Genomic DNA, 127,872 nt, shown 5'->3' with positions numbered 1-127,872 from the left:
CGGGGTACACCCTGGACTGGTGGCCAGCCAATCACAGGGCACATATAGACAAACAACCATTCACACTCACATTCATACCTATGGACAATTTGGAGTCGCCAATTAACCTAGCATGTTTTTTTTTTTAGTTTTTTGGAATGTGGGAGGAAACCGGAGTACCCGGAGAAAACCCACACATGCACGGGGAGAACATGCAAACTCCACACAGAGATGGCCGAGGGTGGAATCGAACCCTGGTCCTCCTAGCTGTGAGGTCTGTGCGCTAACCACTCGCCGCCGTGCCGCCAAAAATTATATTTTGACAAATATATATATATATATATATATTAACAAAACTTTAAAAATGTAACCAAATTTATTGTTTAAAAAATTCCTGTGCATACTGTATATACAGAAAATATAATCTTTTGATTTTTAAGTATGCGACCATCTTTGGAAAAACTTTGGACACCCTTGACTTAAAGGTACGGATGAAGGATTTTCATATCTGTAATTATGTCGTCTATATAATAGGGCTGTCAAAAACAAAGCATTAACAGTTAATTGCATTGATTAATTTATTTCATGAATTACATTACATTCTTCTGTGTAATTCACGCCTCTCTGTTATGACAGCAGACGGAAGCACAGTGGAGCGTCCCCACACAGTAACACAGAGTCTGATGCTCTTCATTATGACCTGAACACATCCACAGCAGTACAACTCCAACACCATATATATATCAAGTCACTTCATCCTAGGAACATGAGATGCATTTAGGGACACTCCGAACATCACAGAAACACTTTATAATGCAAGTGTGTGTGTTTAAACATGGAATGGATATTGTTACCACTCACTTTGTAACTCTTAATTGGGATCTACGGTTTGCTACATTTACGTATGCTGGAAAATACACAGAAAACAAATACATTTACATTAAATGTTGTGATGTCTTTGAACGCAACCCCTCACTGCTCATAATAACACGGTTGAAAGTGTGAGTCAAACATTTCTGAAATCATTTGACAGCTCTATACTATATTCACTAATGATTTTATAAACCGAAAACACGTTCTTTGTGTTTGTGAAAGCATCATATTGACTCAACATTGCACACGGCCGCAAGCTAGTTTTACGTAGGCTCCAAATGCAGCCTGAACAATTAATTTTCATTCTTAACCGTTACTCGTATGGGGGCCAAGTAGATGGAGCTGGAGTAGACATGTTGAGCTCTTCTAATCCATCAGACGATTCCTGAAGTATCAGACCGCTCAATGCCAAATAAGCCCCTCTACCTCCCCACACTTTAAATTATTGTTATTTATTCTAAATTATTTAAATTATTTGTATAAATTACTGTTTACGCTGTTCATTGTTCATATTTGATGTAATCTATTTATTCTCCACATTATTATTATTTATTATTTATTATTTATTATTTATTATTTATTATTTATTATTTATTTATAATTAATTAAATAATATATATAAATAATAATTATAAAATAATTATTAATTATTAATTGTTTATTATTTATTATTACACAGGAGCCAGGCAATGACATTTTGTTGGCAATTTCACTGCTGTGTTATTGTGCAATGACAATAAAGAAAGTCTATGTCTGTCTCTAGACTGCTCAATACAACACCGACATGGAAACAGGAGTTCAGAACATATTACAAACAATAATAAGCAAACTTATAATGCATTTTCCCGTCAAGCAAACATAGCCAAACTCCCCATCCCCAATACCTAACATGTCTGCCAAGCATCAGACAGGACCACTTGTGACCAATTAGTGTGCAAAGGTATCCCAACGGAACGCCGCTAACAGACAGGCTGTCATCAAGACTGGGGCTGTGTGAATTCTCACATGTCCATTGTCCATCTGTAGTCCGGCTGCACTAACAACAACTGTGAGCTCTCATAAAGATGATCGGCAGCACAACAGGGCCTCTTCGTCCACTCCAAGCACACACACACACACACACACAGTGGCAGACTAGGAATTTAATCCTTCCTAACATATGTCTACACCGCAATGAGTGCAAGGGGGTTTTAAGAATATCAATAATTTGTAAATAGCCTCCTGGTCAACGAGTGAAGAGAGGCCCCAGTGGGAGTGTCGCTCTAATGTCACCTTCTTCCTCCCCACATTCTCTCCTTTATCTCAAACCTCTTCTCACCAGGACTCGAGGACACCTTTAAAAAGTTTCTAGGACAGTCCAGTCCATCCGTTGCCCTGGTTCCAGTCCTGGACTTGCCCGACTGCCGCATCCTCCACCTGTCCTGCTGGCTCAGCGCATAAGAACCACAGCCAGGATCGACAGCCGTGCGACATTGGAGCTCAGTGGACTATTGACTATTCAAACCTCCATGTGATATAATCATGTTTTCATCTAGAATCCATCCAATTACCCTATAATGCTGTGTTTCCATCTCAGTCTCAAGGATTTCTTAGGACGACAGAGGGCGGAATCTGCATTCTAAAATGGAGTCCCAAGCTGTTGATGGTTCATGGCCTTGCTCAGGAAGTCAGTCCCCCGCAGGATTCATTCAGGACCTACGTCTTTCCAGTGCCTAAGCTGAGTCCTTACAGACTGATGTCCTACTGCAAAGTACCTCCTATTCAGGGTTCTCCAAGCTAGGGTTCCAAGACTGGAAACCACTGCAGGCTGCTCATTGGTTGATTAGGTCACAATCGCTGTTTTGTTCTTGTAACATTTGAGGACCAAAATAAACCTGCCACCATCCGTAGCTCTGGATGCCGCAGTATTATAGTCTACGGTCTGTGTCGTATTTCTTGGATAAAATTTGTCACGGCTGCTTTTTTTGTATCACATAATTGGAACTGGATTATATAGTTGGCCACATTTGCTCCACTTCACTGCAGCACTCCGTTTTCTTGTTGGCTTCAGTCTACTCGTCAGAGTGCATTGTGGGTTTTTTGCCGTGTGGAGCTAAGTCAGTACTGTGCAGTGGAAAAGTGTCTGACTCTGACTGGAAATGGTTAAAAACTTTGATTTAACATGATACACTGATATGAAACGGGTCTCACAGTCAGAGATATTTATATATAATATACCATTATCCACCCTCGGCCATCTCTGTGTGGAGTTTGCATGTTCTCCCCGTGCATGTGTGGGTTTTCTCCGGGTACTCCGGTTTTCTCCCACATTCCAAAAACATGCTAGGTTAATTGGCGACTCCAAATTGTCCATAGGAATGAATGTGAGTGTGAATGGTTGTTTGTCTATATGTGCCCTGTGATTGGCTGGCGACCAGTCCAGGGTGTACCCCGCCTCTCGCCCAAAGACAGCTGGGATGGGCTCCAGCACCCCCGCGACCCTCGTGAGGAAAAAGCTTTAGAAAATGAATGAATGAATAAATGAATGTTTTTTTATTTCCATTTTAAATTCCATAGACAATGTGAGCATCCTTACAGACCATTATCCAAAGCCGATTAATTGTTCAGTTAACAATGAAAACAGATGGACCACACTATACACTTTGTATACCAAAGTGTCAGCATTTACTGAACCACTAATATGTCGTAGTACTAACATCCGTCACAACTTTTCAAATTGTTTAGTGTTACAAATTGAAGTAACCAACTACTGATTCAACATCAGCAGTCGTTTGAACCTAAAAAACTTTGTCACGTCAAGAAAGAAGTCAAAAACAGCATCTCTTAGCATTTCTTTGTTTCAGGTAGCTTCCTAGTCAACACCATTTGTGTGTGTTTGTGTGTCGGTTGATGTGATTGAGTCTCCCTCTCATCTTCCACGGGACTGGAGGTGTGTTATTATTGTGTAATGGGCAATCAGCACCAGGCACCCGAAAAGATTAAGCCTCTTTATGTTTTCTATTGATTCTAAAGGCAGCCTGGTTAATAGGAGAGGGACTTCGCCTCACACCGCCGCAGGCAAGGAATTAAGCTCAATGTGTGTGTGGAGAAAATAACACTATTAACCGTCGCTCCTGGAACATTTCTTTTCTCAAAGATCATGAAACGTATTGATGAACCAGAGTCGGAATGCATCTTTCATACTCACAACGCCGCCATTATCACGGGGCCGACTGATCGATCCTCGCCACGCCCAGCCTCACTGTTGTTTTGTTTTGATTGTTGCTATCAAAAATTGAACAATGGAGGCAGCCAATAGAGCCTGAAGATTTTTCTTTATTGACGGTTGAACAACACAAACAAGCAATTATTTATGAACTAGAGCAAGCTAATACTCTGTAAAGTGTGTTATGTTCATCTGTTATTTGGGGGGGGGGGGGGTTAAAATGAGAATATTTCTAAAATAATACAGCTAGTGCTAAAATATGTTCATGAGTACTCTCAAACATGAGCCTACACAGAATGGACAGTCGCTAAGAATGTTCAAAAATTGTCTATGGAATTTCCAATGGATTTGTAATTGAAAATAAAGAACCCATAAAATTTTTAGAAGAACAATTTCTTTTTATGTACTACTACGCAATCTCACTTGGATATTATTACCCAATGCATTTTGAGATGGGATACAAAATAAACTATTAAACAAACACACCTTTTACTCTATCATTCAGCCAAGTGTATTGTTTGTGTGTTGTATCAGATCAAAAGGTTCCAAATGATGCTTCCTGATAAACTGTATTAACCCTTTCCATGTTTCAGCTTTAAAAAACAAACAAACAAAAAAAACATACTTTTATGATATACTTTAACATTTGAGTTTGTTGTGGCCTTTGTAAGCAGTATGTAAACTCTAATAATGTTCAAGTTGTCTGAGATTTCCAGTTAAAATTAGAAACAGCAGTAATGTTACAAGTAATGATAATTGTTTGTTTATATGCATTCATTCTTGACATCTAATTTGTTTTGGTTAAGATGGCAGAGATTTTTACAGAATGTAATCAGTATGCGTGGTCTGTAAGTATGTTCACATTGTCTATGGAATTAAAAATGGAAATAAAAAAAAACATTCATTCATTAATTTTCTACCGCTTATCCTCACGAGGGTCGCGGGGGACAGCTGGAGCCTATCCCAGCTGTCTTCGGGTGGGAGGCGGGGTACACCCTCGACTGGTGGCCAGCCAATCACAGGGCACATATAAACAAACAACCATTCACACTCACATTCATACCTATAGACAATTTGGAGTCGCCAATTAACCTAGCATGTTTTTGGAATGTGGGAGGAAACCGGAGTACCCGGAGAAAACCCACGCATGCACGGGGAGAATTAAAAAACTATTAGAAATACTAACACTATTAATTATTTTTTATGTTCTCTTTTTTTCTCTATTTCTTCTTTCTGTTAAAGTGAAGATTTTGAATCGTCTGACTCAACTTTAAATTATATCAGGGATGTTTCAAAGGATGTTGAACCATTAATGGGATTTACAGTGGGATTATTAAAAACAAGTGTTAAATATATATAGTGTTGATAATTATTTGTTTCCATGAATTCAAATTTGTTATTTAACGTACATTTTTCTTAAAAAGGCGTAACTTTTTACACAATCCGTCATCAGTATGCACGGCCTGTAATGATGTTCAAATTGTCTATGGGATTTACTGTGGAAAACATGTAAGAACCATGTAAATTTGATGACATTTTTAATGCATTAATTATTGCCATCTAACTTTAGATTTTGAGCATGGTAGCACTGACTGAATGTTTTATATAGCCCATAAAACACAATAACATATACACAAGTTGATGACTTGTGTTTCATTAATATTAAAACATTGAGTCTGCATTATGTTTTTGTGTATGTTCTATTTAACAAATGTTCATTCTGGAAAAACTCATTTACTGGAAGGTGACCACTTCCCAGGTGATCACGTCTGTAAACATTTGCGTCCGTCTATTTTCATATAGATGCCGACAAAGCCACGAGGTTATAATCATGCTCTCATGGCGGGCCGACGTGATGTTTCATGACAGACGTTCCTTTGTGTCCTCGCCGCAGTTATTTACACACAAAATGACTAAAGACAGGGTGACATTTACTTTTCTCTGTGTGTGTACATTTTCTGCCGAGCCGACCGACCATCCGCTCTGCATACAAAACTGGCTTTTTTTGTAACTAACGTTATTGTCCTTTGTGTGCTGTGTACCCACCAGCCTGCGGCCCTTGTCATTTTGGCCTTGCACATGGACTTAACTGTGTGTTTCTTCCTCCAGGCCAGCCAGCCTGGTGTTGTGTATGTGCTGAATGCGTGTGCGCGTGCAGGCTCTCTTGGGCTACAGACAGTAATGGAATTTTTGTGGTGACCTCACTGCTTGAGACGCACCCGTGACATTGTTTGTTTTCATGATTGAATCCTTTTCGTATCATGATCGATGTTTTTTCGTGTGTTTTTGGCATATTGTGGAAGCGTTCAGGTCACAGCCTCTGCTCAAAGTGTTTGTTTTTAGTGTTTGAACAAGGCGGCCACAATTTGTTAGATTAGATGGTGTTTGCTCCCATCTGCTGGCTAAAAAGAGTATTGCAAGTAAAGCGCCATACACGTTTTGAAACATTTTATGTAACTCCCTCGGATGTGTAACGATCAGACAGCTAAGTTCTTGTCTTTTACTGATGGATTTATTACAAAACCAACGTGAGAACTAAAAGGGTACAAAGGATACAAAATACAATAAATTACAGGTCATATAATACAAATATACAATAACTAAGACTAATAACTAATAAGACTAATAAGGCTGAAAAGAAAACAATACAAAACACATATACTGTACCTTAATGGCTGCACACATGCCTTAGAAGGGAATTATAAGATCTTCAATCCTTTAGCACCTATTCGCCTTTGAGCTCTAATGGCAACAATTGATCTTAATTTCTATTTGTGTAACAATTAAACATGCACATAAGGAAACAACGATTCTACAGAAAATTAGTTCCGCCTTATTAACTTGTATACACCTCGGTAGGAACCAAAAATGAAAATAGGGAGGAACTTAAAACTGACAGCATACACTGTCTGAGAGGCAGTTACATTTTATTTTTAAGATTTTTATATTTGATTGACATTAAAATGGGAACGGGAAAATGTTTGCGTTTATCATGTAATTTAAACTAGATACTTGAGAGTTTTGTTTTTAATTTTTAAATACTGGTGACACTGCAAGCTTTTCTTTGATAATACATACTATTTTTGAAATTATTTATAATTATTACATTTTGTACTTATTTTGTGCCTATCCCATTCGCTTTGTTTGTTTTATTTTGCATTCCTATGAAAATATCGCTTTTACCGGTAGGAACTATTGCTTAGGTGCCACTGTTTCTTCGGATGAGAATGTTGCCCGGACGTAACCAGGAAGTCAGTCGCATTCAGCGCGTTTTTGTGTGTACATGTGTAAAACAACGGTACAACGTTGTTTCTCACCCATGCTGAAAGGGAAGTAAAGGTTTGTGATACTGTTCTATTGCATTTTTAATGCCTGTGTAATGCTGAGGTAACCATAGCGACTCGTAAAAATGTGAGATTGTGTTTTTTTTTTTAGCTTAGCCAAAGTATCAAGTGCGTTGTGTGATTTCGAAACGCTAATGTAAATTGAAACGCGTATTATCAATATTTGTCTTGAAGGCTGAAAGAGTAGGGCAAGTATGTTATTGTCTAATATTATCTAATATTGTTTCTGCTACCTTATATGAGTAATCAGTAAACTAATTTCCAACGTTGTCACCACAGTTTACAACATTCAAACTTCGACATATTTTATCTTGAGGCTTGATTCATTCAAAGTGTGTGTAAGTCGACAGAAAATCTAGTATTCTACATTTATGCCTTTATGATCTATTTTCCGGACAGTTGCTTAAGACGCCATCATGGAGAAAGAAACCCCCGCTAAAAAGGCTGCAGCGCCGTCTGTGTCTCAAATTAATGCAGAATATGTCACACAGGTAAGAAACGGGCTGCACATTCAAATACGGAAACATTTGAGAAGTAAACTACTTATATTTGGGTGGGATGCTAATTGATTTGATTTATTTCAGTTGGCAAACAAATATTGGGCGCCTCATGCAAAAAATAAACTGCCCTTTGACCCTAAGGTGAGTTGTTTGTTGCTATGTATTTTATGTAAAATAAATTTGTATGTGTTTGTATTGAATATTAACAGTATAACTAATTTGAAACATATTATTATCATGCATTTTTAAAATACTGTTGTGACTGTCTGATTAGGTGATGGAGGACGTGTATGAAAAAGAGATTCTCATGTCCAAGTAAGTACTGCTGCACACACTTTTCTTTCATTGCACTGTAAATTAATTTACCACATATTTTGAGCACATTATTCGTTGTCATTATTCATTATTTCGTTTCCTTTGCAGGTTTGCCATCAGAAAAATCATGTTACTGGAGTTCAGGTGAGCTGTTTCTCTCTGGATGGTTTAATTTGGGCCTTTAAAAAATTTAATTGTCAACGTTAAACAAAAAACCCAAGCAAAAATTGAGAGAAAAGGCATAATGTAACAAGTAAAATATTGATTGTTGAAACTATTAATGTTATGATGTTTTTAGCAAAATAGCTCAACTGAAATAGGGCCTGTATTGTTAGATTTTACTGTATGTCGCAGTTTAGTGGGGAAAAAAATGAAGAAGTGTTGTAAAAAAAAAAAGTAAAAACCTGAAGGCAGTTGTGTTAAATTTGTGGAAAAACAGCACTTTTTTGAAAATTCTCCAATAATCCATATGTGAGATATGAACACATATAGTCATGGAAAAAATGATTAGACCATCCTTGTTTTTTCAGTTTCTTGTTCATTTGAATGCCTGGCGTGACTAAAGGTACCTTTTGTTTATGATGATGACAACAAAAATAGCTCATACAAGTTACAGTACATTATACAAAGTACAATGCAATCTTATTATTATTATTTATTCAAAATTATTTAAATTATTTGTACAAATTACTGTTTACGCTGTACATTGTTGTTCATATTTGATGCCGTCTATTTATTGTCCACATTGTTATTATTATTATACGGGAGCCAGACAACGACATTTCCTTGGCAATTTCACTGCTGTGATATTGTGCAATGACAATAAAGGAGGTCTATCTATCGATCTATTGATGTGAGAACTTAAGTGATTTTGTTTATTATCAGGAAGCCATGGAAGTTGCTAGATATCAGCTCTTAAATTAAACTCTTAAGGCCTTTTTTGTGTCTGTCCAAACAAATGTACCTTTAGTACCAGGCATTAAAATGACATAAAATAAAGAATCAAGGGTGATCAAATATAGTTATATTCGGTATGACTGTATATGTCTCTCTTTTTTGTGTATTCTAATGTAATAAAAACAGGTAAAAAGAGAGTTCATTGCTGCATTTAACGGGACACACTTAAGCCGCTTACAAACGCCACTATTAACTCATTCGCTACTGAAGACGTATTTATATGTGTTCTACCTTTTTGGCACAAGAGGCAAAAAGAGGTGATAGCACAACTGCACAATAGAGGAGATCATGTTTGGTTCAGTTTGAAGCCTAAAACGGCTGGAAGGTGGCAGAAGTGTGTCCAAATGTGAAAATAGTTCACGGTGTTATGTTTTTAGATAACCATGTAGTAACAGGTACATTCATGGTAACATGTAACACTTATTATATTTCTAAATGTTTGGGTTTTAAGCATTACCGGAACTTCCTTCCTGGGCACATATTTTTCATATAGCAACATAACAACATTACCTACACCTAGCATTAACTTTTCCAAAGTCTAAAACAAAAACGTGGCAGCTCAAATACCTAGCGTTAGCCGTCTGTTTTAATATCTTTAGAACGCACCAAAATGTTAACGTGTTCATGTTTTTTTTCCCTAAAACCACATCTTTGTGACTCTAACCAACAAGCTGATTTGTCCCCTTGTAGTCAGTACTTGGAGAACTACCTTTGGGTCAACTACACTCCAGAGGTGTCCAGCAATGCCTTTCTCATGTCCATTTCTTGCATCGTCAATGAGAAGTTCAGAGAAAACGTCCCAGCGTGGGAGGTAAGAAATCCCAGCATAAATATGACAGAAGACATATTTCTCATGTCAGCGTAATCCTTTGCACCCACCAACATCAAATCCTGTTATTTTACTGTGTTCTTCATCAGGTGTTCAAAAAGGAGCCCGGCCATTTTTCATTCTTCTTCAAATGTGTGATGGAAGCCCTGTTGGCAGGTGATGAAGGCGGGCTCAGCCTGAAGGAGCAAACTGTGCTGCTCGAGTTTCTGGACCACTGCTTCAACAGTCTTGTATGTACTACAACACATTCAGCCAAAGTACAAATATATACAAAGTTATTGTATATATTTGAGTCATCTTCCTACTTGGTATTAGTGCATTGCACCGCTATAAGTAGAATATGATTTTGTGCAATTTTGCTATTTAATTTTCATTTATGCTGTATTTTCTATGTAAGTAGATATGTTTACCCTTGTTTCCTTGACAAAATTCTTTATTAATTTCTTTACAATGCACTTCGGACACACAAATTATGTGAATTACTAATTCAAAAGATGACAAGTAGTTTTGCTTGGTTTGAAAGTACTGTATTAAAAGCTTAAATAATGAAGGACTAAATATAACAATATCAATGACTTAAAAATTTAAAAAAATATATGTAAATAAAATAATGAAAGAATAAAATGCCAATGACTTAAGTGTATAAATATGAAAAAAATGCCTTACATAAAGTGTAAAAAATAATACAAATACATAAATTAAAAATGACTTCAATAAGAGTGTAAAAAAATAATACAAGTACATAAAATTTTTAATTGACTTCAATAAAAGTGGGTCGCGACTTAATGACAGTGATATACAGTGAAGTATTTCTCCCACTTAGAAAATAGGGAGAGATCTGAAATTTTCATCATAGATGCATTTCCACTCTTAGAGACATAATCTAAAAAAAAAAAAAAAATTAATGATTTATTTTTAAATTCTGATGGTTCATAAGTATTTGCACCCTTGACATAATCAGTGCTAATATTTAGTGTATAAGCCGTTATTTGCAATTACAGAGGTCAAACGTTTCCTGCAGTTCCTCACCAGGCCACTCCTCTACACAAATCCACTCTAGATCTGTCAGGTTTTGGGGCTGTCGCTGAACATGAAGTTTCAGCTCCCTCCAAAGATTTTCTATTGGATTTAGGTCTGGGGACTGGTTAGGCCACTCCAGAACCTTGATATGCTGCTTCTTACGCAGCCACTCCTTGGTCATCTTGGCTGTGTGCTTGGGATCATTGTCATGTTGGAAGATCCAGCCATGACTCATCTTCAATGCTCTGGCTGAGGGAAGGAGGTTTTTGTCCAAAATCCGACGATAAATGGCCCCATTCATCCTCTTTTTTAATACAGTACAGTCGTCCTGTCGTCTTTGCTGAAAAGCAACCCCATACTTAACAGTAGGGATGGTATTCTTTGGATGCAACTCAGCCTTCTTTTTCCTCCACACACGACGAGTGTGTGTTTTTGAACCAAAAAGCTACATTTTTGTCTCATCTGACCACATGACATTCTCCCATGACCCCTCTGGATCATTCAGATGGCAAACTTTAGACGAGCCCACATGTGCTGACTTCAACACGGGGAACCTTCTATGCATTGCATGGTTTTAAACCATTACGCCGTAGTGTTCTACTGACAGTATACTTTCAAACTATGGTTCCAGCTCTCTTCAGGTCATTGACCAGCTCCTGCCATGTTATTCTGGGCTGATTCATCACTTTTCTAATCATGAGTCATGCCCCACGAGCAGAGATTCTACATGAAGGTAGATTAGCAGTCATGTTTAGCTTTTTCCATTTTCTAACAATTGCAGCAACTGTTGATTTATTCTCACCAAGCTGCTTCCCATTTGTTCCATAGACTTTTTCCAGCTTTGTGGAGCTCTACTATTTTGTCTCAGGTGTCTTTGGAAAGCTCTATTGTCTTGCCCATGGTAGCAGTTGGATTATGACTGACTGTGGGGGTGCACAGGTCACATTACTCGTGGGGTAAAGGTGGACTTTTTTAGGGTGGACTGAGAGCTCTTTGGGAGTCTAAATTATTGCTGATTCTCAAGGGTGCAAATACTTATGAACAATAGTAATTTACAAATAAATCATAAAAAAATCATACAATGTGATTTTTGGATTTTTTTCAGATTATGACTCTAAGAGTGGAAATGCATCTAGGATGAAAATTTCAGATCTCTTCCTATTTTCGAAGTGGGAGAACTTGCAAAATCGCTGGGGGTGTAAATACTTATGACCCTCACTGTATATATTATATGATACATTATTCTCATACAACTTTTTCTTTTTAGATTACATTTTTTTCTCTTAATACTTGTAAAATTATTGTTGCCGATCATAAATGGCCTCCGCACTTTGGACACCTGTGCCTTAAACTGTTGAATCCTTTTTTTTTCCTATGATGAATAATAACACTTTTAAGGCACAAAGCTCATTTTCTCATTTCATTTTAAAATGCTCTTGGATGCACTATCCGGTCAAGTCCACTAGGTGGCAGTACTGCACTTGGCTGCAGTACTCTCCAGTCTTGTCTTGTCCAGTGCTGCACCAACAGAGTACCGCAGAGGTCTCATTTGAAAATCTGCTACAGTTGCATACTCCTCAGTATTGATAGTGTCCTATAAAATCCTATGCATTTTTTAGTGGTGGAGTTTTTGTTTATGCGGAGAAGTCCTATTAAAAAAATCTAACATGTACAATACATTTTGTTCTCTCTCTTCCCCCCCCTCCAGGAGGTAGATTTGATCAGAGAGCAGGTGCAACAGCTCATCTCTCTGCCAATGTGGATGTGCCTTCTGCCAGTAAGATGCCCACAGATGCATTGAATTCATGGCTACTCTCTAAGTCGGTGTATTTCAACAGCCAGCATCTAATCCTGTATGTAAATGTACGTTGCTTGCAGTCCAGACTCCAACATGAGCTGAAGAAGGTTCCAAAGCTGCAGAAATTCTGGAATCTTATCAAGAAGAAATTTGACAAGATGGATGCTGACGCGTCTGAGCAGTAAATAAGATTCTCTTGCAAAACCAAATTTTCTTTTGAAGCTTGCCTCATTTGCCTCTCCTTTTTTTTTTTTTCCAGGGCTAAAAAGGAGCGAACCTTCCTCTCGGCTCTCATTAAAAAGTTTCACGGGGTCCTGGAGTCAATCCCGCCATCAGGTAAACAAATCATGAGGCGTTCACAGCTACTCAATGTGGAATATCACACGTTTTAATAAAAGACATCCGCCAAGAGTAGCGATCCCCTCCCTTTTCCAAAGAAGCGTGTGCCCCCGTTGCCACGGCGCCACTGGCACCGACCACCGACTCGTAATGCGGGCCGACACCGAGGGGCCCCCTCCCCACCTGAGTGCTAAAAACAGAACACTTGTGTGTTTAGGTGGAATTCAGACCTGACAGAGTAGATTATAGTCCCCAACCCAGCAGGATCTACATCACTCTAATGCTTACTGCATGTGCCCATCTCTCACACACACACATACAGAGTGGTGAGGGATACCACATGATGCTGATCATGTTCATCAGTGGCGTCTTTCTCACAGACATCCCCCAATGTTGCCAAATCATGGCTGGAGCAGTAAATCTATCATTCATTCTCTGCCTTTTACACAGAACCCTACACTGTGATACAGCGTCCTGCAGTCAGATAATTCATTACACATTTTTCTGGACTGTAAGTGACAACAGTCAAAAAATACATCATGAAGACAATAAAGGAGCTTTCATTTAGGTGTGACATGGCACCAAAATATTAATTTCACTAGAGAAGAAGACATGCTTACATTAACACTGAGACAAACTAAAGCTACTGAAGCTGGAATAAGTCATTTTTCTTAAGTCGGTAGAACCATAGTGAACCATACCCGTTTAATAAATGTTATTTATATTTTAAATTTTATATTAGAGGCGTCTCAAGATCTCCCAAAATTATAATAGGGTGAGATTTCTTGTTCAAAAAGAAGTATCTTCGCGGATTTAATTAATTCGCTCGCTAATTTTGCCGGCCTTGATATATTGCCATGTTCAAGTGTGTCTGACAGGAAGAGGCTTCATTCTGTGTATCGGATTCAGCCCCAAGGCACGTTTGCTCCATAAAACAATGGCATGAAAGCAGTGAAACCTCTTGTTAGTCATACAGTCTCTTTGTGTCTGTGGGAGAGGCGGGGCCACTAGCATACACAGTGCATACGGGTGTAGATTTATGAGGAGCAATGTTAGTAACGTGGTAGGAGGCGTCACAAAAAAAAAAAACACGCATCCATCACGATGCAGAGTCTTTGTTCTGAGAGTTAGTACTCACAGACGTTTGGTAAACACAAATGATGTCCTCTCACAGAAAGTGTCGTTTGACACATTGCAAAATAAATGCTGCTCTTTAATACAATTGAAAAGATGGCATTTTGAAAAATACTGCAAATGTTTGGCAGACAGTACCAATGGCCTTTGAGAAGATACAAACACCAATTCCACAACAGTGAAAGATGACACGTCAAAGGACATATTACATTGTATATATATATTCGGGGTGTCACAAGATGATTAATGAATTTAGGTCAAGGAGAGCGAGACAAGATTTTAAGATTACTTTTAAGAACAGAACAAATTTGTATTCACAAATTCATAAAAACACCAATAATCACCTGTGTATTTAGCTAGTTGGTGGCTGACAAAGCAACTAGAATCTATCATATCTTGCGGCGATCCTACCTCATGCTACTTCCGACTTCAAACAATTCAATTCCGTGTTAGTTTATGCAGAACAGCGACACAAAAAGGCGATTGACAGCTTTGACTGGCATGATTAAAGGGGTTTTTCTACAGATTCTCCACTTTGTCATTCCTTCACATGGTTGTTTGTCTTACATTACCTGTCCCCCCCCCCACACAGGGTCCATCACCATGGAAAAGGTGCATTACTGTGAGAGATTCATTGAACTTATGATTGATCTGGAGGTAAGACACACAACATATTTTTTGCACTTTAAGTTAAGTCTGTATGGATTGACGTCAAATGTCAACCAGGGTAAAGTTTATTGTAATGGCGTTATTTCATTTGAACATGCATCAGATTACAATTGAGTGCATCCCATAATCAGTTCACAGTTCCACATGTCCAAAAGGAGTAGGAAGAAGCAAAGATTATTAAATCCTACCCCTCCATCTGGTACTTTTACAATCAGTAACTGTTACATTTGTTCACTTCCTGCTTTCCATAATACAGTTTAAGGTTTTTTTATTTTTTTTAATAATGCACCTTGTACCGAAGTACGAGGTGATATGACCATCCAATGACATAATGGGTACCAGTGTCAATATAGTGATATATATAGCACATCATGACTGGTTCAAGACTCTTCATCCTTGTATTTAGCAAACATCAACTGCTTGTATTGTTTCTTGAATTGGCTCATCGTTGTGCATTGTTTGAGGTCCTTACTCAATCCATTCCATAGTTTGATTCCACATACTGAAATGCTATGGCTAGCATAACGTAGTCCTAGCATAGAAGTGTTTCAAATGTAGTTCTTCCCTGAGATCATATTTCTCCTCTCTTGTAGAGAAGTATTGGATGACATTTTTAGGTAATTGGTTGTTTTCAGCCTTATGCATTATTTTAGCTGTTTGAAAATTAACTATATCAGCAAGTTTAAGTATTTGTGATTTTAGAGATAAGGAGTTAGTATGTTCTCTGTAGGCGGCATGGGTATTTGACTACTATAGGATGCAGTTTACTCAATCCAACTTGTTTGCTGCTTAATTGGGCAGAAAAGCAATCGGGAAAGTTTTCACAAAAAAAATGGTTATTGTATAATGTGAGTGTAAGTGACTACAGGGGTGTTATTTCTTGCTAGAGGGCTCTAATAAAATTGTATTTAGAAAGTCAGAAGCAGGTTTTCAATGTCCTGGCTATGAAAATATTTTCTTTATTAATACTGAATCCAACTTTGCGGGAATTCAAAGTCGGGACTTGAACCAGTGAACTGTAATATTTTATTATTTCATTTTTTCAAATGCCTATCTAGTTCCATTCTGTTATGGTCAGCTTCTTCTCATCTTTTCTGTCACGTTTTCAATTGGTTTTATCAGATTATTGAATCTTGGAGCTGAAGTTGACTAGCAGAGATAGAGACACAATGTGCCATGGGCTCCTGCTTGCGTGTGCAGATCTCCTGTTACAAGCAATGGAGCTCTATAGATTTCATCTGGCTGTCTGCTGACAGGCCCGGCCTCGCTGTTCCTGGCATCGGCCGGTGGCCAGCTAGCCCGCCGTCTCCTGAGACGAGCCCCGTCCTTCAAAGCCCTCTCCTTTTACAGAAGCTTCCGTTGCCTGAAATCTATACTGTACTTCACTCCCTGCCTGAAAATGCATAGAAAAAATGGGAGAAAAGATCCACCCCCCTTTTTTGTGCCTGTTTTATTCCTCCAGTCAGGCTTGTGTTGATCAAAGATTGCTGCTTGATAAAAGGCAAAAGTTGGCGCTTCTTTCAGGTTTCAGGTATCACTTGATACACCCACAGCTTGTCAATTCATTTTTTTGCATCACAATATTCCATATTGTATTCTTTTGTGTTGTTTCCTTTTTTTTCCTCGCCTGGACACTACTTCCATCCTTTTCGTCTTGACAGATTGAACTCCCTTTTGTTTAGTGGGCAGGAGTCACCCTTACGCTTGGGCTGTCACTTTGTCAACAAGTTGAGCTGATTTATTCACACCAAAGCAGCGCTTGCTATCTCATTTTGACAGCTTTCTGTTCTCCCCAGCTCCCCTCCTCCCTCCTCCCATGTTACTGTGCTGCAACCAGCAAATAAATCAAAGTCTTTCCGTCAGTGCAAGCATGTCTCTGCCAGTTTTTCTATCAAGATACAAAAACATCAGGGATAAAATAGATGTCCAGATGCTCTTTTACTGCAATGGCAGACTCTCATGTATTGTTATTTCTAACGAATACATATTAATATGCATCTAGGCCCTGCTTCCCACCAGACGTTGGTTCAACACGGTGCTGGATGACTCTCATTTGATGGTCAGTTGCCATCTTTCCAGCCTCACCCAGCGGGAGAAGGAGGGCCATCTCTTCTGCCAGGTACAAGGCAACGCAACGCTGCAGCACTCGTCACACTCTAAATGATAAACAGAAGATGTCACTTGTGCCCCCTCTCTTCCACAAAGTTGCTCGACATGCTGAAGTTCTACACAGGCTTTGAGATTAACGACCAGACGGGGAACGCCCTGACGCAGAAAGAGATGACAACGCTGCACTATGATAGGATCACATCTCTGCAGGTGCCCGAGACAACCGTGATAATGCGGCATTGACTCACTTAGTGTGAAACCGTGGCATCCTATTTGAAATTTTCAGCCAGAACCCAATCACACCGTAAACTATGCTATAGCTGATATGAATGATAATACAGTAATATGGAAGTAGCAGTGTGCAAGGCATCATTGGAAGCACACATTAAGTGTTTTATGCACACCCCGCAATCTAAAAAAAAAAAAAAAAACCTCGGTCTTTACAGCGTCAGCGAGTGACGTGTGGTTATTTTTTTCCCCATGAGAGTTGAACATCTGCTTGCTACTTGTTGATGTCCAAGAAGAAACTAGTCATTTTACATTTCATCAATTCTACTTAAGATTTGTCAAATCAACCCATGTAGTTGTTCGGACTTGTCTGCACCCTTAATCACCGGTTGTTTCATAACACACCTCATACTTAAATGATGGCATTTTAGTGACATTGTCGCTATATTTATTTTGTTTATTTAAAGTGTTTCCTGCGTCATGCATTTATTAATTAGAAAAAGGGAAAAACAACTAATCAAAAGGCAAAGGTTTGTCTTGAAATATATATAATATAATGTAATAATTATAATGTATAATGCATACATGTAATGTAATTTGTAGTAGCACACCGCTACTACAAATTACATTACATTTATGCAAACAAAAGCTACCACATGTTAAAAATGAAAAATATCTCAAAAAAAGTTTCACTGCGCTTTATTTTAATATGCATGCACCAGAACCGCCTGTCTGCTTTGCAGACTTTCACTTTGTTTTTTATTATCGGGAGAAAGAACAATGGCCTGTAAAATGAATATGTATATATGTACATACATATACATACATACCCACACACACATATATATGTATATGTCAGTTATGACAACATGCTATGTCTGTCTATGCCAGAGTGTGTGATCGATTGAAATGCCTTTGCATTTCAAACGATTTCTGGTGCTTTTGTTTACATGGCCGGCTGGCGGCATCCAGCTAGCTCGGAGCTACAAGTGGCTATTGTGTTCACGGGATACATCAATCATCGATCATAATCACACCTTACTTTTTTGAGGTGTCACTTAACAATCCTGCTCTCTTGTTATGATTATAATAGTTATCAAACAGTTGTGTGCAACTGAATATTGTTTAAAAAAAATATCTAATCTATCTGTGGTGGTCATATTTATCTGTGGCGTACCACTACAAATAAAGAATGGGTATCTCTGTTTCAGCATGGCCCACCAATTAAATAGTTGGTTTATTCCATGAGGGACATACCATAAGGGCGTGGTCTTCACCAAATGTATAATAATAAAAAAAAAATAGTGATCTTGCGATGCGATGGAGGCCTGAATGCAATTGATCATGACGACCTTTTACAGTGACTGATACTGCCTCGTGTCATTACCACATGTACCTACTGTGGAGCGGACATGGCTTCTGTAAAGCTGACATTCACAGTTACATTTTAACAGCGACTTTTAAAGTGATTAGGGATTGTAAAATAAAAAAAAGGAATCAAAATAATGTAGAAAATTAGTGAGGAGTTGGGGACGAAACCTTTAGAGTTTATTATGACATATTATTACATGTCATATTTATAAGAATGTGTGATGAAAAATGTGTGTGTAAATGTATAAATGTACTTTTTTTCTTACAGAGAGCAGCCTTTGCTCATTTTCCAGAGCTCCATGACTTTGCTCTGTCCAACGTAGCAGCAGTGGACACTCGGGAATCCTTGACAAAACATTTTGGGTCCCTCAGGTAAAAGAAAAACACATCTTTTTTTTTAAGTAAATGAATATTTGTGCTTAATGTACTGTGTAAAAAAAAAAAAAAACTACAGTGACCTCAGCTGACACATGCAGACTTGCACCTTTCACACGTCGCACGTTAAGTTGCAGTGATAAACGGCACCAGCACCATTGCCGCCTGAGTGCAGCCGCTAAATGGCAGCCAATGAGGGGGGGGGGACCCGTCCAACAAGCAGCTGGTAGCAGCCAGAGAGCGAGGCACGCCTCATTAATTTAATCGATTTGCAGCGGCGTGTAGAATAAACTCTTTGAACAGCTGTGTTTGTCACGTCATATTAGCTTGCCAAAGAGCCAAAAAGCACACCGGCGTTAATAAACCTGTCTGGTGTGTGGCTTGCTCTGCCATTTCAGGCCACAGTGAACATCTTATTGCTTACTCTGGTTTTTAAAGGGCCTGGGAAAGTTCCTGTGTCGCCTAAACAAGGCTGTGACTGATTGTTGTGTAGCTGATAAGCGTGCGTAATTGATCCTTGTGTAGTTTAATTGCTCTCATTCGCTGTGTTAGCTGAATGTGATGTGCTTGCTTAAACGTTTAAAGGAGGACATTGTTTAGTAGTGGACATTGTGGCATGTTAAACATGTTGGAACAAGAATTTCAACAAGAAGCTCAACCACAGTCTCATTGTATTCTATTTGTTAGGGAACAGACACAGACACGGTCATTTTTTATATGATGTCAATTCAAATAGTTCAGTCCAGAACGATGACGACATTGTCTAATTTGGAGAATCAACCTTAACGCATGTCGCATAGGAATTCGGTTATGTATTTCTCCCTCTGGCTGCTCTCGCCTCCAGCTTTTGCAAAACTCTAACCAGAGTGGAGATTAAAAAAAACAAAACACTCTCAGTGTTTGTGTGACTGGTAAAACTGAGTTTTTTGGTTTGTGTAATAAATGTGCAGCATCGTGTCATGTTGTTCACCTTATTTAACACCACAAGATGTGGATGTTGACTTACGGGTGTTGGTTTCATTCACACGCATGCCTGTACCTTACAACCTGCACAGTGAGTGGAAAAAAAGCATCCCCTGGGCTCATTCATTCATTCATTTTCTATCGTTTTTTCCTCACGAGGGTCGCGGGGGTGCTGGAGCCTATCCCAGCTGTCTTGGGGCAAGAGGCAGGGTACACCCTGGACTGGTCGCCAGCCAATCACAAGGCACATATAGACAAACAACCATTCACACTCACACTCATACCTATGGACAATTTGGAGTGGCCAATTAACCTAGCATGTTTTTGGAATGTGGGAGGAAACCGGAGTACCCGGAGGAAACCCACGCCTGCGCGGAGAGAACATGCAAACTCCACACAGAGATGGCCGAGGGTGGAATTGAACCCTGGTCTCATCCCCTGGGCTTTAAGTGTTAATTCATTTTAAAGTTTTAAATTTTTCATTAAAATTTTGTTTTATTTTAAAGATAATGTACACGTCATGATACATATAATATCTCACTATAGCAGGGGTCTCAAACTCAATTTACTTGGGGGCCACTGGAGCTCAGGTGTGGGTGAGACTGGGCCGCATCAGGTTTTCCAAAAAAAAAAAAAAAACGCATTTATTAAAAACAAAAAATTTTAAAAAACGTCGCTTTGGTTCCAATTTTCTACAAGAAAAGCTCTGATAAAACATTCCACTGTTCTCAAATATCTTACTTTTAATTTTTCTACACAAAATAAGATGAAAAATAAATAAACAAATCAAGAATAGAAAATCAATCAATCAGTAATAAATATAATAATAATAAAAACTTGAGAAACCACATATAGTTGGTGGGTAGACAAATTTACCACTTCCACACGGATAGGGAGGATAACTATTAACAGTTATTTGACCTTTAACATGAACATTAATCAAACGTAATAATTTTTTCTGGGTACATGATACCATACAACATCCATATCAAACTTGTGCGGGCCGCACTAACATTAAACTTTCATATCAAGGCGAGGCCTCAAACTAGTGTCCTGCGGGCCACATTTGGCCCGCGGGCCGCGTGTTTGAGACCCCTGCACTATAGTGATGAACCGTTGCGTTACAATATGGTAGTAGGTAGCTTTTTCAGCCTTCTGATTGATCTGGAGGAGTGTGGAAAATGGAACCTTAAATTTGGAAAAATATTCATGCTCTCACGACTCTTACCTCTGTTGTTTTCTAAAAGATACAAATTTTCAAAGTGACTATCTCAGCAGCCGGAAAAAAACACAGTCAATCGGTTAATGTTACCACTGTCTGTGTGAAACTGAAAATGAACCAAATTGTTATATTGTAGGTAGTACGCCTGTTTTATGATGACTTCAGGGACAAGACAAAAATACATTTCAAGGAAGAAAGCGCTCATGCTACCCCTGATGCATAAGCGACTGACATCACACAAGCCCGAGACGAGTTTACCAAGTAACTTTAGATACAAACTGAAATGGAGGCAAGCTGAACAAAACCTAATAAAGTGGTGGCAGTGTGACCAACTGAACACAAGCCATTTCTAACTTGCAGATTGAGACGCAGCCCAGTCCATCTAGGGAGAGGCGGTCACTGTGTGTGACTGGCCAATCACAGAGCAAGAAGAGTGAATACATAATGAGCATTTTCTTTAAACACGCATAGGGATAATGACGAAATGTACTCGTTTCATTCTTGAATCCGGCAAAAATGCATTATCTGTAACAGATACTTGAGTATCTGGCTAATCCCTGGTATTTAGTACACAGAAAAATGTTCTTAAAGAACATAGCTAGTTAAAGAGTGAAGTAGTGGTTGGAACAGTAGTCTACCAGAAAAGTCATTCATCGCCATCTTCATCCTCCTGAGAACTGACACCACTAAAGTCATCTTCTTCAGAATCAGAATTCAACAATCTGAAAATTCCTTTGTCTCACATTAGTTAGTTAGTTTTTCTCTATTTTACTGTCCCTCTCAGTGTCACTTTTATCTCAAGGCAAATGAGCCCTTTACCTTGAGCTATCCTCTTCATCACGCACGAGTCCAGCCTTTCAAAAGCCTGAAGCAGCAAAGCATTACACAGGCAATACATTTAATAATAATAATAATAATACATTTTATTTGTATAGCGCTTTTCAAGATACTCAAAGACACTTTACAAAAGAATGAAGTTGAATAGAGCAAGTAAACAGAATAAAAGACACACCAAAATACAACATTCACTGTTAGTACACAGTTAAAAAAGCGGGGCGGGGCACAGCAGTCAGATATAGAAGGTTAGACATTAAAAACAGATTTAAAGAGGTGGGTTTTGAGTTGTTTTTTGAAGGTGGGAAGGTCAGGGCAAGCACGGAGTGAGTGGGGCAATGAGTTCCAGAGAGTGGGAGCAGCGATGGAGATGGCTCTGTCTCCCCAGGTTCGGAGCTTGGTCTTACAGAAGACCACATTTCTACATTTGTAGAAGTTGTCATCTTTTTTTGAAACTTTACCTGCTACAAAACAAGATTAGTTCACCTATGTGCAGGCTCAATAGAGACTGCGCTGAATTGTCATCAATAACCATTGTATTTGTCCTATCCTTGACTGGTTTTGCAGAGAGAGGTTTTGGAATAATTTCTTCTTTAAATGTAAAATTCGGACAATAGATGCTCTGATATTTTTATGAACGATTCTTTGATTTATTCTCATGTGAACTGCTTCATGCTCTTTTCCAATCTCATGTGCAGCCCGGTGTTGCCAACTTGGCACCAAATTTTCTCACTCCATCTGGCGACTTTCCAAACCCTCTTGGTGAGTTATTTTCCCAAAAGCGACTAGTGACAAATGCGGGGACTAGTATTTGCGCGACTGAAAATTGAAAGTACGTATTCTTTGGCTGTTGCAGAGAGGTCCGCCCCACCTCACAGCAGTCACAATCGGTCAATGCACATGCAATGTCAGCCTACCTACCTCGGGCTCCGAACACATAGCTACAGTGTGCTTCTTGTTAATTACATATTTTTATTTTACTGTGCAGTAATTTGCTTCAGATGCAATTCAAAATTACCTCAATATGTTTTTATCCCCACTCACACTCACTGCATACACTAGCCTACCCCCCCCCCCCCCCTTCCGTCCTCATCCAATCAGCAGTCAGAACTCTGTCTACTTGCATTCATTGACAGAATGAAGAAAGACACACTATAAACCTTGCAATTCTACCTCCACTCGATGTTCCCGGTGTCAATCGTTAGCTGCGATGATCACACACAGGACGCTTTTTTTCATTGGAGTTCAACAATCCAAGCTGTCCATAGGTATGAATGTGAGTGTGAATGGTTGTTTGTCTATATGTGCCCTGTGATTGGCTGGCGACCAGTCCAGGGTGTACCCCGCCTCTCGCCCGAAGACAGCTGGGATAGGCTCCAGCACCGCCCGCAACCCTTGTGAGGAAAAAGCGGTAGAAAATGAATGAATGAATATGTCCATTAGGCTACGGTGGTTAGGGTGAACAGGTAGTGTCAAATCTTATAAACAAACTAGCCAAATCTGTTTGTGGCAGTCCAAATTTATTTGTGGCATTCAGTTGTTAATAGTTAATTTAACGACTGCTAATTTTGCATTAAATAGAACAGTAAATCTCTCCATTGCAAATATTAAAAATATTTTTCTTGGTCAGCAAAAATGTTTAACCTAACCTTACATAACATCAAATTTACATTTATCATCCTCTCCTTTCTACTAAAGGCTTGAACCATCACGCTTGTTTCTGTGAGCCGAGCTCTGCTGAATCAGGTTAATGCTCCTGCTGATTCATTCCACGTTTATATCCACACGCTCCTTGGAGCGCCATTGTTCCTCACTCCGTAGCTGTCACCCGAAGAGCTCCTGGAGTAATTCCCTCTGAAAATATCCAGTATCAGATTTAACGAGGCAACCCCCCCCCCCCCCCCATCCAAGCAACTCAAATTCTAATGCCACTTTATTCCTGCTGCTCTTTACTAAGCTCCCAGTCACCCGTCGCTCTGAATTTATCCTCTAATTCCCCAAAACACACAAACCCGAGTATTATTGCCATAGCTTTGCCTAAAAATAGACACTTCTGACAGTGGCATGAAGCATGCAGAGTGTCATTTTAGGTGAATAAATGATTTGAATACATCATCAAAGGTTGTGCATCAAGTTGTTGACGTGCAATGCAAGTGTATTGCAAAAAAATTATATTTTTGTCCAGAGTTTCGCTTTGTTCACATTCACTGCGTTCATTCGCATCTTGAATAGACAAACAGGAGAGCCTTCGCTTTGATTGTTAGCGTGTCCCATTCCGACTGATGCTGCAAGGTTTAAAGTGCAGAAGAATATTTTCATAAAGTCGTTAGTTTACCCCATAACAGTTAGGGTCAAGGCAGTCCCCCAGGCGATAGAAAGTTGCAGTGGACTAGTTCCAGCACATTTGCCAGTGGCTCAGCTGGTCCAGTCATCTCCAACACCCCCTCTGCCCAGAGAGATGTTGTGACACTCTTATCTTGTTGCTAAGGGCTGAGGGATGCCCACATGAGCTGTGCCAGGTCATCCACCGGCCACTGACGTGCAACACTGGCACAATGGCTGCTCTGTCGCTCAATCATGGGTACGTGTGGATACGGGCCACGTGTGGCTGTCCAGAGCTTGTCATTGCTGTGTCCACAGCCTGCCTTCGCTTCATGTAGCAACAAACCCTGTGTCACAGTGTGTCAACCTGATTAAGACTCGGTGCGGAGAGCCACGCCTCAGCTTGCAGAGACTTTGATTTTCATAATCCTGTCGCATCAATGCGGGCCAGCCCTTTAATGCACGGGTGCTGACGGAGCAGGAGTGTCAAAGCAAACAGAAGGGAAGGTTTGCACTTGCTTCCAGTTGCAAGTGCTAACAAGCACAAAATAATTAGGCTGTCGATCGTCATGCCTACTGCAGCATCACTGTAAGGAGAAACCCTTACAAGTCACATGCCAGTCAATTAGTCCTTAAGTCTCTCTGAAATATGTATTTACTCTAAGGTGTTTTCTCCCTAGCCCAAATACACTCCACCGGGTGGCGTCTTACCTGTGTCTGCTACCTGAGTTGCCCGACGGCCAAGACACCACCCATGAGAAGAAAGTTCTTCTGGAACTGCTGGTAAGTTCAGCCTCCATACATACGCTGCTCTCCTACTTATCTTCTAATTCATATACAGCCATCCCTTCGAACGTCACTCTTATCATGGTTTTTCAACAATAGATACATATCTCTTGCTGTTTTGTGGTTTAATATGGCTCAATAATATTCTACACTGGTCACTTGGTGTCAGTAATGTAACTTTAAGACACACAAGCACCAGAATTGATTGGCCTGTTGACTGGAACAAAAGGCTTTGTTCAACAAAACTGAACCTACCTTCCCTACCACCAGAACACAAATGCAGCAAAATACACAAGCATTTATGTCTTAAATGGCTTATTTTGTCTTATTATGTCAACTGTATTTGGTTTTTCCGGGTGTAAAAGTGACAAGAGGGGTGTTATTTCATGTCAAGAAGGCTCAGGTTTTCTATTCGAGACAATGGGATTTACTGTCATGATGCCTACTCGAGGGTTGGAAGGACAGTGGACTCTCTAATCACGGTTGGTATTGGGACACTGGTCAGCCTCTGAATTGGTTCCGTTTTGAATCAGTGTTCTCTACTGGAAAGAGGAAAAAATTGTCCGGTCATAAACTTATTAACATTCACTGTCATACAAGTGTAAAAAGACGGTTCTGAAATGATAAAATTAAAACTCAACATTCGGTCACACACTGCTGTGGGATGGCATTCCTTAACCCAACTTATTAGATCGGTTTGGTCGGGATATTCATACTGACGTGACCAATAAGCTGATATTGGCTGATGTGCGACGACTCCTTCTTGATGGAAGAATGGAACGACATCCCCCAACAGTATGTGGCCAGCATTAGGAGGGCATGCCAGGTTGTTATGGTTCCTCCGCTCGCTGCTGAGGCTCCTGTTTAATGTGATTTCAAATAGTTTAAAACATGTGTTATTACAAAACTCTTTGTCCACTCCTCCAGGTGTCCCGTCATGAGCGCAGAATCTCTCAGATCGAGCAACTGAACCAAATGCCCCTTTATCCAACCGAGAAGATCATCTGGGATGAAAACATCGTCCCCACAGAGTACTTCTCTGGAGAAGGTGCACAATGAACTAAATGTATCACTCAATGTTCACTCAATAACGTTTTTTCACAAATATATAAATTAATAAATCATGCTGTTTCGTGGTTGAATACAGCCTATTATTAGTACTTAAGCAAATTGTACATATTTTTTTTCCTAAATGAATCATTAAATGAAGTAAAATGCAAATATAAGGCATTGGAAGATGATGTGAATGGTGTGTAGCAATCTGCACTGATTAAAAGGTGTCAGTAATGTTCGGTGAGACACACACACACACACACACACACACACACACACCAGACTTGATCGCTGGGACAATTGGCTTTCATTGCAGGTTTATATCACCAAAGGTACAATAATCCCTAATATAAACATGGCTTCTGTTGTTGGCCGTAAAACATGCCAAACTAAAACGCAACGCTTAATCCCTGATGTGACTTCATGTCAGCCCACCACCCTCGGTAGGGCCGACCCAGGCCTCCATGGGGACCTCTTAGTTCGCTTATGCCTCTGACCCTAGTGAAAACATTTATAGCAACACACACAAGTGCGAGTCAAATTTCTGTGTTAAAGGGCTCTAAAATATTATACCATATTTAGAAGACTGTAAACAGGTGTTCCATGCTCTAACTATGAAAATATTAGATTTATACAGGTAAATAAGGAATCCTACTCTGCGGAAATTCACGTCAGCTCTGGAACTGCAATAATTCAGGGATTACTCTATATTATTCTCGGTATAGTCTATAATACTAATACCTTATATCTGTCATGTGTTATCTTTTCAGGCTGCCTCGCGCTCCCAAAACTTAACCTCCAGTTTCTCACCCTCCACGACTACCTGCTGAGGAACTTCAACCTGTTCCGCCTGGAGTCAACCTACGAGATTAGACAGGATATAGAAGACGTGGTGTGGCGAATGAAACCATGGTAAGTTGTCCTCGGTCCTTGTCATTGGCCGTCCCCCCCAACTGTAGCGTCAAGTCATTTGTCCCATTAATTGAGCAAGAGCACGCTCACTTAAGTCTTTTTAACTTTTATGAATGAAGATCCTTATCTCCCCTCCGCCTCTCGTGGCAAACGGCACGGCACATTGATGATATTTAATTCAAAGACTGTGACATTTGCGACACCACATTTGGAAACCCATTGCTTAACATAATAAGTGCTCCCATTATGTCAAGTGGTGTAGCAACTTTTTACTTGTTGTTGCTCTGAAAAGTAAATAAGTCGGCGGCGGTGCCATGCGGCTGCCCCAAATCCAACTCATTTCAAGCTGACAACGGCCCACGGCGCTTGTCACACCTCTTTCCTCCCTTTCTCATTCCCCCACCCCACCACCACACACACACACACACAGGCAATCTGAGTATGGCGGAGTGGTGTTCGGAGGCTGGGCCAGGATGGCTCAGACCATCACCGCCTTCTCCATCGTGGAGGTGGCAAAACCCAACATCGGCGAGAGCTGGCCTGCACGTGTCCGAGCTGACGTCACGGTTCACCTCAACGTGCAAGATCATATCAAGCAGGAGTGGGAAGGTAACGACGCACGCCAACGTGACAACACCAAGAGCTAAAACTGACCTGATTGTTTGCCACCTCTGTGTCGCCTTAACTACAAGTGCTCAAGTGCTTGACACGTGAGCCGCTGACAACATGCAAGCCTCTTTTTTTGAATAACACCATTGCTTTCAAAGGTAGCCCTGATAACTGGTCACAACATTGGACATGGCTACACGATCTCAAGAGAACCAATTTAAGAGTACTGTTATAAACTACTACTAGTCTTCATTCAATTCAAATGCAGTCGCCCTCGTTTATCGCGGATAATTGATAATTCCAGACCAAAACACGATGAGTGAATTTCCATGAAGTAGGAGTTAGCAGTTAGTAGTTATAGCATCGAAAACCATTTTTATGACTTTCTAAATATGTACCATTGTTTTTACGGCCCTGGAGACATGAAATAACACCCCTAAAGTCGCCTTTACACCCCTATTATTCTTTGTTTACGCATGCTACGGGATCACTGCATTTACACAAAGAACGGACACCGCTTTAAGCATAGCATGCTACAGAGCTTACTAGTTAGCCTCCTAGAAAACCGCGATAGAGTGAGGGAGCGATGTTGGAAGGGTGACTGTTCTACATTAATATTAATGTATAATTATGATTATTATTTAATAATATATCATTTTTGGTAATACAATATGAATATTACAGCCAAGTGTGGTACAGTAGATATACTTTTGTAGTTGAGTGTAATAAAAAAAATCTAAATTTTAACATATATAAAATTAAAATAGTTATCATTTGTATAAGACAATTTGTTTTCATGACTTTTCTATGACATCTTCACGAGTTGTCTTATGGTGCAGCCACCTAACTCATTGCAGAATACTTAACATTCCTATCTCTTGCAGAGAGACCTTTTTTAATAATCCATTTCCTCAAATTTCAAGGCAGAATTAAGTATCACTTCCTATCTTCCACCATCCTCTATAATTAGAACTTCATGTTTTAAAGATCAGGGCTCATGCTGACAGGGCAGTTTCTCCCCCAACGCCCAGCTCCTATCCCATCCCAACGCCACTGATGTGTCCCCCGCCGATACTCCGTGTCCACCTTTCTGTCAATCCTTGTCTATCCTCCGTCTTGACTCTCATACCCACCATACACATTGCAGGGCTGCGTAGGCACGACGTTTGCTTTCTGATCACGGTGCGGCCCAACCTGGCCTACGGCACACGCTTCGACCGCCGCCAGTCCTTTGTGGAGCAGGCCGGGCTGGTGTACGTGCGAGGCTGCGAGGTGCAGGGCATGCTGGATGACAAGGGACGTGTCATTGAGGAAGGTACTACTCACAAGTGCACCCACCCACACACACACATCCCAAACACGCAATGACACATTACATCCATCCTCCCATCATCCCAGTCATAACCACCAGCTGATCCTTGGGAGAGGGTCACAGCCGCGTTGTCATGGCGACAGCCACAGTAATGACCTGACCTATTCGCATTAACATTACATTAACCTGAGGTCGACGGCGACAACACTTGAGAGTTGTGGGCCCTGCCCCCTCGTACCCATGGCAACTTTCAATTCATTTAATTTAGCTGTGCATGTTGTATCCGCATGGATGAACCTTGAACGTGCTTGTCCTCCAGAACCACAGCCATCTATCTGTATATATTCATTCATTCATTTTCTACCGCTTATCCTTACTAGGGTTGCGGGGCGGCTAGAGCCTATCCCAGCTGTCTTCGGGCGAGAGGCGGGTCGCCAGCCAATCACAGGGCTCATATAGACAAACACTCACATTCATACCTATGGACAATTTGGAGTGGCCAATTAACCTAGCATGTTTTTGGAATGTGGGAGGAAACCGGAGTACCCGGAGAAAACCCACGCATGCAAACTCCACACAGAAATGCCCGAGGGTGGAATCGAACTCTCCAAGCTGTGTGGCCTAAGCGCTAGCCACTGTATATCATTCAGAAAAAAAATATTTCTCACATTTGCATTGATTATTTAAGATTTCAATTTTTTTCCCTCTGTAGGCAATAATCGAACTTGGAATCTGTTCCAGGGTCAAACTGTGGCCATCTTTATATCTTCATTAACGAAACAGGCATTTTTAAGTCTAAAAAGTGAACCATCTATATGGTATATATATATGTACATATATATGTACATATATATATATATATATATATATATGTATATATATATATATATATGTATATATATATATATATATATATATATATGTATGTACATATATATATATATATGTATGTACATATATATATATATATATATATATATATATATATATATGTATGTACATATATATATATGTATATATGTATGTACATATATATATATATATATATATGTATGTACATATATATATATATGTATATATGTATGTACATATATATATATATATATATGTATGTACATATATATATATATATGTACATATATGTACATATACACACATATTTTTAACATTGAATAATTCAGTGTTAGTTTTATTTGAAAGCATTTTTTAGGCTCCTCACTCATGTTTGTAATTACCATACAAGTGTAACAACAAGTTAACTACTACTATCGGTAAAAAGAACAAAAATAGTAAACATATTCAGTCGTAATAGTAAGTGACAAAGTGCGGGCTGAGTTGAAAGTGGCTTTGATGCGCCTCGTGGGTCTGGAGCGACTAACCGCGATAAACGAGGGGTGACTGTATGCCCGAAATTACAGTAACTGCTGTTAATGGTAAATGTTTTGAAAAAAGTAGTGGGGCATTGTTGAAGTCTGACTTTCCTTGTGACGTTTGAGCTGATTCTGCTTTGGAATGCTGTAATTTTTGCAAAAAAAAAGCCAAAGAAAAAGCTCTTCCTTCCTTTGCTACTAGCTTAAATACGGTTTTGATTGTGGCTCATTTTTTTAAATCACTTTTTTTGGGCAAATGTTTCCATAAAATTGATGGACCTGAAGCATTTCACTGAATATTTGAAGAGACCGGCTGATTACAATGGTTCAGAGGCTCAATTGGAGCAGACTAAGATTGTTACTAGTTAGACCACCACCCCCCTCTCCCCCAACGATGGGGGTAACGGTGCTTGCGGTGTGAGCTGTCAGCTCCGCTGGACTCACGTGAATGTCTCTAGCTGCCTCTCTCCCGCTTTGAGATGCGAGCCACTGGAACCGTGACAAGACGTCAGTCACTCTTGGAGTCATGACAACAGAATAAACAACGGCGCTGAGTACTGCTTTATGTCTTGAGGCGGAGTGACAGACAGGACAAGAAGGTTCACACAGAGGCAAGGACGGTTAAGATATCCTTCTCGGTTTATGATGCTACTATGGATAATACACAATGGTGTCTGCAAAAATACTCTTACTGGACCATAACATGAGGTACAGTTCAAAATCTGAAACGCCTGAAAGATATGTCTTTGATTTTGACACTGTCAAGCTGCAGTGGTATACTATGACTGCACTGCTGTTCTATTCCACCACCGCAAACTATAACCACAATAATAAACATATTGTTAAACTAATGCCTCTCTGACAGTGCCAATCAAAACCCAGCATTGTGAAGGCATCCGTTTTTTGACACAGCTCTTGTATTATGATCACATGAGATTGTGAGGATACAAAGTGTTTATACAAAGCCACCGTGATAGCTTAGTACACTGACCGCTCTCACATCCTAGCCCAGCTGTCCAAATTGTTTTCCTACGCGTCGATGGTATCGCTTACACCCCTAAGCTATCGCCACACTTTTTTTTTTTTTTTTTTTAGCCAGGAGGATTTGACAATCCCAGCACAGCCCCACACACACATCGACGTGCAAACACACAACAGAGGTCAAGCGGATTGAGTGTCACTCTCCTCTCTTCCCCCTCGTGCCCTCAATGCGCCACACATGAATCTCTGCAGACATCCATCAGTAAGCCGCCCTTGGTGCACCTCACAGCCCCTCTCTCCGTGGACGCCTGTCAGCCTTGCATCCACATTCCTCATCCTAAAAAAGGCAAAGCACTGCAGGAAAATGAGCCTGGGAGAGTTGTTTTGAAAGGACTACCGCCGCCATTATTTGACTTAGTATTGATGCTTGTTCATTGGCTCTCATATATCACGGTTAATTGGTTCCAGGCCCAACTGCGATAAATGGATTTCAGCGAACTGGGATTCGGTATTGAGAAATTGAATGAATATTTTCATAGTTATGGCATAGAAAACATATTTACAATCTTCTTCTCCCCTTAACTGGCATTATTACAGGCGATCCTGTACCATTTAGGCCACTCAAACCCTTATCAGATTTGTCTACCATTTTACTTACAGAGTCCAATTTGCTCCGGCCTTCTGTTTTCTGGCTGTGCTTTGTGTCATGTCTGAAATTTCAAAAGAGGAGGCCCACGTTCTCCTCATTCTCAACTTGGCATATTTAATGTCACACACGGCTACAAACAAAAAAAGTATGTAGATGCCCCTTTCTGTGGACCCTTAAGTGTTATGTCCCACAGTCTCCATTTTGCTGCCCTCAGTCTCATCTTGGATAACATTCCGAAACAGGCGATTCTTTATTGTGTTGTGACAGATGTGTCAATCTTCAGCAAGCCCTCCAACATATGTTCCTCCGTAGGTCCCGAACCAAAACCCAAGCTGCGAGGAGACTCCAGAACATTCCGTGTCTGGTTGGACCCCAACCAGTACCAACAGGACATGACCAGCAGCATTCAGGCCGGCACTGAGGACCCGTACGAAACGTTCAACATCATCATGAGGCGCAAACCAAAGGAGAATAATTTCAAGGTTTGTACCCCTGTTGGCACTTCTTTACTTGGGTATTGTAGCTGAAAGGTTAGGGCCAGGGCAAGTCTGAGATTACAGCCCATCGAGACATGCTTGTCAGCAGAAGCTAATGGGATTCCTTTCTCTCACAGCAACATTGAGTGTAGGGAAGAAGACTATTAAGGTTAAAAGCAGTCCTGCTAATAGTTTCACTGATGATGTTTTTATGCAGGTCAAATTAAGTTAAAACCAAGCAGAGTGTGTCAAATCCCACGTCTCCTCTGTTCTTTTCCATGCTGTTGACATTTGCTTGAGCTACTCAACAGGGCTTTGTCAAATCGGCTATTTTGAATGCAACGCGCATACAAATACGTCTTTTCCCAGACTGAGAAGCGACAGATGTTTTCGCAGAGAAGCATAGGAGCTGATGGGTATTCAGAGGAACATTCTTCTACAGCTTTGATGTTTAGTTCAGATAAAAGCAAGCATGTTCCCCACCCAGTGATTGATGCACAGTGAGTTAGGCACTTTGAAGCTCATTAAAATATAATTGATAGATGTACAAGTTTCCCGCTGTCCCCGTCAAAGCAGCTCCTCCTGTGGGATGTGAAATCATGAAACCCTCCAATTACACATTCAGTTCTGTTTCTATCATTTTATTTCTATCGTCTATCCATCCATCCATCCATTGTGTTGTACGTTCCAGGCCGTTCTCGAGACCATCCGTAACCTGATGAACACGGAGTGCGTCGTCCCAGACTGGCTGCATGACATCATCCTCGGCTACGGCGACCCAGGCAGTGCCCACTACTCCAAAATGCCCAATCAGATCTCCACACTGGACTTCAACGACACCTTTCTGTCCTTGGAACACCTGCGCTCCTGTTTTCCAGGTTTGGCCGTAAAGGTCAAAGAGGAGAAACCTGAACTGCAGGTCCCGCCTTTTAGGTGAACGGAAAATGTCAGATTTTTATGATGACTTAAAAATAAAAAGGTGCATCTAAACTTTTTCCGGCGAGGGCCACATTCATAAAAATGAAATTAAAGATGCTAAAATTAATTATGCTAAGCCAGGAGTGTCCGAAAAGATGCTAGGGCCACTTAAATATTTAGTAGATACGTTAAGAATTTTGAGAAAAAAAAACAGCTTTGTGATATAGGTGGAAGAGGTATTATCAACTTCTTCCCCCCCCCACCCCCCACCCTAATTTTGCTGTTTTGTAGGGCTGTTAAGTTATCGAAAACTTTTAATCAGATTAATCTGTTTTGTGGATTAATTAATCATGATAAATCACCAGGAGACTCCGGTTTCCTGCCAGGCTATTTGGCGACTCCAAATTGTCCATAGGTATGAATGTGAGTGTGAATGGTTGTTTGTCTATATGTGCCCTGCGATTGGCTGGCGACCAGTCCAGGGTGTACCCCGCCTCTCGCCCGAAGACAGCTGGGATAGGCTCCAGCACCCCCGCAACTCTGGGGGGATAAGCGGTAAAAAATGAATGAATGAATGAATAATCACCATTAGCAACTGTGTGAAATGTGCCATATTTTACTGTATTTAAAAGAGAAAGATAAATGACAGGACAAGGTGATGTATATTTGAATATGTCAATCAGGCTAAAAGATACCATGCGCGTGGTCTAACATCTCTTTTGCTTTACTAGAATAAAGTTTCCAATGGCTAAACAAGCCGAAAAAGGGAAGAAGAGGAAGGCTGATGAAGAAGGCAAGGACAAAGAGGATGAGGACGCAACCTTGATTGTTGAGCCCTATGTCACACCCAACCGCGGGCCCTATCCCTACAACCAGCCCAAAAGGTGAGAGATCCACTCATTTCGGCTCCCTCGGATTGTTTTTTCACTTCAAAGTAGTATCGGTCAGAGTGAGACACTGGTGGAGATGGTCTCTTGTATTTACATCATGGCATAAAGAGGAGACTATGGGCAAAAAGAAAAGAAAAATGTGGGTGTAATGTTTTATTCATAGCCCTGTACCCTCAAGTGTTAACAATTTTTTTCTTACCACGCAAGTTTGTTGCTAATAGAAAAGCACCAATAGTAAGTTGCGTAGAGGATTTACCGTTAAGTGAAAAAGTGACTTAAGAATCAACTATACTGTATGCACATTCAGCATTCACAGCCCTGCAAATTAGCAGATTTATGGCCACAAATGTACCATAATTTCGGGTATGTAAGCCAAACCCACTAAATTTAAAGAGATTTTAAATTTAAACATGTTGTATACCTGCCTGTAAGCCGCAGGTATTCATGTAGTAACATGGGATATTTAGTACACAGAAAGTTTTCATTGCCAGTAATATGGCTACTTAAACAGAAGCCTATCCAGAAAAGTCATTCGTCGTCATCCTCATTCTCCTCCTGGGAACTAAAACGGCTAAAGTCGTCGTCTTGAGCATCACAATTGTAAGCCTCATAATTTCTTCATGACACACTCATCCTTCACTATCTCCTCCTTTTGTTGTCACTCTCGGTGTCACATTTGCCTTGAGGCTAGCCCTTTAGCTTGAGCTGTCCTCTTCATCACGCAGTAGCCCAGGCTTCACCGTGGATCCGATTCCATATGTTCGTCGTTCAGTGTACGGTGCCTACACACTTTATACTTTAAATGTGTTTAATAAGCATGTGAGGTATATTTAGGTCTTAAAACCTGGTTTGTGTCAACAATTGCAGCTGAAGAGAGTCACTTTTATTGCAAATGTTGATCTGCTGTGTGTCAATAATACACATGTTTATATCAAATGTGGGTTTTTTTTTGCCATGGGCTAGTTTATGATCTTTTACGTTCAACATCCACGTTCTACTTTGTTCATTTGCTCCATGCTGGCCTGAATCAGATTCTCTAAAATGAACCTCAATTGGTTTATACTGTCATGAAGGTACTGATGACTAATTACCTGCCTTAATAACATGCTTCCAGGAATACAATTCACTTCACGCCTACTCAGATCGAAGCCATCCGAGCCGGCATGCAGCCAGGCCTCACCATGGTAAGTGCTTCATATTTACTGTTTGATTGTGATTGCTGCCTGTTTACCCCCCCCCCCCCCCCCCCCCAAAAAAAAAAAAAAAAAATCGAACAAAATGGCTCTTGTGGAAACCCAGAAAGAGCCAACATCGTGTGGAGCCTCCTACTTCTGTCTTTCAAGCATACTATTTTGTTGTTGGTAGTATGATTGCACATTGATAGGGCGGGCGGGGTTGTGGTTTTAGGAGTAAACAAGGCATGCAAACACCATGAAACTCACCCCTTCTCACCTTCCAGCTTGGCAGATGGAAAATACGTCCCAGCAAACACACTACAGCCACCTCTTAGTCTGCCTGCCAGCTTTTGCTTTCTTGTCGGCTGATTGCATGTTGATTTATTCATCGATGCCAAATTACGCTCATTATTTTCTAGCAGAAATTACTCACCTGAGATGTTAAGATTTCTTTTTTTGTAAACATGTTGTACCGCCTCCCTGCTGATATAAAGATTTTATGCTGATATGGCTCAAAGGAGGCTGATGCTTCCTTTGGCTTATATGGGAGTGGACCGCTTTATCACCGATTGGACCGATTTCCTTCTGTGACATAATGGCAACACAAATTCCAAAAAAAACAATACACACATTTTGAGTTAATCCCTTAGATAAGTTGTGCAAGGGTTCACAAAATGTTGCTCAAATGCATAATTTCTTTTCTTTTCTTTGTTACTTCCTGCTCACGCTTCTGCTCTGTCATTCAGGTTGTCGGACCACCAGGTACCGGCAAGACCGACGTGGCTGTTCAGATCATTTCAAACATCTACCATAACTTTCCCGAGCAGAGGACCCTCATTGTCACACACTCAAATCAGGTTCGGCCTTGAAAAAGAGGTTGCCGTTGTTGCCAACCGCATCTCATCTTCCCTGCTTTCCTTCCTTCCCCACCAGGCCTTGAACCAGCTGTTTGAAAAGATCATGGCTCTCGACATTGACGAGCGCCACCTTCTGCGTCTGGGCCACGGAGAAGAGGAGCTGGAGACCGAGAAGGACTTCAGCAGGTGAGGACAGACGGCGATGACAAGTGCAGATACCGGGAGATGGCGTCTTAAGCAAACAGACTGTGCGCATGTGCTGCGGCCCTTATAACTCAATCAAAGCCAACACACACAAGTATTGGTGTGTATATATATATATATATATATATATATATATATATATATAAAAGCTTCCCAGCTGCCCACATACATAATTATCCTTAGCCAAACCCCTGACAGGCCACCTGATACTCCCATATTTTATCTCCATAAGACATCCTCGACCTCTCAGGCTTTTCCATCAGTGATCATATCGTCTTCCCTCAGAGCGATTAGCCCTCTTGTCACTACTCTGGACCTCCACAGACCACTTTGAGAGGCATTTGCCAAACCACATTAAATGTCAGATCTTGAATCCATTTCATTTATGTCGCCTATTAGCTGTTGGATTACATCAGTTGGGTTTGTGTGAGGCTCACAGATTCTTCCAAGTGGGACTCAGCTGATGACTTAATCACTCGCATTAACGGTTATTAAAAGTTCAGCAGTCTGAGGGGGAAGGACCAAAACTTTTCAAACATTATCTGCATCCAAAAATGTTTGGAGAGGCGGTGCTTTTTAGCGATTTTTTTTTTACTCCCATGGATTTTCAAATGATACATATCCAATGTCAATGTTAACTTCTACTCACAATTAGCCTGACTGCGTGTTGTCAAGGAGCCATGCGGGGTTGCTGGTTTGCGTTCCAAACACGTTGTTCTTGTGTTTGGATTTTCAAAGTGTCCGCGAATGCAACACTGTGGTCTGGTGACAATGAAGAAGTGTCATTCCGAGGAGGGACTATAGATGTGTTTGTGAGTTGAAGATACTGTACATACATGGTGTTGGAATTGCGCTGCTGTTGGTGTGTCAGGTCAAGTTAGCAAAGAGCATCAGACTCTCTGTGGCTGTGCGGTGACACTCCACTGTGCCTCTATACTGTATGTCGTCACCACAGAGAGGGGTGGCTTGACTTGGTCCGCATTCGTTAATTACGACACACATTTTTACATAATTATTTTTGACAGCCCTGTTAAATACATCTTTGTTATTATTGGTATCAACCTTCCAACATGTAATCATTACACAATCAACACTTCCCGTCTTTCACTCTTTAATACGAAGCGCGTGGCAAACCAGAGGGGAGTTACCATCAGTATTATTAGCATTTTACTTACCCAACGGTCTATGTACCTCCAATGCACCATTTAAACCCTATTTAATGGTTTTTAATTCTCTGCGGGTGTTTTTATTTAGATTCTGTCACATGAGAGGAAGACAATAAAAATGGCCTCACGTGAACCATGTAGTGTAACTCAAGCCAAAGCGACACATCACTGCACCCAATCGATTAGGAAGGAAAGCGTTACATAAACTGAGCTTGGGGACACAAACAAATGTCATATATTGTAAAGGTCAAACAAGGACACACTTCTGCAGTGGACAGGATTTGGGGCAGCAAATATTCAACTGTTCTGAACCAAATTCCGTTTTAATGTGAATGGATTTAAGAACATCTTTTCAAGTCCTGGGTTTTTTTTGCATTCATCACCGTCACCGTGTAGTAAAGTGATATCGTCAGTCCTCCGTGGACTCTAATACAATACTAATGTCGTTTTTACAACCTCTGGCATGCATTAGGCCTTTTTGATTCATTATTCATTAAGCACTTTTACAACACTGACATGTGGACTAAGTGGGATGGATGGGTAATTACATGAGAGTAAAGAAATTAAAGCGTATAAATGCATTTACAATATTACATTCAAAGACGTACGACTGCTGTTTCTTAATGAAATTGTCTTAGAGTGATGTGTGTGTGTGTGTGTGTGTGTGTGTGTGTGTGTGTGTGTGTGTGTGATGCCTTAAAGCAAGGTTGTCCAAACTTTTTCCAGTGAAAAATGAAAGTATATTTTAAGAAAAAATTGCATCTCAGCTGTGTGATATAGATGAAAAAGTCTATTAGTATCAACTTTGGACTCTTTTTTTTTTTTCATTTTTGCAGATTTTTTACTATAATATAATCTAAAATTGGCGGATGAGTGGTTAGCGTGATGGCCTCACAGCTAGGAGACCCGAGTTCAATTCCACCCTCGGCCATCTATGTGTGGAGTTTGCATGGTCTCCCCGTGCATGCGTGGGTTTTCTCTGGGGACTTTTCCTGTGAAGTTATATATTTACAATGTGCCATGGGCCAATAAAAAACAGCTATAAGCCACAAAAGGCCCTCGGGCTGCACCTTGAAAACCCCTGGCTCAAAGGCAAATATATTTTCTGTTACACAAATACCAAATAATGTCTAGGTCATTCACTTTGTGGACCCTCGAAATATTATCTCAGGACACCCAGAGCACTCAGTCTTGTTTTGTTTCATGAATTGCTACCCAGAAGCCTTTTTTTAAGGACCGTTTGAATATAAGTAGGCCAGTGTCATTGAGTATTAATTAACACTTTTACACCGCTACTATTTAAAGTCCCCTTATAGGCGACATTGTTAATTACCGCCTTATCCATCTGCAGCACTGAGCAAATTGCCCCCTATAGCTTTTAGCTGCACTTTCAGAGGAGAAAGGGAGGAGGGTTATACATTTGTTCTGCTTTGCCATGCCCCGTTTAGTGCCGTTCAGGATGAGCATACGACTACTAGCGGATGAATAGTGGCGCATTAAAAACCGGGCCCGGCAGTCTGTTCCTTGTGTTAAATTATGCAGCCGACATGAAAAGAAAAGCGCTCTAGCTATCAGCGTTTAATATGTTCCTGCCTGCTTGTGGATGGTTCATAATAACATGCAAAAAGTGCCACGCTCCTTCCACCCCAGTGACACCAGCAAGCCAGAGAGTTTTAATTAACGTTGCATTGCCACATGAAAAACGGAAGGCTCCAAATGCCTAACAAATGGGATGCTGCCTCCATGAATGCCATGATGTGTTTTCCACAATTTATAATTAGATTTTTGGTGCCTGGTAGTCTAAATGTAGTTGTGGGCAGCGCATCTCTACCGAAGGTCATACGCAATAATAACCTACATGAATGGCGTCACCTTTGTTGACCTGTATGTGAGAGCAGCTGCATCACAGGTGAGTCTTCCTGGGCAGCAAGGTCACTCGCCTTTTTTTTAATGTTTCATTTTATTCAGGCCAAAGAGGCAGAGCTGCGGCATTGTCATCTGCAGTCTAAAAATAGTAATAGCCGGCGTTGCCCCCGCCACTTAGACGCTGATTGCTTTTAGTTATATTCATGTTATTTTATTCAGTGCAAATAAAGTTGGAATTTTAGCTGAATAAACACCCAATATAATTTGACAAAAGTTGTAGTATTCTAGTAGTATTATTTTTGTAAATGAATTAATATTTAAGGAAGAAAAAGTCATAATGAATTGGAAATATTGAATTAAAATTATGTAATTTGTAAGAAGAAATTCAAATTTATGCAATTTTATAAACTTACAATTACATGCAAGTTGTAACTTTACAAGAATAAAGGGCAACTGTAAGGGAAGAAACATCATGTTTTTATTTTACTTGTAATCAGAGCAAGTTATATTACAAGAAAAAAGTCATTTTAGGAGTTTTGAGATGTAATAATTTTGCTAGCGAGTAACATTTATGAGTGACAAAAATGAATGGGATTTTAATATTATAAGAATTGGTAATTTGACAGGTACTTTATTGTAACGTGACAAAAAATTATAGCTTTTTGACAATAATTATATATTAGACAATAGAGTGGGAGGGGAGGGGAAAAAGTAATCATTTTGAAGAGTGAAGTAGTGGAGAAATATTAATGGGACTGTATGCCTAGACGGGGCCAACATTCAAGCGCACTGCTAGCACTGTATCCCGCCTTTTCCTGCTTTGAGTACTCTAATGTACCACGTGCACGTACAGTTTAGCAATTTGGCAAAGTTTAGCTGCTAGCATTAGCTTTCATTGTATGTATCGCCTATTGCAGGGGCGTCCAAACCATCACATGTACTGTAGATATGCAAGAAGTTTTTTCCAAGAAAAATATGCCTATAATATAGGTGAAAAATCTATTTTTTTTTCAATTTTGTTTTTTTCATGATTGTTTTTTGTAATTTTGCAAATATTTCAACTTCTTAAATCTTTTTTTCTTAATATGACTTTATCCCCATAATATTTTGATTTTATTCTCATAACACTGGAACTTTGTACTGCAACCTAATTTGCCCAAAATTACAGCTTTTTGTTTTTTATGTACAGTATTGATTTCTTTACTCTTTTTCATTCAATTTCTACTGTTGTTTGTTTACATTTTCCACCTATTTTTAATGTTTTTCTTCTAATTATGACTTTGTGCCCAGAACATTTTGCCTTTATTCTCCTAACCTCATACACTTTTCTGCAACCTAATTTTCCAAAAATGACAACTTTATGTGATGTTAATCATAGTATTAAGACTTAAAAATAAATATTTCAACTTTTAGGTACTAAAATTATGTTATCTTCCTGGCAATATTATAGTCATAAAATTATGACTTTTATTCTCTTGATATTTTGACTTTATTCTCTCAAATTACTGCTGATATTTCATAAGAAAAACAGCTGTGGGCTGCAGATGGACAACCATTTTTCTGCGGTTTAATTCGTAGTTGTGACAAATACGTATAGACAACATAAATAAATTGGTAACGTATGCTAGCTGGTGGTGTTCTTACATTAAGAGCATAATCCTAATATCCTCATGTAACAAACATTGCGTCATTGTTTGGATAAATATGCTACGCCTTTGTCCCAGACTGCTGATGGACCGCACTGTGCTCCCTCATCTTCCAGGTACGGCAGGGTGAACTACGTCCTGGCACGGAGACTGGAGCTCCTCAAGGAGGTTGGAAGGTTACAGGAGAGCTTGGGGGTCCCCGGCGATGTTTCTTACACTTGTGAGACCGCTGGACACTTCTACCTCTACCAGGTATGGCGTAGGGTTTTTCATACCATTGCACTGATGGGGTTCAATGTATAATTTAGGAGATTGTGGTCTTACATTTCCTCATATGATATTGATTTACAAATGAAGAATTTGGCCTATAATTGAGGCTCGATATGTTGATAGGTTATTAAAGTGTTTATGCCACGGGCTTGTTGCTGTGTTTAAGTGAGACCGCAAATAACCACGCAAGAGACAGTGCCGGCCTCTTGCTGTTTATTCCTGACACCTAATTATCACCAGCCTCTCGGGTTGTTCAGAAGCTCTTAAACAGACTTCATAGACATTTTAGGGCTATATTTTAGTGCTTATTTTGTCTATCCTTACGTTACATTATTTTAGCAAAAAAAAATACATGGACTCCCCTACAGAAACAATGTAAAAAGACCCGCCACATCGGTCATAGTGGCACTCATATGGTAGCTCTTACCTGGTGGGACGACACCTAAATACTGACGTCTGCGCCATACATGTCCATAATGTGTATTCTTTTCCAATAGTCTTGTATAGCACAATAAGACTGACTCCTCAAGCCAACTTTGTCAAAGTTGCTCTTCGCGGATGATATTTATAGACGGAGGCTGCCTGCTGGTTGGTTGAAGCCGCTTTATTAGGTTCACAGCTGGAGCACTTCCCCAAGAGCGCACCGATCTACTCTCATTTGTCTTTTGTGAAAAAGTTAGAGGAATGTTGTCTGATGTACCATTTAGAGAGGGTAGACACTTGTGGATCTGACATATAGTAGATACAGTAGTTGTTACTGGGATGTACTGTATTGGGAAGGAAATAATAAACATAAAGAAATACATCTAAAAACGGGATTACACTGCTTGGAAATGTTTTCATTTTCCAACCTTTTTCCGTGCTATGTGACATATAAACAGCACCAACACGATAAGACAAGACGGCAATTTTTGGTTGAAATCAAATATGCTTTTCAACAAGTGTTTTAAACGAGACAAGATTTTAATGTGAATTAAAAAAAGATTCAATTGAATATATAACTGGACAAACCTTTGTGATGGATTTTCTCATAATTCCAATTGTCGCTCAAATGTTTGCAGTATTTCTTGAAACGCTGGCTTTTCAACTGTATTAAAGAGCAGCGTTTCTTTTGCATTGACTTTCTGTGAACGTACACCATTTGATGCTTGTAGTTACCTCGCCGACCAAACATCTCAGGCCCTGTCCACACGTAGGCGGGTATCTCATAAAACCCTGTGTTTACATCAGAAACAACATGGATGCACTCATAGCAGTTGGTTGTAGCTATTGTTCAAGTCCTTTTTGCTTGCTTGTTTTTGCAAGCCCAAACACTGCTTCACGTTGAAGAGCAGAGGAAAAGAACCACTTTGACATCGGCCATTTTCTCTCAAATAACCATTCCACGGCCACGTAACAGGTACCGACTCCGGCACGGAGTTCTCTGGTGGGAGAACTTTGAGATGGAAGCCGTCCTCCCAGTGGAGTTACGCAACAATTTCTGAATGTCACGGCCCTCTCTATTGTCATTGTTAGTGCTTTTAGCATTGTGTGTGTTTACCCCATTTTTTCATAAATGTAGACGGAATTATTCATTCATTCATTCATTTTCTACCGCTTCTCCTCACGAGGGTCGCGGGGGGCGCTGGAGCCTATCCCAGCTGTCCTTGGGCGAGAGGCGGGGTACACCCTGGACTGGTCACCAGCCAATCACAGGGCAAACAACCATTCACACTCACATTCATACCTATGGACAATTTGGAGTGGCCAATTAACCTAGCATGTTTTTGGAATGTGGGAGGAAACCGGAGTACCCGGAGAAAACCCACGCATGCACGGGGAGAACATGCAAACGCCACACAGAGATGGCCGAGGGTGGATTTGAACCCTGGTCTCCTAGCTGTGAGGTCTGTGCGCTAACCACTCGACCGCCGTGCCGCCCCTAGACGGAATTATACGGTTTAAAAATCAGGACTAGGCTTTAGTGGGTGTTGACACGGGACAAAGGCTTTTTTCCCCTGGATCGAGTGGATATGTTAGACGTGGGAACGTTTGTTTTCTTGCCTTTAATGTTGCTACCACTTTCAAATAACTGGCTTGTTTGTGTTGATGGTTTCACCTTGCTCATTGTACATGTTCCTATAAGGGGGCTGTGTGGCACTTGGCTTTGCAAGAATCTTTTTTCCCTCCTAACTTGTACTACCTCACCTTGCATTGCTCATCACGTCACGAAGCTGCACTCCTTTTTGCTGTCTCACTCACCATGAAGCATCAAGACAATATATTGAGGCCGCCGAAATTATCCAGTTCATTTTATTTTTAATTGTGTGATTAATTTATTTATTTATTATTGCATGACGGTTTTTTTTCTGAACGAGAAACATTGTCACGTTTTAATCATGCAAGACCTTTTGGCAACACCCCTAGTAAATATGTTAATAATTGTGTCACTGCAAAATGGAGGTACTCAGCATTTCCCAAAGGACATTTGCAAAAATTATTTAAAAACATGGAAGGCAAATATGTAGATATGCAAATGGTCCTCTCCGCATCTACAAGCACTCACAGCAAGGTCTGTCTTGTTTGTAACACTGAAAAAAACAACAAAAAGAAACAACTAAAGGAAGTGAAAATGTCTGAAATTCCTGAGTGTTAAATCCTGTGCCTGAAAAATCCTGATTGTTTTAAAAGGCCACAATCGCAAAAATGCCATCCCTGTCCAAATACTTCTGGCCCTCACCGACCTGAATGTCAGTGCTAGGACTTGTAACATCCGCTCTGTGTCCCCCACCGCAGGTGATATCTCGCTGGGAAGAGTACATGAGCAAAGTCAAGCCCAAACAGGGCAAGGACGTGGAGGTGGAAGCCGTGGCCGCGCTCTTCCCCTTCCCCAAGTACTTCTCCAATGCCCCCCAGCCGGTGTTCAGGGGCCGCTCCTACGAGGAGGACATGGACATCGCAGAGGGCTGCTACCGCCACATTAAGAAAATATTCACCCAGCTGGAGGTAGGGAGGTCACACGCGCAAACACAAACATTCCGCTGCAGCAGCTTTATTCATTTATTTAGAACACACATAATTACTGTTCAGCTCATTCATGTGACCGCAGCAGCAATGTATAATCAACACTGACAGGTTGATGCATGGTAGCTGCTCATTGGCTGGTCAGCACTATAAATCATATACTGTAGGTTTCATCATCATCATTATATTTGCTTTACAGATGATATTAGCAGATTTTTTTTAATGATTGTGGTCACAATCATGGCACCATTGATCATTTCACAGAAAATGTATTTCTCAGAATGCTTATATATTGAAACATGTATGTATAATTAATGTCATTTTTTTTATTTTATTAAGCATTTCATTTTTATTTTATTTTTACACACATATATGGTGACAACTACACTTATCTTGTATTAAATACATTAACAATTAAAATAGTATTCTTATAAATACATAAAAAGTTGTAATAGTAAAAATTTTCTTTTTTGGAAGCAATGGGAATACAGAAAATGAGTTATCTTGGCCAGTGTACTTTTATCAAAAACATGTAAATAACACTAAAATAAATGTTAATGTGGTAACAAGCCATACACTGATTGTCATAGAAATAGTTTGGAACAATTCCTATATATAAAACAGTAAGCATTTAAAAAGGATAACTTTGTCATATTTGGGGAAATAATGCACCTTTGGAAGTGATTATATTTCATTTAAACTTACATTTAAAAAAAATGATTATTTGCAGTGACACACTAAAAAACTAATTCCCCCCAGTAACATTTAAAACAATATGACAAGCTATATATTTATACTGTAGCAAAAATAAAATTATAAAAGTTTCTGTAATATTACATCCAAAACTGACTGAAGTTTGCAGTATTTTCATTAGTATTTTCATTTGTTTTACCAGTCAGTCTTAATAACAGTAATAAGTAAAGAAGCATCCAAGATAGAACAATTGTAGATGCCAATATGATATCATTTTATGATATCATATTGTACTGCATGATGAAGCCCTGTCAGAAGTCTTCACTCCTTAAGTGCTCGCTTCTTCTACTATCTACTCTTTCACACTTTTACCCCACACTGCTGTGGTCCATTTTTTCTTTAGCACATGGAGTATTCCTATAGAGACAACAATAACGCGTCAGATTTATGGCAACACCAAGGAGGTCTGAGAAAAAGCAATAAAGGAGTTATTGACTGGAGGTAATATCCCAACATGTGTGGTGACCTTGATTTATCAGGCCTGGCCTCTGTATCGCTGCATCACCGCACCTCCTCCCTCCTCCCTCCTCCCTCCTCCCTCGGCCTCACCCATGCAGCAGTGCGATCCGTACGCCCACTTACGAGAGGAGGCATCACTCTGCTGATTTTGCTTATCTGTCCTGCCTTTTCAAATGTCAACACATCGCCAGCCCGAGCTGTCCTCGGAATATGCTGAGACTCTGCAGCGGGACAGACTGACAGCAGGGACACAACGTGCCTCGCGGCTGCACGTCTCTCACAGTCTCATCTTTCAGCAAACGTCATTACTTCTTTGTCCAGGCACGCCATCTTGATTTCACCCGTCAACCAGCCTGGAGCCACACGGGTTAAAAATAGACCTCATCAATACTGGAGCTTTTGATTGGTTTAATTTGAATGCTAAAATAGTAACACATCAAATATGTATAACTCAGCATGGTCCTGGTCTACTTCTCTACTCCTCGCTCCCCCATCCCCATTGCCTTGCTTGGCCCCTGCACAGCTGGTGCGGCAACCTGTTTACCCATATTTCCGCCTATGACTTTTTTTCTTCCCCCTGTATGGTTATTTTACTCCCCCGCTTGACACAATGTGACTTTTCATGCGATAATCACAGAATTGCACATTATCTTGGGTGAGCATCACGATCATGGGTTAATCAGCGATAAGCACTTCCTCTGTAACACTTCATCATTAAAAAGACAGGAGTGTGTGTAGTAGGGTTGGGTGATATGGATCTTAGCGTTTTCCTTCTTCTTTCTCTTTGGGCTTTTCCCTTCAGGGGTCGCCACAGCAAATCAATCTCCTCCATCCAACCCTGTCTTCTGCATCTGTCTCTCTCACACCAACTACCCTCATGTCCTCCTTCACTACATCCATAAACCTCCTCTTTGGTCTTCCACTACGCCTCCTACCTGTGGCCTCTAATAGACCATTGGTCTGGTAAAAAGAATTGTTTAAAAGTATAGAAATGACCAAATGAACCTCATTAGACTATGACGTTAACTACTGCTAAAAAAATAAAAGACTAAAAGGCGTGATATGAAGATAATTGTGTCTTGCAGATGTGCCTTAGGCATACAATACTTTTTAACATTCTTACTGGTCACTGGCTGTAGGCAACCCCTGACCGATCGCAACATAGTAGGTGTGGTCGGGGACGAGGCTGCGGAATCAGAGCATGACGAGCGGAATGCTTGTATTACAGAGTATTTTATGTATTAAAAGGTTACTACATTGCCCCACTGAGTTCCAGTATCATTTTAAAAGCCCCTGGATTGAGCAGGAGAGAGCCCCTTTAATGTTGAGGGGGCTGTTTCTTGTGGTGTTACCTCACATTAGATATCAAAGTCATCCATCACCTGCTACAGTAAGCATGTTATCCCTCATCCTCCTCTGTGATCATCCATCATTTTGTCAGTATCACCTTCTAAAAAGTAAAGTTGTACTGAACTACATCTACAGAAAATATTTTTCCTTTCCACACCGCGTTTAGGAGTTTAGGGCCTTTGAGCTGCTCAGGAGCGGATTGGACCGCACCAAGTATCTTCTTGTGAAAGAAGCCAAAATCATCGCCATGACTTGCACGCACGCTGCCCTCAAACGTCATGACCTGGTGGAGCTAGGTTTTAAGGTATGACCTTCCTTCATGCTCTCATGGGTGCTTATTGTGTTCCAATTAGTGTTCACTAAAATTGATAATTGTCCTCATTAGTATGACAACATCCTAATGGAGGAAGCCGCGCAGATCCTGGAGATTGAGACATTCATCCCACTTCTGTTGCAGGTATGCATCTCTTGACATTATATCGGACTGAGAACACAGAAGTTAGGCCATAGTGGCAATAATGAAAATTAGTATTGCCCACAGGACAGCAATCTGTCTGTAACACTGGGTAGGTTTGGCTGTCTAATTTGCAAAGTGGTACGCTAAGAAGTTATATATTTCTAGAAATGAATGCATCTGAGCCGTGTGAGGTAGGTGGAAAATGTGTTTCCCAGTTTCTTTTCAATTCCCAATGTAAACTTTCTTCTGAAGTAATGCTTTAGTTTTTAGTGCCCCGGGCCAGTAAAAAAACAGCTGCGGGCAACAAAAGGCCCCCAGGCCACACTTTGGACACTCCTGCCTTAGATGTTACAGTCTTCAAATGTGCCCAGGACTGCGGTTATGATTAAAAACTGACAGGACCAGCAGACAATACCTTTCTGGGCTGAGCTACTGTCACCACACATGTAAAACCCACAGTACGACACCCAACATCAAGCCTCCCACTACCTGACTCTCCACATTCATTAAGGCCTGACTTATGTTCTCCATGCAGAGTAATGATGCTTGTCTTTGGTAGTTGCGCCTAATTGTCCGAGATAGCGCTAATGTCTGTTTACAGATGAGATCATTAAGCACATCAGTCCAGGCTACAACAACCACTATGCCAGAGCTCCACTCCCCCCGAGTGACTCATACTCACTGCCAGGCACACGTCACAGAAAGAACAATATAGTCAACCTTGTCAAAATCTATGCTTGATTTATATCACACAGTATATTACCGTATATTGAGCTCAGTGCAAGCGCCCTGTAAACTATATTAAAAACTATGGCAGTGTGACGCAGACATGGATAAAATACACCGCTGGCCTTTCGTGCTTTTATTATTATTTCCACTCCACAGAACCCAGAGGACGGCTACAGCAGGCTGAAGCGCTGGATCATGATCGGCGACCACCACCAGCTGCCCCCTGTCATCAAGAACATGGCCTTCCAGAAGTACTCCAACATGGAGCAGTCCCTCTTCACTCGCTTTGTGCGCCTGGGAGTGCCCACCATCGATTTGGACGCGCAGGGCCGTGCACGCGCCAGGTAAGTCACCCGTTGAGGGGGCTTAAGCATCGGTTGTCATGGTTTTAATATCACCTCCCCGGCCTGCAGTCTTTGTAACTTGTACAACTGGCGCTACAAACACCTCGGAAACCTGCCGCATGTACAGCGACTACCGGAGTTCCAGGTGCCCAACCCTGGCTTGACCTTTGACTTCCAGCTAATCAACGTCGAGGACTTCAACGGAATGGGCGAGTCCGAGCCCAACCCTTACTTTTACCAGGTCAGCAGCACACACATTGTCCTTGTCGACAGCATGATACGTACACGGCTCGCGATCGACGCATTTCCACTGGCAAACCAGGCACTAGGAGATCAGCCATATACAATATCCGGTATTATATAGAGTTACTGGGCTTAAACCAGCGTTTCTCAGTTAACTTTCTGATATTGCTCCTCTGGATGGAAAGGCACTAACAGACCTGCCAACCTTGAAGAAATTTTATGAGGTCATCCCCTTTGCTCGGAACCCCTCGGAATATATGCAGGCTGCTTAGCTCTTTCGGGGCAGGGCATCCCACGTTCCTCGATGTCTTATTTCCCCATTCATCTCATTTTTTAAATGATCTGTCTATAAGATATATTTATGGCACTGTTACTGTCTGCCGCCCTTGCACAGCCCCGTGTGTGTCTGTGTGTGTTTCTCTTCTCCAGTAGCCAGATAATGTTTCATTTCCTGACATCGCTACGATACTTGAAGTGTGTGTGTGTGTGTGTGTGAGTGCCTTACTCTGCTGCTACACTGGCACTACTTAATATCACAGACACTCTATTTACTATGATAGTTGTAAAATGTAAATAAGCTGTATGTATGCAAGAAGCTAGCCTGGAAAAATGGAGAATCAGAAGGATGTTAAAGATGATGACTGCTGTCCCCGCCCCCAAAAAATGTTGGGTACAAAATGTAACATGGAACCGATGATCAGTCTAAATGCCAAATAAGATAATATAAATTTAAAAAACACACACAAAGGCTACTGTGCTATTGATGGCCGTGCAGGCTTGTGTCCCTGAACCTTCTTATTGTTCAACCCAGACCATGTGCATTTCCCGAGGCTCCGGGTCACATGAACCTCCACTCCAAATTGACTGTTGCCATTTGCAGAGTCCTCAAGGGAATCACCCACGATCCCTGACTCACACAGGCTTTTTCCTCAGAATCCAGGAAAGAGGCAGACAATGCTACAATGTCCTGCTTTACACTGTTAATTGTATACTATACCTCCACAGTTGATCACTATCTTTTCCACTGCACTGGTTGATTTTTGTTCAGAATTATACATTACATTATTGCATCACAACACATTAGCACAACAGATATGTTTGTCCTGTAACTAGACAAACAAATTTGTGTGTTGAAAAAGAAACAGATTGCTTGAGTTAATCAGAGAAACAACTAACAAAATACACATTTGCATGGTCTTATAGCCATGCAGCAAGTGTGGTCATAGCACATGGCTAAAAATGGCTTTATTTCTTTTTGGACAAAACATCCTATGGGAAATAAATCTCTTGATCAATACAAGACACAACAGAGTGCAACTCTGCATGGTCGTACAGCCTTTGCAGCAAGTGCACCAATAGCATGTGTAGCTGAAGGTCTTAGTTAAACATATAATATACTGTATACCATATCGGACAATTAATGTACAGCAAGTGCACCAATAGCACGTGGAGCGCAAATTCTTTGTTTAAGTTTTATTCCGGAGACAAACCAGTCTTTGTGATGAAAAATTCGGGGGCAAGAAATCAAACCCAGGTCTTCCCAATCTCCTGACTGTGTGGCCAACATGCTAACCACTCGGCTGCCATGCGGACCGAATTAGATATATTACAGTAAAGCAACTTATGGCGTACTGTACATCTTATAAGAGTCTGCCAGACATACTTTGTGTGTTGCTAACTATTTTGAGTGCTTGCACAATAACCCCCCCCCTCACTTAAAAAGAGGCTTCCTTCAAATAAACAGTTAAGTAAATTAACCACCATTTGATGAAATATAACCTAATAATATTATCTAATATAATCTTTTACCATGCTGTCATTTTTATATCCCTTTTGCAACCCTTCACTCTCTCCACTGATCAAGTAGCCTCCATTAGTTTGACCTTGTTGCCAAGCTTACCACTTTCTCATGCACGATATGCTAATGTCTGACATCTATAATAAACACGTTTGGCAGAGCCATAAATTACTGCCTCACGTTTACTTACATTTCAGTGCATGCATTCAGACTTCAACACATTTATTTGTACTTTGGCCAACTTGTAAAGCAATCACACACCCATTCATGCATAATCACGGCTTTATGTATACCTGCAAGAAACCTCAATAAGAGACCTCAGTAAGACTGTAGTGATGCTGGTTGTATCAGTGCAATTTAGAAGAGGCAGAGCACTAACAAAAGTGTCACACTTTCCCCAACATGTGGACTCCAGTGCAGCCAGATCAGGATGATGTGTTGATGAGGCTGCATAAGTAATTAGCAAAGATGTGAGGCTGCAGTCCTGACCTAATTGAAACAGGATGAATAATGCATATCATTCGCTCTACTTTTTTGTGTGTGTGTGGGGGGGGGGTCACATTTGAAGGGCAAACCTTGGACAGAGGATGTTGTGGAATGATTGCAGTTGGATTTAAAGGTGGGGTAAATAATGCAGATAGTGTTCTATTGAGTCTAATATCAAGGACAAAGCACCGTGGAGTATTCAGGCTGGAAAGTTTTTCTTAATGTTTGTATCCACTTGTCTTTCCTTTCTCTATAAAGAACCTGGCAGAGGCTGAGTATTGTGTGGCTCTATTCATGTACATGCGCCTGCTGGGCTACCCTGCTGACCGTATCAGCGTCCTCACCACCTACAACGGACAGAAACACCTGATCCGAGACGTCATCAACCAGCGTTGTGCTGGGAATCCCTTCTTTGGACAGCCCAATAAGGTAAAACACGTCACTTCTTTTTAGTAGCATTATAGAAACCTCACATTAGAGCAAGGGTGGTAAGGCTGTGCGGTGTTTGTGTTTGATATGAATACATCAAAAGCTTTTTTCCAACCCCGTGCTCCACTCTTCTAACAAGAATGTGGCTTTATCCTGCACGTAGCTTTGAACTGCAAATGGCTTTTACACTGCAGCAAAGCAAAACATCCAATCCCAAGCACTTTAAATCATCATTCTATCCAGACTAGTCTGCAGATCTCTTAAACAGTTGAGCCAGCTGGATACCTCTGCACAAACAAAACTCCCTCAAGTGGGCGTGAGACAGTGCATGCATGTTTGAGCAGAAGATTAAAAAGGATTGTGGAGGTGGCGTAGCAAAACATGCACAACAACTCTTGATGCTGGACTTCCTCCCTGAAGGACACTGGGTTTTCTTCACGCCGGCCCACATGAACTGTGTTAAAAGTCAGCAAGCCGCCCGCTAGCGCAGCTTCCCATCACTACCAAATGTTTTGTTTCCCCCCCCCACAGGTTAAGTTTTCAGCCCTCTTCATTCTTTCTTTCCAGAGTTGTTTACTATTTACACAAATTGAATTATTTAAAAAATGCATGTGGACGACACACAAGACCTCATTATTCGGATCACGGAGGCCTTGTGGGTCTCAAAATAGACATTGTTCTTCACACCCATCTATGCATCCTTCCTTCCATTTTCTACCGCTTATCCTCACTGGGGTCGCGAGTATGCTAGAGCCTATCCCAGCTGTCTTCAGGTGAGAGGCGGTGTACACCCTGTACTGGTCGCCAGCCAATCACAGGGCACATATAGACAAACAACCATTCACACTCACATTCATACCTATGGACAATTTGGAGTGGCCAATTAACCTAGCATGTTTTTGGAATGTGGGAGGAAACCGGAGTCTCCGGAGAAAACCCACGCATGCACGGGGAGAACATGCAAACCACTTCACAGAGGGAAATTTTGACTCATCAGTGGTGTCCGGCATTACTGCTAAAAGAACCTGCTATGATACGCTGTGATGTATTCATCAGTGTTATAGACGTCAATTCATTTTTGTTTTTGCCATTTTGGCTCTGCAACAGAATCTGTGTTTTGTCTTTGTAAAACGTATTGTGTTCTGACAACCAGAAATAGTGCTTGGTCATGGTAAATGTCCTGCCACGTTAAGACTGCCAGTGTCATTCAGTGTACTGCTGGCCTCAAGTCAGTATGCGTGCCTCATGACATGCTGACAGAGGAGGGGGAGGGGCTAGGAGGACTGTGTTACAAGCTCTTGAGATGTGCTGAGGATAAAGAAAGATGGCTGCAGAAGGAAGCAAGCGCTGGACATTTAAAAGGTCACGGCGCAGAGCTTTGGCTCCTGCCGTGTACCCACAATGTGTCATCAAGGCTAAAACCAAGAAAATGTCAGTGGGTCATCCTAATTCACTGGGATGATTGTAATTACACTGAAAGGGACCTTTGAGCATAACAATTATGATAGATTATTGATAGATTTTAGATATTGGTACATGTTGGCTTCACTTGTCATATATAATAGATGGCAAGTTCCCTCCAAAGTTGGTCTGAATTTATTGGGTTCCCCCGCAGTAGAAACAGCTCACCAATCATGCCAGTTAGACATTTACCATGTCACATGATTTCGCCCACAATCAGTTGGGGCTACTGATTCCGCCCAAAAGCTGCATTTTCACAGTTGTTAATTTTTCCCCATTCCATGTGAACAGTACCAACTGCATAGTGGTTACGTGGTCAACCTGGGAATTTTGGGCGCAATGCCAAATCCACACTCCCATTGTGTTGAAAGCAGTTGTTGCTAGGGTTGGGTATCGTTTACATGAGTGGCTGTGGGACTATTACCGCCCAATGACAAGCGGCAACCCAACTCGGTGAGACGGTCTCCTTAGAGAGACGGTTTATAGTGGGCTGTTCTCCAGCATATATCTGCAGCTGTGTGTCGGATGGACGGCATGTTAAATCCCCACTCAATTCCCTTCCTCTCCCACTCAAGCTAGACCATTCATTCATTCATTCATTTTCTACCGCTTTTCCTCACGAGGGTCGCGGGGGTGCTGGAGCCTATCCCAGCTGTCTTTGGGCGAGAGGCGGGGTACACCCTGGACTGGTCGCCAGCCAATCACAGGGCACATATAGACAAACAACCATTCACACTCACATTCATACCTATGGACAATTTGGAGTCGCTTATTAACCTAGCATGTTTTTGGAATGTGGGAGGAAACCCGGAGAAAACCCACGCATGCACGGGGAGAACATGCAAACTCCACACAGAGATGGCCGAGGATGGAATTGAACCCTGGTCTCCTAGCTGTGAGGTCTGCGCGCTAACCGCTCGACCGCCGTGCCGCTTTCAAGCTAGACCAGTGCTTCTAAATTATATTCTATATTTTTCTATAGGACAAGTCTTTGGTGTTAACTCCCCCACACCCTGGTTTTCCACCTTTTCACACAAGTGGTGTCCTTCCTCTGTTTGAGCTCTGGTAATACATAAGAAGCCTGAAACAACCTTGGTTGTCATTTGTCTCAAAAATGCAGTTGTCTATGCAGCACAGTGACATGACCTTGTTTGATTCAGCCCTCATAAATAAGTAAGCACCATGCTAAATGCTGCACCTTCGGGAGGATCTTTGTGTAACCCCTCTTTGCTAAACAGATTTCATATTTAAACTGCTGCATGTCTCACTATCTAGTATGCAGCCTACGTGCATGGAGGGTTGAACGCCATGTGCAGTGCAGACATGCATCACCCCTACTACCACTGTCGCTATAGACACATTGTTGCCTCTGGTGCTGCACCTGTTCCACACAGCAACAAAAGACCTAAATAATGTCCCTACTACCTTGTTAGTTGCTGTCTCTTACCTTTCCTTCAGGGGGGGTACTATAAAATTGCAGTTTATAGTTTGCAAGTACTGGGCATTGTCCTATTGATTCAAATGGTGTGTATCAGAATGTGTCAACAAGGGGTGTCCACAAACGAAAGGATGCAAGGGCTGCTTTTGATATTATGCAAAACAACACCTATAGATATGCTAAGATGTTAGTAGGTGAGAAAGCATATTTTATTCCTCCTACTTTTGCTGTTTTTTTTTTTCATTTTCAATTAAATTATTTTACTTATAAAGGTTGTTTCTTTATTAGTATTACTTTGTGCCCAACCTAATTTTTCAAATTCTTCCAAAATTACAACTTTATTTTGTTTTTGTTCATAGTATCCATTTTCTATACCGCTTATCCGTCCAAGCTGTCTTCGGGCGAGAGGCGGGGTACACCCTGGATTGGTCGCCAGCCAATCACAGGGCACATATAGACAAACAACCATTCACACTCACATTCATACCTATGGACAATTTGGAGTCGCCGATTAACCTAGCATGTTTTTGGAATGTGGGAGGAAACCGGAGTACCCACGCACGGGGGAGAACATGCAAATTCCACACGGAGATGCCAGAGGGGGAAATTGAACGCAGGTCTCTTAGCTGTGTGATCCGCAACATATCAGAAAAGAGCCACAAATGGCCATCACTGTTTTAATAAGTCTGCTTTCATGGATGACTAAGGACATTTAAAAATACAGCCTTCTTTCTTCAGTTTATTTGTTCACTAATGCATGGTACTGTACAATTAAAGGTACATTAATATTATGATGACAACAGAAATAGCTCATGAGAGTGTAATTTAAGAGCGTCCATCTAGCCATTTCCATGGTTTTCTTGATGATCACCAATATCACTTAGATCAATAGCTATGGCATTGTACAGCATAAAACAATGCTTTTTGGAATTCCATGTTCATTCATTTTTTCATTCATTCATTTTCTACCGCTTATCCTCATGAGGGTCGCAGGAGTGCAGGAGCCTATCCCAGGTGTCTTCGGGCGAGAGGCAGGGTACACCCTGGACTGGTGGCCATCCAATCACAGGGCACATATAGACAAACAACCATTCACACTCACATTCATACCTATGGACAATTTGGAGTTGCCAATTAACCTAGCATGTTTTTGGAATGTGGGAGGAAACCGGAGTACCCGGAGAAAACCCACGCATGCACGGGAGAACATGCAAACTCCACACAGAGATGGGTGGAATCGAACTCTGGTCTTCTAGCTGTGTGGCCTGCGCGCTAACCACTCTTCCCCGTGCAGCAGGCATTCCATGTTGTTATGTTTATTGTATTCTTCAGGTGACATACTTGTAGTCGTACCAGCCGTTAAAATGAAAAAGAAATTGAAGAAACAATGCTGGTGTAATCATTTTTTCCATGACTGTATCCATGTTTTAGACGCTCAAATCAGAGGAAAAACAAACAGAGGAAAACAATCAATTACCAAAATAGTACTCGATTAATTGGGTAATGGATTAACCATCAATTAATTAATGCATTGATCTGAACTTTTGTTACTAAAATCACGATAATTTTCATTTTAGTTTTTAGTGCCAAGGACCAATAAGAAACAGCCATGGGCCGCAAATGGCCCTCATGCCGCACTTGGGACACCCCCGGTGTAAGCAATCAGAGATGTTTTGGGTTTTTCTAACCAAAAGTGTGTAGCTGCCTTTTATGTGAGACATATTCTTGGTAAGCACACCTCTCAGCATGACAGGATTACCACCGTATCAAGCAAATTGGCTGACTTGAGCTTTCCCCCTTTTTGCCTTGAAAAGACACACTACTCTTTCCGGCGACAAAAAACATATAATCTCTTGATTCAGTAGCAGCAACAGCGATGCCCCCGGCTCTTTCCTCTTCCCTTAGAGTCTCAGGGGTCCAGGTAAGAGGCAAGAGGCGGCAAATGCCCTTTAAGCCGTCTTAAGGACTCGTCGACTTGCCCATGTGTCGTGCCAAGATAACTCCCCCAACAGGAACCCGCAGTCACCTTCATGTATTTTTTTTTTTTTTGGCTAAACCCCTGCTTAACTGAAATTAATTTACTTTGCATGGGGCATGAGCTAAAGCGTGCTTATGATAACTTTACAGGTGACGACCGTCGACAGGTTCCAGGGTCAGCAGAATGACTACATCATCCTCTCGCTGGTCCGCACCAAAGCGGTTGGACATCTCAGGTAAATAGCTCGGTGAACACATCAACTATCTTCACATGTATTTGGGTTCATTTGTCGGTCAGTGATGCCTTAATTCGTTCCAAGCACCCAAAACACATTTAGAGATATAGTAGTTAAACATGCAGCATGAACATTTAACATCTCGTTTACTGTCAGTCAAGACTCTTGTTGGCAAAGAGTGGAGAGGAAGGGAGAGCCACACGGACACTACTGTGTTAGTTAGCAAAGAACTACACAGTCAACCGCTGGTGAGGTCATACAGGGGCGACGGCGTTGGGGGAGACACAGTGTATTAATAACGATTAATAACGCCACAGGACTGAGTCACCAACATGTGGGATTCTATGGACATTCTGGTTTGTTAGGTACAATATTTGGCTTCTGCAGTGATGTGGACTCTGCATCGGTCTACTGTTTTAAAGAGGGAGCTGAGCTGAAAGGCAAGGCTCTCTATTTAACAGTTAATCTACATTCCTACCCTCGAAGTGAGTGTGAAGGACCAGCGGCATGTCTCCTTCAAAGGGTGGCTGTTAAGTTAAGTTAAGGCGAGAAGCACCGTCATCTGGGAGCGACTCGGGAGTAAAACCACTGATCATCCACGATGAGTGGATCCACATGAGGTGGATTGGTCATCTAGTCAGGATGCCTCCCGTATGGTGAGTAACGTAGAGTTGGACGTTGGCGAGACTATGTCTCTCAAATGGCCTGGGAACCCCTGGTTGGTGGCAATCGTGTGTTTGAAGTGACTATTCAATTATGATAAAGAGTTTGTTTACTTTCATTAAGCATCATTTATGTCGTTGCCCGCTGTAGTTCTGTTTGCTTGTCCAACCAGTAAAGACGGAGACGCCAGGGACATTCTTATGTCAAGTGTTGTTTTTCCTATTTTGGGATGTCCTCCCAACACGCCGCTGAGTCCTGTCTAATAGTCCTCCCCCCCTTTTTCCTGACTCTCCTCCTGGCAATCTGCTGCCGTGACAACCGCAGGAGGCACAGCCGACCATATGACAAGCCCACCCTTGCTTTCACAAAGGGGGGCATTCCTGCACACACACACACACACGGGTCTGACAGGGATGCACAGATGTAGACACACTCTGACTTCAGCGCACACACGCATACGCTGGTCCATTTTGCCCTGGCATGCCATAGCACTGCCCAGGTGGGCGTCTCTCGATCCATGCCACAGGCTATCATGCTTTGTGATTGGCTCTTTTCCTTTCCCGTCGTCGCTTCTCATTGGTTGTGGCTTTTGTACTTTGTCTCTGTGGAAGTATTCAGCTTGTATTCCCCCCCCCCCCCCCCCCCCATTTCATTTCTTTCTCCATTAAGTTTCCCTTTGTTCCTTCATTTAGCTGCAAGGATGCATAATAAATGCATTGGCTGCACAAGAACAGCATCTTGTCCCATTCATATTGAACTCACCATGGATGCAACCGCCATTAATCCTCTTAATCAGGTGGACATAGTCCACATTTTCAGACCGCACTCCCCATACCTCTCCATCTTCTTCCCCTGAAATTATATTCTGACATCCGCCAAGCACAGCATGCGTTTGGTATTGAGCCGCAATTTACACAGCTCCATAAAGCCCCCAAACGCTTAAAAACACTGCTAGAATGTCATTCAGAGGCGCCTGAAGGCTGAATTATCCTCATTTGGACCAGCACCAGATTGTACACCCTCTTAGACAACCATTTCCTGCTTATTCATTAAGGCAGAATTTGCATATCTCCTCATGTGACCCAGTTCAGATAGTTGAGAATGTGATTGTGTGGATTTGATTGTTGAATAGAGAGATTAATAAAAGTATCTCTCTATGAATAGAGTGAGGTGGTGGCGGCCCACAACACGCGTAAGTGCGGTTACATAAGCTGCAACAATTCATTGATTAATCGAAGGTTCATCCATTAGCCTATTAATCGACAACTATTTGGTAATCGATTAATATTTTTTGGATTTAATTACATAAATAGCTTATTTAAGTCTGTCAGATGTGAGACATTTATTATTTCCTTAGAAATCTATGAAAGCAGACCTATTATCTTTGTGTTTTCTTTGTGTACTATTTCTGATATACTGGGCAAAATTGACCAATAGTGTATTGTATACAATACACAAATAAATGTAAGGATTTTGCAGTTATGTTTTGTACATTTTATTTTCTATCACAAAAGTACACACTCCATGCAGGAAAAATAAGTGTAAAAAGTAAAAAAAATAAAATTAAATTAAAAAAAACAGGATTTAAAATATTAAAACTGAAAAAAAATCAAAAACTTTCATGTCAGGGATGTAAGGATTTTGCATTTAAGTTATGTACATTTTATTTTCTATCACAAAAGTACACACTCCATGCAGGAAAAATAAGTGTAAAAAGTAAAAAAAAAAAATAGAATTTAAAATATTAAAACTGAAAAAGAATCGAACGAATTTCATGTAAGGATTTTGCATTTAAGTTATGTACATTTTATTTTCTATCACAAAAGTACACACTCCATGCAGGACAAATCAGTGTAAAAAGTAAAAAAAAAAAAAAAAAAAACAGGATTTAAAATATTAAAACTGAAAAACAAATCTAACAAATTTCATGTAAGGATGTAAGGATTTTGCATTTAAGTTATGTACATTTTATTTTCTATCACAAAAGTACACACTCCATGCAGGAAAAATAAGTGTAAAAGGTTAAAAAACAAAAAACAAACAGGATTTAAAATATTAAAACTGAAATAAAAATCTGACAAATTTCATGTGGCCCTGATTTAACATGATTTAAATCAGTAAAGAGACGCCCCAGCAATTAAATAGGGAAAAATGGGCTGACATTGATGTTGTTGTTCCAAATGGATTAGTCAAAGGAAGCGGATAGATAGACAGTACATATATACAAATACAATGGATTTAGGCACTAAATGTGACTTAAATCCAATATAACACTGAGACCAGTTTTTGCAGTATTTTTTTGTCTGGTCTAGTACTTTTTGTGTAAGGCCGCATTCAAGTGAGCCGCAATGAAAACAGCGAATCCAGACTTTACCGGTAATTACGGGCCAATTTTCCTGGCCGGTCCAACGGCTATCATGTGTCCCTGCTTTGCAGTTTTACCTCAGCAACATTCCTTCATGTGTCATGTGATCCTGCACAGAATTCCTTCACTCTCTCCTCTAATCCCCTTTCGTTCAAGTGCATGGCAGAAAAAGTATCCAATCTCTGCCCTCTCTCTGGCTTCCATTCCATTTATTTCCATGACGGCCTCTGCCTTTGTCGCCTCACCTATCACTCCTTATCCCTCACTAAAGCTCCTTCGCTGCTTTATAAGCTCTTATCTCCACCTTGACGACACAACATGTTTTTTTGTGTCCCATCAGGGACGTGAGGCGTCTGGTGGTGGCCATGTCCAGAGCCCGGCTGGGCCTGTACATCTTCGCCCGGGTGGCGTTGTTCCAGAACTGCTTTGAGCTGACTCCCGCCTTCAACCAGTTGACAGAGCGCCCGCTGCAGCTTCATATCCGGCCGCATGAGTACTACAACCAGGAGCAGCCGGTACGTGCAGACGCAACAATGAAGCCACTTGAAGGGCATTTCACACAGTCTGAAAAAGGCCGACATTTTTCCACCTTTATTGTCACTGTTCTGTGTACTGTGTAATCTGCAGGCCCATGAAGGGGTCTCTGGTATCACCTCTGGGGGGGAAATTGCAGTGAATTTTGCTGTTGCGCTGTTCTGTGTGAACGGCCAAACAACAGAATGGAGGGCTAACAGTGACCTGGCAATTTCCCACCTTTTGGAGGTGGTATCAGAAACCCATTGCCCACTGCTGGTAAAAGCCAACTTGTTTCTGTGAATCTGTTCTGTGAAAATTGCACTAGCACAGAATGTGGGGGGGGGGGCAAAGTTGACCTGGTAAATTTGACATTTTCATTCATTTTCTACCGCTTATCCTCACAAGGATCGCGGGGGGTGCTGGAGCCTATCCCAGCTGTCTTCGGGTGAGAGGCGGGGTACACCCTGGACTGGTCGCCAGCCAATCACAGGGCACATATAGACAAACAACCATTCACACTCACATTCATACCTATGGACAATTTGGAGTGGCCAATTAACCTAGCATGTTTTTGGAATGTGGGAGGAAACCGGAGTACCCGGAGAAAACCCACGCATGCACGGGGAGAACATGCAAACTCCACACAGAAATGGTGGGATTGAACTTGGGTCTCCTAGCTGCGCGCCAACCACTTGTCCGCCATACAGCCCCTGACATTTTCATGTTCTGTATAAATAGTACCAACACGGAATGGGAAATGGGTGGCGAGTCAAGCCGGCAGTTTTCCACCGTCTCATCAGAAGACTGTCATTCTTTTGTGCCCCCCGCCCCCCAACCCTTCAATGGGTTCTGTGTAAAAGGATAACAAATGTCAGGTCTTCTGTTGCCGCTCCAATGTGCCATTTTTGTTATCTCTGTGTGGAAGAATAAAGAACACAAGGTTTGCAAAATAGTGAGCTGACTCCGCCCCCTCCCCCTGCCCTCAAAGCTAGCCTCTTGACTCCCATCTAATCCCGCCTCTATATTCTGAATGGAATCTTCATTCCCCTTTTCCCTCTCTGCTCTCAAGTCTTACAGCAGCTTTAGCCCAAGGCCCCCGCTCTGTTAACAGCATTCTACAGGGGGGCCATCTGCACGCTCGGGAAAGTACGAGGCCCAGCTATAATTAACCCCCCCACCCGAAGGTCACATGGCCAAACCCTCTCCCCAAGCCCATGGACTGGTTCGTCTGGTCCCACATGTCTGGCTGCCTAGTGGGCGGCAACAATGCTGTCCAAAATACCCCCGCGGTCTCTGACACTTCCTGTCTTGGCTCTTTTGGGCGCACACATGTGGCCCTCGCTTAGACACTCGCTCCAGCTCCTCCAGTCAGTAACCACCCCCCCCCCCCCCCTTTACACCCACCCCCCTGCTGCTGATACACGCAGATGCAGATTAGAAGTCTGATGTTGTCTGGCACACTCTGCGGCGCTGTCGTGAATGGAAACATCGCCACTTCCAATTCTTCACGCCAACACACGCGTGTGTTGTGCAACAGAACCAATGTTGTAACAATGGTCAGGAACAAACTGCTCAGTCAACATTAATAGCACTGATCAGTTGCTTGTAAACTACAGTACAAGTACGCTAAGTGCAGCTAACTTGACTTTGACGGCGACATCTACAATAGCACCATTTTAAAGCGCACGCAGAGCTAGATACAGCTGCTGGATACTCACCACTGATGATGTTAAGTGAGTGAGTTGGTAAAACAAAAGTACAGCCACAGCTGTTAATGGCAGATATTTATTGTTGTAGACCAGGGGTCTCAAACTCAATTTACCTGGGGGCCACTGGAGCTAGGGTCTGGGCAAGGCTGGGCCGCATCAGGTTTTCCAAAAAAAAAAAACACATTTATTAAAAAAGGAAAAATGAATAAACTTTGCTTTGGTTCCGATTTTCTACAAGAAAGGTTCTGATAAAACATTCCACTGTTCTCAAATATCTTAATTTTTATTTTTCTACACAAAATAAGAAAATCAATAAATCAGTAATAAATAAACATAATAATAATAAAACGGCAAATAATTAAAAATTAAGAAACCACATATAGTTGGTGGGTAGACAAATTATTTTTTCAGATTAAAATGAACAAAGCATTATTAGAGCCCTGTAGACATGACAAAACACGACTATAGTCACATTTATACTCTTTTTATTTACAACATATTGCGCAACTGCAGGGTCTTGAGACACATGCTAACTCGCAAACTAGAGAGCTAGCGACCTAAACGGTAGCCTTCAAGTTATTTCCTTTTAAACTTAAAAAGCCAAAAACTTACCACTTCCACACAGATAGGGAGGATAACTATTAACAGTTATTTAACCTTTAACATGAACATTAATCAAACGTGATATTTTTTTCTGCGTACATGATACCATACAGCATCCACATCAAACTTGCGCGGGCCGCACTAACATTAAACTTATCAAGGCGGGGGCCTCAAACTAGTGTCCTGCGGGCCACATTTGGCCCACGGGCCGCGTGTTTGAGACCCCTGTTGTAGACGATAGAAGTTGCAGTTAATTGAATGGAGCGTTCTTTATAACATTTAAGTCATTCTAAAAGAAATTCAACTTATTAAGGCACACAAATGACTCCAGCCACACGTTTATTTTTTAGCCGTGCAGTTGACCAATTTTGGACAAAGTGGTAGTTTTACAGCAGTAACTACACTGAAGCCATGAGCCACTGACATGATGCCCAGAGGGCCCCTGAAGGCATCACCTGTTTAACCAGGAAGCATCCTTCACTGCTTTGCATAATGCATGATGCATGATAGTTGCACACAGGAAACGTGTGTATACCTATTTCCTGGTTTTTGCCATAAGGTGCATTGGATTTGGGTTCCCTTTCGTAGTAAGAGCACCAATTTTATTAGAAATATTTTATTTATGTGATTGTTTTAAGAGCCATTTTTGACATCCTGCGTCCTCTTCTTTTCTCTGTCTGTACAGAGAGACGCCTCAGACCGTCCAGACCAAGCGGTACAGAACATGCCAGAGATGGCCAACCTGGTGTACAACATGTACATGCACATGATCCAGACCTCACAAAAGTACAGACAGGTAACACGCCAAACCCACACCCACACCGACACAGGACCACATTCAGTGTTAGATTGTCATGATAAAATCGAACATTGTTTCAAAATCCATAAAGTAGTTTGTCATTGACCGTGGCCCAGATAGTAATAATGTAAGATGGAATAATTAGTGTTAGACAAAAGCCAAAGAGAACGTGCATGCAGCCCATTCTTGCACCACATTGTCACTGTTTCGCTCTCCTTCTGGCAGCAACAGCAGCAACAACTAGCTAAACCTCCTTCACAAGCCAAGCCTGATGCTGCAGCAGACAACGTGCAAGCCAGCTCTGAGGAGCCGGATGAAAAGAAGGAGGAGCGCCAGACTCCCATGGAGCAGGAGGAGAGCCCGCAACAGAAGTCTGAAGATACCAACGAGCAAGAAGGAGAGAAAGACGTAGAAAAACAAGCCAAGATGCCCGAGCACCCTGGCCGGGACAGCGACAGCGATGACGAACAGGAGCAGTAGCTCACTGAGACACTGAAGGGGACCAGTTAGACGTAAAGTAAAACACACCCACGGGATGTTATCATGACACAACATCACACTTTGTATTTTGTAACTTTAGTCATTTTTAATAAAAAACAAAAACATTCAAAAATACATAAAAAATGCTTAATTTGTGATTTTTTTTTCCAAGACCAATGGTGCTCCTGATGAAACCGCCCGAAGTCCATGAGTAATTAAAATACAAGAATGCTAACTGTTAGCATGCCAGCACTGTAGTTATTTCACACACGTCAAAATGCGACTATCTACATGACATGATGGAAGAACTCTACCAAACTCGCTTGCCACTTTCAGTACATTGTGCTGTCTTTCCTGGTGCTCGCATGCTAACTGTTAGCATGTTAGTTATGTTACACACGTCAAAATGCGACTATTTACATGGCATGATGGAAGAACACTACAGAACTCGCTTGCCACTTTCAGTACATTGTGCTGTCTTTCCTGGTGCTAGCATGCTAACTGTTAGCATGTTAGTTATTTTACACACGTCAAAATGCGACTATTTACATGGCATGATGGAAGAACACTACAGAACTCGCTTGCCACTTTCAGTACATTGTGCTGTCTTTCCTGGTGCTCGCATGCTAACTGTTAGCATGTTAGTTATGTTACACACGTCAAAATGCGACTATCTAAATGGCATGATGGAAGAACACTACAGAACTCCCTTGCCACTTTCAGTACATTGTGCTGTCTTTCCTAGTGCTAGCATGCTAACTGTTAGCATGTTAGTTATTTTACACATGTCAAAATGTGGCTATCTACATGGCATGATGGAAGAACACGACAGAACTCGCTTGCCACTTTCAGTACTTTGTGCTGTCTTTCCTGGTGCTAGCATGCTAACTGTTAGCATGTTAGTTATTTTACACATGTCAAAATGCGAATATCTACATGATGCATGATGGAGGATTATTTACCTTTTGCTCCCTCATTTTTTCTGTTTTGTGTGTTTATTTTTAATTTCTACAACTTGCTGTGGGCCAATAATAAGACACGGGCCACAAATGGCCCCCAGGCCGCACTACGGACACCCCTGGTTTATGCTAAGCTAACTGTAGCTACATTAAAGAGAATTTGACTTGGGAAAACCCCATACAATAGCTACCACCAAACATTTCCGGTTGTTTTTGCTAAAGGAACAAACTGCATATACTGTATACAAAAATAAAATATACATAAAATATGACAAAATATGTAATATGGTAAATGTGGATAAATAAATCTAAAATATCTAAAAGTATGTTGTATTAAAGTAAGAGTGTTCAAGTGGGTGTTTGCATGCCACTGCCTGGTCTTAAAAAAAAAAAAAAAAAAAAAAAGCCAACCCCATGACTGCGATCATTCTGGTGTTGTCACATGACCTGAATGTGTGCATTGTGTAACATCCTCACTATTAGTTGTGTCGTCTCCCTGCTGCTGTCCTGGGCACCATTCACTAACGACATCAACATCGGCATCAATTAGCTCATCTGAACTTTGTGGGACGAGCTGAGCAGCGTCTCCGGGGACGAGGGGCTGCTGCACACCAGAGGACGTAAGAAGAAGAAGCTTCTGCTGCTGAAGGTGAACATGTCTTTTCTAGTCCATCGACAGGTATTCTTGGGGTTGACTGCTACTTTTGTCTTAACCACTCATGGACTAACCAACTGCATGCTCGTTGAAACTAAGTCACTTATTTTTGGGGGTTGGATTGTTTAAAGTTACTACGCTTGACAGGAAGTTGCCTTTATGGAGAAGTGAAAGTAATGACTCTGTGATTATAGGTTGAGGTTAAAGTTTAGGGTTATGGCCTTAAAGGGTCTTAGGGATCCACTGGTTAGGATCTTATGGTTAGGTTTATGGGTTAAGGTAGCGTGAAGGGCTAAGAATTAGTTTTAGGAGATGAGTTTGGCTTAGGAACTTTTACAATCAGTAACTGTTACATTTGTTCACTTCCTGCTTTCCATAATACAGTTTAAGGTTTGTTTGTTTGTTTTTTTTTAATAATGCACCTTGTACCGCAGTACAAATCCTACCCCTCCATCTGGTACTTTTACAATCAGTAACTGTTAGATTTTTTTCACTTCCTGCTTTCCTAATACAGTTTAAGGTTTTAATTTTTTTTTTTTTTTTTTTTGTCCTGTATCGAAGTACAAGGTGATATGAGCATCCAATGACATAATGGGTACCATAGTAAGTGTCAATATAGTGATATATATAGCACATCATGACTGGTTCAAGACTCTTCATCCTTGTGTTTAGCAAACATCAACTGCTTGTATTGATTAGCGTAAGGAGATAGATGGATAAGGGTTTGCTTCAGTTAGTTTTAAGGATGAGGTTCTTAGGATCTTGGGGTTTAGTTTTCGATCTTATGGTTGGGTTTAGGATCTAGGGTTAGGTTTACCAGTCAGAGCTTGGGTTAGGATCTTAAGGTTAGAACTTGGGGTTAGGGTTTTGATACCCAAGGTCTTAAGGTTAAAGGGGTTATGCTCGTTTTTCAGATCCCGAATCCGACAGCATCAGTAAGATGTAATGTGTTTTGCGGGACTACCAAAGTGTTTGACCATTTGCTGGTAGGGAATCAGGAACTCCAACCATTACTGCCTGATGGTGGCGTCTTTGGAATTGTATACAAATGTGGTGTTCCATTTCGAGGCATTGCTAGCAAGTAAATAGCCAAGCAGCGCTTGGGGGAAGAGAGTTTATATATAAGAGTTTATATATAAGGAAGTCTGACCCTCTGTGACATCACAAAGGAGCAGTTTTACCACGCCTTTTGAAACCGAGCATTTTGAGCCATCCCGAACTTCTTTCAGGGCTCACTTTAAAATGTGCAAACCTCATTATCTGAAACTTTGTTGTGATATGTTAGTCTACAACTGATACTCTTTTAACTTCTAATTCCAAACAAGGCGTTCCTCTAGAAATCACGAGAAAAGTCACACAAGGGAAGCCTGCTTTGTTGAATGTGTCATTCATTTGGCAACATGACAGCACACACACTCATGTCACAACAGGAAACTACACACTGATGCCGACACGCCAACAAGACATGTGACATTTCTTGTTGATGTACTTCATGACTTTCTGCTTTAAACGTTGGAACATCTCCATAAAGTAGAGGTTGCATTATCTGGTTTGTGGTCTTTTTCATATTTTTATTGATCCATCATTTCCTTGACAAAATGCCTTCATAAATTCCTCTAAAATGCATCTTTGACATGTAATTGTGTGTATTAATTTTTGTGACAAGCAATAAAAAACAGTAGAAGTAAATAAATGAAGGAATAAATAAAGATTGACGTGTAAAAAATATTAAAATACTTAAGTGTAAAAATATATATTTAAAAAATTAAATACATAAAATAAAAAATTTAATAAATGTACAAAAAATCAAAATAAACAAAATGCCTTCATAAATTCCTCTAAAATGCATCTTTGACATGTAATTGTGTGTATTAATTTTTGTGACAAGCAATAAAAAAAACAGTAGTAGTAAATAAATGAAGGAATAAATAAAGATTGACGTGTAAAAAATATTAAAAGACTTAAGTGTAAAAATATATATTTAAAAAATTTAATACATAAAAATAAAAAAATTAATAAGTGTACAAAAAATCCAAATAAAAATGCAAATGTCTGTGTAAATAATACAAAGTGTAAAGTGTAAAGATTACAATTTTTAAAATGACTTAAAAGTGGATTCACGACTATTCTCATAGTACTACGACTTACATTATTATTATTACATTATATTAACATTATTCTGTGAATATACGACAAAAGTCGTAAATCTATGAGAAAAACAAGTCGTAAGGCCAAAGGTCACATAAGGCATAGCTGTCTCAGGCAATGCCTGTTACAATGTCATTAATGTTATTAATTTATTTAATTTTGCTCCTAGTATACTCTTTTTTTTAACTTTTGAACTTGACTTTTATCTAATGATTATTTTATACCCTATACCTTTTGTTTTGGATCTTAACCAAATGTTTTTATAGTTTTACACATGCTTATTTTAGTTTTTATTAATGTTCCTATATATTTCACTTTTATGTTTTTTTTATGTTTTATGTTTATTTCTATATACATTTTCTATATTCTTATTTTATGTTTTTATATTTCTTATCCCATATATCCAGTGTTTCCTCAGTGGGGGGCTCTCTGCGCTGGGGGCTGTCCTCAGTTGGGGGCTGGGGTGTCTCCCCATGTGTGTGTATATGTGTCTTGTTGTTGTCTTTCTATTTTTAAACATGTAAAGCACTTTGTGCTACATTCTATGTATGAAAAGTGCTCTACAAATAAAGTTTGATTGATTGATTGATTAAAATAGGATTTCGAGAATACATTTTTATTCTTATAAATGTACGACTTTATTCTTCAGATGTTTTTATTTGTTGTTCTTTCAATGGGGCTCTAATACTCCGTCATAATTAGCGATTGTAAAAAAAAAAAAAGACAAAGCTAAAACAAACAATGAAAGTGCGTAGTAAACTTTGCATGTTTTGTTATCAATTCTTTACTCTTATTGGCATCATTATGAATTTCATGTTGAACTAAATGCTAGTACTTTTTTACAAAAGCATATTTCCGTCATTATATATTCATTCATTCATTTTCTACCGCTTTTCCTCACGAGGGTCGCAGGGGGTGCTGGAGCCTATCCCAGCTGTCTTTGGGCGTAAGGCGGGGTACACCCTGGACTGGTGGCCAGCCAATCACAGGGCACATATAGACAAACAACCATTCACACTCACATTCATACCTATGGACAATTTGGAGTCGCCAATTAACCTAGCATGTTTTTGGAATGTGGGAGGAAACCGGAGTACCCGGAGAAAACCCACGCATGCACGGGGAGAACATGCAAACTCCACACAGAGATGCCCGAGGGTGGGATTGAACCCTGGTCTCCTAGCTGTGAGGTCTGCGCGCTAACCCCTAGACCACCGTGCCGCCCGTCATTATATATTATATATTATATTATATTACCGTCTTACGTTTGTGTCTTTGCCGCAGAGCAGAATGGCGACCTGCGACTCGGGTTTGTGGTGCATCATCTGGCTGGTGCTGCTGCTGTTTATCGGTTGGCCCCTCAGCATCACCTTGGGGGGTCTCTACGGTCTCATCAGCCCCCTCACCACCTGCCTCGGCCTGGACCGCCTCTCCGACCTGCTCCTGGAGGGCGCCAACCTGGGTCGAACCTGCGCCTTGAACATGCGGCACTGCAAGCCGCTGTGTTGAGGAAGAAGAGTTGTATGATTATTATTATTATCATCATCATCATCATCGTAAAAAAGGTGAAGGGAACAGATTGAGCTGGATGTGTTAGCGTGTTAGCAACCTTGTGTTTGTGTGTTTTGTAAGGCTTTGTCACGAAGGAAACAGGCTTCAGGTGTTGTGGGGCTGCTCTCCAATTCACGATGACGCTGCGTGGAGAAGCGGACAACGAGCGGAAAAGGCACATTTAACCACGACGACGCTCACGCTTGTAAATGACTCTTTTCGCTAGCTAGCTTCTAATGCCATTAAACCTCCTCTCAACTCCTTTCGCCGTCTGCTGAATCAAACTTTCTTACTCATATTATTTCTTTTACAGGAATTTGGATACTTTTTTTTGCTATTTTTACTTTTTCATGAGTCTAGTACATTTATATACATATATATTATATATATAGTACACTATAATATAATATAATATAGTACACTATATTGACAGTTACTATGGTACCCATTGTGTCATTGGATGCTCATATCACCTCGTACTTTATTTTAAAAAAAAACAACAACAAAAAAACCTTAAATTGTGTTATGGAAAGCAGGAAGTGAACAAATGTAACAGTTACTGATTGTAAAAGTACCAGATGGAGGGGTAGGATTTAATAAGCTTTGCTTCTTCCTACTCCTTTTGGACATGTGGAACTGTGAACTGATTATGGGATGCACTCAATTGTAATCTGATGCATGTTCAAATGAAATAAAACCATTACCATTTATAGCGAATTACGTTTTCTTTATGATTGTACTTTTACTTTTGTTGTTAATTATACAGCTAGCATGTAATTATTATTCATTTTATGATTTTTATTTCAAAAAATTCAATAGTATTCTTGCTTTTTGGTCATGACAAATACTATTTAATTTGTCATTATTTATTCAGCAATAGTGGTATTTATTTATACATTACATTTATGGTAAATTCCATGTTCCCTTGTAGTTTTTTGTGGGTTTTTTTTTTTTGTACTTCACTTTTATCGTGAATTGCAACTTTTCTTTCCTTTCTTTTACTTGTAAAAATTCCAGCAATATTTTTGCTTTTGAGGTAAAAAAAAAAAAAAAAAGATAATAATAATACTTCATTTATTTCATATTAGTTTATATTGTTACAATAATAATAAACTAATTTTGATGGTGGGGTCAGGTTTTTTTTAAAGAATTTAAGCAATTTTTCTTTTATTTACATTTTTCTTAAGTTTTTCTTGTGAGTTACGACGATTGTATTTGTGATATTACGATTATTCAGAATATTTGGTCAAAAAAATAATAATCTTAGCTTCATTATTGAATATTTTCTTTGAATTCCTTTACTAATTCTGCTAGAATACAACTTAAAACGTGATATTAGCCACAGCCCTATTACTCATTTTTGGCAATATTACAAATTTATTCTCAGAATTGAGTGCATTTATTTTATTATTGTTGTTTTTGTTGCCCTTTATATTTGAAATGGAAGGCAAACACCTGACTACTGTACAGTTGAAGCATGGTATTCTACATTTCCTCCCATGACTGTGAGGTTCTGGCTTATTCCGAGTAGCCGGAAGCGCAAGAAGACAATTGTTATGCTGTCTTGTGAGCAAAATGAGTTTAGGCTGCATTTGGAAATGTCTCTTTATGAGTTAAGAGGGAGAACTAAACTGAGGAACTTTGGTGAAATTAAAGTCATCCTCCAGGGTTGGCGTATGTCAATCAATAGGCTAAACCAACAAACACCCACTTCCTTCTCAGATGCCTTTCACTCAGATTCTTTGGATTTTTTGAGGGGGAACAAAAACATCCACCTGTTCTTTATTCATGTGTTCCTATTTTGGAAGCGGACATGGAAGTTGTTGTGTAGTGTAGATTTAAAAGCTCTATTGACACTGGGGATTCATGCCTGACTGCTTTATCGAACGCTAAACGGCTAAACAAACTTTTACAGACTTTCTCCTCTGGAGTTTCTCATCGGACTTGAATTCACTTCATGCTTGAAGTTTTGGAGAAATAAATTGCACGACACTTCATGGAGTCATACACACGGAAAGGATTTCAGCTTTTTCTTCAAGGTGAAATTACTACTAAATCACCACACGCATTTGACTTGGCCCATCATCAAATTCCTCACTCGGATTTAAAAAAAGGTTTTCATCTCTGACAAGATGCTATAAAAAAAAAAAAACACTGATTAGACATCAAGTTGTGTTTTTGTGATTCCAAACATCCTGAGGACAGACGTTTAGTGCCAGAAGATTAGAAACCAAAGCAGAGTGGAGCAGACGAGCCTGAAGGCAAACACAAGTAGTTCCTTGAAATGCGGTCGGACCATCGTGACGGATGAAGGGGAGCTTCTATTTTAACTCTTAACCGAATCACAAAACAAAACCGGTGTGTTTTGGAATGTTTATTGTCCCATAAATGGACGCTCGGAGATATTATTATTGTCTCCAAATAAACCACTGTTATGATCATATTTTAATGTACTTGGGACGTTGGCACTGAGCCGAAGTCCGAACATCGATGTGGTTTGATCTGACAAATCTTAAGTGGAATTGATCAAATGTACGACTACAGCTTCGGTTTGGACATCAACGACTAGCAAGGAGCTGTTTAACGGTGATAGAAAAAAAACGCTGTGAACACAGAGGTAGGTTGCATTGCAAGGTTTGCCTAAATCTTCCAATGATGCCTTCCTTGCACCCTGCCACTTCCAGATTGCGTCCATTATCGTTCCATGCCATGCCATGCTGTAGTTGACAAATTTGATTGGCTTCTGGCTGCCTTGTTCTCGATACTTTTCTCCAAATAAGAAATCTTGTGCTCTCATCACACGAGATCTTGCGACACCCCTACTTGAGTCATAAAGTTGTCTTTTCCGAGAAGAAAGTATCACTTTAATGTTGTTAAAATGTTACATATTGTACCTTTAATGTGATGGTATGTGTCTAATGTGGATGAGGTATGTGTTTGAAACCCCTCACCCCATTTGGAAACCCTACTTTCAAACCGTAACATAAACCCTGTTACATGTGCCAAACTCGTGCCATGGAGGGCCGAGACACTGCAGGTTTTCTTCCCAGCCCGTCACCAAAGCAGGTGATTTTAATGATCGATACCTCCTTCAATTATATGGGGAAATATGGGCTAATACCTATAAAAGCAATCTTCACTGGCTAAATGTACTGCAAAAAAGGTCAGTAAGGATAATTCATAATGCCGCCTACAGAGAACATACTAACTACTTATTTCTAAAATAAGGACCCATGTCATTATATGGTCATATCACCTTGTACGAGGTGCATAATAAAATAAAATAAAATAAAATAAAATAAAATAAAATAAAATAAAATAAAATAAAATAAAATAAAATAAAATAAAATAAAATAAAATAAAATAAAATAAAATAAAATAAAATAAAATAAAATAAAATATATTGACAGTTACTATGGTACCCATTATATCATTATATGGTCATATCACCTTGTACGAGGTGCATAATAAAATAAAATAAAATAAAATAAAATAAAATAAAATAAAATAAAATAAAATAAAATAAAATAAAATAAAATAAAATAAAATAAAATAAAATAAAATAAAATAAAATAAAATAAAATAAAATAAAATATATTGACAGTTACTATGGTACCCATTATATCATTGTATGGTCATATCACCTTGTACTTCGGTACGAGGTACATTATTAAAAATAAAAACTTAAACTGTATTATGGAAAGCAGGAAGTGAACAAATGTAACAGTTACTGATTGTAAAAGTACCAGATGGAGGGGTAGGATTTAATAAGCTTTGCTTCTTCCTACTCCTTTTGGACATGTGGAACTGGGAACTGATTATGGGATGCAAACCAGCTGCTGGAGAAACTGGTTGGAGAGGAAACCTGCAGTATCTAAACCTAATCATGAAAGCCCTACCCCTGAAACTAAACCTTAACCTAACCTAACATAAAACCTGACCGCATCAAAATAGCCCTACCTTAAACCCAAACCCTAAAGCCTAGCCTAAAGCCTAGCCTGAGTAGGCTGCGTTGTGGCGAGGCGGTATTAAACCGGTGTCGAAAGCCAGTCTTCCATTCATTACATAAGAGCCACCAAAGCAGCGAGGTCATGGCTGGAGGTCAGGTGACAACAACATATGATTCACGGCTCACTGTGTGCCCTTTGTCTCGTCCTGCTCGCCGAGGGAGCGTCCACGCTGCTCCTCCGCCGGTGGCGCCCACAAAGCCCTTCCGGAGCATCGCCCGGCAATGTCATTCCGCATGCCTCCGTCTTCCCTTGGCGGCCATGAGGAAGAAGAATATGGCACATGTCACAACAAGAGATGTCCCCTTTGCGCTCATTGTGCTGACGCCGCAAACACTGGAAATTGCTAAGCTTTTACTGCACGGAAGATGCTGGCCTGTGCATATGCAACATAGTCTAATGCTATACATGTAATATTTACATTCCTGGATAAAATATGCTGTCATTTGCATAAAACTGTCTTATTCAGGCCAATCGATGAAGATAAAAAATGCAAGAGTACGTCATGTTTCACAACCAGCCCGTCAATAACAGCCATACAGCTCATTAGACTTATTGGAACCTATGGATTTCTACGCTAACATGATCTACGACACAGCTTTACCGTTATTTTAGTCCATTGTTACAGTATGGGGACTCCATCCTTCTGGAACAGGGAACGGGTCCTCGTCTTCAAAGAGCTAGCAGCAGCTGACACCAGCTGTTTGACACAAGTGTTCCACACTCACTTCATGACTGCTACCGTGTGTCCACACAGCAGAGCCGTCTGATAAAATAAAACAACAGAAAACAACAGAATTGCATTCATTCATTTATTTTCTACCGCTTTTCCTCACGAAGGTCGCAGGTTGTGCTGGAGCCTATCCCAGCTGTCTTCGGGCAAGAGCAGGGTACACCCTGGACTGGTGGCCAGCCAATCACAGGGCACATATAGACAAACAACCATTCACACTCACATTCATACGTATGGACAATTTGGAGTGGCCAATTAACCTAGCATGTTTTTGGAATGTGGGAGGAAACCGGAGTACCCGGAGAAAACCCACGCATGCACGGGGAGAACATGCAAACTCCACACAGAGATGGCCGAGGCGCTAACCACTCGACCACAAAATAATAATAATAATAATAATAATAATAATAATAATAATAATAATAATAATAATAATAATAATAATAATAATAATAATAATAATAATAATAATAATGATAATCATAATAATCATAATCATAATCATAATCATAATCATAATCATAATAATCATAATATGTATAGTAATAATATATCGCATTATTTATATTTTTTGTGTGGCTTGTCTGCCATTTTTGTGGAATGTTTTTTTTATTTTTATATAAATGCCCAAATTATTTCCAAAAAAACAATCCCCAATGCTAGCGTCTATGAAAAAAAAAATGACTTTGAGATGTTTCCTATAGTGTAGCCCCCAGTAGGTCGACCATCTTTTTGGCATATGCTAACCCAGGAGTTTTTGGGTTAGCAGTAAACAAGTAAACAACCAGCCAATCACAGGACACATATAGACAAACAACAATTCACACTCACATTCATACCTATGGACAATTTGGAGTGGCCAATTAACCTAGCATGTTTTTGGAATGTGGGAGGAAACCGGAGTACCCGGAGAAAACCCAGAATTATGATACTTCTTTATTAATTATATTATATTATATTATATTATATTATATTATATTATATTATATTATATTATATTATATTATATTATATTATATTATATTATATTATATTATACTATACTATATTATATTATATTATATTATATTATATTATATTATACTATATTATATTATATCATGTGTTCAGTTCAATTTAATCATGATGTGGACATGTGATTTAATGCCTTAATTAACGCCTGCATCAGTAGACAGCAATGTGTCACCATTCTAGAAAGAGGGGCTTCAGTAAGGTGGGGGGGGGGGATAGAGTAAAGATCAAAAGGAAGTCTATCATTGTGTCCTCCATACATGGATGCCCGACCTCCCTGTCCCTGTCATGCCATTCATGGAGCGCCTCTTGTCAATGGTGCGGCGGGTTACCAAATATGGAGAAGGGGTGGGGGGAGGTGGGCTGCGCTGCATAACGGCCACCCCACTCTCAGCCATACCAAGGCTATAAAACACCCTGAGCGGACAATTCGACACCGCCTGCTTTACAACACTGCCAAGGTCCCAGGGTGCCTGGTGCTTATCTGGTGAGTAGGGGGACGGGAAAGTCATGGATTTATCCCAAAATGGACTTCCACCTTGACATCTCAACTTTGACTAACAATGTCATCATCTAACGGGAACCAATGCTCATCCCATCCCATGCCATCACTGTTCCGACATTTCTGTGACACCTCATAAACGTTCCAGACTCCTCTCACTTCATAATACTACTAGTCTCCCCAAATATTAAGTTCTCTCCAATAATCCAAACAATAACAACAATCTACTGTTGTGTTGCAGAGGTGACACCATGTGCGACGACGAAGAGACCACCGCCCTTGTGTGCGACAACGGTTCCGGTCTGGTCAAGGCCGGATTTGCCGGGGATGACGCACCACGTGCCGTCTTCCCGTCCATCGTCGGCCGCCCTCGTCACCAGGTAAAGAAAACGCTGATCACAAATGGACTCAAATGACTAACCTAAGTCAAGTCTATGCTAGGTAAACTTTGTCATTCATTCATTCATTTTCTACCGCTTTTCCTCACGAGGGTCGCGGGGGGTGCTGGAGCCTATCCCAGCTGTCTTCGGGCGATAGGCAGGGTACACCCTGGACTGGTCGCCAGCCAATCACAGGGCACATATAGACAAACAACCATTCACACTCACATTCATACCTATGGACAATTTTGAGTCACCAATTAACCTAGCATGTTTTTGGAATGTGGGAGGAAACCGGAGTACCCGGAGAAAACCCACGCATGCACGGGGAGAACATGCAAACTCCACACAGAGATGGCCGAGGGTGGGAATTGAACCCTGGTCTCCTAGCTGTGAGGTCTGCGCACTAACCACCAGACCGCCGTGCCGCCTACTTTGTCATACAGTATTAGAAAAAAAAGTCTTAGTGCTTTTGTAGTTTTGATGTTGCTGTAAAAACCACATCCACACGAATATGAGGCGACACTTTTCTGTAGAAAAGGGTTTGGACTTTGTCTCAAATTGAATACTTCAGTCCGTCAGTACGTGTCCTTTGTTACTGAGTGTGCAGTTTATTGAGAAGTAGTACTAGGAGTAGTGTGTACCGCAGTAGGCGAAGGTAGTTTTTCGTTCAATTTGACATCGTCCATTAGCTTGGATGTAGCTAAACAAGCTCCAAGATACTTTTCCCGGTTTTGTTAACAGTTTCTAAAGAGCTACAGATCTTGTAGTCAACTCCCTCAGAACTGGGAGCCATTGTCCCCCGGCTCCAAGACTGAGTCTTCCCCCGTCTGTTCTCCCAGGGCGTCATGGTGGGTATGGGCCAAAAGGACTCCTACGTGGGCGACGAGGCCCAGAGCAAGAGAGGCATCCTGACCCTGAAGTACCCCATCGAGCACGGCATCATCACCAACTGGGACGACATGGAGAAAATCTGGCACCACACCTTCTACAACGAGCTGAGGGTGGCCCCTGAGGAGCACCCTACCCTGCTGACCGAGGCCCCCCTCAACCCGAAGGCTAACCGCGAGAAGATGACGCAGATCATGTTCGAGACATTCAACGTTCCCGCCATGTACGTGGCCATCCAGGCTGTGCTGTCCCTATACGCCTCTGGTCGTACCACCGGTATGCCACCATTCAGCGGGTAACGTGTCTCCGATGGAGGACATCATGGCGTTAATGATGTCATTATTAGGTATCGTGCTGGACTCTGGCGATGGCGTGACCCACAACGTTCCCATCTACGAGGGTTACGCTCTCCCTCACGCTATCATGCGTCTGGACTTGGCCGGTCGTGACCTGACGGATTACCTCATGAAGATCCTTACCGAGCGCGGATACTCCTTTGTCACCACAGGTGAGCACAAACAGCAACTTTGGGTTTTTTTTTTTACCCCGTTTAACCGAAACTATGTTGTGTTTCTTCAGCCGAGCGTGAGATTGTGCGGGACATTAAGGAGAAGCTGTGCTACGTGGCCTTGGACTTTGAGAACGAAATGGCCACGGCTGCCTCGTCCTCGTCCCTGGAGAAGAGCTACGAGCTGCCCGACGGTCAGGTCATCACCATTGGCAACGAGCGTTTCCGCTGCCCGGAGACCCTCTTCCAGCCGTCTTTTATTGGTACGTAGCGAGTTAACCGCTAGAACTTCAACTATGGACTCGTACTGTAGAACTAAATCACATTTGAAGTGTAGACGAGTAAGAATCCATCTCATTTGCAAATGATCCCTTCATATATTGGTTGAAACCTTTGCACTTTGCATTTATTTCTACTTTTCTCATATTATTAACTGAAAACCTGAATGAAAAGCATGTTTGTCCGCCTCTGCTGGGCCCCTAAAGCCACATCCGCTGCCTTCTGAACCGCCTTCTGTGCCCTCGGTCGACAAAATGCTGGCACTCGTCCGTGTCAGCTCGGCACCACAACTGAAGTACGTACGTTTAAGCACAGTGCAAATGCTAACTTGTCATTGGACAACCAAATTGGGGAAGTGCCGTGAATGACGTGCATCCACCACGGAGTCAGAAGTGGTTGCAGATGGCACACGCATCACACATCCTCCGTAGCCCCCCCCCCCCCCACCCCATCATCCGTAACCTGAGGCGTCCGCCCCAAAGGGGTTTGAATCTCCACTCTACAGGTTTGAATCTCCACTAGTAAGTATCATCAGTATTCGTCAGGAAGGGTATCTGTAATTTAAAGGGCTCAAGCCAAAATCAGTATGTGTGGCGACTCCGTAATCAGGAAAAAGCAGAAAGGAACTAACACTCCGGTGAGACATGCGTGCATATGCGCATGTGTGTGCATAAAATTTCCCTAAAAGGCAAAACCTTCTGCACGCTACACTTCCTCCTTGCCGTAATCTGTAATCTTTTCCATTCAAATTCTTCTCACTTCTGCCACCTTGTGGCCGTTTTTATGGCTCTAAAAGTGACCGCTATGCAGTTGCGTCATCACCACTTTTTGCCTCTTGTGCAAAAAAAGTAAGAGGTGATCGGGCGTTTTTAAAAAACATTCATTTTCTACCAATTATCCTCATCACGAGGGTCGTGGGGGTGCTGGAGCATATCCCAGCTGTCTTCGGGTGAGAGGCGGGGTACACCCTGGACTGGTCGCCAGCCAATCACAGGGCACATATAGATGATCAGTTAAAAGTCCGACAATCAGCAACCCCCCCACAAAAAAAATTGAATTGTTTCCTCCAATTCCTACATTCCAAAAACATGCTAGGTTAATTGGCCACTCCAAATTGTCCATAAGTATGAATGTGAGTGTGAATGGTTGTTTGTCTATATGTGCCCTGTGATTGGCTGGCCACCAGTCCAGGGTGTACCCTCTTGCCCGAAGACAGCTGGGATAGCATACTTTTGACCCCCATATATAATGCAGTTATTGTACAATTCTCGTAACATTACAACATCCATGCAAAATTATTACGACATTTTTCCCTCATAATATAATGACCTCTTTTCTTTTATAGACTTTATTCTCCTAATATTGTTGTAAATTCCATTTTGTCATACAAATACTATTTTATAATGACCTTTTTGTTTGATATTAACAATTTATTCTCCCAAAAGTTGGGCTTTTTTCTAATTAGATTATTGATTTTTTTTTTTTTGTACATTTACCTTCCATTGGACTAAAACCAACATTTCACTCCAGTCCTGTAGGTGATGATAATGTGCCAAATTAAACCAACCAGCCAACTAACTTGTTTTTAATATTTACTATATTTGATGTTGTTTATGTATTCTGTGTACAGTGTGAGCGACATAGGAGTTAATTTAGGTATGTTCATTTTGACTTGTTCTTTATCATAAACAATAACTTCGTACTGACTGTGCCAACTTAAAGTATCATTTCCCCCCCTCCTTTGTGATTGATAAACATGTCTAACTTTATTTAACTTTAAATTTAAAGCAGACATGTTGTTCACATTTGCGCCCACAAACGAGTGCAGCTGTCAGGGGAAGCTGTGTGTAGTAGCGCCTGTTTCAACAGCTGATGTGTTTGGAGTTGGGAGAAGGAAGGAAGGGGCGGGATTTAACATCACTGGGTTGACCCCCTCGCTCTGTATGTGTTTCAACAGGCATGGAGTCCGCAGGCATTCACGAGACCACCTACAACAGCATCATGAAGTGTGACATTGACATCAGGAAGGACCTGTACGCCAACAACGTGCTGTCAGGCGGCACCACCATGTACCCCGGTATCGCCGACCGCATGCAGAAGGAGATCACAGCTTTGGCGCCCAGTACCATGAAGATTAAGGTAGCTTTACCATACAATTTAGGAGGAAATCATACAAAAGCAAATCATTTGAGGAATTTCCAGTTCTACAAAGATGGTCAACATGAGACACTAAAAATTAGCCAAATTAGAACCAAATTCCGGAATAAGGCTATCATAACATTAAACATTGAAGGACCGTAGCAATTGTTTACTGCGGGTACTCCGGTTTCCTCCCACATTCCAAAAACATGCTAGGTTAATTGGTGACTCCAAATTGTCCATAGGTATGAATGTGAGTGTGAATGGTTGTTTGTCTATATTGTGCCCTGTGATTGGCTGGTTGTTTACTTGTTTACTGCTAACCCAAAAACTCCTGGGTTAGCATATGCCAAAAAGATGGCCGACCTACTGGGCTACACTAGTATAGGAAACATCTCAAAGTCATTTTTTTTTTCATAGACGCTAGCATTGGGGATTGTTTTTTTGGAAATAATTTGGGCATTTATATGAAAATAAAAAAAACATTCCACAAAAATGGCAGACAAGCCACACAAAAAATATAAATAATGCTATATGTTACTATAATAATAATAATAATAATAATAATAATAATAATAATAATAATAATAATAATAATAATAATAATAATAATAATAATAATTATTATTATTATTATTATTATTATTATTATTATTATTATTATTATTATTATTATTATTATTATTATTTTGTGGGCGGCACGATGGACGAGTGGTTAGCGCCTCGGCCATCTCTGTGTGGAGTTTGCATGTTCTCCCCGTGCATGCGTGGGTTTTCTCCGGGTACTCCGGTTTCCTCCCACATTCCAAAAACATGCTAGGTTAATTGGCCACTCCAAATTGTCCATAGGTATGAATGTGAGTGTGAATGGTTGTTTGTCTATATGTGCCCTGTGATTGGCTGGCCACCAGTCCAGGGTGTACCCCGCCTCTCACCCAAAGACAGCTGGGATAGGCTCCAGCACCCCCTGCGACCCTTGTGAGGAAAAAGCGGTAGAAAATGAATGAATGAATTATTATTTTGTATATATTAGTACAGAAATGCAATATATTAGTTGAATAAAATGTAAATGAAATAGAATAAATCAAATAGTAAATTAATTAATTGGTAAATTAATTAAAAGCAAATAAACAATAATTTTTGTATGTAGTGGATGAAGTACATTTAAAAAATTTATGCGGTAATCGAACAATACACTAAGCAGGGTATACACACTCAGGTTGTATTCTGATATCCATCAAATTATGAAATATATAAAATATATATTTTTAATATATTATATATAATATATATATAATATATATTTTCAGTACTTTTTGAGGTTAAAGGTTACAAAAAACATTACATTACAAAATTAGAGTGTCAGACCTTTTGTACAAAATCCAACAAAATCTTAAAAAAATTTTTTTTCAATTGCGGCCCAAATATAATCAATGTCATTTGTGCCCAGATCATCGCCCCCCCTGAGAGAAAGTACTCCGTATGGATCGGCGGCTCCATCCTGGCCTCCCTATCCACCTTCCAGCAGATGTGGATCAGCAAACAGGAGTACGATGAGGCCGGACCCTCCATCGTCCACAGGAAGTGCTTCTAAGCCAGCACCGCCCTTCCTCCCTTTACCCGCAGCCAGCAGTTCATTCGTCATCATCACAACTATTTGTTTACAATTTATATATGTATAGCTTTATAAATAAACAAGAACCCGGGACTTGCAAGGCACGCCTTTTTGTCTTCTTTAGACAAGGTGAGCCGTACCTAATTAAAAAAACAAAACAAAAGAGAGGTGGTGGGGCGTCCTTTGACGCGTAAAGGTTATTAAAGATTTGAATTAGAAAAGATTACAGTGAGCGGAGAGGATAAGCCACCTCACCAAGTTTCATTGAGGGAAAACACATGCAGTCATGTGACCCCTAATCTTCTTTTCTACATTGATGACCAAACCTCAGTGTAGACCACAATAGCAATACGGTCTAAAAATAGTACACACTGTAGTCTATGTTCTGTTTAGTGATCATATCACTAAACAAAATTTAGGGCAGGACTATTTTTAACACTGCTCAAACACACAGAGTTAATCTCACAATCTCTGTACCGCCATCATAATCATGCAATTCTGATGTATATATACTGGTAGATATATATGTATATGTATTCTATTTGCTACACTCCGCTTGCATTGAGGCCAAGTAGTACAAAGACCCACGGTGTTCCAATGGGGAAAACAAGTTAGTTGGCTGGCTAGTTTAATTTGGCAGATTATCGTCACCTACAGGACTGGAGTGAAATATTGGTTTTAGTCCGATGGAAGGTAAATGTACAAGAAAAATATCAAAATATTCATCTAAATAGAAAAAAAGCCCAACTTTTGGGAGAATAAATTGTTAATATCAAACAAAAAGGTCATTATAAAATAGTGCTTGTATGACAAAATGGAATTTACAACAATATTAGGAGAATAAAGTCTATAAAAGAAAAGAGGTTTATTATTTATTATATTATGAGGGAAAAAAATTGATAATAATTTTGTATGGATGTTGTAATGTTACGAGAATTGTACAATAACTGCATTATATATGGGGGTCAAAGGTATGCTGGAGCCTATCCCAGCTGTCTCCAGGCGAGAGGCGGGGTACACCCTGGACTGGTGGCCAGCCAATCACAGGGCACATATAGACAAACAACCATTCACACTCACATTCATACCTATGGACAATTTGGAGCTACCAATTAACCTAGCATGTTTTTGGAATGTGGGAGGAAACCGGAGTACCCGGAGAAAACATGCACACAGAGATGGTCGAGGGTGGAATTGAACCCTGGTCTCCTAGCTGTGAGGTCTGCGTGCTAACCGCTAGACCGCCATTCCACCCATACGCAAACATGCAAGAGATGCCAAAAGCAGAGAATCGAACCCAGGTCTTCATGATCTCTTGTGGCCAACATGCTAACCACTGGACCACCAGGTGAGCATTACATATTATAAGTCGTAAATTATGATGCAATTGAAATGATACAATTTTATGAAAAATGGTCATATTATGAGGGTAAACATAAAGAAGGTCATAATATCATAAGAGTGTAGGCCAACATCAAACATAGGCCTGCATTACAAACCTTATCATAAACCTATATGAACTACACCAGCATTTTATTTCAACATTTGTTATTATAATAATAACAATATTATATATAGCACAAATTTGACAGCCATTCTTATTAAGGCTGTTTGAGTCATACCAAAAGTCAAAATCATTTAACGGTACACCACAAAAAATGGTAGAAATGTAACTATTACACCCTGTGTGTAAAATAACACCTTAAAGAGGCATCACACAGTCAAAAGTGATCATTTTAACTAGAGCAAAGCATGCTGGGAAATGTGTAATCTGCCCATCCACACGGAAAAAATTGTCATAGTCAAGTAATTTTCACAAAAAAAACATTCCTGGACTAAAATTATATGTTACAACCTCCTGGTAATGCTAAATAAAGTCATAAAAATGAGTAGAAAACCTGCATAAACTTCTGATGAATGCAATTGTATAATGATATAATAAGGATTTAATGACATTGGAGCACCAGCATGTTTATTCATGCTTTTAATATTCATAACTTGAACATTTCCTCCATTCAAGTGTGAGCCTAATATTGATTTGGCGGTTAGTGTGTCACCAATAATTGCATGTTTGCATGGCTGCCTGTTGCTAGGCAGAATTGTGGAGGGAACTTAGCCCCAAATCCACACGACAATCACGTTCATTTACACGCTCTCATTTCACCAGCTCTGCATTAACTATAAAATAGATCCAAAATAGCGCCATCTGGTGGCAAACTAATTGCTACTGTCATTGTGTGTCCTCAGCAGGGCGTGTATGTCGGGAGTATGTTCAATTGTGAATTACTCCCAAATCAGAAGCCCTGTTCACGCGTGCGTGAGGGATGGACGGACAGGAGGAGGGGGAGGAGCAGGGAGTCAGAGGAGGAGGCAGTGGGGGTGGGGGTGGGGGTGGAGGGGACTACTTAAAGGCGGATTAATGCTGGCAAGACATTAAATCCAAGCTCCCCTCCATCCAGGCGCGGTCAACCTGATGTGAGGATCGAAAATAGGAGGGCTTATAAGTCACCCCACCACACTCCCATGACGGGGGGGCAGCGTGGCGGCGGCGCGGTCGTCGGGGGGAGCGCACGGCACACACAGCGGGACGCACAAGGAAGGCAGCGAGCGGAGCGCGCACACAAAGAGACAGTTGGCGCGGCAGGATGCGCTCGTATTGTGACGCTCTGCTCAGACTCTCTTTTTTGGGGGAAGTAGGAAATTAAGCCCCCGCCCCACTCGCCGACACCACCAACCCTTCTTTTTTTTTACACATATATATTTTTTGGGAAGGACTGGACCACCACTTGTGCCCTCTTCTGCTCCTCCGGATGCTCAGAAATGGGGGAATGGACTATACTAGAGAGGCTCCTGGAGGCTGCTGTCCAGCAGCACTCTACTATGATAGGAAGGTAAGGTGACCCAAACGGAGAAGACAAGAGACGCAGCAGCCTCCAGGATCGTCTTTAGCATGGTCCCGAGTCCCCCAGCTTCTGTCTTGTGCCTACAGGATCTTGTCTCCCCCTCCTCTCCTTATTGGGTGTCTGTGTTGTCTGTGGATTTCCTTTTAGATTTTAGATATCCCCCCACCCCCACTCACTGTAACCTAACCTTAACTAGTCTTCTGGATGCTGTTGTTGCTTTGTGGTGTCTGTGTCCACTCATAAACCACACATGTCATTCACATAGAACACAACAGGGCAAAAGACGGTAAGGAGGAAGCGGTTCAGCACTGGACAGCTCCCGTGCACCACACTCAACATGTGCTCCATCTTTTTTTCCACTTCTTTTCACAGTGTTTTCTTCTTCTTATTTTTATCACTGAAAAAAAAGGATCCTACTGACAGTGGTGGTGATCTTCCGGATCCTGATCGTGGCCATCGTGGGGGAGACAGTGTACGATGATGAGCAGACCATGTTCGTGTGCAACACCCTGCAGCCGGGCTGCAACCAGGCGTGCTACGACAAGGCTTTCCCCATCTCGCACATCCGCTACTGGGTCTTCCAGATCATCATGGTGTGCACGCCCAGCCTGTGCTTCATCACCTACTCGGTGCACCAGTCGGCAAAGCAGAAGGAGCGTCGCTACTCCACCGTCTACCTGACCCTGGACAAGGAGCAGGACTCGCTGAAACGTGACGAGGGCAAGAAGATCAAGAACACCATTGTCAATGGTGTGGTCCTGCAGAACACAGAGAACTCCACCAAGGAGGCCGAGCCGGACTGCCTGGAGGTCAAGGAGATCCCCAACTCGGCCGCCGCCAGAACTACCAAGTCAAAAATGAGGCGCCAGGAGGGCATTTCCCGCTTCTACATCATCCAGGTGGTGTTCCGCAACGCGCTGGAGATAGGCTTCCTGGTGGGCCAGTACTTCCTCTACGGCTTCAACGTACCCTCCGTGTACGAGTGTGACCGCTACCCGTGCATCAAGGACGTTGAGTGCTACGTCTCCCGGCCCACGGAGAAGACCGTGTTCCTGGTCTTCATGTTCGCTGTCAGCGGCTTTTGCGTGGTGCTCAACCTGGCCGAACTCAACCATTTGGGCTGGAGGAAAATCAAGACGGCCGTGCGAGGGGTGCAGGCCCGCCGGAAGTCCATCTACGAGATCCGGAACAAGGACCTGCCCAGGATGAGCGTACCCAATTTTGGGCGCACACAGTCCAGCGACTCGGCTTACGTCTAGGAGAGGAACTTTGGAGGCACGCCTAAAAAAAAAAAAAAATCCATGACTTTTTCCAACAGTGGGCAAGTTTTATTTCCCTTTGCTTTCAATCTTTTGGGTTCTGAAGGACTCCAGCAGGCGTGTGCTCACTTATTTATTATGATTTCTATGATTATGACTGCACTGATGCAACTTTTTAGTAACGTTTCTACGTAAGAGGAACCACATGCTCGCTGAACACTTCATAAGGAACGCCTGCCTTTGCAACGCTGATTTTGAGGTATTCATGTAACAACATGCTTATTATTGTGCTTGTTTGGTGCAGGATTGCCAAATCAAGTCAAGCAAAATATTACAAATAACATTTCTACACCACTTCAAAGTACAAAACTGTTAAATGAATACCTCAAAATTAGCACAGGGGTACCTAATGTTGTGGCCGGTGAGTTCAGCTGGACTAGAAAGGGAGGAAAATGCAAAAAAAAAAAAAAATGCACTATCCAATATGTGCTTCTATGACCTAAAGACATGCTTCTATTTCCACCTGTAGTTAAATGGCACCATAAAAAGGACATCCGGATTTATAAATATATATATATATATATATATATATATACATATATGGTTCACATACATCATGGATTTTGTTGCCTGTGTCACACCACTTGACCTTAAACATAACATGTAAGTAACCGTTCCATCGCTTTCTATCAAGCAGCAAAACGCTAACGTCTGTGACACTTCAAAATATTTTTAGGACACACCAAAGCGCCCACGGCTTTTTTTTTTTTTTTTTTTAATATGATTTGTCAAGTTGCTTCTTTTCTTTGTTGTCTGTGTAATCAAGTGCCATACTTGTATATAGACATAATATAAATGTATACATATATAAATATTTAAATAAAGAAATAAAGTAATATATATATATATATATGTATATGCATATATATATATATATATACACATATATATATATAATCATCATGGAGAAGCTTATTTCCCTGCTTGGATACCCATTTCTTTTTTAAAATAATAAAAAATGTATTCAATGTATTAGTGATTGCAACTGGAATTTGTTTTTTTTAATACAAGAATAGAAAAGCTTCCCCACAATTAAGAGCTCAAAATATGAACTATAGCACAAATGATGTTTTTAATCAAAGAAAGTATGATTAAAAATCTGCTTTGGTGCTACAGTTTTTTTTTTTTTTTTCAAAAATGGTTTTAAAATGTAACCCCCCCCCCCCCAAAAAAAAACACAATCTAGGATGAAAGGATGAGCATCATTGTCTTTTTTTTTCTGTGAAAAATAAAAAGTGGGATTCATGTACACCACAAATGTGTGAGGCGCAGTGCTTTGTGTTGACTGTTGACGCTGCTTATATATGGCGTGTGTGTGTGTGTGTGCAAATTCGGCCTTGGCGCAGTGACTGTAGCCACGCCCACTCCACTGCAGGACACACCTTACGCAGGAGGTGCTGCAACTGCAAGGCTGATGCTGTATCGACTAATTACAGCTGGACGCATTATTAGGTACACCTGCACAGTCCAATACATGTACTAATGTGTTTATTATCCATTCTTGTATTGTCGTAGAATAATATTATAATAGCAACATGAATGGTGTTTAATTAATACATGACATTGTCAACTATTGTACATCTTTTTAGCTTGGATGGGTGTACCTAATGAAGTGTCCAGTGACCTTGATGGGGTTTTTTTTTGTACCTGTTGTGGTAAAAAGCTCCTCTGGAATCCTCAGGATGTAAAACATGTGTCCTCAACTTTTCCTCTTTCTTCTTTAAGAAAAGCAAGGATGGCTGGTGAGGAGGAGGGTGTGTGTGTGCCCCCTGAAGGTCAGAGTGGAAGAAAAAGAAGAGAAAAAAAGCTTAGACCCCTGCTCCCAAACAAGGAGAGAGAAAGAGAGAAGAAAAGGTATACTTGCAGGTCCCGTGTGAAGGCCAGGTTCTTCTTGCAAGCGTCACTCTGCAAAGCCAGGAAGAAATAAGAAGCATTGGTGCGTCAACTCAGCCGGGACCTGCATGTTCTCTAAAGTTCAAACAAAAGAACATAAAAAAGTAACTCTTGTTGCTCATGAAGTACTCCAGTGTTGCAAGGGAAACAAGCAGGGGATGATCATCTTCCATTCGTGATAAGAGAAGGCATATGAAATGTAATGTTTGATGTGGAGGGAGTGTTCCCCATATACTTCTCTTGTCAAATGGCAGCTACAACAACAAAAAGTCAAAAATAATTGGGCTATGTTGCAATGCGATTATGAATGCTGCAGTGCGTTTACATCATGCAGGACTCGGCAGAGATCACAGAGTACCTGAATGTCTCACTCTCGATCCCTTTTTAAAGTCTAACCTTGATTACGGTTAGACCTGGCACTTCATGAGGAACACCTGCATAAGCTAATAAGCTCGAGTGTGATAGTTTTATTTGTAAATATCCAGTACTCTTTCTATTTATTGTGCCTCGAATTAGACAATGTATGAGTTCAAATAAGGATGAACTCGTGTTCTCCCCGTGCATGCGTGGGTTTTCTCCGGGTACTCCGGTTTCCTCCCACATTCCAAAAACATGCTAGGTTAATTGGCGACTCCAAATTGTCCATAGGTATGAATGTGAGTGTGAATGGTTGTTTGTCTATGTCTATATATATGTCTATGTCTGTGATTGGCTGGCGACCAGTCCAGGGTGTACCCCGCCTCTCGCCCAAAGACAGCTGGGATAGGCTCCAGCACCCCACACAACCCTTGTGAGGACAAGCGGTAGAAAATGAATGAATAAATGATATATATTATTTTTGTATATTAGATGATAGATATACTTTTTGTTTCTGACAAATTGGCTGGCCACCAGTCCAGGGTGTACCCCGCCTCTCGCCCGAAGACAGCTGGGATAGGCTCCAGCACCCCCGCGACCCTCGTGAGGAAAAAGCGGTAGAAAATGAATTAATTAATGAATGTTTCCCAGTCATTCACTTTCTATACTGCTTGAAAAATAGCCGAAATAAATTATATCCTGAAAGAAAAACAGGAAAACTGAAAGTGACAATTTGTAAACAGTTGTAGTTTTCAGGTTTGGCATGAACACATTTTTATTTCCCTTTTCTGTGCATTCTAGCGCAAGAAAATGAGTTAATATGAGCTAGCCAACAACCGACATTATGGGAAATACCAATTTTGACGCAATAACCCTCACACAAAAACTCCAAAAAACACTAACAGTGTTCCATTTACAAAACTGACTTGTATATTAACCAAGCTAACATGAAAAAGTATATTTATTGGGTGGACGCCTCGCTAACCGCTTATCCGAGTGTCATTCACAGACGTCAGCATTTTTTTATCTGAGGACTGGAGCACACGTCTTGTGCTGGAAGCCATTCCAATAAGAGCGGACATCGTATATGTTGTCGCTGCTGTTGTTGTTAACAGAACTAGTGTCACGAGCGGGCTTAACCCCCTCGTGACAGCTCTCTTAGTTTCCTTCTTTGCCTCTGTTCTGGTTTTCATGCCCTTATTTTGGTACTACTTCCTTTCTTGTTCCCTTCTGCTTTCTCTGACTCATTTCACACACCTGTCTCTAATTTCCACTCTCCCTATTTAGTTCAGGTGTGTGCTCTTTTGTTTGTGGCTTCATTGTCTTTGTTAGGTTTGCCTGTAGTTGCTGTCTTTGTTTTTTGGTTTGCCTGTAGTTGCTGCCTACATTGCTTAAACTCCATTAAATCCCTTGTACCTACATTTTTGGTCCTGCTCTCTGCATCCTGGGGTCGCATCGCTAAGCTCGCAAGCCTGCTCGTGACAGAATGAAGCCACCACAAGACGACCTCGCGGAGAGCGATTTCTGGACTTGGCAGATCTTCAAGGCCATGGAGAACGAATCAACCATGTTTACCCCGGAGGAGCTGGAGGATATGGTTTGGGGGCCGGACGGCACGCTCATCCCCACGGCGTGGGTGTATCCGGGTCCCGCAATGGACAAGCCTATCCGACCAAGACGCCGACGCACGTCTCGGCCGACCTCCGCAAAAGGTTCACGTGGCTGTAAGGTGAGGGCACCCCCTTCCTCCACGCCATGCCACGCCAAGGCGGAATTAACCCCCCATGCTGTCTCTGTGTGCCGGCCCATCACACCACTATTGATGGTGCCCCCGTTACGACAGCCCGCTGAGCCCCAGCCGCCTACCGTTTCAGATTCCCTGTTGCCCCCCATGCAACACGAAGAGGACCGCGGCACACGTTCCCCTCCTGTGCCCAAACGCAGCCCCAAGGGTTCCCAAACCCCGGCTCCCGTGCCAAGCTGCGTGGCGCCACAGATTCCTCCAGTGCCCAAGCCACGCAGCTCCAAGGTTTCCCAAAACCCGGCTCCCGTGCCATGCTGCGTGACGCCCCGGATTCCTCCTGTCCCCAAGCCGCGCAGTCTCAAGGGTTCCCAAACCCCGGCTCCCGTGCCAAGCTGCATGACGGCCCAGATTCCTCCAGTCCCAAAGCCAAGCAGCCTCAAGGGTCTCCAAACCCTGGCTCCCGTGCCAAGCTGCGTGACTCCCCGGATTCCTCCTGTGCCCAAGCCGCGCAGCCCCAAGCCCCAGCATCCCCTGGCTCTCGTGTCCAGCGGCTTGATGCCCCAGACCCCTCCAGAGCCCAAACCCCGCCTGAGGTCCCTTGTAGACCTGGTCCGGGCAGCAGAGCGGGCTGAACTCAAGACCCTCCTCCAGGTCCCTCTCCTCCCGTCCCTGGTTCCACATCCAGCAGCATACGGCGTCTGGAATCCGCCTTCGGAAGGGGGGGCTAGTAGGACCAGCAATGCGTCGGAGGACGCACATCAGACCCTGTCCGTGGAGTGTGGGGATGATGCCCTCTGCTGGTCGCCCGAGGAGGAACAGCCCACCGGACCTCCAGCACGACCAGTTATAGCAGCTAACCGGGATGTGCTGTCCGGTATGTTACCATTCGCCCAAGACTCGCATTGCTGTTCCTCTGCTCCACAGTCCAGCCAAGATCCAGGACTCGCTCCTCCTCCTCCGGCGCCACCGATACCACGGCGGGACGCCACGCCTCCTCCTCCGGCGCCACCGATGCCACGGCGGGACGCCACGGCTCCTCCTCCGGCGCCACCGATGCCACGGCGGGACGCCACGCCTCCTCCTCCGGCGCCACCGATGCCACGGCGGGACGCCACGCCTCCTCCTCCGGCGCCACCGATGCCACGGCGGGACGCCACGCCTCCTCCTCCGGCGCCACCGATGCCACGGCGGGACGCCACGCCTCCTTCTCCGGCGCCACCGATGCCACGGCGGGACGCCACGCCTCCTCCTCCGGCGCCACCGATGCCACGGCGGGACGCCGCGCCTCCTCCTCCGGCGCCACCTCTTCCACGGCGGGCTGGCCTCCCCTGCCAGGCCCACCACCCTGGCCGCCCCCCAGAGGGGTCCATCCATGGCTTCTGCTGGGCCTGCCGTCATGGGCGTCCTCCAGAGGAGCCCGGTTCCCTTCGGGCTGCTCACCCTTCAGGCCGCCCTCCTGCGTGGCCCTGCCACCCTGGCCGACCTCCGGAGAGGTCCGGCCAGCAACCCACCTCCGGTCCCCCCGCCTCCCATCCCTCTTGGTCTGTGGACTTTTTGGACGTCTGGGATCCGTCCTTGAGGGGGGGTACTGTCACGAGCGGGCTTAACCCCCTCGTGACAGCTCTCTTAGTTTCCTTCTTTGCCTCTGTTCTGGTTTTCATGCCCTTATTTTGGTACTACTTCCTTTCTTGTTCCCTTCTGCTTTCTCTGACTCATTTCACACACCTGTCTCTAATTTCCACTCTCCCTATTTAGTTCAGGTGTGTGCTCTTTTGTTTGTGGCTTCATTGTCTTTGTTAGGTTTGCCTGTAGTTGCTGTCTTTGTTTTTTGGTTTGCCTGTAGTTGCTGCCTACATTGCTTAAACTCCATTAAATCCCTTGTACCTACATTTTTGGTCCTGCTCTCTGCATCCTGGGGTCGCATCGCTAAGCTCGCAAGCCTGCTCGTGACAACTAGCATAAGTATGTGTATTAATGTGCCCTAGGAAAGAGGTTTCAGTAGCAAGATACTGCAACTATTACATGTTATCATTAGTGTACGTGTTAATGTATGATCACAGCATGTATATCAAACCATGCAACATTGTTAGAGGGTTTTTAGAGGGCTTCATAGTTGAAATAGGTGTATCCATGCATTATTGGCTAGCTCATATTAACTTAGTTTCTCGTGTTATAATGCACAGAAAAAGGAAAGAAATATGAAATCATGTTTTCACATAATCATGGTGAATGATGGGTAAAGTTAAATAAAAAGTGCAGTTTCAAAGATTTTGCTTGAAACTTACCAGAAACCTTGCAAACGCCCATCACCCTACCATCACTTTTTTTAGGATTATTCTGTCCAATAAAATTAACTCAATAAATACTGTATATGGGACTATTTCTTACATAAATATAATATTTAGAAAATGATTTCAAATATACTAATAAAATAAGTATTATTTAACAATAAAATGTATTATATAATTTGTATATTACTATTAATTATATACACATTTGCATATTATATTACAATAAATCATAAATGTACAACCACAAAAATAGTATACATGGAAATACTTGTATTTTCTTACAAATAACCACAATAAAAAAAACAACAACAACGATAATATTCATTCATTCATTTTCTACCGCTTTTCCTCACGAGGGTCGCAGGGGTGCTGGATCCTATCCCATATCCCATATCACTATCATATAGACAAACAACCATTCACACTCACATTCATACCTATGGACAATTTGGAGTCGCCAATTAACCTAGCATGTTTTTGGAATGTGGGAGGAAACCGGAGTACCCGGAGAAAACCCACGCATGCACGGGGAGAACATGCAAACTCCACACAGAGATGGCTGAGGGTGGAATTGAACCCTAGTCTCCTAGCTGTGAGGTCTGCACACTAACCACTCAAACACCGTGCCGCTGCACAATGATAATAAACATATTAAAAAATAGAGAATAAATTAAAAATGTCTTCATAACTTACTATAATCATCTGTCTACAGGCAGTATTTTGCATTCATGACATGGTGCCACTGTACCTAATGTTGTGGCAAGTGGGTGTAATCACCTGAAGCAGTTAGCCTCCATGACAACGGCAGCAGAACACACTGGGAGCTATTTTCGGATCCCACCTGATCCAACCTTAATGTGCAATTCAGTCGTCCTGATTATAAAGATTCACCCCCCCAAAAATGTGGTATAGCAGACATCCACGTGTGTGACAGGTCCTTAATCCTCCACATATCAACATCACGAGAAAAGGGAGTGATTTGTGGGGGTGTCACTATACAGTACACATATCTGGATCATGAACATGGCTTAGGGGCTCAACAACCCTATCTAAACCTGTGAAAATCTATAGCTTCATGAATATATTTACACCAGAACGCCTACTCAAAATGGAAGTCAGCATTTTTGCAGATTGAAGGGCTTTTTTTAGAAATAGAACATACATAAATATAGAAACAGTGCAGGTAATGGCATAAAAAAATGACATTTGAAATGTATTTTTACATTAAATTCCCTGCAAATACATCATGTCACTCAGCAGTAAGAGCTAACCCTTAACTTAAATTGTACTTTTAAATTCAATCGTCATTTTGTAGTGTGTTTTTTTTATTTTAGCTTCTATGTGTTGCCATATCAAGGCCTTCAGAATCAGCAATGCAAGCCCATGTCACATAAACACTATTAGCAATGAAACTGTTTTGTTAACCATTCATTCATTCATTCATTCATTTTCTACTGCTTTTCCTCACGAGGGTCGCGGGGGGTGCTGGAGCCTACCCCAGCTGTCTTCGGGCGTAAGGCGGGGTACACCCTGGACTGGTCGCCAGCCAATCACAGGGCACATATAGACAAACAACCATTCACACTCACATTCATACCTATGGACAATTTGGAGTAGCCAATTAACCTAGCATGTTTTTGGAATGTGGGAGGAAACCGGAGTACCCGGAGATAGTTTTGTTAACCAGTCATAATTTATATTGGCGTCACATGGCCAGCTTGCAGGCGTACAGTAACATCAGCATTTTTCTGTTTTCTGATTGGGCGCTTGGACACCTTTTCATGTGAACAGCGCAGTGCTTAATTGGGGTTGTTCCGACACAAACATAGAGGAGGGGAACGGGTGCTACCAAAGTGGCTGTTGATTAATTGTATAATTGATTAATCATTGATTAATAGTTGCAGCTTGAATTTATTTTGATATTTTTTTATGTTTTTGGCATGTTTTCAGATGAATAGGCCTACTGATTCCAAACTGCTCCAGACATTCATTCATTCATTCATTTTCTATCGCTTTTCCTCACGAGGGTCGCGGGGGTGCTGGAGCCTATCCCAGCTGTCTTTGGGCGAGAGGCGGGGTACACCCTGGACTGGTGGCCAGCCAATCACAGGGCACATATAGACAAACAACCATTCACACTAACATTCATACCTATGGACAATTTGGAGTGGCCAATTAACCTAGCATGTTTTTGGAATGTGGGAGGAAACCGGAGTACCCGGAGAAAACCCACGCATGCACGGGGAGAACATGCAAACTCTACACAGAGATGGCAGAGGGTGGAACTGAACCCTGGTCTCCTCGCTGAGGTCTGCGTGCTAACCACTCGACCGCCGTGCCGAGTGGTCAACTTTATTTGTAGAGCACTTTCCCTGCAAAGACATGCAACACAAAGTGCTTTACAGAATTAAAAACAATTACCACAATTTTAAAGGAAAAACAATTTCTAAGAAAGCCCCTCCCTCCCAGCCTCCATACTAGACACACACACACACCCTCACACACACAAACAATCACATAGTAGAGAGACATGGCATGGCACTGAGGATCAAGGAAACGCCACCTTTGGGGCCGTCCACACTGGGAGGAGCCGCAGGGGACCAGCACCCGGGCCCCCCGACTCCAACAGACGGGCGGACCCCCACATCAAAGGGAGGAACCCCCAGCCGGCCGGGTCGAAGGGACCCACGGCACCCCCTCAGCAGACTCAACAATGTTGTAGTGTAGAGGTTTGGAGTTGTTATTAGGTACACTTATACAAAAAAAGGACATCTAAGTGTTGCATCAAAAGAGTGCCTCCTTTATGAAGATGAAAATGCTCAGAGGTCGTTGTTTAGCTATATGTCTACAACAATATTGCAGTGTGAACGCTACTGAAAACTGTTTACCTTAGTAGGAGTTGTTTGCTTGGGCTGTCAGAAAATGTGACATTTCTATACAGCTTTTCACCTGCGACTTCACCCTCCTTGCTCATTCTCCTTCCCGCCAAAAAAAACAAAAAAAAAACAAGCATATCCTCCCTCGCGTCTCCTCCGCGACCAACTTGAAAAGAGATGTTTCGCTGCGGGGCGAGCGCTGCTTTGAGTAGGCCTTTTTTACCCCCTCCTCACTCCGATTACTGCGAAGGGAAGGCGAGAAAAAGAAGAAGAAAACATCAACAACATTGCAGAAGTCTTTTTGATGCACTCAGGCAGAAACAATGACATTAGTTTGGATACGCCGCTACATATGCATTGGCATGGCTTCGCATGGCATAGAAAGATATGGCAGTCGCTGGGATGTACAAACGTTTGAAAAGCATCTGGGGGAGGACATGCGTAACACATTTGCACATGTAACTTTGTCAACATTCACTTGGTCCCACTTCAAAGACAAAACCTTTTCACTTCCAATGTCAGAATTCATCTTTTGAAAGCCATTTATTCCTTCGAAATACTGTGCCGCTCACGAGTCAGTGAGGCAACGGCAGCTCTTTCTTTGGCAGGAGCTAATCACAAGCTATCAGTGCACTCGTAACAAGCTTGTCAACCCACTGGAAATTGCAGTAGGTCATTATATATAACAGTATAATAACATAACAGTCTGACTCATCCTGACAACAAGACTACATTCATCACACAGCAACGCAACAATCCAAAAGTATACCTCAGAAGTATCAATACAAGTTTAAAATGTATAAAAAAAACAAACAACATTTTAAAGTTCTCCCATCTGACCAATGCATTCATTGGCGTGCTGTAATGACGTCAGCCTCCCTCTGGGCTCTGTGCTCCAGGTTCTTCTGGCTTCTCCTGGTTCTGCTCTCCTGGCAGTAATGCATTATGGGTATATGTTAAAACCGGTGCAGCTTATATATGAACAAATATGTTTTTTCCTCTCAATGTAGTGAGTGTATTTAAGCGGAGTGAATTTAAGGTGACTGATGTTTGATAGACATGATTGACGCAGTGATCTTCCAATGGCCGCTATCATGTTAGCCATATTGTACTGATTAATCCTTCACATGCTCACAGAGCTGAAGTCTTGGAAGATTTGCTGAACATGACAACATGTTTTTTTTATGCCAGGGATGTTTTGGTCTGTTACCAAATTGCACCACATTAAGGGAAATCAAACGTTGAGGTTCCACTGTATGTGGTTTTTAATATACAGCAGTTATTATACAATTTTTTTTGTCTTGCATTTTAATGATCATCAAGGACAAAAGGGATCTCTAACTATCCGTGCCAAGAGATTTGGCTGTCCGGTTTGGTTCCTGTTTAGCCCAAACAACAGAAGGATTTGGTTTTGGCATAGACAAATTGTTCTACCTGACAGAAGATTAATTTCTCATCCATTTTTAAAAAATGTGACCCTCCCGTCCCGGGATTAAGACCATTAGCGGATTATATCAAGCACAGGCTCACAGTGGGATAGTCAACACCTGGACGAGGAGGACACAATGCACCCGAATCCAAAATTGATCAAATTAATCCAGAACATTAATCAGGTTAATCATGGTAAGGCTTTCGATTGACACGGTCAGAGAAGTGCTTATTATTGCACTTGTTGTTCACAGTGGTGTTAGAGCTCTTTGTAATACCAAAATTTGGGTGTCTCTCAATTCATTAGTTATCAATTGGAACCAATAAACACCTCTCCCAAAATACCAACCTCCAATTTCCCCATCATTTGACCCATTTTGGCACTGTGGCTAAACGGATTGCTAACCAAAACAGCAGCACCTACCAGGCACTAAAACATGCATGTATGTTACGTAGGCATTTTAACCAATTAGCATTGTAGCTGAACAATGTTATTTGATTGTAAAAATGGCTTTTTTAAAATACCATAACTATAAAAAATTACCACTGGGCCACTATAGTAGGAAATATGATATTCTACCCCTCCTATTCCCATATTATAACCTATTAAAACAAAATGCAAACTTGTGCAGGGGTACTTAATGTTGTGACCCGTTAGGTCGGCCAGTGTGATGCATTACAACACCACGCGTGTAATAAAGAAAATAATTTCCTTCCGGTAACAATTCTCATTTCCCTCCAAGAGGTGACTCATTCCGACACGTACTTTCTATACGCTCCGTTCCCTAATAGCTTTGTACTCTGACACACAGCATCCCATTGTTTCTGATTAATGTTTAGGTTCTGCACCATTACACAGCCAATAAAAATCAACTGCTGGCAAGTCTTAATCAGACGCGTCCAATTGGACTTGGTCTAGAATGGCGGAGCACTTGGAAAGATGGAAGAGACACAAGTATTGATATTCATTTACAGCTGGTGACACTAAAATACAATTTCATATAGAGAGCTATATGAATCATTACAATACGTAGTGGAGAATAGAGGATAAAACCCATCTTGGAAGATATGTGGCAACACAATAAAAGGATAGAGAAATTATAAATACAGCCAATGGAAAGGAAACATCGTAACATTGATTATGTTTTTTTTCCCTCTTTAAATCTGTAGGGAGTTGTAAGATTACACAATGTGGGATGGACTCATTGTCTGTGCTGCTTTTTATCCATCGTCTAATCTACCTCACTGCCGTTTACCTTTGGACTCTCTTTGAACCCGCTACATTTCCACAGGCAGCTACTGAACCCAGGAGTTTTTTTTTCTCCCCGTTTAAAAATCTACCTCACGTATTTCTCATTATCCTTTTTTTTTTTTAATCTCCCTCACTTTACCACTTCTTTCGCCCATCCCCCACGCTCAGGGTGGATCACACGGGCGGTTGTTTTATCAAGGTATAAAATCCACTGTTACTGTGATAGGATATGTTTAAGCAGAATTGTAGAATGAACAAAATGTCAGATATCAGATTCTATGGCCTTACTTTGTGCAATTGTGATACATATTTTAAATCCATGCATTATTTGCACAGCTGTCTGGTCCATTAGTCAATATAGGCAAATGCTCAGGGTGCATTTGGGTGCAGAGTACTATGTGTATTGATGATCAGAGTGGGCAGAGTGGTTAACATGTTTGTCTTGTCTGATTTATTTGAACATTTTCATTTCACTTCAGTATACATTACATATCACAATTCACAATTATTATTCAAAAGGACTAGGAAGAGGCAAACCTCAATAGCTAATACATTTCGCATTTGTTAATAAATTTCACATCAATTACGAAGACATTTGTCCCATTCAACATGTTCCCTTTTAGATTATAACAATGACGTTGAGGTTTCTAAATCAATGTCTATTTATATTTGCACACAGATATCCTTTCAGCTATTACCAAATAGCATTATTTTAGGCTGGTATGCTTTTCCCATGTTTCTGACCTATAAATGTAGTTAGAATGTTGTATTCTGGTGTTAAACAGTGCCAAAGTTTCAGATGATGAGGTTTGTACATTTGGGTTGGCTCAAAACACTCGATTTCAAACGGCGTGGTAAAACTGCCTCTTTGTGATGTCACAGAGGGGCGGACTTCTTTATATGGGCGTGTCTATAAGCCAGATATGCTCCCCCAAGCTCTGCTCCTCTCTTTACTAGCAAAGCCACATTTGTTTACAATTCGTAAAGGCGCCACCAGTGGTTAAAAAACAACCAACAAATACATTTGCTTGCTTTGATTTAAATAAATGTAGGTCACGACTTAACTGACCGAAGACGTGGGTCTCAGGTTGCGACTATTTGAGAACGCCTAGCTATAGGATATGATATATATATGATATAGATATAATAAATATAGTAAATTTGAAGTAGGTTTCTTCGGGGAATTTCCAGTTTGGAGGCCTAGCAGCATATCATGCATTGTCATGACTATTTGAGTGTCATCAAAGTACTACAGCATTTCCATACATTTCAGATGGAGAGAAAAAAAATATATACTGTTTTTTTTATTGGTTTTGTCCAACCGCAATTATGCTGTGAAAGTAGCTGTGGTATATTTTTACATTTCAAGTATCATTCTTTACTATACCAGGATGAGCTTAGGACCAACAAGTAGCTTATTTTTCTACTTAGAGGCTATGGAATGTTTTTAATATGAATATTTTATTTGTCATCAAAGGTTTTTAATAAACCGAGATCTGATAATAGTGCTGGATAATAAGTAAAAGATTTTGTACACAAGTGACTATAAAAGTTTTACCAAATGGATGCATTCATGTCAAAATCCAGTGGCTAAATTAGACTACAGTATGATCATGCCGATCTCAATCTTCTACTGAATAACATTGTTAGTTTTGCAGAACATGTTTTACCTCAAAATTCACTTTCAGAATTGAGGCATTCATGTTTGTTAGCGATGCTATGGGATCATTTGACAGTCTACACAATGAACAAACAAATACGTAGTCCCCCCGGGCTCTGTTCCTGAGCCTCTTTTGTTCAGTGCTCAGACAGTGAGGAATAAAAATATCGAAGTGTAAGAAGATGACATTACCACACCTCAGGGGACTTATGTTCCATTCAAATGCTGAGTAAGTGTATTGAACAAATCTATAAACTGGATGACCAAAATTAAGTCAACTAACGAAGAAAAAAAAATATATATATATAGATGTCGTATGAGGACAGTGAGATATTGATTCTGGCTTCAGCAGCACACTTTACATAAAGAGTCAGATGATTATTGTTATTTTATTAAAGTAAGAATAAACTATTCAAAAATTTGTGATTTAACATCGCAATGCATCTCTTTTTGGATGCCTCAATTGCACAAATAATTGTTCTCTCTCTCTCTCTCTCTGCATCACTAAATCACTGGTGTGGCAGGAAGAAAAGCTCTGACTCTGAAGTCCCATGCCACTTCATTGTTTCCACTTATAATTCTCTCAAAGCTAAATAAAAAATGATGCAATTTTTGTTATGTGTACATTTGGGTCCAAGTTGATTCCCGCTTTTCACCCGTGAATGGTGAAAATCAGTCAGTAGCCAAGTTTACATGAGGAGTTTTTCTCTTTCCGAATGGAATCTTTCCGAATGACCTTTCCGAAAGCAATGGTACGTATACATGGAAAGGAATATTCCAATCTCGTGTCTACATGCGCCACTATAATCAACCAGAATAGTCAATGGGGCATGCGGAGTAAAGCGTAAACACCAATATCACGTGATACCGACTTCGTTGAGTTTTTTTTTCACTTGTTGGAATAACTCCATATCGCCAGGTTTGAAATTTAGCTTGAATCAAAAACAAACTCTTTGCAGCAGTCCAGTGCCGATTGCTCGCCACCATTTTTTAAAATCGAATAACGTCTCGAGCTGCGTGTTACGTCATATCTCAGCAATCGTTGACAGAACGCACCCAGGAACAGGAAAAGATAAAGCTCAATCTTGCTAATATTTTACAATTAAGCTCGGCACATGCTTTATATAGATATGTATTTTCTTTTTTAATAAAACTGGACTTGTGAATGGTGTATAGAAGGGTATAGATTCCGTTCCACAGATGGCGCTAATGCACACGAAAGCTGCTTGCCAACCGCCAATAAACAGAAGAAGAAAAACACCACGAAGAAAAACGCAGTCTGACAACTTTCCGACTGAGCGGGTACAAGATACCTCAATCGGATTGGGGAAAGGAATATTCCACCCCTGTGAATCCGATTATATATTAATTCAGATTGGCACTTTTCATTCGGACTGAGGTGTATACAAAGGTTACATTCTTTCCGTTTGAGCAAATAACCCGAATGGAATTGGAATATTTGGGTCCATGTAAATGTGGATATTTATACGTCCATAAAAATGGCTATTGTTGATACAAAAATCCCTCTCCACCCCAAGCCCACCTGCTAGCTTGAGGTTGACATTCTCTTCCCATTTCTGATCAACATTTGCAATAAAAGTGACTGTTGTAAACATGAGATTAGATTCAGCTGCAGAACCCTCTCCTTCACTCTTCCACCGCCATTGTTCACCTGAGATACTATCCAGGTCGAAGCCCTAAATATGCCTCACACACTTTTTTAAAATATACAATGTATAGTTACTCACCAGTAATGAATGATAAAGATTGGAGTCACATCACACAACTATGGTGCGTTCATGGACCGCCGAACAAAGTGCGAAATCTCAATGCCTGATGAAAAAAAAAAACATTATTCGTGAAACATAAAGACATAAACATGTAAACATTGAGGCTTTTCAAACATACTCTCACATATTTACAGTTTTCTGTGGAAAAAACTGACATTTATACCACAAAAAACCAAAAAAAACCTTAAACTGTATTATGGAAAGCAGGAAGTGAACAAATGTAACAGTTACTGATTGTAAAAGTACCAGATGGAGGGGTAGGATTTAATAAGCTTTGCTTCTTCCTACTCCTTTTGGACATGTGGAACTGTGAATTGATTATGTGATGCACTCAATTGTAAACTGATGCATGTTCAAATGAAATTAAACCATTACCATTACCATTACCATTACCATTACCATTACCATTACAAAGCGACAAAGTTGTGGACTCGCAAAAGTGCTGGATCCACTGTCAACAATTGGCGACATTATTCAAATGAATCACCAAGAACCAAAGGCCATGTTAACATGTGGCAATATAATGTATCTCTAAATTAGGTTACTGTATTTTGTGCCCACGCTTGCAGCTTTTGAGACAAAAGACGTTGAGTCTTTTAGCCGTCAAACTTTACAATCTTTTGTACAGTCTTTTTTTTTTTTTTTTAATAAAAAGATATGATGCTGAGAATAGCAGTAGTGGTGGTGACCCCAAGTTGGCTGCGGGCTATCAACCACGCATAATTCCAACTTCCAATCGCATGCAAGTGTGCAGCATTGGCCCGAGATAACCTATGATGGAACGTACAATCCCCCTCGCCAAGTGAGCACGCCCATTTGGAGAGTCAAGGAAGGAAATAACAACAACAACAAAAAAAAAAGCCCTTCTGCTGAGGGTGGGGGTGTCGAGACGTATGCCACTGATGCTGTTGTCGCCGAGGTGTTAATTAGAGTGAGAAATCTTGTCCTCGACCCGCCTTCCAAGCTGCCCGGCGACACTTCTGTAAACACACACAATCACACAAACATTAGGAGATCCAGCTTCGCGGGCCAAAAAGATGCGTCAGCATTGAGCCACTTGAAATGTGTGCATGAAATCGCAGTTGATCAGTCTCAACCCCGGTGTCGTTCATTTGCTGTGCGACAATGTGCTCAGAGCAGCCGAGCTTTGGCGCAACGGCGAGTGTTGAGCGCGCTAATGACTTCCTGTTTTCTCCTGCCAAGCTTGGCTGTGCAGCCCAAGGTAACACTGGCAAAAAAAAAACAAAAAACAAGCTGGGTTTAGGAAAATACCGACCCTATGAGAATAACTGATGGGCCTCAGAAATTCAGCATACAGTTGAAGTAAGGTATGAAAAAAATGTGGAGTTCAGGGAAAATATGATAATAGAGTGGTGTTTCTGAAATGGTTTGTCACCACTCAATTACAAGGGGTGACGCAAATTGGAGTTTTTTTTTTCAACGCAAAACTTGTTAAATATCTAAGGTATATTTTAAGGGATTTCCAGCAGATATCTGGAGCTGTGTGTTGGACGGATGGCACGTTAGTCTCCTCTCAATGTCCCTCCTCTCCCACTCAAAGTTGCGTAGCAAGAGAATACCTCAGACACAAATGTGAGTCATTACATTATTTTTCCATTTTTTTTTCCCCAGGCAAAGACCCGCAACCCACTGAAAACAGCTTGGTGACCCACAGTTTAGAACCACTGTAGTAGTGTACAAAACATGCACAGTGAAGCAAGATTGTTTAGCTTTTCCTTTGTATTTTTGCGAGACAGGAAAAAAGGAACAATAAGTTATGTGAAGTTTACAGACAAGCCGTAAAACTTTGGCTTCACATGTCATCACTTTTTATCAAAGGTATTTTAGGACTAACTTCTTTTTACACTAACAAGTATGTCCCTAAGAATGTTCTAAAAGAGGGACATGTGAAGTGGACCTGCAATTTTAGTGTTTGTGCATCCTAATATTAAAAATGGTTAACATATTTCTACACTACTGGCTGGCGACCAGTCCAGGGTGTATCCGGCCTTTTGCCCGAAGACAGCTGGGATAGGCTCCAGCACCCCTGCAACCCTTGTGAGGATAAGCGGTAGAAAATGAATGCATATTTCTAAACTGTACTGATAATAGTCACTGTGCAGTATCACACAAATAATAAATACCTTCATTCATTTTCTACCGCTTATTCTCACGAGGGTCGCGCGGGGTGCTGGAGCCTATCCCAGCTGCCTTCAGGCGAGAGGCCGGGTACACCCTGGACTGGTTGCCAGCCAATCACAGGGTACATATAGACAAACAACCATTCACACTCACATTCACACCTATGAACAATTTGGAGTCACCAATTAACCTAGCATGTTTTTGGAATGTGGGAGGAAACCGGAGTACCCGGAGAAAACCCACGCATGCACGGGGATAACATGCAAACTCCACACAGAGATGGCCGAGGGTGGGATTGAACTCGGGTCTCCTCGCTGTGAGGTCCGCGCACTAACCACTAGACCGCCATGCAGCCTAAATACCAATCATTTTAGAGTATTTTTCTTTCCAGTTTGGAGTCACAGCAGTATATCATGCATTGTCATGACTATTTGAGTGTCATCATACTCATCTGTAAGAGCTTGCTCTTGGAACAGATACAAATGGTGGCTCAATTTATGTTATTAATTTGATGCAAAAGATGAGACAAAAACCACAACATACAAAAACTGAAGCATACGACAATTGATAACACAACAGAAATGACTGCTTGATTATGCAACGTATGAGCGATGTTTGCTTATCTATGCGATGAGTCAAAGATCAATATGGAGGTGCGGGCCAACGAGGAGGCGACTCTACTGCAGCTCGGTGGCTGCTGATGCAGTGGAAACCTAAAAGAAAACTGCTTAATGGTATTCAGGGATCAATACATCAGCCCGCTAAGCGATGGCTGGCTCTACCTGCCCAAGGTCTCCTGACCTCCAACTCATTTTTGCCGGTGCATTGCAAATAATATCCATGTGTTTAACCACTACTTTACTATGTTATTTCCCTCACACTGAGTTGATGTTGCTTTCACAAATGAAGTATATTAGCGTAAAATAACACATAAGGGCAAGTTATTACTCGCAGAACAACTATATACAAATATAGGTATGAATGTGAGTGTGATTGGTTGTTTGTGATTGGCTGGCGACCAGTCCAGGGTGTACCCCGCCTCACGCCTAAAGATAAGGTGGGATAGGCTCCAGCATACCTGGAACCCTAGTGAGCATATGTGGCATATAACATGGATGGATGGATTTAGTTGATCTTTATAGTCAATAAAACTCATGTTTTGCCTTATTTTTGTTCGGGGAAAAAAGCCCTCTACATGCATGCTTTATAATGGCTATGGGTGCTATTTATAAATAATCATAGCTCAAGTTTGTCTTTACTCTCATAACATCTAAATAAAACCTGAGTCCCACATGAGTCAGCCATGACACAATGAGCCATTTGGCTTAGGTAATCATCCAAAGTCATGCTGACTTCATTCATCATTAATTAGCTGCAGTGGTGATGATGATATCATGATAGTGCACTCTCTGAATCACACTGTTTGCACTCAACTGGGTCACCACTGACCTCTAAACAAAAAAAACATGTGTATTTTTTCCCACTCTTTATATAAAATCCCTTGTTTTATTTTCCATATTTAAAAAAAATGTTATTGTCCAGTGAGAGCAGGATGGGTTCTGGAAGCTCTCTCATGGCCCGAGGAGGCACAATCGGAGACAAGCTGTTCTCCCTCCAAACAGAGATTTGGGCTCACATGACTCAAAACGAGCGACGGAAGCGAGCAGCTTTCGCCCGCAGTCGTGCCCCAAAGCAGCAGGCACTGCACAGCCAGCACCACGGTCCTCAGTGCGCATGTGCAGGCCAGTATTTGAACCCGGTGCTTGGAAATCCCGCATGCATACACTCACGGTGACCTGCCAAGCAGCATTTAAACACAGCACTACCAACATATTTGCACATTTGCATTTGGCCAAATTCATTACACACCCTTTATAGTGCAGATGATATGTTAAACAAAATATGTAAAGATATACAGCATCTATTTTGAGGTGCAATCATACACATAATAAAATAGTAGTTTTCATGTGGACATCTCCCTTTTTTCGATTTGTAGCAGAGCTCCATATCATGCACTGTCCTGACTATTACAGCATCATCAAAGCGGTCCTACGATAAACAATAAATAACAACAAAGTACATACATTTACACTTCAATCATGTGATATAACATCAGCCAATCAAGAGACGTCAGCCCAATTTAATGCAAAATCTATACCAATGACTTCATCGTGAAGTTGGCGCAGGATCGACAATATGCTGGGTCTGGGCAGGTATTATAATATCGGTGAGCTGAGACCAAAATCGACATTGATCAAGTACGGTATTGATAAACCAACATACTATATCAATCCGTATACAATGTCCATGTAGATGTGAAGTGTGCACTTAGAAAGTTAGAAATTTAGGTAGCAGAATTACAAAAATTACAACAGCTCAGTGACCCACAGTTTAGAACCACTGTAGTAGTGCAAAAAAACATGCACAGTGAAGCAAAATTGTTTAGCTTTTTCTTTGGATTTTTGCGAGACAGGAAAAAAGGAACAATAAGTTATGTGAAGTTTACAGACAAGCCGTAAAACTTCGGCGTCATAATACATGTCATCACTTTTTATCAAAGGTATTTTAGGACTATAGTGGTTAACTTCTTTTTACACTAACAAGTATGTCCCTAAGAAAGTTATAAAAGGGGGACATGTGAAGTGGACCTGCAATTAGAATTCACATTTGAGTGTTGTGCATCCTAATATTAAAAACGCTTAACATATGTCTACACTATTGGCTGGCGACCAGTCCAAGGTGTACCCGGCCTCTTGCCCGAAGACAGCTGGGATAGGCTCCAGCACCGGCGACCCTTGTGAGAATAAGCGGTAGAAAATGAATGAATGAATGCATATTTCTACACTGTACTGACAAAAGTCACTGTGCAGTATCACACAAATAATAAATACCATCATTCATTCATTTTCTACCGCTTATCCTCACGAAGGTCGTGCGGGGTGCTGGAGCCTATCCCAGCTGTCTTCGGGCGAGAAACATAAAAACAAGTAGTACAATTAGCACTACCGTTTCATTCAAAATCAATCTGGGCGTTCCAAAATAAACCCAATATTACAGCACATCCATATTGTTATTTACCAAATTACAGTACCGATAAACCAACTCACTGTCGCACAATTTGATGTAAAAACGTCCTGATTTTCCAAGATGAGCCGTGTCGTGTCGAGTCATTGGAGCCGCATTTCAATATTTCATTTTGGCATTTCGGTCATTTCATTAAATATTTATTCTGACATTATAAATATAACAATCATGTCCTATCCAGGCTGCACGGCGATAAGTGGTTAGCGCGCAGGCCTCGCAGCTAGGAGACCCGAGTTCAATTCTACCTTCGACCATCTCTGTGTGGAGTTTGCATGTTCTCCATGTGGGTTTTACTCCGGGTACTCCGGTTTCCTCCCACATTCCAAAAACATGCTAGGTTAATTGGCGACTCCAAATTGTCCATAGGTATGAATGTGAGTGTGAATGGTTGTTTGTCTATGTCTATATATATGTCTGTGATTGGCTGGCGACCAATCCAGGGTGTACCCCGCCTCTCGCCCGAAGACAGCTGGGATAGGATCCAGCACCCCCGCGACCTTTGTGAGGATAAGCGGTAGAAAATGAATGAATGTCCTATCCAATTCCAAGTTGTGGAATTTGGTTAGCCTGACACACATACTAAGTTAATGACGAGGTTTCTACCGTGTTCCCTCTCGTTGAAACAGAGTGTGAAATGTCTGCTCAAACATTCATGAGCACCGACCGGCATGACATCATCCCGGCTCTCGCTACTGTTGAATCACAGCAAGATCTCAACAAAGCAAACACATGCAACGGCGAGTAGTATAAAACAAATGACACCTGAAAGGGAGGGGGTGAGGTAGCGCGAGCGTTCCCGCCGTCTCCTCCAGACGTTACTTCACTATTCTGCTTCCTTGTTTGCACGTATGACCTCACCGACCTGGCAGGGAGGACGCCATCCAGCATTAAGAAGGAAGGAAGCCGACCCCCTGCTCACCCACCACCATCCTCTGCAGCAGACGTTCAGGCTGCATCCAGCCTTTGATAAATCATGCAGTGTTTACTATTACGACGAGAGTGAGCCAAATCTCAAAAATGTTTGGCATGATCCGAAAAACTGCATAATTCATCAAAGCTAAGGTGCAACTGTGCTGGATCTCCATCTTTCTCTTTCAGCAGATTTGCCTCTGTATTTGTTTACAGCTTCGTTCTCAAAAATGCACTGTGTGGTATTTGCGCATTGGCTTATTCACACAATAATGCCTGTTTTTCTACACTCATTTTAGGTGTGCATCTGCACAATATGTGTGTAAATCATATCATCATTCTTCATGACAATCACTTATAGCTTGATAAAGTAGGTTAATTGCAAACTATCTAAAAAACAATTAGTTATAGCCACTAGCTACTGTCCACAAAAAATAATAGAATAAATAGAATGACAAAATAATTTAAAAGATAACTTACCTCTTTAAAATAGTAATTATTGTGTTTTTTTAAACCTCTGTTATCTGACATTTGAATAATGGAACAACCTGCTTGTGTTTCATGTTGATGTTCCAGTGTCCTTGAATGAACCTTGGTGGAGAATGAGGAAGTGTCGTGCGGATGTACAAGATGGAGATGTTGTAACTGAGCACTGCTTGTTAAAGTGTTAAGGTCATAATAAAGTTAAAGAAAAAAAGAGTTCCAGACTCAACAAATAGAGTTCCGGATGCAACAAATAATAGTGCCACACTTCACTGTTGGGAGTGTTGGAATGTTTGAAATCTTTCATGAGATTTAGTAGGAAACAACAATGGTGTTAGTAATCACAATAGAACCTCAACATCCAGTAGGTTGGTTACTATTTTCTTACACTATTTTGTGTGAACCAGGAAGTAACCTGCTAGTTCTATCTAAGGAACATAAACGATCCCTGCTGAAAAAAAAACCCAGCATAGACCAGCTACTAGCATGACCAGCATAGACCAGCATATGTTGTGTTTTTGTTTTTCGTTTTTTGGAGACTAGCTTACCAGCACAAAAACACAACGTATGCTAGTCATGCTGGTTTGGAGACCAGCATACCAGCATATATTGTTTTTGTTTTTTCGTTTTTTTGAGACTAGCTTACCAGCACAAAAACACAACATATGCTGGTCATGCTGGTTTGGAGACCAGCATACCAGCATATATTGTTTTTGTTTTTTCGTTTTTTTGAGACTAGCTTACCAGCACAAAAACACAACGTATGCTGGTCATATGCTCGTCTCCAAACCAGCATACCTGCACAAAAACACAATGCATACTGGTTCCTAGATCAGCATACCTACCAGTGCGAAAACACAACGTATGCACAAAACGTATGCTGGTCTATGCTGTTTGTTTTTCAGTAAATCTTGTCATTTCAGTCATCAAAATGGCCGGTGGTTTCTGTTTTCTAATACCATGCACCCTGAACCAGGAATTAGCAGCTAGTCTCTGAACTACAGTGGCTTTAAAGAGTCAATGCTGAACTGGTGGAGCCATGGACCATCCAAGGATTGATTTGTTCGAGCTACAAGACCACCAGAGACTATAAACTGGAGTCCATTGTTAACACCCACTTTGCCCAAGGGTTAGTGTTAAACTCCATGCCTTAAAGTAAAACAAACATATTCATGAAAAGGGACCGTGGCTGTGAGAAGGTGACCCTACTGACACCATGAATCATCATTTAAGGGCCGTGCTGAGCTTTGCATGAGTGTCTAGTCCAGTATAACTCCAGTCTCTCCTGAGATGGACATCCTGCGTCACCGCATGTCGGTCATTGTCCACCAAACAACAGCTTATATAACAAACTGTTGTTGTTTCCTGTCACTTGAGAAGCCAAAATGGGACACCTACTGTGGGACTGGGACCGGAGAGAGAGGTTGGTTGGCTGATGGGTGGGTAGATGTCAGGCCAGAAGGATGCTTCTCAGCCATTTTTTGATCGGAAAATGACTGACAGCGAGTGTTTGCTTGGCTGGCAGACACAGACACCCGGAGGTGGGTCAGCAGAGAGGTCCAGAATAGGAAAAATATGTGCCAGGAACGGGACAACAAACAAGGTCATGCAAACTGTGTCAGTAACAAAACTACAATGACGCTGTTGAGTACACGAACATCCATCTGGATCCAAAATATAATCAAGAATAACTTTTGTTAGCAGGCTACTTACCTTAAACTAAATTCAACCACATTGTGGACAACCACATTTGTGATTGTGTGTCTGTTTGTTAGCTAGGAGGCTACTTCCTGGTTTAATATGGATGCCTTACAATGACAGGAACGTACCATTTTGTGTTTTTAGGCAGGGGATAACAGCTGCACCATCAGTCAAAAAACAAACAAAATCATTGAATATTTATTTTAACGCTAGCGGGTTACTTCCTGGTTTAACAGCTCCATTGGAACTCAAATGACAACAAGACCAAATAAATTCCTCAAACAAAAGTGAAAAACATCAATATTTGTCTTTATTTGTATGTCTGTCCATTAGCTCGCAGGTTACTTCCTGGTTCGCAGAGGGCGGAACCTACCATTTGGATTTTGGTGGGCCGATTCTATTCTATGTGAACATTTCAACATTATATCTGTATATAATGGAGATCTGTGAATTGTAAGTACTGTCAGTTGTATGTAAGTATGTAAATATGCATAAATGGCCATATTTCAACATAAAATGACACCACGCTAAATAATGTCCTCCATGGCTAGCAGGTAAGAAAAGCAGTATAAACTTCAGGCATGCTAACAGCTGATGTTATTCTAAATGGCTCTCTTGATTACGACTGATAAACTAAGCTGTTGTCAGTTAATGGGATTGTGGGGAGATTGAGTGGCTGCCAATTTGGCGGTATTACGCAATAGGCGGTCACTTCGTACCTGCGACGGGTTGCCATGGTAGCCATGTCGGAAGCATTCTTACCACTTAACCTTTGTTCCCAGCTCGCTTTCCCTTCTCGTCTTCCCTCATTCCCTGATGTCTGTTTTCCTAGCGTGCTCGTCAGCGCTTATGCACCTGCTGGAGATTAAAGCCTGGTCGGCCTCTTTTTGAGTGCGGCGGCACCTGTTTATTTATATTAGCTAACATCACACTCCGTGGGTGATATCATACCCCTCCAATTCACATCATTGATTTTTATCCATGTAAATGCAAACATTTAAAAATGAAATAAGCATTAATAATGTAAAAAATACACAATACCGTATTATATTGATATCATACCCCTCCAATTCACATAATTGATTTTTGTCCATATGTATACATTTATCAATAAATGCATACATTTAAAAATAAAACAAGCATTAATAATGTAAAAAATAAACAATACCGTATTATATTGATATCATACCCCTCCAATTCACATAATTGATTTTTGGCTATATGTATACATTTTTCAATAAATGCATACATTTAAAATTAAATAAACATTAATAATGTAAATAAATACACAATACCGTATTATATTGATATCATACCCCTCGAATTCACATAATTGATTTTTGGCTATATGTATACATTTATCAATAAATGCATACATTTAAAAATGAAATAAGCATTAATAATGTAAAGAAAATACACAATACCGTATTATATTGATATCATACCCCTCCAATTCACATAATTGATTTTTGTCCATATGTATACATTTATCAATAAATGTGTATTTTTGTACATTATTAATGCTTATTTTACTTTTATATGTATACATTTATCCATAAATGCATTTACTTTTATATGTATACATTTATCCATACATTATTAATTCTTATTTTACTTTTATATGTATACATTTATCCATAAATGCATACATATAAAAGTAAAATAAGCATTAATAATGTATGGATAAATGTATACATATAAAAGTAAAATAAGCATTAATAATGTACAAAAATACACAATACCGTATTATATTGATATCATACCAATTCACATAATTGATTTTTGGCTATATGTATACATTTATCAATAAATGCATAAATTTAAAAATAAAATAAGCATCAATGATGTAAAAAACAATACACAATACCGTATTATATTGATACCCCCACAAGTATCAATACTGCAGTCTCAATCCACTGATTCCAGCTAAAACACACTTTAATCCTTCCCCCTACTACTTTAACCACTCATAGTATTTCCTATTATTGAGTACCTTGTTTTTTTAATATCAGGACACAGAAAACACAAGGGATATACCGATTCATACAAGATTTTCTTTGTTTTTGTAGACAAATAAATACTGCAGGACTCCATCTGTCCATACCTAACCCACACTTGTGTTGTGTCACACACAGAAAATGGTCGATACCAAATCATAGCCAGTATCAATGAATTCATACCGCAGTATAAACCCACCCATCTGATACAGTAATAAGTACTGAAGTGTCAGTACCAGTATACACCACTTTGTACCAATACAGCAGTATCAATCAAGCTTTATTTTACCCCTCCCTCAATTAACACTATTTTTCTTCATTGAGAGGACAACGTTCTATGTAAAAATGATATAATAAGAAAAACATAGGAGGGAAAAATAACAGAAAGAGATCTCTTTCCACAGATGTAAAACAAAACAGGTTGCACACAAAAATATTGCAAAATCACTGCCAAAGAAAAAGGCTAGCAGGAAAAAAACTAACATAAGATGGTAATGGTAATGGTTTTATTTCATTTGAACATGCATCAGATTACAATTGAGTGCATCCCATAATCAGTTCACAGTTCCACATGTCCAAAAGGAGTAGGAAGAAGCAAAGCTTATTAAATCCTACCCCTCCATCTGGTACTTTTACAATCAGTATGCATAACTGTTACATTTGTTCACTTCCTGCTTTAAGGTTGTTGTTTTTTTTTTTAATAATGCACCTCGTACCGAAGTACATTGTTGTGCATTGTTTGAGGTCCTTACTCAATCCATTCCATAGTTTGATTCCACATACTGAAATGCTATGGCTAGCATAACGTAGTCCTAGCATAGAAGTGTTTCAAATGTACTTCTTCCCTGAGATCATATTTCTCCTCTCTTGTAGAAAAGTATTGGATGACATTTTTAGGTAATTGGTTATTTTTAGCCTTATGCATTATTTTAACTGTTTGAAGATGAACTATATCAGCAAGTTTAAGTATTTGTGATTTTAGAAATAAGGAGTTAGTATGTTCTCTGTAGGCGGCATTATGAATTATCCTTACTGACCTTTTTTACAGTACATTTAGCGAGTGAAGATTGCTTTTATAGTTATTAGCCCATATTTCCACACAATAAGTACGATACGGTAGAACCAGAGAGCAATAAAGAGTGTGGAGTGATTTCTGATTGAGAACAAGTTTTGCTTTGTTCAATACTGAAATATTTCTGGCCACCTTATGTTGTATATTTGTAATATGAGGTTTCTAGCTCATATTTTCATCTATTGTGATCCCCAGAAATGTATTTTCGTTCACCCTTTCAATGTCCACACCGTCTATTTGTATTTGCTGGTGCGTGTAAGATAACTAAAGGAGAAGCCAGACAGGAAAAACAATGCACATGGCAAAAAAACACAAAGCGCTGCAGCAAAGCCGAGCGGGAAAAGGTAACTATAGCAAAGAACCAAAGCCAGAACACAGAAGGTCACTACACCACAAGGCCATGCAGAGCGGACAGCAAGTGACGTCCCAGGTACAATCTGGCAATGGGTGAAAGTTATACCCTGCCGGCAAGCAGTGTATTGCAAAGACTAGCATATAGACGGTAGCAAAAAAATACCACAAAACTTGACAAATACTGCAGTACCGAGCCAACCATTTTTAACACGTTCCCCTAAAAGCCCCATTCTTGCTATAGATCGATAATTCATCCCATCCCTGTTCCTTCTGGTGCCTGTTCTTCGGTGCACTGACAAGACAGAAAAAACACCTTTAAATTTACCCAACACTATTCCATGCATACTTCTTCCCCCGTAATGTAAAATCAATTTTCCGATCCATGTTGGAACACATTCCGCTATGTCCTTTGCGACCTCACATCCTAAATATGCTTGTTGGTATTCCACGCGCTGCCGTTTGTTTTTGTGGTAATGCTGGAACGTCATTCAGCTTCACGCTTCGTCCTCAAACATTATCATACAAATAAAAGCTAGGAAGAAAAAAAAGAGGGAAGGGAGATGGGGGGGATTTATGGAGAGGAAGCCCAGGTGAATTTCATACAGCAGCAGCCTGCTAATGATGATAATAAAGGCAATAAAAAGCTGCCCCCTCAGTAACACGCTGAGTATGGATTGGCGTAAATTGACACTGTAAATAATTCTCCTTCATTGCAGGGAGATTAAATATACACAACACACACATCGCCTGTTTTTTTTTTTTTTTTTAAGCTGTGTTTACATTGCAGGGGTTCAAAAGTTCACAAGGCTTCATTCTGATCCATGGAGCCTTTATAAATAATACAGCCATGCTATAGCGCCCTGCTTTATTATTATTAGACCAAGACTTCAAGCTAGATGGTGCTTACAAAGAATACATTAATAGTCATTGTGGTCAGCCAGTACGATGAACTTTCATTGTACTCTACTAATACCAAATGTAATCTTTATGGAATACAGTAGATCCCCACTATTCCATGGGGGTTCCAGAAATACCTGTTAATAGTGAGGAATTGATTTTTTACATAAGGCTTGCTCACTCCACGCCAGGCTCTCCTGCCATCTTGACGTTTTCCTTCAATTTGCACATTTGCAATTAAAGGGACTTGTAATTATTAGATTAGATTCAGCTCCACCACCCTCCCCTTCTTTATCAATTGTTATGGTTCACTCTGAATATAATTAGCCCTAAATATACCTCACACATTTATTAACACCTTTAATGTATAAAATGTATATGTAATGTACTCACCACTGATGAATCACAATAACTAGTTTACATGTTAACATGTAACAAAGAGAGAAAAGGTAAAAGCACAGTGCATACCTTGTCACTTTGTGGTTCGAACATCGATCACTGATTCACAGTGTTATCTAACAAAGAACGCTAAGAACGCTAAAATCATCGCACAGCAACTTTACACTATAAAGCTGAGTAGGAAATATACTTGACTTGTAATTATTAGATTAGATTCAGGTCCACCACCCTCCCCTTCTTTATCAATTGTCATGGTTCACTCGGGATATAATTAGCCCTAAATATACCTCACACAAAGAACGCTAAAAACGCTAAAATCATCACACAGCAACTTTACACTCAAAAGCTGGGTTGAAAATATACAAGGAAAATACCAATATGATAAGAAAACAACAGCTATTTTAACTTTATCCCAAAATGCATTTCCTTCTAGCATAGCACTTAATTGGTTAACCGCTGCTACTGCAATGATGTCAGCCTCCCTCTGGGTTCCTCTGCTTCTCTCTGATGGACAGAGTCAGCATTGCAGCGCCTCACCAGTAATTAACTGACTTGTGAGCAACACAGTGTTTCAATGATTAGCAGTAGTTCTGAAGTAAAGGGGATGTCTCGAGATTAGAACATACCCACAAATTAACCACATGGCTTTATGTATAAGCTGGGCGGCTGGAAGTTTAAGAAAAATCTAGTGGTTTATACATGGAAAATGATGGTAATTTAACTGTTTTTATTATGACTTGGTTGTACTTTGCACAAACTCATTATATTGTGTTATCATTGTCCATTCGATAATTTAAAAGTCAGCCACTGTCATAGTAATAGATTGTGTTGACTTGTAAGACGTAGGGCTGGTGGGAATCATGTATTTTATATTCCTTGTGCCTAATATGCAAAGATAAACATGCTTTCTTGCTTCTGTGCCCAGACATTCACATGACAAGGTAGCCATTCTGCAACCACATTTCCGCATACATAAACACTGCATTTAATCACATACCGTACCGCATTCCTCGCATTTATTGTACACAAGAAGCGAGGCAGCACGGAGAGAGAGATTAACGACACTTTGAGAGCGTGAATGTGCTGCAGTGGCAGGGCTGCACAGCGTCCAATGTGTTGCCCGGGCCCTAAATTGGAGGGGCTTTCAAGTCACGCATAATCTGCTTTTGAAACAATGAGATAGTGTCGCCTTTCATTGTGGGCTCAGTTTAAAGCCACACTCAGGGACATACCGTGCATCAAACTGGTTTGTGTTCTGTTTTTTTTTACGGTTCTGCAACAACAGATTTAGATTCAGTTGAGTCGACATATGCATTTTTTTGGGAGATGGTGCGAAATAATCTCTTTGAGGTTTTGATCTCTGACAAGATGTAGTGTTGTATTGTATCTTAATCTGCATATTGATTATGTTTACTCAGGACAGTGCAGTAAGCAACATTAGAAATATACACCCACTATCAAAACAATCTCTCTCTATGAATAACGGCTTATTGTCTTAAAGTAAGATTTTTTTTAGCTGTTCCAATAAAACTGCTCCTATTAATGTCCATTTTACTTTATTTTAGTTTTATGACTTTAACTACATTAAGCTTGTCTATAACAAGTCTGATTCACAGTGTCACCTGAGAAACAACACTAAAATCATCACATAGCAACTTAACACAAAACAGCTCTACCTAATAAATATACAAATATCTAATAATATGACATTAAAATTATATATATATCAATTCTAAAGTGTCTGAGCCCGTGATTTGCAACCACTGTGTCTCAGCACACTCGTGTTCCATGAGAAATTGTCAGGTGTGTCGTGAGGAATTATCCAATATGAATTTTTAAAAACATGTTTCTTCTATTCCTGCCAGCATATCGGCTTTGTGTTCATCTAAACATTCCCGGGTTTCACACTGTGTGAGTATAAATAAATAGAGAAATTATATTGAAATTCAAGATACTTTGTAGCAGTTTTGGTTAGTTGTGTGCCGTGAGGTTTTTCTAAAGTAAAAAAAAACGTGCCGTGGCTCAAAAAAGGATAAAAAACACTGGTCTGAGCAATATATTCATTGGGGTGCTGCAATGATGTCAGCCTCCCACTGGGTTCTGGGTTCCTCTGGCTCCTTCTGGTGGACACACCAGCACCATCCACCATTTTCTGTGCTGTTCGTCCTCCAATGATATGAAATGAAATGAAAATGTTGGGTTTTTTTTCATGTTAAAACTATACTTGGTCCATGTTTGTATATTATTGGTATGTATTTGTTAGCTTTTACTTCACGGCTTATAGATCAGAATATTTGGTCATTGAAATTGAAGTAACAAGATATGTATATAAAAAGTATTCCAAAATTTAAAATGGCATCCCAGCAAATCAAATGTTCTTGTTGTAATCGGTTGTTTATTATTTTGCTTGTTTTAAGTATCTCAGATTTCAGTATATTCATTCATTCATTTTCCAGAACACTTGTACTTCATTAGAGTTGCAGGGAGATTTTAGTACATATTGTGGAAAATAAGATAAATAATCTACCAAAACAACAGGAAAATGTGACAAGTCGAAACACTTGAAATCATTCATTCATTCATTTTCTACCGCTTTTTCCTCACGAGGGTCGCGGGGGGTGCTGGAGCCTATCCCAGCTGTCTTCGGGCGAGAGGCGGGGTACACCCTGAACTGGTCAATTTGAAGTCGCCAATTAGCCTAGCATGTTTTTGGAATGTGAGAGGAAACCGGAGTACCTGGAGAAAACCCACGCATGCACGGGGAGAACATGCAAACTCCACACAGAGATGGCCGAGGGTGGAATTGAACCCTGGTCTCCTAGCTGTGAGGTCTGCGCGCTAACCACTAGACTGCCGTGCCGCCCCACTTGAAATCAGTAAATTGCAATTCAAATCTTCTTGTTCTATTGCTCTATGGATTATTTGGCTTGTTTTAAATCAAATATCTCAGATTTGAGCACATATTAATTAAAATCTGCCAACATTACAAGAAAATTTAATTGAACTCAAAGCACTTGAAATATTGTGCTTACTTCAGTAAAAATTGGTTAACATAGTAATCAAGTAAATCGAGCTAGTAGTAAGTATTTTCAACCTTCATGATTCCTTTTTTTTTGCTTTGTTGCCATGCATGTTTCCACTTATCAACAATATCCTTGAAACACACTTAAAACACACTTGAAATTAATGTGTGACTTTTGAGGCTTTTTTTTGGTATTCTTATATATATTTTGAGGTATTCTCATACTCACTGTATTGTTGACACAAGTGTGTGGAGATGGAGAAGTAAAGACTTCCCAAAAAAACACCTCTGTGCGGGATGTGCTTGTCTTTTCTACTCAACTATTGTGCAAATCTGCAGCGTCACCGTCTTCTATGGTAACCTGCCCATCTGTATTCAAAACACGCCCTTGCACCAACGTGAGCCATCAATCCGCTTAGCGTCCGCGGCCTCGCTGTCTCAGTTATTGAACCGTCATTGGCTTTGTTTTGCCTGGAAAACTCTCCTCTGTTTCTATCCTCCTCGTTCCCAAAATCATGGCCCATTTATTCTAACCTAATTATTGTTGAAGCAGAGTGATAGATGCTACTTTGTCTGAGCACACACACACACACACACACACACAAAGCGGCCGCTGTCATGAAAGCACATCCCATAGAGGATTAAGCAGGCACTCACAGCATTAGAAATGATCCTAATTTATGAGGAGTGACAATTTTACTAATTAACACAGTAAAAAGTAAAACAAAAAGGGTTGAACACGAATGGCTCAGGCAGGGCAGTTTGTTCTAGTGCATTTCGACACGGCTCGTTGGTCGGTGTGTAATTGTAGAGAATTTATGTGTCATGTGTAGGAAGTAGCCAGCAATTAACCCCAGTCACTCCTCTCTGGTCTTTTTTTTTTTACATCATAAACGGGAGCGGCATGACCGTAAAGCTTCATTTGATGAAATTAAATGATCATAATAATGCTTTGACGTGAGCTCATTCATCTGCATTATATGCGGTGCTGGCACCTAAAATGTCACAAATGGAAACACTATGTAAGTCTACATGAGAGTTCAGTAGCATTTATATTAGAAAGGATATTAAAATGTGACAAGATTTCTCGTTCTGAAAAAATCAGGGTACTAGGTCTGGGACAACAATAAATACAGTGGTACCTCAGTTAATGTCCGCCCCAGTTAGCAGGTTTTTCGGTTAACAACCAATAAATTGGGCGGCACGGCGGTCAAGTGGTTAGCGCGCAGACCTCACAGCGAGGTGACCAGGGTTCAATTCCACCCTCGGCTATCTCTGTGTGGAGTTCTCCCCGTGCATGCGTGGGTTTTCTCCGGGTACTCCGGTTTCCTCCCACATTCCAAAAACATGCTAGGTTAATTGGCCACTCCAAATTGTCCATAGGTATGAATGTGAGTGTGAATGGTTGTTTGTCTATATGGGCCCTGTGATTGGCTGGCGACCAGTCCAGGGTGTACCCCGCCTCTCGCCCCAAGACAGCTGAGATAGGCTCCAGCACCCCCGCGACCCTCATGAGGAGAAGCGGTAGAAAATGAATGAATGAATGAACCAATAAATTGCCTTGGCTTGTATTCGCTCACTTGTTGTGGATCCAAAATACTTTTCGGTTTATTTACACCACCATCTTGGATCACATTCACAACACAAAATTTCACAATACTTGCACAACATCGTGCAATGCATTGTGGGCCTTTTGGTCTTTGACCATTTTTTTTTTCCTGCAGCAGGTTCTTAAAAACAGCAATGTGCTCCAGTAACATATTTTATTTTTGACTAGTGTTTTTTGAAGTAGGTCCATAAGAACAGTAAAGCACTCCAGTCACGTGCTGTGGATGATCTTTGACTAGAGTGTATTGCAGGAGATCCTTAAAACAACAAAGCACTCCTGTTTCATACATGATCTTTGACTATTGGGTTCTTTTGCAGTATATGTTACAAAACAGCACTCCTCTCATATAGATCTTTGAGTTGTGCTTTTTGCAGGAGGCCCTTAAAGTTGACCTTCCTGAGTTGGAAAAGCATATTCCAACTTTACTGACCTATTAATGTTGTTAAAATGTTGTATTCTTGTGTTAAACAATGCCAAAGTTTCACATAATGAAGTCTGCGCATTTGGAAGTGAGCCCTGAAAGAAGTTCAGGATGGCTCTGAACATTCAGTTCCAGACAGTTCCCATATAACAAACATAAAAGGCTCACTGGAATGTCACAGTGACACAGCCTTCCTTATATGGGCATGCCCGGGTGCAAGCTGTAGGCTTGCCCTCCCCCCGCTCTGCTACATTGATTTGTCAAAGATAATTTAGGGAAAGTTTTCTAAAGTGGCAAGCATCAGTCTGAAGTGGTTCGAGTTGCACATTACAGGTAAAGAGAAAATTATAAGTTTTGTGAGCATGGTCGAATAAACTATGTTTATTTTGTGTAAGTAAGCAGTTGTCTGTGTATCATTATAGAGTGTCCATACAGGGAGCATCTTACCTGCATGCATGCAAATTACAAGCTCACTGATTTCTGGAGTTATAATATCCTTTTTCACCACAATCGGTGGGTCAACCCAAGTTTTCTTAACTCAGGTAGTCCCGCAAAAAAAGTGCAATGAGCACATTTCTACCACGTATGTTGTGTCAATGTTGCCTGCACTCTTTTAGTTCATACACAATAAGTCACCGGTCTCCCAATTATTTTTCAAGTAGCTCTCCAAAGTGTCCATTCATTCATTATCAACTCCTATATCGAAAATTAGAAAGCAGGGTTCGGCAGTAGTCCGGAAGTCCTCGGGAGTACTCGGGAGTGTGCCCAATCACAGTAGAGTGGGGGTGCCCGGAGTGAAATAAATTAAAACAGACCGTTTGGGAAAGCCAAGGAAATACAGTTGGAATAGGTGCAGATCCTGGAAGATCTAGAAAGCTTTCTGTGAGTGTTATCGTGTGTAGCTGCTCTATAGGAGTCCACAGCTCAGGGTGCTCCTCTCATACAAAAAATCTTTGAAAGTGCTTTTTTGCAGTAAGTGCTTAAAAACAAAAGAGCGCTTCTGTCACATAGAGGATCTTTGACAAGCAATTTTGTAGTCAGATTTGGGAATTGTGTCACTAGTGTAAAGCCAGTCTTGGACTATCTGCACTGCATGTTACCTCAGATGACCCTGGTGCAGCAAGCAAGTGTGTGTACTTAATTGTACACACACTAATGACCACTAGATTTGCTTAGGCAGGTGATGGGCGGGGCTTATGAGGCTCAATGTGGCCAAGTTCCTGTCCGTGCTAACCAACAGTGTGCCAGTCTGCCTCCAGACTGTAAGACTGGAAGCACGGCCTGCATGTCAATGAGCTTGAGAGCTCGCTAAAGCAAAGCAGAGATGGAGGCTCTCTTGTCTCTCACACACTGGCTGCCATCTGCACCCTGAATGGGTTTCTCGTACACTCAGTGTCTCTGTGTGTGTGTGTGTGTGTGTGTGTGCTACACTTCAGAGGATGGGCTGCAGTTAACCCCCATCCATGCCTGTCTCACAGCCTTTGAGAAGCAGACAGATCATTGAGGAAAAAAAGGGATCTATTTTTAGACATGCAATAAGGGAGGGGGATAAGCGTGAGTGGCGTGCATGTGGACAAGCATGTGTGTGTGTGTGTATTTGATTCTATGGGGGTGAGCATGATGCGCAGTGATAGTCTTTTCCAAAACAACGTCGCCGAGGAGGCACAAGCTATCGTGCACTTCACACGCAATCACATAAGCCACAGATGCAGTGACACACACACACACACACGCACACGCAGAATATGGTCCTATTCTGCCCGCAGCTCGGCCCTGACAGCGGTGTTGTTGGATTCACATCACAAACATGCCACCTCCCTAGCAACGTGAACACGTGACGCGATAGTAGCAACGTAGATGCCAACCTTTTCCCGCTCAGACTCTAATCCCACGTCCCTCTCATCCTGCCAATTGATGATTAGAGACGGCCACCGTGGACACATCCAAGCTGAGGTCAGGATGATGTCTCTTTAAATGAATTAAGATGGAAGGAAATGTGTCTGAACAATAAAAGTTGATGATGCATGCAAAAAAGGTGGAACTAACTGACATATTATTGTAAGCAGTATGGTTGTGAATAATATCCGGGTTTGAGGAGCGAACAAATTAGCCTCCTGTATCGATAATAATCTGCAATAAATCTTCTAATAGGGCGGCACGGTGGTCTAGGGGTTAGCGCACAGACCTCACAGCTAGGAGACCAGTATTCAATCCCACCCTTTGGCATCTCTGTGTGGAGTTTGCATGTTCTCCCCGTGCATGCGTGGGTTTTCTCCGGGTACTCCGGTTTCCTCCCACATTCCAAAAACATGCTAGGTTAATTGGCGACTCCAAATTGTCCATAGGTATGAATGTGAGTGTGAATGGTTGTTTGTCTATATGTGCCCTGTGATTGGCTGGCGACCAGTCCAGGGTGTACCCCGCCTTACGCCCGAAGACAGCTGGGATAGGCTCCAGCACCCCCCGCGACCCTCGTGAGGAAAAGCGGTAGAAAATGAATGAATGAAATCTTCTAATAAACAACGTGAGGGCCTGGGCTGCCGGCGAAAGGATTGCGTGCATTCTACATCGCTAGACCAGAATGAGTGTTCACTGGCTCGCGCCTCCTATCTAGTTACCGAAAAAGATTTTCAACAATAATAATAAAGTTTGGAACTGCTTTGGAATAATTTCAAGAAGGGACCAAAAGCAGCAGCCAGACCAACAGTGTGGTACATTTACTGTTTTGTAACTTGATTACTGTAAACACTATGCTGACATGTAGGAAGCTTTGGGCTATTTATTTATGTTGTATTATTAATTGGACTAAATTATTGCTTATGGGGAAAAATGGATTTGGTTACCATTATGTTAATGGTAATGGTTTAATTTCATTTGAACATGCATCAGATTACAATTGAGTGCATCCCATAATCAGTTCCCAGTTCCACATGTCCAAAAGGAGTAGGAAGAAGCAAAGCTTATTAAATCCTACCCCTCCATCTGGTACTTTTACAATCAGTAACTGTTACATTTGTTCACTTCCTGCTTTCCATAATACAGTTTAAGGTTTTTTTTTGTTTTGTTAATAATGCACCTCGTACCAAAGTACGAGGTGATATGAGCATCCAATGCCATAATGGGTACCATAGTGCGTGTCAATATAGTGATATATATAGCACATCATGACTGGTTCAAGACTCTTCATCCTTGTATTTAGCAAACATCAACTGCTTGTATTGTTTCTTGAATTGGCTCATCGTTGTGCATTGTTTGAGGTCCTTACTCAATCCATTCCATAGTTTGATTCCACATACTGAAATGCTATGGCTAGCATAACGTAGTCCTAGCATAGAAGTGTTTCAAATGTAGTTCTTCCCTGAGATCATATTTCTCCTCTCTTGTAGAGAAGTATTGGATGACATTTTTAGGTAATTGGTTGTTTTTAGCCTTATGCATTATTTTAGCTGTTTGAAAATTAACTATATCAGCAAGTTTATTTATTTGTGATTTTAGAAATAAGGAGTTAGTATGTTCTCTGTAGGCGGCATTATGAATTATCCTTACTGACCTTTTTTGCAGTACATTTAGCGAGTGAAGATTGCTTTTATAGTTATTAGCCCATATTTCCACACAATAAGTAAGATATGGTAGAACCAGAGAGCAATAAAGAGTGTGGAGTGATTTCTGATTGAGAACAAGTTTTGCTTTGTTCAATACTGAAATATTTCTGGCCACCTTATGTTGTATATTTGTAATATGAGGTTTCCAGCTCATATTTTCATTTATTGTGAACCCCAGAAATTTATTTTAGTTCACCCTTTCAATGTCCACACCATCTATTTGTATTTGTTGGTGCGTGTCCTTTCTGCTGTTACCAAACAGCATGATTTTAGTTTTACTTAGGTTCAAGGACAATCTATTATCATCAAACCATCTTTTTAGTGTGACCATTTCTTCTCTGACCTTTCTAATGATTTCGTCTGTACTCCCTCCACAACAAAAAGCAGTGGCATCATCCGCAAATAATACCAGCTTTAAGTCTTTTGTTACTTTAGCGAAATCATTGATGTACAATATGAACAATTTTGGCCCCAGTATTGACCCTTGGGGAACTCCGCACGTAATATATGAACTAGAAATTAGAATTACCAATTAGAATTAAAGATGCTACGCTAGGTTACACTCTAGCATGTCTTGCTCATACCCTCCTTAGAGTAGTTTGTTTTCCCTTTTTGTCCAAAAAATGAGAAAATACAAAACTTTCTCACTGTAGCAATGAATGTGCGTGGTAATTTTTTTTTTTTTTAAAGAGTCTTTTAAAAGAGTCTTGCACACTACTACAACACATAGACTAGTTACCAGCATGACCAGCATAGACCAGCATCACCAGCATATGTTGTGTTTTTGTGCTGGTATGCTGGTCTGGAGACTGGCATACGTCGGTCGTTTAGCATACGTTGGGTGTACTGGTGTCCAAACCAGCATACAAACAAGACCAGCATACGTAGCTACCAGCACGGAAACACAACATATACACAAAATGTACGCTGGTCTATGCTGTTTTTAGCACTGATGCTAACGCTAGCACAAGATGCAATGTGTCCTGGCTAGCCCACCACTATTAGAGGTCACTTTAGTAGGTTTAAAGTCACCATGGTGATGACTGCTAAGCCCGCATACACATGATTTGATTTGAGTGACTTAGAGGTGCAATTATTACATAGCGTAGCTTTAAAATGTAGGTCATGTAATCAGCAAGACAATCAATCAGTTAACCAGGCCGCCCTGAGCAAAGATATCAATCCTGCTTGCAATCATTCAAAAAAAAAAAAAACCCATCCACCCTTTCTTCATCTCCTTCACCACCTTGCCCCGATGTCCCTCCCCCCGCCACTCCCGTCACCCAATCTCTGCAGTATTTTCATCTGTGTACCAGCTTGCTGTGATCCCCCCCCCCCCCCACACACACACACACATATATTTCAAAACACAGTCCCTGCATCTGACCTTTCCTGGTTATTGGCCGCTGACCCTGCAAGAAAGCAAAGGCGGTGGGTTTAATTATTCATGTGTGATGAGAGCTGTGTCTCCCCACTGCAAGGACAAGAATAAAAAAGATAGTACAGCACTCGTACTGTAACTGTACATGATGAACTTGTATCATATAGTTCATTGTTTAACACCATTTCTGATGTGTTAGCATGCTAAAGTGATCAGTTTTGCTACTATAAGTTACGATACACTCACTAGCCACAACAGATGAATACGATCTCATTTTTGACTTTTTCCCTTGAGGGTTCACCTCAGCAAGTCCATTGGTAGCACATTATATGGCCATTAATAAAGTGGCCATTTTCAACATTACCATGCTATACTTATAGGTTATCACATGGTTTGTCTGGTATCAGGCCAGGTATCATGCTCCCAAGTGTCAGTATCAGCCCAAGACCGAAGGGCTCATTCTACCACTTTTCTTTACAAGGGTCACAGGGGTGCTGGAGCCTATCCCAGCTGTCTTCGGGCGAGAGGCGGGGTACACCCTGGACTGGTGGCCAGCCAATCACAGGGCACATATAGACAAACAACCATTCACACTCACATTCATACCTATGGACAATTTGGAGTCGGCAATTAACCTAGCATGTTTTTGGAATGTGGGAGGAAACCATAGTACACGGAGAAAACCAAAGCAACCAAACTCCACACAGAGATGTCAAAGCGGGGAATCGAACCCGGGTCTCCACCACTGCAGCCTTAAAGTTACCTAAAATTCTGTAATGTTAGGTAATATTCGCCCAAAGACAGCTGGGATAGGCTCCAGCATACCCCCGACCCTAGTAAGGTTAAGCGACATCGAAAATTGATATATATATATATATATATATATATATATATATATATATATATATATATATATATATATATATATATATATATATATATATATATATATATATATATATATATATATATATATATATATATATATATATATATATATATATATATATATATATATATATATATATATATATATATACATATATACATATATAATATGAGATTGAGTCATGATTAGGGGTTATAATCGAATCTGTACAAGAAATAATATGTTGCATGCAAATAAAGTTGGGATCCATCCATGCGTTTTCTATACCGCTTATCCTCACAAAGGGTTGCGGTGGTGCTGGAGCCTATCCCAGCTGTCTTGGGCGAGAGGCGGGGTACACCCTGGACTGGTCGCCAGCCAATCACAGGGCACATATAGACAAACAACCATTCACACTCACATTCATACCTATGGACAATTTGGAGTCGCCAATTAACCTAACATGTTTTTGGAATGTGGGAGGAAACCGGAGTACCCGGAGAAAACCCAAGCATGCACGGGGAGAACATGCAAACTCCACACAGAGATGGCCGAGGGTGGAATTGAACCCTGGTCTCCTAGCTGCGGTAACCACTCGACTGCCGTGCAGCCGCTTTCCAATCAATCTGGCTCAAATACTACACAAATTAGCATGTCATTCCCTTGAAGGTGTGTACCAAATTCCATGGTGTTTCAACAAGTTACTGAGGGTGTTTTGTCGAGCGTTCCGACTTGTAGGAGGATTTAATAACAGCGCCACAATGTGTTAATTTGTCCAAAAAATAATAGACAACAGACAACACAGTGGGAGTGAATATTTCTGACAAATTTTCCCCATTTTATGAGTCACAATTCAACAGTAGAAGATACACACAGAGCTCCAAAAATAGTTTGTCGTATTGTGACGCCTGTTTGTACGTGACCAGCGAGTGTAGGTGTGTGATGCTGGAAAGCAACACACACACACTCCAAGAACTTTAAAGCAATTCCTCGTTCCCTTCCTGACACCAGCGAGCACTCCACATGACACCTCCAGGGTTGAAGCCCCGAATTTTAAACTCCTTACAAATTTCACCATTAGGCTGACAAATGAAATGCAGGCTTTAAGTCAGCAGAGAGCCTCAATAGCTGGCTGTGGAGTGGATGGAAGGAGATTAGAGGAAAAGAGGCCTCATCTCACACCGAGATGTGCCGGGGCCACAAATCGCTGACAGTCGAGGCAAAAAGCAGGAGTGTCACGCCTCTGATGCATAAAGTCGAGAAGTTCATTACCCCGCATATCATCACCCAGCACGGCGAAGAGCCTGGAGGAGCTTCCCCTCCTCCCTCCCTCCTCTATTTCCGCGCTACCCCCTCATCCACCCACCCGTCACTTTACTGCTCCCTTCTCTCTCTTTTTCACACCAGCTCATTCACGCTATCTTATTCTGCTTTGTTGCTGAAAGCTATGTGTGTTTTTTATGACTAAAAAAATGGCGGGCCAGTGTCATACACCAAAAAAAAGCAAATATGTATATGCAGTGGTCGAGGGGGGTCTGGGGGTGCTACCCCTTGGTGGTCCGAACCTCCCTGGGCTCGGGGCCTGGTTGTGGGTCTGGGACCCCTGGGTCCCCCGCCCTGTGATGCCCCGGACGCCCCACCCGGGGACGTCCACAGTGTGTGCTTGCGTATTGAGTGGATGGGGAGTGCGCGTGTGTCTGAGATTATTTTATGTATTTATTGTTTTAAATACTTAGATAAATAATGATTAGTTTTATTATAATTATATATATATATATATATATATATATATATATATATATATATATATATATATATATATATATATATATATATATATATATATATATATATATTCATTCATTTTCTACCGCTTTTTCCTCACGAGGGTCGCGGGGGGTGCTGGAGCCTATCCCAGCTGTCTTCGGGTGAGGGCGGGGTACAACACCCTGGACTGGTGGCCAGCCAATCCCAGGGCACATATAGACAAACAACCATTCACACTCACATTCATACCTATGGACAATTTGGAGTCGCCAATTAACCTAGCATGTTTTTGGAATGTGGGAGGAAACCGGAGTACCCGGAGAAAACCCACGCATGCAAGGGGAGAACATGCAAACTCCACACAGAGATGCCTGAGGGTGGAATTGAACCCTGGTCTCCTAGCTGTGAGGTCTGCGCGCTAACCACTTGACCACCGTGCCGCCCAAAAGAAAACCAATGGTTGAATATTGTCCGCTTGCTCACTTGGCTAAATCCAGACGTGTTAGTAGCTTTGCATGCTCATGTTGGGCCACGTGAAAGAGAAATTAAGGTTTTGGGTTGATTTTTTTTTATTTAAACAGCCCCTGCTCTAACACCTGCATGACACTGTGACTTACAGCCTCCTGGTCTCTATGGCGACAGCACTTCCCCTGCCAGGCGACAGGGTCACCCACTCTGGCGAGCTCATTAGGGCTGTTGTCACGTCCTCCATGCCGCCCCGTGGGCACCCAGGAAGATGACACTCAGCGTTGTGTGCGTGTGTGTGTCTGTTTGAGAACACACTCCATCTACCAATGAAGTCATTTCTCCAGTATTTGTGGAGTTTTTTTTATTTTTATTTTTTTACCTGTGGCACTTAAAAAGTCTTCAGTGGTTTGGAAGGAAAGTTGGTCAGAGGTTGGCTAATAAACAGGATTCAAAATGATCTGGATAAAATCCAGAATCTAGACTGGTTTTGTAACATGGATGTAAGTCTGAAACATGCGAGTTGATTTGGATAGGAGTTTGTGTTCATGACACGAAAATTACTTGACTACCTTTTGAACACAATTCAGGGTTGGTTCCAATGTACCAGAGGGACCAGAAGAAGGACCCTTAGCTGCCCTGCTAGGTGCCTGGCATAAAAAAAGCATGAAGGGAACAGTGCCTGCATAAATATAAAAGTCTAATTAGGGAATTTACAGCAGGGATCAACTAGCTGGTCGATCGCAATTTATAGATACATTGATTACCTTGCTGGGTGGCACGGTGGTCGAGTGGTTAGCGCGCACACCTCACAGCTAGGAGACCAGGGTTCAATTCCACCCTCGGTCATCTCTGTGTGGAGTTTGCATGTTCTCCCCGTGCATGCGTGGGTTTTCTCCGGGTACTCCGGTTTCCTCCCACATTCCAAAAACATGCTAGGTTAATTGGCCACTCCAAATTGTCCATAGGTATGAATGTGAGTGT

The 127,872-nt window shown here is 41.1% G+C and overlaps 4 protein-coding genes across 6 annotated transcripts in view; all 4 read left to right on the top strand.

The window, feature by feature from the left end:
• Positions 1-4,900, top strand: part of dph6 (diphthamine biosynthesis 6) — a 103,766-nt gene extending 98,866 nt beyond the window's left edge. The window contains exon 15 of the mRNA XM_058091411.1: positions 2,174-4,900. Within this exon, the coding sequence (XP_057947394.1) occupies positions 2,174-2,292 (119 nt within the window). The 3' untranslated portion in view covers positions 2,293-4,900. The remainder of the gene's footprint in view (positions 1-2,173) is intronic.
• Positions 4,901-7,231: 2,331 nt separating this feature from the next.
• aqr (aquarius intron-binding spliceosomal factor) lies at positions 7,232-63,954 on the top strand. Its single transcript, XM_058091410.1, has 36 exons — positions 7,232-7,396; positions 7,801-7,892; positions 7,986-8,042; positions 8,176-8,216; positions 8,325-8,360; positions 9,864-9,984; positions 10,092-10,232; positions 12,731-12,799; positions 12,901-13,001; positions 13,080-13,156; positions 14,886-14,950; positions 16,965-17,081; positions 17,168-17,281; positions 18,939-19,042; positions 25,067-25,169; positions 26,100-26,220; positions 26,996-27,137; positions 27,568-27,746; positions 28,894-29,061; positions 32,371-32,540; positions 33,226-33,467; positions 34,184-34,336; positions 35,457-35,526; positions 36,264-36,374; positions 36,451-36,560; positions 41,373-41,508; positions 44,302-44,511; positions 47,258-47,395; positions 47,477-47,548; positions 48,434-48,621; positions 48,691-48,862; positions 51,407-51,577; positions 56,604-56,689; positions 60,058-60,232; positions 63,231-63,341; positions 63,570-63,954. The coding sequence occupies exons 2-36, from the start codon at positions 7,818-7,820 to the stop codon at positions 63,822-63,824; spliced, it is 4,401 nt and encodes a 1,466-aa protein (XP_057947393.1). The 5' UTR covers positions 7,232-7,396; positions 7,801-7,817; the 3' UTR covers positions 63,825-63,954.
• Positions 63,955-75,330: 11,376 nt separating this feature from the next.
• LOC131140054 (actin, alpha cardiac muscle 1) lies at positions 75,331-82,020 on the top strand. The gene is made up of 7 exons (XM_058090126.1): positions 75,331-75,375; positions 75,632-75,770; positions 76,613-76,937; positions 77,008-77,169; positions 77,241-77,432; positions 79,406-79,587; positions 81,038-82,020. The coding sequence occupies exons 2-7, from the start codon at positions 75,642-75,644 to the stop codon at positions 81,179-81,181; spliced, it is 1,134 nt and encodes a 377-aa protein (XP_057946109.1). The 5' UTR covers positions 75,331-75,375; positions 75,632-75,641; the 3' UTR covers positions 81,182-82,020.
• A 1,590-nt stretch (positions 82,021-83,610) lies between these two features.
• On the top strand, positions 83,611-86,618 carry LOC131140055 (gap junction delta-2 protein-like). Of its 3 annotated transcripts, XM_058090128.1 has the most exons (3): positions 83,615-84,093; positions 84,371-84,391; positions 84,515-86,613. In XM_058090128.1, exons 1-3 carry the CDS (start codon positions 84,023-84,025, stop codon positions 85,362-85,364), a joined length of 942 nt encoding a protein of 313 aa, XP_057946111.1. In that variant the 5' UTR covers positions 83,615-84,022; the 3' UTR covers positions 85,365-86,613. The 3 variants fall into 3 exon arrangements, with proteins under 3 accessions (XP_057946110.1, XP_057946111.1, XP_057946112.1); XM_058090127.1 differs by having other exon boundaries at positions 83,611-84,391; positions 84,515-86,618; XM_058090129.1 differs by lacking the exon at positions 84,371-84,391 and having other exon boundaries at positions 83,619-84,093; positions 84,515-86,607.
• The last annotated feature ends 41,254 nt before the right edge of the window (positions 86,619-127,872 follow it).

Source organism: Doryrhamphus excisus, chromosome 13 (assembly GCF_030265055.1).
Source record: "Doryrhamphus excisus isolate RoL2022-K1 chromosome 13, RoL_Dexc_1.0, whole genome shotgun sequence".
In the NCBI taxonomy this organism is placed as follows: Eukaryota; Metazoa; Chordata; class Actinopteri; order Syngnathiformes; family Syngnathidae; genus Doryrhamphus; species Doryrhamphus excisus.
Note: the sequence above shows the minus strand (reverse complement) of the source record. Positions and strands in the feature narration are given on the sequence as shown.

Excerpts from the sequence above, each read along its gene's own strand:
- LOC131140055 (XM_058090127.1), top strand. The coding sequence starts at position 84,153 with ATGGTCCCGAGTCCCCCAGCTTCTGTCTTGTGCCTACAGGATCTTGTC. Across the intron at positions 84,392-84,514 it reads ACACAACAGGGCAAAAGACG|GATCCTACTGACAGTGGTGG; the intron begins GTAAGGAGGAAG and ends CTGAAAAAAAAG.
- LOC131140054 (XM_058090126.1), top strand. The coding sequence starts at position 75,642 with ATGTGCGACGACGAAGAGACCACCGCCCTTGTGTGCGACAACGGTTCC. Across the intron at positions 75,771-76,612 it reads TCGGCCGCCCTCGTCACCAG|GGCGTCATGGTGGGTATGGG; the intron begins GTAAAGAAAACG and ends CTGTTCTCCCAG. Across the intron at positions 77,170-77,240 it reads ATACTCCTTTGTCACCACAG|CCGAGCGTGAGATTGTGCGG; the intron begins GTGAGCACAAAC and ends GTGTTTCTTCAG.
- aqr (XM_058091410.1), top strand. The coding sequence starts at position 7,818 with ATGGAGAAAGAAACCCCCGCTAAAAAGGCTGCAGCGCCGTCTGTGTCT. Across the intron at positions 29,062-32,370 it reads GGGACGTGTCATTGAGGAAG|GTCCCGAACCAAAACCCAAG; the intron begins GTACTACTCACA and ends GTTCCTCCGTAG. Across the intron at positions 60,233-63,230 it reads ACTACAACCAGGAGCAGCCG|AGAGACGCCTCAGACCGTCC; the intron begins GTACGTGCAGAC and ends CTGTCTGTACAG.